At 40.9% G+C, this 121,896-nt stretch overlaps 2 protein-coding genes across 3 annotated transcripts; both read left to right on the plus strand.

Moving 5' to 3' along the window:
• The first annotated feature begins 70,186 nt into the window (after positions 1-70,186).
• Positions 70,187-98,291, plus strand: DAB2 (DAB adaptor protein 2). Of its 2 annotated transcripts, XM_074813297.1 has the most exons (15): positions 70,187-70,324; positions 83,748-83,867; positions 85,029-85,168; positions 85,899-85,997; positions 86,311-86,442; positions 88,390-88,473; positions 88,719-88,742; positions 89,016-89,063; positions 89,241-89,303; positions 91,885-92,520; positions 93,346-93,499; positions 94,090-94,614; positions 95,139-95,230; positions 96,056-96,123; positions 96,847-98,291. In XM_074813297.1, exons 2-14 carry the CDS (start codon positions 83,774-83,776, stop codon positions 96,116-96,118), a joined length of 2,154 nt encoding a protein of 717 aa, XP_074669398.1. In that variant the 5' UTR covers positions 70,187-70,324; positions 83,748-83,773; the 3' UTR covers positions 96,119-96,123; positions 96,847-98,291. The 2 variants fall into 2 exon arrangements, with proteins under 2 accessions (XP_074669398.1, XP_074669399.1); XM_074813298.1 differs by lacking the exon at positions 88,719-88,742.
• Positions 98,292-100,275: 1,984 nt separating this feature from the next.
• On the plus strand, positions 100,276-121,231 carry C9 (complement C9). The gene is made up of 12 exons (XM_074812251.1): positions 100,276-100,376; positions 105,628-105,745; positions 106,413-106,560; positions 107,737-107,884; positions 109,559-109,697; positions 110,885-111,103; positions 113,418-113,658; positions 114,963-115,091; positions 117,568-117,746; positions 117,952-118,180; positions 119,019-119,198; positions 121,067-121,231. The coding sequence occupies exons 1-11, from the start codon at positions 100,291-100,293 to the stop codon at positions 119,177-119,179; spliced, it is 1,797 nt and encodes a 598-aa protein (XP_074668352.1). The 5' UTR covers positions 100,276-100,290; the 3' UTR covers positions 119,180-119,198; positions 121,067-121,231.
• The last annotated feature ends 665 nt before the right edge of the window (positions 121,232-121,896 follow it).

Below are 121,896 nucleotides of genomic sequence, written 5' to 3' on the forward strand. Positions count from 1 at the left end.
AAAATAACAGATCTTTCCACACAGCAATGTGTACATAGAGAATAGTGTTGTACTCTTGTATTGGTGTTGCATGAATATCTTCCCTAAATGCTGTTATGTGCAGAATATGTTCTTCATTTTTGCTACAGAATGAATGTTTCACATCCAGTTCCTTCCTCTTTCCATTTATGCAAGAACAACGAACAAGATACCACCCATGTGGCTTGTGCTGCTGACCAGAAAGACACTTTTGTTTTGCTGCTGCTGGCTGCTTCAGTTGCAGTGCTTGGAGAAATCCTGCATGGCATTCCGCAAAAGACAAAACACGTCATCATCATCCCTGCCACACACACACACACACACATTCTGCTCCCTGTGCCTACAAAGAGTCTGTGCAATATTACCACAGGAGTACATCTTTCCTCTGTTCATCAACAGCTTCAGAACCCCTACTCTGGGGTAGTCCGAGTTTCATCTTTGCATGTATCTTCTTTTTTAACCTATACATGATTGCCATGCATCAAATCAAAAATTATTTCCTTCATGAGTAGGTTTGCATGAGAAATTTAAGTTCTGTTGCAGCATTGCTTATATCTATATTCATCAGACATCTGGAAAGAGTTCAGAATTCAACACCAGCCCCTATGGAATAAGCCTGTGGAGGGAACCAAGGAGCCCAAGAGCTTTCACTGACTGCACCTACAAGCAGTAAGAGAGAAAGTCCTCTTCCCAAAGTGTTAAACCTCCTCAGTACATAGCATATCCCATATGTGATGCTCTTCACTCAATGAAGGAATGATATGACTCTGTAAAAGCACAGCCTTTTTATTAGATCAGTAAGAAGTGTAAAGCATAGCTAGACTTTCCAATTACAGCTAAAGTATAAAAGTTATTACTTTTAAGAATCTTACTCTGCTGGTCTTTCAAAGAAAATGCAGCAATTGATGTCCTCCACAAGCTCCCTATGACAAAGTCAGCTTCTCCCACTCTGGTTTATTCAAAAATAACAATTTCTGAGTTCTCATTTGGAACAACATTTGAAAATATGAGTTTAAGAGCCAAGAGACCTGAAACATGGCTAGGCAGGCCAGAAGGATACATTTGAACTGCATTTCTCTGAAAATCAGATGGGAAAAGACTATTATTAATCCCAACTCATCAGTCCAGGTATTTGAAGACATGTTTGTCTCCTTGCTACTATAACATTTTGGTTTCAGAAGGGGTCCCTGCTTCATCTATTCCAGGCATAAATTTGCAGTCTTATTTATCACTTGCCTATATGCAGGAAGGAAGCTGCTTCTTTGCACCAGAGGAATACTACCTACCATAAATTAAAATATACATACTCAGAGGTTAGGCATAGGCAGCTTCCCTACCTATGTTTAATGCTCTCCTGAAGTTACCCCTGCAACAGGTCATTTCTGCCTGTAATATAAATGCGGAGAACTATCTTTATTTCAGGGAAACTACTTCAGGAAAAGATAGATACCAAGGACACTTTTTCTAGGAAGGTACAATGGATTGCTTTTGGACTACTTCCACTCTGTAGAAAGGAAAGTACATCCTGGGTGACATCTAGTCTGTGCAGAAGAACTTACAAGTACATATAAACAAATGTAAAAGGACTGACATCCAGAACTGGGATGAGAAAAGCAATCTTTGTTCCTATAACCATTCTGAGAGTCAAGGAAATTGGAAATAAAAATTTAGGAAAAGAAATCTGAGCTAGTTGGTATTACCCAACTGCAGTGGTATGACTCACATGACTGGGTATTAAACTCATTGGTTACAGACTATTTAAGAAGGACAGTGGGGATATTATATGGTTTAGAGTTACAAACGATTCAGAAAGACAGGACCTTGATTGCATACTAATTCATGTATTAAATTATAAATCTCAAAATGGGATAATTCTAAGACAATGTAATAGGCTACTGAATAGGCTAAGGAAATAGAAATAGCAGTCCCCCTGCTTGCTAAAACATTCAGGAAAAAATGTGTGTGTCCTTCTACAGAATGTCAATTTAGGAAGTTTGGGTGCTGTGGAAGTACAAATAGATGAAGTAGATGTAATTATACTGCTGATGTTTCCCCCATGTGGAAATAGAATGCAGTTCTGATTAATATACTTACAGAGTGTTTTAAAAGATCCTGTCTCTCAAGACAAAAATTGAATGGAAACAGATATTTAAGTACAAAGAACTGGAGGGAATTACCTCTACTGCTGCGTGGTCTTTTCAGTCTCACAGCAACCAAGTTCTTGAATTAGCTGAGCATACCTCACCAAAACGTCTAGCACACTTACTCCATATGTTACAGGTCTCAAAAAGATGTTGCTTTCTACCAGTCTGATATAGTGGAAATTCCTTCTTAACTTGTCATCCAGAGATCAATTTAATTTTGAGTTCTTGAGAAGATACTAAGCATCTGTAAAGCCTATAATAATAATACCTTATCAAATATCACTCCTGTAGCTGTGGTCAGTGACTAAGTATTTATAGAAAGGCACTCTTTGCCTTTTTCTGCAGTTCATAAACAATGAAGAAAGAAGAAAATATCTCCTGCACCATAACGTGATCAGTAGAAATCCTGGTACTGGTAAAGTTTGGTTTAACAACCAGAAAAAATACTGATCAGGAATCCTCCCAATCCCTCTTTGGGATATCAGAAAAAATGTCAAAAGGTAATTGGAAATTAATAAGGAAGGCTTTCCCAGATGCTCCAAACTGACAATCATTACTGAAGGTGGCTTGTAATTATAAAAAACAACATCAAGAGGAATGAAGATATTTGTAACAGCTGAGTATGTATGTGGGTATGGAAAACACTGGGCCACCAGAAAGAATAATATTGGACAAAAACACAGATAAAAGAAAGGGGAAGTTAAAGAAATCACTGAAACTCCATGGCCATTAAAATTAAAGATGAAAAGATGGAATTACTGGAACTTACCAGACAAAAAATCTTAGCCAATAGTTAAAAATATGGTAAAACTATTGAGCATGTTACCTCATGATGGCCACCAACAGAAAAATTTATACAATGTTTTTGTATTGAGCTTGGAGTGAAGTTGAATTTGGAATTAATTCATCTGTCAGTGAAAATTCCATAATTTTTATTCCAAAAAGTATTGAGAGGATTTTAAACACTCTGTAAAATACATTTTTATAAACTTGATAATTGGCAAGCTAGCATCAGCCACAGGCAAGATAATGAAAAGACTGTTCCATCTGAAAAGTATTACAGTGTTATAACCAAACGCATGCAAAAAATCTTGGTTTATGGAAGCCCTGGGTAAATGATATATCAGAAAAAGTATCTGTGAGGGGGAAATGGGTGTTTCTAATGGGACCAGTGCAAATCAAAGTTTGACAAAAACATAGAAACACCTAGAAATATCTACATTTATCAGTATAATTCATTGGAGAGGTAAATGAGATGTGGACTGATCAGTTATATCAGCTGGCCTGAGTGACTTAAGATATATTCATTTCAGCACTGTCACTTTTACACAGCTGTGCCACATACCTAGAAACACAGGCTGCAAGGCACTCTGTTAGGGTAAAAGATTGTATCCTGGACAGCATCAATACTAAAAAGCATATTTGAACATATGCTACCTGTGCAAGAAGCTAAATGCAATTCTCAGATGCATTAGCAGAAAACCGTAAGGTGGGAGTAGGGAAGTAATTTCATAAAGAAATTACAGAGCCTCTCATTGGAATAATATTACCAGATTTAGTATCCACACTTTCTTCTAATAAGGAAGTTAACAACTTGGAAATTTTTCAGATAGACCTGCAATTGTGATTCAAGGATTTGCGGTGAAAGATTGAGGAAGCTCAATTTATTTTACTTGTTCAAAAGATGTTGTAAAATAGGTAGGGAAGAAAACTTTTCAGTAAGATCAGAGACTTGTGTATAAGAGCATGTTACATCATGAAAGATGCAATCTGTCCAGGTTTATATTACATAGAAAAATGACTTGAACTCCAGGGTTGTGAAAACGAGATTTTTGAACCATTTATTGTTTTCTAATTTTCTGTTGGAAAATCAAAATCATCTATGCATTTTTGTCTGGGGGTAGTCAAGAGGCAAATTCTTCATACTCCATGTAAGTATCAAAGGAAGATCCTTCTGGCAGCCAGTGTCCCTGTAGTTTAGAAAAAAGAGCATACTTTACCAGTCAGAGAGGGACCTGGGGGTGTTGACTGACAGCTGGCTGAACATGAGCCAGCAGTGTGCCCAGGTGGCCAAGAAAGCCAATGGCATCCTGGCTTGTATCAGAAATAGCGTGGCCAGCAGAGACAGGGAAGTGATCCTGCCCCTGTACACGGCACTGGTGAGGCCACACCTCGATTCCTGTGTTCAGTTTTGGGCCCCTCACTACAAAAAGGACATTGAATTACTCAAGTGTGTCCAAAGAAGGGCAACGAAGCTGGTGAAGGGTCTGGAGCACATGTCGTACGAGGAGCGGCTGAGGGAACTGGGGTTGTTTAGTCTGGAGAAGAGGAGGCTGAGGGGAGACCTCATCGCCCTCTACAACTACCTGAAAGGAGGTTGCAGAGAGCTGGGGATGAGTCTCTTTAACCAAGTAACAAGTGATAGGACAAGAGGGAATGGCCTCATGTTGCACCAGTGAAGGTTTAGACTAGATATTAGGAAGCATTTCTTTCCAGAATGGGTTGTTAGGTGTTGGAATGGGCTGCCCAGGGAGGTGGTGGAAGCCCCATCCCTGGAAGTGTTTAAGAGTTGGGTTGACACAGCGCTGAGGGATATGGTGTAGTTGGGAACCGTCAGTGCTAGGTTAATGGTTGGACTAGATGATCTTCAAGGTCCTTTCCAACCTAGATCATTCTGTGATAAAAAAATTAAGAATATTTTTTGCCTTTTGTCCGAGTTTTGAAAACACAGAAAATTTCACCAATCCTATCTTTTGAAAAGTTTCTTGTTACACATCTTGAGAAATGGAAGTGAATTTTAGTGAACAGTTGGTGTATAACAAATAAATTTTATACCCTGCCAGCATATTGTATTTATATCCCATTCAGAACCTTCACTCTTAAAAACAAAGCTCTGTATTACCTGAGTTAAAGGAGAAGTAGTTACTAGTGCTTATTTTCTGATCATTCAGGACAGGTCATTAGTAGGTGAAAAAAGCATATTTGCTTAAACAAAATGTTATGTTACCAAGTGAGTCCTGTTAGTTTCCAGTAATGGCAAAACCATCTCACCCCACCTGTATCATTACTTCACTGAGATTTGGTGAGGTAAATTTACTACCATCCTCAAAAACATCTTAATTTTCCCTGGAGTTGAATTAGAGAGTGACTATAGCAAAAGAATTGCAAAGGCATGCACAAAGAATATGAAGTCACACAGTTTAGGATTTATGAAAGAGCCCTAGGATCTTGGATTTGCAGTCAGATGCCTGGAAACATAATCCACAGGGGAAAACATAGGAGAAAGCAGTCTTTTGTGGATGTCATGAAGGAAAATCTTGTAAGAAACACTTTCTTTCATGATTTTCCCACTCTTGGGATCTGAAAGCTAAGTCAGGAATGAATGGTTTGAATATGCTTATGTATGCCAGCAGCTGCTCATTTAATAATCACTTCTGCAAGCAATGGAAGAGTAGTGAATATGTATTCTCAGAACTACAAATTAGCTTAAACCAGAATTTTGATTTTTTGGAAGCCTTTGTTATTCAGAGGTACTTGACTCATACAAATTACTTTTTTTCAACACAAGGAAGATGCACCTCTTCATAAACACATGCAATGTCTTTTAAAAGTACGCTATAAGTATGATGAATTGGCCATGTCTTTGCATACGAAAAAAATCCATGGTTTTTTTTTCAGACAAAATCTGAATTGACATTGCAACTGATTTTCTTTCAACAGTAAGGTAGCCTGCTTCCTGTAGCACAGGAACTGTGAGTGATGTTGAGTCAGATTCTTCTATCAGATACAGTGGCATAAATTCAGGATTACTTCAGTTACAAATCAAAGTAACTGAGAGTAATATTCTTTTTGTCATGCTTTTGTTTCTGAGAACTTCACATAGCTCATGAGCCCTTGAAAGCCTGCTCGAATTGTTTTCTTAAGAAAATGTAACTACAGAAACATAAAGATATGAGCCTATGAAGGCATGTTAGTCTTTGTGAGTGACTACACAAAGAAAAGAACACAGATTCTTCCTAAAAACAGTTTCTTGTTGGAATTCACAGTCTGGGGCTATGGAACATTTTCCGTGGTGACTTTAAACTGTGACTTTTTTCTGTTTTGGTGGAAAATGCCAAATTTTCTGTTTATTTTGCTTTTTATATTATAGAGAAGTTTCTTGATTAACAGCTGCATTATCTTATTTACCACTGCTTATTTTCTGTCCGGTGTGAAAAAAATACATCTGTGATCCTTTCTTGCTTCTAAAGCATGTGGTTTTAGATAAACAATGAAAGGGAAGAAGACACATACATTTGTAAAAAAAAACATGAAAAGGCTCATTAGTAATCTTTTAAAGTGAGATAACAGGATGGTTTTCCTGTGTAGGAAATACCATAAAAGAATCCAGGAAAAATTATCCGCTGAGAATGCATTCACATGATTCCCACAGGGAAGGAAAAAGCTTGGTCATTTAAGGTCACAGTTCAAGGGACAGAGCAGTTGATGTCTGTATCCCATCAAAGCTGAGATATTGAATTGAGCTTGTAAGACATTCTAAAATTATACCACAATGACAAGGTGTGACTGCATGGTTGGGCCAAAAGGCTAAGAAAAAAACCCCAGCATTTTGTATGTTAGATTGTTCCTGGGGAAAACAAATTATTAATAATATAGTAATGATTTTCGTAATCCAAGTTTTCAAATTTTAGCTGAAATATATTACTGTAAGGAGTAACATTTGTACAACTGGCTGTGACAGCATTCTTAAAATAGAGACATCCACCTGCACTTTTCCAAATGGAGCATGTTAAGAAAATAGTTTCAAATGGCAGACATATGAAAACTTGAATAATTTCTCTTTTTAAATAGAAGCAGACTGTAAAATAAATTGATTGGGAAAAAAACAAGCGGTTTATTTTACATGGTTTCCTCAATATGGATTTTAGATGGCACTGAAGCTTCATTTCACAATATATTGTAAAATTATAAGATAATGCGATGATATCACCAGTTGTTTAATTGTATAGCACCTCCACTTGAATAACAAAGCAAAATTATGACAGTATGCTCTATATGAACTTTGGTAAATGAGAATTGCTATTTCCACTGAAACTATACCAACTAATCATGTTCAGCCAGATCTGTAGATGGTGGGCAGCAGCACATTTCTGTGGAGATCACTGCCACACATTTTTCTGGATCATTAGCCCATGATCACTGTTTTTGGAACTCTGCAAAGAAAAGGAGAAGGCCTGGGGAGACCTCTGTTCCCTGCATAGCCTCTTTTCTAGTCTCACATCATGGATTATTTCAAAGCATTGCTATGTCTGAAAGCTGAAGTTCAATTCATGCTTATTCTCTTAAACTGATACTAATTCCTCCTAATCCCAAGGCAAAACTGGTGTATTTGGTTCCAGTTCCTTTCTCGGCCCTGTAAAATATTTATCAAGGACTCTTGAAGCAAAGAAAGAAACTCAGAATAACCGGTGAAGTGAGATGGTCTATGAAGGAATAGTTTGAGCCCAGCCAACATCTCTCAGCCACTGTCTGTCTCCACAGACTCAAGTCTGCTGAGAGCAGTGCACTTTGTCATGCTCCTTTAACCTGCTTACATTTCCTTTGAGTGGCCATAAGGGATTAATGAAGACATGAAAGGAAAAAAACACAACTGCAGTGTTAATACCTGGAATGAAGGATGGTGAAGGGTCAGTTTGTGATTTTAGCCAAAAGAATATAGTGAAAAAGATGGAGATCTTGCCTGCATAAGTAATGTGTCTCTTTTGATTACAGATACATTGGTTTGCTGGTTTCAGTTTTGATTTTTGCATAACTACTTAAAGCATTTTCTTTCAGAAACTCCTGCCAGCTGATCATGTCTTCCTCCTCCTCTTCCACACCATGTAAGTCCAGTGGCTAAAGCAGCACCCAGGGTGTAGAATAACAGTTTCACATCTGCTCTGTTCAGCTTAGAGGAAGGTTTTGATTTCTTACTTGTCAGGGGAGCATTCTAAATTTTAAACAGTACAGTATGAAGTGGAGGGCCTACCCCAGTCTCTCCCATTGAAGGAACAGCAAAATTAAATGACTGAATTGGCAAGGAAGAAATTCAAAAGAGGTATGAGAGAGGAAAATGGAAATGATAGCCTGAAAAACTCAGATTCTCTAGCTCTATTGGAAGGTTCCATGTGGATGATGTGGCGGTTGGAGGCCGACTAGGGCACAGTGATCATGAAATAATAGAGTTCTCTATTCTTAGAGAGGCCAGGAGAGGGGGAAGCAGAACTGACATCCTGGACTTCCAAAGGGCTGACTTTGTCTTGTTTGGGCACCTGCTTGACAGGATCCCTTGGGAGACAGTCCTGAAGGGTATAGGGGTCCAGGAAGGCTGGGCGCTCTTTAAGAAGGAAGTCTTAATGGCTCAGCAGCAGTCTGTCCCCAGGTGTTGTAAGAGAAGCTGGTGACAGAGAAGACCACCCTGGCTGAACAGGGAGCTTTGGCTAGAACTCAGGGAGAAAAGGAGAGTTTACAGTTTTTGGAAGAAGGGGCTAGTGACTCACAATGATTACAAAGATGCTGTGAGACTCTGTGGGGTGGAAATCAGGAGGTCTAAAGCCCAGCTGGAAATTAATCTGGCTTCCGCATTCAAGGACAACAAGAAATGTTTGTATAAGTATGTCAGTAGCAAAAGAAAGACCAGGGAAAGCCTCCATCCCCTGCTAGAGGCAGGAGAAAACATGGTAACAAGTGATGAGGAGAAGGCTGAGGTGCTTAATGCCTTCTTTGCCTCAGTCTTTTAATAACAAAACTAGTTGTATTGAGGGAATCCAGCCTCCTCAGCCAGAAGACAGAGACTGGAAGAATGACCCCCCCCACATTCCAGGAGGAGATAGTCAGTGACCTTCTGCATCACATAGACACACATAAGTCTATGCGACCGGACGGGATACACACGAGGGTGCTGAAGGAGCTGGCTGGGGTGCTCGCCAAGCCGCTTTCCACCATTTACCAGCAGTCCTGGCTGACCGGGGAGGTCCCGACGGATTGGAAATTGGCCAGTGTGATGCCCATATATAAGAAGAGTCAGAAAGATGATCCGGGAAATTACAGGCCTGTCAGCTTGACTTCGGTGCCTAGGAAGCTGATGGAGCAGCTCATCCTGAGTACCATCATACAACACATGCAGGACAACCAGATGATCAGGCCCAGTCAGCATGGGGTTATGAAAGGCAGGTCCTGCTTGACAAACCGGATCTCCTTCTATGACAGGGCGACCTGCTTATTGGATGAGGGAAAGGCTGTGGATGTTGTCTACCTTGATTTTAGTAAGGTCTTTGACACAGTTTCCCACAGCATTCTCCTGGCAAAACTGGCTGCTCGCAGTTGGATGGGCACACGCTTCGCTGGGTAAAAGACTGGCTGGATGGCCGGGCCCAAAGAGTTGTGGTGAATGGAGTTAAATCCAGTTGGCGGCCGGTCACGAGTGGTGTCCCCCAGGGCTCGGTTTTGGGGCCAGTCCTGTTTAACATCTTTATTGATGATCTAGACGAGGGGATTGAGTGCACCCTCAGTAAGTTTGCAGATGACACCAAGTTGGGTGGGAGTGTTGATCTGCTCGAGGGTAGGGAGGCTCTGCAGAGAGACCTGGACAGGCTGGAGCGATGGGCTGAGGCCAACTGGAGGAGTTTCAATAAGGCCAAATGCCGGGTGCTGCACTTGGGCCACAACAACCCCCAGCAGCTCTACAGGCTTGGGGAGGAGTGGCTGGAGACCTGCCAGTCAGAGAGGGACTTGGGGATGTTGATTGACAGCCGGCTGAACATGAGCCAGCACTGTGCCCAGGTGGCCAAGAAGGCCAATGGTATCCTGGCTTGTATCAGAAATAGCATGGCCAGCAGGGACAGGGAAGTGATCTTACCCCTGTACTCGGCACTGGTGAGGCCACACCTTGATGACTGTGTTCAGTTTTGGGCCCCTCACTACAAAAAGGACATTGAATGACTCGAGCGTGTCCAGAGAAGGGCAATGAAGCTGGTGAAGGGTCTGGAGCACATGTCGCACGAGGAGCGGCTGAGGGAACTGGGGTTGTTTAGTCTGGAGAAGAGGAGGCTGAGGGGAGACCTCATCGCCCTCTACAACTACCTGAAAGGAGGTTGCAGAGAGCTGGGGATGAGCCTCTTTAACCAAGTAACAAGCGATAGGACAAGAGGGAATGGCCTCAAGTTGAGCCAGGGAAGGTTTAGACTGGATATTAGGAAGCATTTCTTTCCAGAATGGGTTGTTAGGCGTTGGAATGGGCTGCCCAGGGAGGTGGTGGAGTCCCCATCCCTGGAAGTGTTTAAGAGTTGGGTTGACATAGCGCTGAGAGATATGGTGTAGTTGGGAACTGTTAATGTTAGGTTAATGGTTGGACTGGATGATCTTCAAGGTCCTTTTCAACCTACACGATTCTGTGATTCTGTGACAATTGACACCGTGGTGACAGAGACTCTCGTGCACTCAAACACATAACTGTGGATCTATCTCAATGGGCATAAGGGGGAATAGATATCAACGTAAGGAAAGAACAGTGTATAGACCTCAGATCAATCATCTTCATTCCTTCTTTTCAGCATCTGGATCTGGTCTTTAAGCTCAGTGGTACCTCTGTCTTTGCCTCTGACCTTTGAGACTCAAATCACAATTGCTTAAGTGCAGGAAAGAGAGAATTATTAGGGCAAAATATTTTGAACAGTGAACCCCGCCGATGAGGAAGGATTTATCTAAAAATAAAATAATCAAGCATCCTAAAATAACTTCCAGACTGTTCCATTTTATATATGAGGACTACAGCACAATGTCTGTATCTCAAGGCATATTGTCTAATACACACAACTAAATAAATGTTGATAACCTCTAGCCTGACAGAACATGCAACACTTATTTGATATGTTGTTTTATTTTATTTTGTTTTCTGCAGGTGTTATTGGCAGCTTTGCCTATTCTGAGAGGAAAATTTCCAAAAGTCACTCTTTCCCTGCCAGCACAATGTTTATATTCATGCTACAACTTGTTGGCATATAATACTGAGTACTATGAATGATCATGCACTGATGCGTTTTTTCTTAATGAGACACATTCACAGAGGATTAATACTGGCCTTTAATTATTGTCCCAAAGTTACTTTTAATTTTATTTTTGTAAAGTATAAGAAATTCAGTACATACAGCAAGATTCTATTAGTTAACATTAGCCATCTAAAACTCAGAAATATTGTGTAAACCATTTATATAGCTTCCCTTTATAATCAGTGATCTATCCATCTAAGAAGGCATGTAAAGTGAATTTCTTCTAACAGTTCATGTGCCTCTACATTGCTGGTAGAGGAAACAACTAATTCTGAGTACCTCTTCTAAACTGCTACAGCTAGGTGAGATAGATGCCAGCTAGCTAATGTCTTGGTAATATATACCAAGAGAAGCTGTAACAATATACAAGTTATATTCATTATCTCAGGATAAGACTTATTTTCTCTCTTGTGGATCAGTCTTTACCCAGTAAATTCCCACTGAGTATGACTAGAAATTAAATAAGAACCTTATTTGAGTTCATGGAGCAGATTCTCCTATGTTCAGCTGCTTTTTCAGCAGACTGAAGTAAAAATGGCCAGCAGTATCACTTTTCCTAAGTACAACCACCAAAGTATTAGAATTATATAGGCTGAAGCAGCCTCTGTAGTGTGTTGGCACTTAGAAACAGATAGTATTTCCTTCATTCAGTTTGCCGAATACTAATACATTTTCTTAGAAAACACGTTGCTTCTTTGGATTCTTTAGCTCCGTAAGTTACATGAGAGCAATGATCAGCACTGATTGTCTAATTCCTTTGTGACATTTTCCCCACAAGAAGTGATACTACATGGGAAACCAGAGTATTTGTGTAATAATCCATGTCTACATGTACACAGGCAAAGAAAGTAGCCAGTGGCATCCACCCTGTGCACTCCCCATTTAACCACCTGTATGGCAACAGAGTTGAAAAGGGCGCTTAGATATGAAAATATAAATATATAGAGCCAACTGTTGCTTTTCATATTCACAGATAGTTGCACTAAGCCACAGTGTATTTTCCTGATAGCTCAGAGCCCATTCCACTGTTGTACACTGTTCCTTTACAACCCAACAGAAGTTGATGACATAAACATATCCTTTTCCCAAACGCCTGGGTTGTGTGTGATTTAACCTTTAACTCCTGCTTGTTGTTATAGGTGAGATGTCAAATATTTCCTGAGAGCCTTTGGCAAGGGTTTGGATATGTTTTCATCACTCTTCCCCTAAGTAATGTAGGCTGCAGTTGGAGAAGCATCGCAGGGAAGTCTCCCTTCCCCCATCCCTCTGGCCACTTCCTCCAAGCTCAAACAGGAAAGTGAGGACAATGCAGAGGGACCAGCCATGGGCTCACAGTAAATCTACAGTTACTTGAAATGTCACTTCCTGTTTTTGAAGCCTACAGAAGAATAAATATGCTTCTGGGCCACGCTGTGAAGCCAAGGGGCCTTGGCATGTGCAGTCCCAGCACTGCCAGGGCTGGGGACAGCAAGAACACAGAGCCATGCTGCTCAGCCAGACACCTTGACACTTCCAGGGGTGACAATCATTTTTTGTCTAGGGATGTATAAATGCTATTTGAAATGTGTAAACTGGTTTTTATACCAACTAAAGTGGCTACTCTTAGAAAAATGGGCTTTGACGGGGGAGTAGTTTATACACATATCAGAGGCCAGTATTCACTGCCAGTCTGTTTAATTTGTCAGAAGTCTTGGGCCATGGCAGTCCCTGTCACTTTGTCCCTTACAAACATCTGTGTAAGTGTTTTCAGTAGATCCTGCTGAAAACACCCCCACACACAGTGTTCCCTGTAAAGTTTGGGGTGAATTTTTTCCAGTTGTATGCAGTCTTCAGTCCAGTTTATCACAGTGACAGTCCACAGTGGGCTTCAGCATAGGCTGCAGAAGAAGCAAGAATGGGTTAAGTCAACAACACTAGCTTAATAGAAAGCTACTTACAGAATTGTGGTGTTAGTGTGAAGGATATTTCAACTCTGTAAGCAGTGTCCAAGCTGTTGAACAAGAATTTACAGTAGGTTTTGGCATCACATAAATGCTTTCCCAACACCACGTTTTTGTAGACCAAGTTCTGTGTTTCGGGGAACGCAAAAGAAAGCTCTGTGAAATACTTCCTCCCACCTCTAAGAAATATGGCAAGGTGCAGTTCCACACCTAACTGATTATGCCTTGCCAGATTCAAATATATTTAATTCATGAGGCAATACACATGCATGTTTAATTTCAACCCATGATCTGAGAACGTCAGATCAGGCATGAGGGGGAAGGCAGTGCTGATGGTTTTGAAAGGCTGACAGTGGAAAACATGTTGTCAAAGTGAGCAGATATTCCGTAAAGTCAGGAACTGTTCTGTAGAGTAAGCATGTGTCTCTTACTGCTTAAACTGTTTTCAGAGGAACTCTACTTCAAGAAAATTGCTTAAAGTTCTCCAAAGTATTTAAAAATACTTTCTGGATGTTGTTCCTGGAAAACTCTAACGCACCCAGAAATTAACCAGAACTTTATTTGTTGCTGTTTTCCTTATTTATATTTACCACTTACTCTTGCTGCTTTTATCTAAATAGTCATTAAAGAAAGAAAACAAATACAGGGAAGATATGAAAAATCATAGTGATTTTTTTCTTTTGTTGGAATGTGATTTTTTTTCTGATATCAAAATGGAACGTAAAAGACAATGAGGTGATCAGGCCCAGTCAGCATGGGTTTATGAAAGGCAGGTCCTGCTTGACTAACCTGATCAGCTTCTATAACAAGATGACCCACTTAGGGGATGAGGGAAAGGCTGTGGATGTTGTGTACCTGAACTTTAGTAAAGCCTTTGACACCATTTCCCAGAGAATTCTGCTGGAGAAACTTGCTGGTTATGGCTTGGATGGGCATATGCTTCACTGGGTAAAAAACTGGCTGTATGGCTGGGCCCAGAGAGTGGTGGTGAATGGAGTTACATCCAGTCGGTGGCCGGTCACAAGTGGTGTTCCCCAGGGCTCAGTATTGGGTTAAATTCTGTTTAATATCTTTACCAATGATCTGGACAAGGGCATCAAGTGCACCCTCAGTAAGTCTGCAGATGACACCAGGCTGAGTGGGAGTGTTGATCTGCTTGAGCATAAGAAGACTCCACAGAGGGGTCTGAGCAGGCTGCATCAATGGGCTGAGGCCAATTATATGAGCTTCAACAACTGTGACCCCTGCACTTGGATCACAACAACCCCATGCAACACTACAAGCCTGGGGAAGAGTGGCTGGAAAGCTGCCTGGCAGAAAAGGACCTGGGGGTATTGGTCAACAGCCTGTTGAATATCAATCAGTTGGCAGTGTGCCCAGATGGCCAAGAAGACCAACAGCATCCTGGCTTGTATCAGAAATAATGTGGCTAGCAGGACTAGGGAAGTGTTCGTCTCACTGTACTTGGCACTGGTGAGGCTGTACCTCAAATACTGTGTTCAGTTTTGGGTACCTCACTGCAAGAAAGACATTGAGGTGCTGAAGCATGTCCAGAGAACAGCAACGAAACTGATGAAGGGTCTAGAGCACAAGCCTTATCAGGAGTGGCTGAGGCAACTGGGGTTATTTAGCCTGGAGAAAAGGAGGCTGAGGGTAGACCTTATTGCTCTCTACAACTACCAGAAAGGAGGTTGTAGGGATGTAGGGGTCAGTCTCTTCTCCCATGTAACTAGTGATAGGACAAGAGGAAATGAACCTAAGTTGCACCAGAGGAGGTTTAGATTGGACATTAGGAAAAATTTCTTCACCAAAAGTGTTGTCAAACACTGGAACAGGCTGCCCAGAGAAGTGGTGGAGTCACCATCCCTGGAGGTATTTAAAAGACACATAGATGTGGCACTTAGGGATGTGGTTTAGAGGTGGACGTGGTAGTATTAGGTCAATGATTGGATTTGATGATCTTAACCGTCTTTTCCAACCTAAATGATTCTGTGATGCTATAAAACATACCACAAAAATATTTTGGTTCCTGTTCCAGGGGAGGAAATCTCAAGAGATTCCTTCCAACAGGAGAGACACTAGAGCACGTCCCAACTCCTTCCAGCTCACCTGCCTGCTCTGGAAACACCCAGTGATGTGTTTGCCAGAGCCCCAGAGATGCCAAATTCCCAAGAAATTTCCCTGCCTCTGTGGGAGCACCCTGGTCAGGCTGCTCAGCAAGTGAGGGCAAGCTGGGAGCTGAGGGGATGGTGGGCCAGGCAGGACCGTGGCCTTGCAACAGTAGACCCATCTCACAGCAACCAAGCAAGATGAGCAGGAAAGGTATCTGTGCCTTTAGGAAGCTGAGGCCTTCAGACACAAACGTCCTTCCATAACACTATTTTCCCCAGCCAACCTGTCTGCAGATCACCCAGTGTCCTCACCACTGGGACAGTCAGATGGGACTGATACAAAAATCTAGGGCCCTTTCTCCTTCACTGACAGTTTCAGCATTTTGGGGTTTCATCCCATGCTTAAATGAAACCAAATTTCAAAATACTAAATCTTCCATACCACAAATATCATTACAGAAAACTTTAGATTATATAACCACTGCAGAAATGCAGCTGAGACTACCTGGAAATAGAGTCATACACATGTCTTGCATTCACATTTTCATTTCATATTTTCTACCCTACAAACATGTTATATTCCACTTTTTAAAATAGAGTTCTACCAGTAGTCCTCTGATACTGTTAGGACTCAGGCTTCTTCCTGTGGGATAGATTTTCGTGTCTCAACATATCCATGCTGAGGATTTAGGGTGAATAAAGCCCTATTTATATCCCTGCTCAGCTTGTGACCACAGCCATAATAATGAGAGCAGAGGTGACTCCACCAGAAAATCCTTGATATTGTGGATATTGTGTGCTTTTGCAATTCAAAGCAATCATTTAGGAAAACAAATGTAAGTCCTGGAGACATACTAATGGCTCTTTTTAAAAAATGGCATAGTTTTTCATGAACCATTATTCCTGCCAAAAATATTAGAATGTTTTTTTTGGAACTGTGCATGGTTTCCTGCCAGCTCACCTGCTGGCTCTGGACACTGTGCTCTGAGACAAACTTATCACCAAGATCACATTAAAGTTAGGGATGCCAAGGCTTCCATATTGCCCATTAGGGAGCTGGAGCCACACTTCTACTGAGGGCTCTCAGAGTCCACACTTAGCTGCAAAACTCCTATGAAATACTTTGAAATAAGGATCCTAAGGTTTTGAGAGTTTCCACACCTTAACTGGTAACCTAGAAGATTCACAAATTAAATTTGAACTCTCATCATGTTCAATGCAGGACCCTTCAGCCCTGGTTGACTCAGCCAGGACTCCAAAACAATGGGACATCTAAGAGATAACAATTGTTCCTGGGTTTTTTAGGAAAAAATAAAAACCAAAAAATGTTTACATTTTTCCATAATTATAAAACTCAGAAATTTCCTTTCTGAAGAGAACATCACCATTTCCAACAAATGTGGGGGTTTTTTAATTTTTGTAATTTCCTAAGGACAAGAAATGCTTACTGACCTCTTCATAGCTTATATGCTTTAGACTTCAGGGAATTCTGCAGGGTATATTTTGTTGCTGTTATTGGGTTAAAATGAAAAAAATAGCCCAAAACTACAGAAGCAGATGCACCGATATTTAAATACCCAGTGTGGACCTGCTGTGACTCAGTGGGTTGCACCATTTTAAGCTGTAATCACCCGTGTTATTCCACAGCAATAACAGGTACATAGAGCACTTGAAAATCAGAGAAACAACTTAATGACTGCAAAACTTATAGGAGATATCCTTTGGTTTAGCACCGATTATTGGTTTGAGAGAAGAACATGGATTTTTAAGAAAAACTGATTGGTTAAAAACGTGTACATTAGGTAGAAAAGCAAGGTGGTACACTTTCCCTCTAATTCTCTCTACTTTTAACACAGGTGTATAAATATGTCAGACTTTATGGAGGTTGTCTTACCTACAGTGATAACAGAGAGAGGATAATCCCATTTACTGAGGCTAATAGCCTGCAAACTTCTATTGCCACCGATGTGGAGCACAGGAATAATAGTTACGAACTAGAGTGCTCTAAAGATATGCACAAACGGGGGCTGGCTGGATCCTGCCTTGTTACTTCAGTGCTTGCACAGTTACAATGACAACATTTCTTTGGTTTTGTGGGTGCAATTCTTTCTTGACACTTTGATTGTAAAAAATACATTAAGGAAGAAGGGGGTCATATAAGGCTAACTTTGAAGTTGGAAGTGTCCTACACTGTAACAAATATGTCTGTCAGCATGTTGCAGCAACACATAGCATAAGCAGGTATCAGAATCATTTATAGAGGTTTTAACAAAGTTAAAGCAGTTGCTCTGTGCTGCTCACATCTTATTTTCTTTCTTGTAGATGAGAAAACAGCAATTTTTTTTTTTTTTTCTCTTAAAAATCCCTATCCTGTTTTGACCAGATATGAAATTTCGTGATTATCTGATATCTTGATATCTGACCTCTATACTGAATGTACAGGGAGTTTTTGAAGAATCTGAAAATAAGAATTAAAGTTTACCTGTCTGATATAGATTACAACTTGGAACAAGTGTCTTTGAAAGATTTTTTTTTTCTTATTTCGTTGTTCATGTCTGCCTTTTTCAGACTCACTAAGCTACCTCACAAGTATTTATAACTGAGAGGAAATGCAGAGATTTGTATTTAGCCAGCCATTCATTTCTGGGGATTTTGTCAAACTGGAGTTCATACCTTCAAACATTTTCTTAAGACTATAATATGATCACCCTTCAAAATCAGAGGATTTAGGAGACATAGTAATTCAAGAGGCTTACTCCTAGTTTATAGGAATACAATTAGCATCTGCAAGGAAAGGTAATTTTACTGCAGTACTCCCATGCTAAGAATCTGTAAAAGCAAATTCACTGTAATAATCACTCTATTTTCATATTAGTTCTAACTAATGGATTTGAAACTGTTCTTTTCTAATACACTAGTTTAAGTGCTGTCTAAATCATCAGTGAGTTTCAGTATTGTCTCACAGCAATTCCATGGTTTAGTAATGTTCAGTTAGGCTTTAATTTAGACAAATATCTACATTCAGAAAGTCATTGACATAATTAACTTTATTTATAAGTATTTACCTAGACCAAAGGCTCAACTCCTGCTGTGAGCTGATTCATACCAAAAAAAAGTCATCATTAAATTCAGCATTTAATCATCAGCTTTTATTGATTCAGCCTGGAAAGGCTGTACAATTAATCAGATGGAAATAAACTCCTTTGTTTCTCACTTCTCTGACTACACTATACTTTCCTATTATTATCATATAAGACCATAGTTTGTTAGCCAATATCTCCCAGTTAGCAGGTATCCCTACCTTAATATTAAGCAGTTTTAATTTCTTTACGAAGGTACAAAGGTTAGCAATATTTTTTGTACTGTTTTGTACTGTTTTCAAATGGATGGGGGTGACTTCTCAGATTTCAACATATTCTGGAGAATATTCAAGGCCAGTCATAAACATAAACTTAAACTAGCAGATTATAAGAATTCCATAAATTATTACGGGTCATCATTAGCCAATCTTTCTCCCATTTCCATTTCATTTAGACAGAAATAATTACTTTGTTATGAAAAACGGAATGTGAAAAATAGGCAGCCCAAATCTGTTTAAGAAACTAATCATGGAATAAAGTCCAACTACACTGTAGTTTATGGGACAGACTGAATAATATCTAACAAGCACTTTTATAAACAACAGTCAAACATAGGAAATAACTTCTGGAAATTGTAATTTGTTTGTTATAAGTTCATATAAGCATTAAACATGAAGTACCTCGAAACGGTAAAAGTGATTTCAAATGATACCTGTGGCAGTATGAACAGACTTCTGCCAGTCAAAGTTGGCCTTTTGGGAGTATAGTTTGTCTATTTTGCATTACCTTTCACACAAAGAAAATCAAATGCAAATTCCAACTAAAACTCTCTTGAAGAAGTAAATGACCTTCCTACTTTATTTGGGCTGCTAGTTAGGTGATCCAGTAGTCCTCAAGTCACTTGACAATTTATTTTTGTAGTGAAAGCAGGCAGTAAAACAGGAATTAGCAGTCAAGACAAAAGTTTGAAAAGTTCCTGGCAGGACAGAGTAGGAGGAAGCCCCCATGTGATGTAACTCAACATGGCTCAGTTGAAATCACCAGCTGAGAAGCTTGGTGAAGATTTAAAACAAATGTCTCAGAGCATACGCAGCCTTTGTGCAGTAACATAAACTTTCTCTTCAATTTAAACCCTAATATGGGTTTGTATTAAATTGCTTAGCTCGTATTAATGGAGTTGCATGTTTTTTCCAGGCATGACAAATTGCTGCTCTTTCATGGTCACCTGAAAGCACTGAAGCTTCACCCAGTCAAATTATGAAGTTGCTGTTGTTAGTTTATCCCTATATCTTTCAGTGGAAGCATGTTACAGGCTTTGCCGTTGTACTAGTTCAGTCCTGTCTCGCCAGATGTCATTTCAGCAAACATTCAGGGTACAGTGGCTTGCAGTCCACTGCTAGCAGCATGTGTGAAAATGCATGTGAAATGAATGGGTTTTCCTGGGCTTGCCATTGCTTTGAAGGAATGGTCAGATCAGTATGAAGAGGTGGCCTACTGTAAAAGGGAAAAAGGTTTAAAAATACATATTCTATTTATTGTCGATTTTATTTCCTCAGTTCTGGCATTGGTAATATTCTTCAGGAAACTAAATGATGTCATTTCCTTTCTACAGGCAAGTTACATAAATGCTGGAATACAGCCACTTCAAACAGCCTTCAAACAGATGGCTGTGTGTATAAATGCCAGAAAGTGAGAGCAGCCACTTGCAGTAAAAAATGTTACCCCACACATGGTATAATGTTTATTTTATAACCTCTCTCATGGACTTACATGGCTCATTCTTCTAATTTTTCCAGGCACAAATCCCTTAGGAAGTGGCTATAGAATACCAAAGTAAAATAAATTAAAATTATATAAATAAAATAACTTGAGAAGAACAAAGTTTGATGACTCAGTAGATATCAGCCACAACAGAGAGAAGAACACAGACAGGTCTCAATATCAAATGTTTCATTTGTTTGGTTACTCCAGGACTGAACTTTGAGTAGTAAATCAGTGAAACTTAAGAAAATGCAATTCCATTTAAAGGCTTCATAAAGCTTAGTAAGGAACTTTAACCGCAGGTGTAATTGCTGAATTCCTTGAACACAAACCCATATTCACAAAGGAAAACCCATCCATAAGTCAATATGCATATGCTGTACTCTGCCACATACTGAGGAGGAGCAAACAGAGCAACTCGGTCCTTATAAACAGCCATGAGGACAGAAGCCAGTACTGCATGACCAACCCACCTGGAAAAGCTCATGCATGGGACTGTGAACAGCTGGGAACTACACATCAGTGTACCCATCAGAAAAGAGAAGGAAAACAGCACAAAGGAAGGGACCATCCTACAGAACATACTGCCACCCATCCCAGTAGACCTACAGCCAGTGCAGCTGCTGGAGGAAATGCTGCTTCAGCTTTTCTTTCACATGTCCCTCCTCACATTTTGCCATGGTGGGATGAGAAACTGGCAATACCAGGGTGTCAGCTGCAACACAACTCTTACAGTGTGAGGAGGAGACTCAAGGACACCCTGAAGGGTTAGGGCTAACATGAAGGGATCAGGGAGTCCACCTCTGGGTGTTACAAAATCCCATGATGCTTTCCAGAACCAAAATCTTCTGGCTTGATAAAACCATGCACTGAAAATAGTGGGTGGGATTTTTTTAAAGAAGTTCAACATTGTTCTCACTCTCTTAAAATCTAACACAATGGAAGAAGTCCCTGACTTCAAAAGGAGTGGCAGAAGGCCAAAGCACAGCACTTCTGACATTTTTATCCAGGCATTTTTGAGACTATTTTCTTTCTTGCCTGCATTACAGGCAAAAATATTGTCCTGGCTCCAGAACTGTGGTTCCAGTGTCACACCTCTGCCATGTGAAAATTCAGTTCTTCAGTGTGGTAGACTGGTTTCTCTCAGGTGGGAAAAATCAGTGACAAAGGGGTCTGAGTATATAACTGCAGTTTAACTTGATTTACTCATTCACTGCAGCCTGGTAATGGAGGCAACCACAAACCATTACAGGCAATTTCCTTTTTCAAAAGTTTCCACTCATACAGCAGTGTCCAGTTCCCAGGAAGCTTTTCTGTCCCAGGAGTCTCTTCCAAATACAGGGAATAAAGTAAAAAGGAAAGTTTCTGCTGAATGCCGCAGCTTGTTTCAAGGACCTTTGCATAACAAAACAATACAGCATTTCTTCAGAGTAGATAGGGGCACTGCCATTTAAATTCCTGGTAGTAATGATAACAAATAAAATCTCATGATATTGCCAAGTATCATATTAAGCTTGTTGGACAAGGGTCAGTGAGGTTTCCAGGGGGCTGTGATTGTAGGCAAAGATGTTTCTGTCTCCCTCCTTGCTTTCTGTTCCCCAGCCATTACAATGTCTCAGGGCTGAGACCTATTTTCTGGGATTCTTTTCTCAATTGTAGAGGTTGAAAACAAGCGGCACTGACAATGCTAGAATCCTTCCCCACAGATCCTTGGGGGCACCACATGGGCAGCATCTTGGCCTGGTTGCAAGGGAATGAAAGGCATGTGGCCTGCTGGAGCATAGCAAGTGAGAGAGCAGCCCATCTCCAGCCCTTTCCCTCTCCACGCTCCCCAAGAAGAAAGGCCATGCACAGAGCAGCATCCTGCCCTGAAGGAAGCAATTCAGGAGGCTGAAAACAGGGGCAGAGCAGGAACAGGCAGTGTAAGTCAGAAGTGGATCAAGCCAAGCCAAGACATGGAAGATGAGGCATATGACTGATACTGCAGATACCTCAAAATATCAGTGGCAAATAACTTCAGCATCACTTGATAGCACAGTACTTCTATGCAATGGGGTTATTGTCCATCACTCCTGCAATGGTTACAAACTTGCTTGCCTGCTAAGAACAGTAGTTGTGAGATTCTGTATAACAGTGCCACAACTGTCAAAGCCGGCTATGCAATTCAGTTCTTGGTTCAAACACTAGGATAACAAAGACCACTCTACACTATAGCGGCAAATGTCACCAACCTTACTTTACAAGGTAACAAACCATTTTTAATACCGCAGTATCACATTTTGTCTCCTTGCACTACAGCCACACAGAAAGAGAACTATCCTTCAGTACAGATACATTGACAAAATAAAGTCTCAAACATCAGATTTCTTTCTACGGGACAGAAAAAGTTGGTCAGAAGTCCATAAATACTACATTGACCTGTAACACCCAACTGTATGAAAGAGGCTACACAAGAACAGGGTGTCCTTTTAATTCTTTGTAGTAGTGATCAAAGATAGCATTGTGGTGTAAAGTCCCTGCACAGACCAGTTCCATGATCAGAGGAGAGACAGAGTAGATGAGAGAACGTGAGGTATAGGAGTTGCACAGATTCCTCCACTCTCCTCTAATTTTGTGCCCGAAGAAGGACTCCATGTAACAGTCTGCTCTAGGGCTACTCCTGGAGCAGCAAAACCCAGTGCTATCTGTTGCTGGGGCTGCCAAAGCCAAAATTTAATCTGAGTCATTTGTGCAGTTTGCCTTATCATTCAACACTGTGAGAGGAAGGCCTGTTCACTCTGGGGTCGTTCTGTGCTCACTGTGCAACAGGGACAAGGAGTCACTTGGAAGAAGGTACAAGCAGGTGCTGGAAAATGGCAGCTCATTTGTTTCTCTCATCTGCAGCACTGTCTTTTTTCATCTCCAGGGAGACTGATTGATCCTCACTGCAAATGCACCAGAGACACAGAAATCTACTGCAGTGAAACCATGAGTCAGAACTCCTCCATACAACTTGAACTGTTTAAAGAGCCAAGAATCAATACACTCTGCTGAGGAAACAGAACCAAACGTACCAGCCATTGCTGCAATCAAACCACTACTTTTTTACTACTATTACAAGTTCTTTACTTAAGGTCTTGTGACTGTTTGGAATGTCAAACGTCTCCATTCAGGATGTTTCTCTCCTGTATTTTGTATGTATTTGATTGCAAAAGAACAGTTCAGAGATCCTGTTACCTTAAGGTAGAATTGTGTCCTCAAATGTTTTCATGCTTCTCTTGGGCTCTGCTGCCTGAACTCCACCAAATAGTCTAATAAGTTCCATATGCCCATTTTTTTGAAGAACACATTTTCAAAGCGGCAAATGTTTTGACGGATTGGCTCACGAAGAGCCTGAATGCTGTTACACACATCGTTTAGCATTCCACAAGGCCCCCACTGTTAAATTCTGGGAATGTGGCCAGAGTGACCTACCTAATACTGCACTAACTAGCTTTAAAAAAAAGAAAAAAAAAGAAGAAATTCTTAACTATTGTGCTGCACTAAAGCATATTTGGAATTTGAATGTGTATTTGCTGCTGCTGTAATTTGTGTTTGAGGTGTCTGGAAATTAGGCTGGCACGTAACTGGACTCACAGAAAGAATGTTTTGCATAAAACTAAAAATATGTTTTAAAAGTAACTCACACACTTCATCTAAAGCAGAAACTGGGGCCCCCATCTTGCAAAAAGTTAAACACCACCTGAGAAGTTAAGCCTCCCACACACATAGAGTTCAGGCGGACACAAGTGTGTCCAACACTATCTAAAGAACAAACCAATTCATTACAGAGCTTGAGACTTCATTCAGAGCATAGTGGAAATATTTAAGAGAATGCAGCAAACACATATGCCTGTAATGTAACTATATATTATGAGTGCGTCCAGGACTGGAAAAAAAAAGCTCACACATTTATTTTGGTTAAGGAAATGTTCTAATATATTTTTAAAGACTTCAACCCCAGCTTTGATTTTTCCATCTCCTTTTTCCAGTGGCAATTTGTTATTTCTCTCTTCATATACTACTCTCAGGTCAAAATATTCTGGAAAGCAGGTGCAGTTCTGCTAGTTTCCTTACATGTTGAAGACAAGACTTGAGCAAACTGAGAAACAAAGATCAGTTTAGTATGCAGCCTCTGATCCCCATGCTGAAACCAAGTGATACTTACTTTTTCTTCTGCAGAAAGAAGGAAAGAAGGGAATTACAATGCTTTGTTTATTTGGAATGGGAAACTTCCTGACCTAGCATACTCATTCTATGTATATAACCCACAAAAAATTTTATATCCAACATTAGGCCAAAGACAGAAGAGAGAAAAGGAGTGAGGAGGATATGGGGGTGCTAGAATATTCTGTGTCTCTGCACATATGATGAAAGGCAAGGCAGGGTTCACGACCCAGGAGGGTTCAGCAAGATTTATGTTTGGGAGTGGCAGTTATTAGAGATGTTCAGTAGCTGATGTGGAAATCACTTATGTAGTTACCGTAAGCCATATACAGCATAATTCATTTCACCCAAGCCAATTAGACTGCAAATATGAAAAGAATGAAGTGTGTGCATACATTTGTGTGAGTACACGTGTATGTAAAAGCGGCTTTTTAGTGCAGGAATACATGTACCTGCAATAGTAAACTAGATTTCCAAATCTGTACCACTGTCACACCATTATATTAGTGTCACACATCTAGGCTTACTTATTGGAGACAATTTGTTCTGAACTATTGCTTGGTCCAACAAGATGTGTTTTAGGGAGGAAATAACACCTTGTAGACTGAACAGTCTACACAAAATCTGGGGATATTTTATGGGCTGATCCTAATACCTGCTCCACTTCGAATGCAGGCTACAGATTTCTGTTGTCACCGGTGGCTAAGCTGACCTCTTACCCCAGAGGCTGGAATGTTGCTGGCTGTGCCTGTCACCAACATGCTGGAAGACTAAAAAAAATTGGACATTTGCAAGCTCTTAGCAGTCTATAATGACAAATACAACATGTCTGGGACATGCTGTCAAGAATAAGACATCAGCTCTGGACAAAGATCAGTGGGGGATGTAAGTATTTGTGCTAAAGTACAAAGGTATAAATGTTGAAACCGTGTATTTGAATACACACAACAGCAACAAACTGGAGGGGACAGAATAAGGAAAACCAGTAAATTTACTGTCCAATAACTTTTGTTTGTTAGATCTTCTTTACATTCTGTATACTACCTTGCAGTGCCTTATACAATTTACTATGTGGCTATAAAGGACAAAGTCAAAGTTTTATCTGTTAAAAGACAAAGTCTTTGGCAGCAATGCCAGTTTAAGATACTCTTATCCTTCCCACCCATTAGTCATTCCCACCCTGTGCCACTCTCCTCAGTTGTGCTGGCACAGCAATGTCGTAAGGCACTGTGAACCAGCTTATAAACAGATCCCATTTTTAGAAACATTCCCCAAAACTGTGTTTTCTGAAGCTGATGACCTCCTCAGTCTGATTCATCAACAGCTGCACAAATCATTGTGTTGAAACCTCTGAAGGGGTGAGACATTAACTGGTATAATTAAACTAGTAGAACTGCCAAAGGCTTCATCTTCTGAAGTCACAGCCTGCTTCCTATGTGTATTAGATGTTTGTTCTCCTAAGAAACTGATTAGTAATTCTTCTTTGAGAACTGTCTTGGAATTACTAAACCAACATATAGAGGTTCTACATATGTACAACACTCTCAGGCTTTACTGTCATGTGGTGTGTTCTAAAAAGTCCTGAGAAGACACAATTACAACTCCTGTTGCAGCAGAAATCAAGGGTTTAGAAAGAATACTTCCTCTGTACCACTGATCCCCAAGGGCTGCAATGTAGAGCAAGTTTTGCAAAATCAAGAAAAATAAATGCAGGGAGTATTCAGGAATTAAATTCAGGGACAAAACAATGGTACCTGATTTCTCTGACCTCATTAATCCCAGTAAGTGAGCATAACGCTGATTTGCAGTTGGTTCTGCTGCTCCTGCTGCCATCACCACTTCAAAACAACTTTGCTTAGAAAACTTCAAGGAATAACTTTGAAATTATTGTTTTATCTGTAGTGTATTTTGTCAGCTTACTTGTTTTCAAAAGAAAAAGAAAACCTCAATATTATATCTGCACAATCCACATTCCACTAGCAAGCGTTGCCACAAGAAACCTTTCACTTATCCAAAAAGTGATGCAGTCCCAAATTGTTTGGCTTTATGATGTTCTAGTGATAGACATAGAGAAGTTTAATCACATGTTTTCTTAACTCAGCTGGCTACTCACCTATGTACAACAATAAGCATTTTTTCAGATCATCCTTTAACAATCAGTTTTCTGTGGAGAGAAGATCAAAATAAAGTTATTCTCATGTAGTTACAGAAAAGACTTAGAACATTTCTTTAATGTACACACACTGTATACACAAAGATCTGTATTTCAGATTTCTGGATGTGGTTTCAGCTGGTCGTTCACTTTAAAATACTTGTTTATTTAAAGTTCTGCATGCCATTCTTTGAAGGAATGGATTAGGTTTTTTCATTGTATTTTGGCTGATAAGAAAGTCAGTAACCAGAGATCTCCCTAGACACTGGGAAATCATGAAGATTCACAGATTATGGCCTGTGACAGCTCTGGGATTCAGGGACTGCCTCAAGATGAAAACCCCCAGGATATCACACTGTCCCAGCTCTTAGGGGGGTTTAGGATTTTCCCTGTGGCCTCATCTAAAACCATGGCCAAATCCAAAGTCTTTCCCAGTCCCAAGAAAAGGCAGGAAATAGAGTTCCCCATCACTGTTCCAGTATGAATGTCACATAATATAATTTATGGAGCAGTACTCACCATGAGGTCCTACATCCCATCACAAAACCTTCAACATGGAAGATATTTTCCTTAATTCCAGTTCTGATTCTTTCAGTCTGGTTATCAAGTCAGCCCTCTCCAACAGTACCTCTTAAGAGTTAGGAAAGAGGATATGTATGCTAAATACATTATTCTGTACTTCCTGTCCATCAGGGGTCTGTTAGTAAATGGCCAGCTGAGACCTACAGGTAGTTTAGCTCTGCTCTAGTTGCTACTGTGTTTGGGATTTCAAGCAGCTCCATGGATATGTGGTTGGCACTGGTTCTTTTATTTTCCATGCTCTCAGTTTTGCTCAACAGATGTGAAAATGCGGGTCTGTACTGCAAATTTAGTAACAATTCTTGAAGCAGTGAAAGGGGAAATATTCTTTTTTTTTAAACTAAATATACATATTATGCAAAAATGTAATTAAGATACATTTGAGTATTGGTATGGGACATGTATGGAATAATTGTCTGTGTAGAGAGAAGAGAGAAGAGCTGGACATTTAACTGCAAAATCTACAAGCGGCTGCAGCCACACCACACTATGCCTGACATAGAAGACAAAGGCAGGAACTGGGAGAATGAAGAACTGCCCACTGTAGGAGAAGATCAGGTTTGAGACCATCTAAGGAACCTGAAGGTACACAAGTCCATGGGACCTGATGAGATGCATCCATGGATCCTGAGGGAACTGGTGGATGAAGTGGTTAAACCGCTACCCATCATATTTAAGAAGTTGTGGCAGTCCAGTGAAGTTCCTGCTATGTGGAAAAGGGGCAACAACCCACATTTTTAAAAAACGTTAAAAAGAAGACCCAGGAACTACAGGAGTTTCACCTCTGTGCCCACAGAATCACAGAATCATCTAGGTTGGAAAAGACCTTGAAGGTCACCTAGTCCAACCATTAACCTAACACTGACAGTTCCCAATTACACCATATCCCTCAGCGCTATGTCAACCCTACTCTTAAACACCTCCAGGGATGGGGACTCCACCACTGCCCTGGGCAGCCCATTCCAACGCCTAACAACCCATTCTGGAAAGAAATACTTCCTAATATCCAGTCTAAACATTCCCTGGCGCAACTTGAGGCCATTCCCTCTTGTCCTATCGCTTGTTACTTGGTTAAAGAGACTCATCCCCAGTTCTCTGCAACCTCCTTTTCAGGTAGTTGTAGAGGGCAATGAGGTCTCCCCTCAGCCTCCTCTTCTCCAGACTAAACAACTCCAGTTCCCTCAGCTGCTCCTCATAAGACCTGTCCTCCAGACAGCTTCATTTCCCAGCACGATCATGGAACATATTTTCCTGGAAACTATTCTAGGGCACATGGAAAATAAGGAGGTGATTGCTGACAGCCAACATGGCTTTACTAAGGGCAAATCGTGCCTGAAAAATTTGGTGGCCTTCTATGACGGTGTTACAACATTAGTGGATAAGGGAAGAGCAACTGACATCATTCACCTGGACTTGTACAAAGCATTTGACACTGTTCCCCACGACATCTCTGAACTGGAGAGACATGGATTTGATGATGGACCACTTGGTGGATAAGGAATTGGCTGGATGGTGGCACTCATAAGACTTGTGGTCAATGGTTTGATGTCCAAGTGGAGACCAGTGACAAATGGTGCTCCTCAGGGGTTGGTGTTGGGACCAGTGTTGTTTGATATCTGTGTTGGAGACATGGACAGTGGGATTGAGTGCACCCTCAGAAAGTTTGCTGACAAAACCAAACTGTGTGGTGTGGTCAACATGCTGGAGGGAAGGGATGTGCCATCCAGAGGGACCTGGACAGGCTTCAGAGGTGAGTCCTTGCAAACGTGATGAAGTTCAGCAAGATCAAGCGCAAAGTCCTGCACACGGGTCAGGGCAATCCCAAGCACAAATACAGGCTGGGTGATGAGTGGATTGAGAGAAGCCCTGCAGAGAAGGACTTGGGAGTACTAGTGGATGGAAAACTGAATATGAGCCAACAATGTGTGCTTACAGCCCAGGAGAAGTGTGGCCAGCAGGTCGAGGGAGGGGATTCTGCCCCTCTGCTCTGCTCTCATGAGACCCCACCTGCAGTGCTGTGTCCAGCTCTGGGCCCCCCCAGTGTACAAGGACATGGACCTGCTCAAGCAGGTCCAGAGGAGGCCACGAAGATGGATCAGGGAGCTGGAGCACCTCCCTTATGAGGACAGGCTGAGAGAGTTGGGGTCATTCAGCCTGGAGAAGAGAAGGCTCCTGGGAGACCTTCTGGCAGCCTTCCAGTACTTAAAGTGGGCTACAGGAAATATGGGGAAGGACTCTTTATCAGGGAGTGTAGTGGTATGATGAGAGATAACAGTTTTAAACAGAAAGAGGGTACATTCAGATTAGTTATAAGGAAGAAATTCTTTACTGTGAGGGTGGTGAGACACTGAAACAGGTTGCCCAGAGAAGCTGTGGCTGCCCCCTCCCTGGAAGGGTTCAAGGCCAGGTTGGACGGGGCTTTGAGCAACCTGGTCTAGTGGAAGGTGTCCCTGTCCATGCCAGGGGCTTTGGAACTAGATGATCTTTAAGGTCCTTTCCAACCCAACCCATTCTCTGATTCTATTATATGATTCTTCTCTCTCTGGTACTAAATAATTCCTCTTAAAAGAATTGCAGACATTCATTTAAACCTGTTTGTGTGTCTAAAAAATCATTTATGTGTAGAAAGAACAGTACATTCGTAAATGTCCTTTACAAAAAAGCAAAGAACCTGCAAGAAAAACCAGGCAGGATCTGTGTCCTCTGTGACCTAGTTTATCAAGGCGTTCACTTAGTCAAAACTTAATGTAAATAATGGTGGCTTCCTCTCGTTGACAGTCTGAGTGGTTTTGCTTGATCAGCACTAATAGAGAAAAGGGTAAAAGAAAGATTAAATTATCAAGCCACAAAGTAAAACTATATGTGTAATACTGCAGAGCAGCAAGGACATATCAGGGATATTTGCTTATTTCTTGAGCCTACTTAGAACTGCTGTGATCTTGGAAACCCAAGCATGTGGAGTTACATGCACCTCATTCAGCTACCAGTACATTATATTGCCATGTGATGATTCAAAGTGGGAGATCATTTAGAAGTGCAGGGAATCAGGAGGAGCTGAGGACTACACTACCAAGCCTTGCTGGAGGGGCTTGGGGAAAGGGGACCTGGGGCTGAATGGGCCTAGATAGCAGGACAAGCTAGTGGACCCAGGAAGGAAGGCTGATGGCTGGTTGTACATCTACCTGGAGACCCAGAACTTCACAGGGCAACAGCAAGGAGATCCATGTCCCTCTGGGCACCAGGCTGGAATTGCACCTCCAGAGGAGGCAAGTTAGAAAGGTTCACCCACATGTAACCATGCAAACTCCACCCTGGAGGCTTTGATTTCCATAGAATGCAGTCACTAGTCTCAAACCAGTTTAAGCACAGCATCATACTTCCTTGGCCCACTTAAGGGTGACAGTCAATCATGGTACTCAAATTTGGGTGAGCCTGAACTACTCACAATTTGTCTTTCACCAGTGGTGACAGTGTTTAATTTTGCTGCAGCAGCAAGACACATCCAAGTGGCAAGGAAGAGGGGACATGGAGGGACGGGAGGTATGTGGGGAGTTCAGAAACAGAAACAGAATCATCAAGGTTGGAAAGACCTTGCAGATCGTCCAGTCCAACCATTACCCTCACACTGACAGTCCTCAACTACACCAGATCCCTCAGCGCTATGTCGACCCAACTCTTAAACACTGCCAGGGATGGGGACTCCACCACTGCCCTGGGCAGCCCATTCCAACGCCTAACAACCTGTTCTGGAAAGAAATGCTTCCTAATATCTAGTCTAAACCTTCCCTGGCGCAACTTGAGGCCATTCCCTCTTGTCCTATCGCTTGTTACTTGGTTAAAGAGACTCACCCCCAGCTCTCTGTAACCTCCTTTCAGGTAGTTGTAGAGGGCGATGAGGTCTCCCCTTAGCCTCCTCTTCTCCAGACTAAACAACCCCAGTTCCCTCAGCCGCTTCTCGTACGACATGTGCTCCAGACCCTTCACCAGCTTCATTGCCCTTCTTTGGACACACTTGAGTAATTCAATGTCCTTTTTGTAGTGAGGGACCCAAAACTGAACACAGGAATCGAGGTGCGGCCTCACCAGTGCCGAGTACAGGGGCAGGATCACTTCCCTGTCCCTGCTGGCCACACTATTTCTGATACAAGCCAGGATGCCATTGGCCTTCTTGGCCACCTGGGCACACTGCTGGCTCATGTTCAGCCAGCTGTCAGTCAACACCCCCAGGTCCCTCTCTGACTGGCAGCTCTCCAGCCACTCCTCCCCAAGCCTGTAGCGTTGCTGGGAGTTGTTGTGGCCCAAGTGCAGCACCCGGCATTTGGCCTTATTGAAACTCCTACAGTTGGCCTTAGCTCATTGCTCCAGCAATGAGATGAGAAAAAGGGACTAGAAGGAGACAATATTATTGCAAAATCTTTCAAATCCTGAAGCCCCTTCCCCTACCCATGACATCCTTCTGCCTGCACACTAGTGCTTTTAAATGATCAAGTACACTAAGATAATAAAAGGAAACTAGGACATAGAAGAAAATATTTTCTCAGCCATATGAAAAGTACTACACCTATCCAAAAAAGACCTGCTCAGATCTACCTAAACAAATCTGAATGTGTCATGTTTCAGCTCTTAAATACAACTCTATCAGGACTTTGCAGACTAACACAAAAAGTGTGTCAAGGCACTATGGTCAAGTTATAATTACCTTGTGACAGCTGCCAAGAAAAGCCTATGCACCAGAAACCCATCCCCAGAGCCCAGGTGGCCCGAGAGCACTAACCACGCAGGAGTGTATCCAGCCAAGAAAAGCTTTGCACACAGGAGTCTGGGACAGAAGAGGAAGGAGCAGGCTGCTGCCTGCTTTTGCAGGGAATGTGTGGAGAGAGGATGGGACTGTGATATTGCTCTGCCAGACTCCTGCCAGTTGCCTGGCACTTCTTCCAGCCACCACCACCGTGGGCCTGTCAAACTTTCACCTTGGATGGTGGCAGCGGAAGCAGGCAGAGGTCAGATATATTTTCTGATATTCATCACCTCCCTCCCTTACGGCGTGGTTGCTTTTGCTGAACCTGAACAGTGAGCACCAAATGATAGGGCCACCACTTTCCTATTCTTTTCTCCTCCTTTGTCTTTCTCTTACTGAGGACACCGCACCCTGTTCTGATTCCAGCCTGCAATACATGCCCTATCTGTCAGAGAGTCTCATGGTGAGAAAAATATACTAATTGATATATTTTTAGTGTTTCACTTACCTTTCTCGGGTGGTCATCCAGGAACCATATGCCCTGGTGCTAACAGTTAAGCCCATGTAGTCTATTACAGTCCACCAGCAAATACCATGGGGCTTCAATAACACAGCCAGCCTCACAGCTTTAGCAAAACTTGGCAGGAATATTCAGCTGGTTCTCTTGCTTGTCTTTTCCTCCTCCACATCCCTGTCCTGATTCTTCTTTTGTTAGTTTTGGAGGCATTCATTGACATATGTGAACAGACTCCACAAATCAATACTGAAATTCCACAGGGTTCTGGAGGAGCTGGAGAGAACTTGTAAGGGTTCTAAGATGGGCAGTCGTTGTCCAGTTCTACCCCCCTGGTGCTAATTACAGCAAGATAAAATTTCAGCTCCATCCCAGAGATGGTGCTTGAGCCACAGCCATCATTCTCACTTCTCACCACTTCCACTGCCCAATCCACCCCCGACTCTGAGTCATCAAAATCCCCTTTAGCCTTCTTCACTACTGGCAAACAGGCCAGATTTAGGCAGGCAGCAAGGCAGCAACACCAGGATGTTGCAACACTTCCAGATCTTGGCACTTTAGTCATCCAATCAGTGGAAAATGAGAGGAAAGAAGAGGCAACCAAGTTTCATTTTTGGCACTATTGGATATTATAACATTGTCATTTAAAGTGACAGCAGATACTAGTACTACTCAGTGCTAAAAAAGTTTTACTACAGTGACCTGGAACATTTGCCAGTAGGAGGAAAAGTAACTGGCCAAGATAATGCAACAGAAGTGCAGGAAAGAAGCCACTGGCCCAAGCCTCCTCTCACTTAAGTCAACAGAAAGGTTTCCACTGGTTTCAGCAAGAGGAAAGTTGTTACAACTGGTCTGAAATGTCTAAAAAAAATTCATAGATCTCATAAAGCAAAGAAGGAGACTTCACCTTACTGAAGAGCCAGAATAAATCCTGAATTGTGGCACACTGGGAGCAAAAAGGGTAAGGCATTTCCATTTTGTGCCTGCAAAGTGAAGAGGGAAAGCACCCTGGGAGCTAGCAGAACTCCTGCTGAGATGGAGATGGGGTGAGAGAGCTGTTCAGCCTGGCAGAACCTTTCATCACACCACACTCTCCCAGCACCCTGCAAGACACAGGTGGAGGGCAAGTGCTCTGCTCCTCTTCCTTCCTGGCAAGGACAGGACACAGGCATTACCCTAAAAGATGTCTCTCATAGCAGTGTGAGGTCACAGTTTAGCATGGTACTGAAGCAACAGAGGTAACCAAGAGATTAAAGCTGGAATGCTGACTGCATGCTCTAAAATCAGAAATAAGTCCATATGTGTCCATAGGGAACATCATCATTTAATTATATATTAGTGTTAGAAGACCCAGGCTTTGAAAGTTCCCAGGATCTTCTTTTGTTCACCCATAGTAGTAAAACTTAACAGTAGAGAATACAGCTACTGAAAGACTTTAAACAGATATTTCAGTAAAGAAATTAGCATATTGTTCTAACATTAAAAAAATTTTGCATTTATATCTGTGATCATTCTGTCTCAAAATGGCAGTTTGCACCCTGTTATTTTGCTGCTTTTATGTCTGTTTGCAGATTCTGCAAAAAAGTTCTGCAACTTTTGTACAGAATCCTTAAGAATTAATTAAACTGCTACCATAAGAAGTAACTACCAGAAGAAATAGTCGTCTGCTTCAGACATTTTGAAGGGGTAAAAAGAATTTTATAAAATGCTTTTTCTGTCAGGAAAAGGATCCTGTGACTCAACCAAAGGCGTGCAGGACAGTGATATTTATCTTATTTCTAATGTTATTCAACCACATCATTATGCTGGCTGCTGAAAAATAACAAGGAATGTCTTAGGAGAGTTGGCACAACATGCCCTGTAGGCAGTGTTCTTCCTCCTGTCTACTGGAAAGAATCCCTGTTTAAATATTTAGAAAAACAAATCTTGTATTATTTTTAACAGCTGTACTTATGCTAGCTTCAAGAGAGAAAGAGAGAAAGGGGTGACAAGAGAGAAAGAGGAAGGGAGACAGACAGACAAAGACAGAATAAATGAGAGAATTTTTAAAATATTATTAAGGAAGATAAAATAAAAGAGATGAAAGTGAAAAGAAGATCAAGATCATTTTTCAGATTACCCAAACGCATGGTATTTGTTTCACATTATACAGTGCTTCTCACTGACTTGATGGTGAAACAGACACCTTGGATCTCCTTTATGACACAAATCATTCACATTTGAGAGAAATTATTTAAAAATAGGAGAGAAACTGGTTGAAGACCTGAGAAAAACAAGGCTGGTGTCTCAAAAAGCAAGATGATTACAGTAATGTTCTGGGAGTATGCCATGTTTTGGGTCTATATCTGGAAGGCAGGGAATGCTCTCAGTGATGTGCTGTGAGACTTTGGGTAATCTTAATTGATTTCCCTCTGTTTTCCCATCTGTAAAATGGAGATAATTATACTTGACTCCTTTCAAGTATCATTTGGGATTTGAAATACAAAGCCTTTGTGACTGATTCTGATGGGACCATGACTTCTCTTCAGCCTGAATAAAAATACCATTTTCAGAAGGGCAGAAATTGCAGCAAATGTGATTGAAATCAGTGGCTGTATGAACAGAGCTGATTCACACTGCAAGAGTGGCCCCAAAAGTTTCCATTTGTATTGTCAGAAAATAAACCAATTCCAGTCTCACCTGTGGTTGAAAAAATATTCATTATATCGATAGATACAATATATTGCATTAAAATACATTTTATGTTGACAGCTTTTTGTTCCTATCCATATAATACTTAATGGTGGTCACCTATATAAAATGCGAAATGATACAGCACTGAGTTAGCTTTTTTGGTCTGTTCTTAAGAGGATGATAAACATATCCTGAAGGAGATAGAATTAAAGCAGAATGGACTCCAATGGCTAGTACATTTTCACATTTCTTTGCAACTGTCCAACCAGTTTTCTTTCATATTTATATTCCTATAAATGCCCCATTTCCTGTTGCATTTATCTGTTATGCCTTGCTATTAACCTAAATTGTGACTGCCCTGGATAGGAGCTCCTGCCTTAGTTCCTTTTTTTTGTTTAAACTGCTTTTTTTTGCTGCAGATAGTAAAGGGCAACCTGGCTGATGGCTGAATACTGCTGATTACAGAAGGAATGCAAGTATGTGAATGTTTTGCAGGCTTGGGCTCTGGTTTAGTTGGTAGTGGTGTCAAAATTTATATCCATGATGGACAGGGGTGTCTGCAAGGAGGGAGCATTTGCTCAGGATAGCCTGATACTCTTGAGCTACCATAGTGCCCAACAAGCGAGAGCAAGGCTGACATGGTTACATATGAACTGCTCAGCGAGGGTCCAGTTCTCCATTTAAAGGACCATCTGCCTCCACAGACTCTAGAGAAAGCTTGTGGAGTCTACAGATGTTAAGCTGAGATTTGCCTTAGGAAGTGCTCCTCAGGCAGCCACCTGGAGCTTTCACAACTGTCCATCCCTATACCACAGCAGGAGTCCTCCATATGTATCTTTATATCATGTTCCATCAATTCTAGAAAAAGAAAGCTGGCAGAGTAATACTAATATTACTAATGAAGCCTATTTGTAAAGCTGTAGCATGCACTTGGAGACCAATTGTAAATAGGCTCACAAAATATTTGTTATCACAGAAAGACACTTCACAACATTTCAAAAAAATGGAGATTTTAAATTTACTCTTGACAGTAATGGTATGTAGTATGAGATACTAATCAGACATTGACTTTAACAGGAGTCATTAAACATCAAGGTTTATTGATTTACAAAGTAAACATTGGTGCAGGATGAAGGCAAAGTTAATATTTGCCTCAAGGCACAATGAATTTTCGTGATTGATAAAACTTCAAGTTAGCCAAGGCCTCTAACACCCTCCAGGTTAGAATGGTGTTAATCCAGAACAAGTATATTGAAGTAGATATAGTTGTAGCAGTTTGAAAAGACTGGAGTTAGGCTTAATGTATTTTTCTTTTTCCTCAAAACAGTAGCCTGATATCACAGTTATAATTTTGAAACAATCTTTTAAAAACCTTAGTCCTGTAATAGTTACCATTAAATACAAAGAGAAAATGTGGAAGTAGATCTATTACAGTGTGACGTGACTGATGAATCAATGCAAGGAAGATTATTTTGAATTTCTGAGATGGCTGCCAAAATGAGATAAGTTAATTTGTAACCCAAATGAAATAAACAGCTAAATAATTTGAATAGGCATTAGTTGTAATGGTCACCATTCTAGAAATCAATAGCTAGCTTCTGAAGAGACTAAACACAAGAAAATTTGTATTGAATTTTGAAGCCCTGCATCTGCCTTGAGAATAATCCCACCAAACTCATGTAAAACACTGCTGATTCCTAATTTTAAAGTTTCCCATCTGGCCTTTTCCATCTCATCATTAGTGATAATTTTACTTGCATATAATATAAACCTAGATCTCTTATGATTACCCAATCAGCTGTTTTGTTACTTGAATGTCATATGGATGATTTCAACAGAATTAAACCAGCAAAATGCCATTCCAAATGAGGCAAGCTCATCTCTTTCCTGAAGCCTGCCTTTTCTGCCAGAGGTGCTCCATAGGTCATATGACCTAAACTCTAATTTCACAAAAAAATCCCCAACCCAAACACTTTAAATGTCCCTTCAAGACTTTCTCAGAAGCAAGGATTTCCCATCATCAATATACATCAGGTTCTTGTGCAAAGGGCAGCCACGGAGGATTCTTGCAACATCAAAAACAAATCCACCCTTGAGGGATCTTTAAAACATATTTCAAAATATGTTCTAACCAAAACAAGCAGCACACACATGAAAGAAACATTTTATTGTCACTTCTCAGCCATTAGTCACTTAGGTGTGTAAATGATTTCTTATGCTGTTATTCTACTACCTGAATGTTATGGTGTTCTCCTCAGTTCCTGAAAAGACAAAAAAGAGGGTTTATTATGTCCCTTTCTTTATGTGTAAGACTGATAACTTGATAAAGGTTTTGCAATCGCTTTTCCAAGGACAAACAAGGAAGAAAAAACATCCAAATTCATATCACCAACGTGTATGGAGGACTTTGATACCAAGCTGGTTTGCCCGATGTAACCTCAAAAGGCACAGCATAAGAAAAACATAGCTCTGAAAGTATATGATGTTGGTGTTGGCGATGAGTACTGCTGAACTGCAGAGAAATACAGGATGCTTCTGCTGTTTCTGCAGAATACATTTGCTTTTGGAAGGGTTCTTTTAAGGCATTTGCTGAAAATAAAAACTGTCTGATGTAAAGGCGTTGTTTGCTAGTCTGATCACTTGTTACAAATAATTTATTTTTTGCTGAATCAGGAATAATTATGTCTGACAAAGGCACATTTAAAGTTGCAAGCAATAGTGAAAGAGATTGTTGGGTTTTTTTAAATAGCAAGAGTTGAAGTAGGTTGTATTGTACATAGAGATTCAGGCATTTTGGTACACACATCCATGTACCCTTAAATTAATGTTTATTTATCCTAACAGACAACAGAACTGAAATATTACAAATTGAGTTCAGAATTCATACTTTTACATTTAGGCGGAATTTGCTCAGTCCAAAACCACAGAATTGATCCCAAAGTCATAAATTATATTCTTCTAATGACAATCCCAATTGGAAGGAATGAGATACATCATACTATGTTCTATTTCTTGGGGGTTTTTGGTAGTTAAAGTCTAGCAGCCAGTCTTAAAATGTCTCAGTAGTGTATTTCTCCATTCAATAACTTCAATTAGAAATGGCATGAAACTGCACTGAAGTGAACTCAAGCCTCGCCGAAGACAAGATTGTTTGTTCAGGACAACTGCAAACATTTCTAGCGTTGTAGCACCTTTGTTCCAAAGTGAACTTCAACTGCCTTAATTATCTCTGCAGCTGGCAGATTGACTGGCCGAATCTGCAGATTATTTATATTTGCCCTGGCTGTCTGATGTGTAAGAACTGGACACACAGACACAGCTTATGCAGATCAACTAGGCTGCAAACAAGCAGCATATCCGACATCTGAGTTACCTTTCAATGTGAGCAATTGCCCTGCAGACGAGCCTGCCTTCCAGGAGGTACCAGAACTGTGTGCTCACCAGACCACTGACATGAGTCTGATCTCCCAAGACAAGGGCAGCAATAGTAGAAGTTTGACAGGAACCAGTCATACTTGCCAACGACTCTAAAAAGCACCATGTCCCATTCCCTTTTTTGTGGCTTTGCAAGTGTTTTCACAAAAGGTGGGACTCTGTGTACATTCTGTGGTGCCCATGCACAGTGACCTATTTGGGAAACCCCAGAGGGACCGTGGCTGCTCTGTGTAATAAGTTTGAAGCAGTTTACAGTGTGTCAGCTGTATCCATCTGGGAAGTCAGAGTAGAGCCATTAGCTATTGTGCAAGAAATCTGCTTTGCACTATCTTCTCTGCAGACAGAAGCTCCAGTGCTAAAACTGGTTTCCTCAGATTACATACTTAGTTGCTGTTGAATGAAGAACCACTTAAAAACTGTAATTGACCTAGTTTTTCACACTGGTGCACTCCAGGCAATTAAAGTTCTGCTTTTCAGCAGGCCCAGAAACATTTATCTCAACCAGTCTGAGTCATTCAGCACTTACCTTTCCTTTGAGCATAGATTTCTTTCATGTACTGACCCTAATTTAGCATGATCTGAACACACCAGAAAATCAGTCTGCATAAAACATGGCCAGAAAGAGATGTGACACAGGTTCACTTTTAGCCAAAGGCTCTGTGGTTAGAGCACTCAGACAGGAGACTGTCCCCAGATTCCTTCTGTGAACCTGGGAAATTGAAATATCAAACCCACATTTTCCACAGCAGATAGATATTCTTTTTGCCAACCTAGCAACTCAAGTGCCCCCACTGCTCCCTGGAACTTCATTTTTCCATGGCAAGTGGAAGAGTTTCATTGGAAGATATTAAACCTGATCTTTCCCTTTCTCTCCACTAAACAGTCCATTGTCCTCTACTCAAAACACATTCCTGCAACGAGAGGTGACTCTGATGCTTGTCAATCAGAGGAGCTAGTACCTGGATGTCTAGCACCAGGGTGAAAGCCCTGCCTAGTTACAGGGGGAATGGCTGATGTTACCTCCTCTTCTGGAGATGTTTTGCTAAGAAAAAAAAAAATAGAAAAAGAGCTGTGTTCCTTTTCTAAAAAAAAACAACGAACAAACAACTGTAGGCATCTGATCTGAGGGATAGGAATCCCAAAGCAATTCCAAGTAAGGGAAGATGTTTGCTGCAATGCAGCACAAGTTAACTATGCCCTGAAGAAAAGTGGCATTCAGTTCTCCTAGAAGATTTTAGCCCCAAGTCACTTATTGTAAAATCACTTCATATGTTTCAGCTGTGTTATTCAGGCCACTTCCAGGAGAAGAAGCAAGTTTACACAGAATAGCACTGGGGAGTCAAATTCATCAGGAGCCCTGAAGGAGCCCAGAAGTACCAGGGCTTTCAGGCCATTTCACCTTGTCTGAATGTCACCCTGGGACTACTATTCTGTCCCTGGTTGAGGACAGCTCTTTCTCAGGAACCTCTGCACTATCCCATACTGTGGGTGGATGTGCCCTAACACAGGCAATGGATCTTTTGCAAAACATGAATTGCAACCCCAGATTTGGCTTTTATCTACCAACCATACCTTCCAATGGAAATATGACACCGATTTAATTTGGTCTTTTACTTTCCAAATCTGAATCATGTCTAGACAGAGGGATAGGCTACACAAAGAAATTGAGTGTTTCAAACAGCTTCAATTTAGTGAAATGAGAACTACAGGACAAACACATATGAGTAACTTATTTTAGATTAATTGCTCTTCAGTTTAGCACACCAGTGTTATAACTCCACACAAAGGAGTTGAAATATTGTAAGAAACTGATACAGAAATTATTTTAGAAATTATTTCATGCAATGCCTGCATGTAGACTTCATAGAACCTTTTTGCATCGTGCAGTCTGTAAAATGAAAATAAACAATTATTCATTTTTATAACATAAATTTCAATTTGAAATGTGTAAATCTGTTTTGCTGTAAATAAGTCTGGCCAGAATCTCTTTTCTCTTTTTTATATTCAATAAAAAGGAAATTATAAATTTTTTTAAAAAAATATTCAGAATTTAGAACTCTTCTTATGCCTGAGCACAATCAAAGTGAAAAAGAAGGACTTTGGCTTTTTTTGGGTTTTGTTAAAGAGTTTTCTCACACAACTTGTTATAAGTAATACCCACATTCTGTGAGCATGAGGAATGAAAATTAAGAGACAATGTTCATGGGATTCACCATTATTTATTATGAGATAATAGATTCCTGCTGGTGTATGAATAGGACTGGGCAAAGCTGAGACATTTATGGAAAATAAATATTGAGACAAAAGTGATGATTTCATTTCTAAAACAAGAGATGCTTTCCTCTTCTATACTTTATGTTATTTGTTATATTATACATGTGATATAGCTCTTTATAATATTATCTTATCAAAGTTGGTCCTGTAGGATAAAAACTTACTATTTCCACACCCCTAAAGCCCTTTATAAGTCAGTTTTGTACACATAAGGTGTTCTGTTAGAAATAACAAAAAGATTTCTCCAAATACAGACTAGCACAGTGAGTAATGTTGTAACACCAAGTTCTGCATTGCTGCAGTATGGACATGCCTGATCTATCCCAGAGATTTCTGAAAGTGATTGTGTATCAAAGAGACGACAAACATATCCACACAGATAGATTTATGCCATATATTCTGACTGAAAGGAAACTGTTGTGCCACAACCAGTCAGGAACAATGGTGTCCAGAAATAAACAATTATCTTAAGTGAGCTTTTTTAGCTTTTGTAATTAAGTTATATTCAGAACAGATTTTCAGAACAATAGGAACTTGGGATGATAGTTACCACAAGCTGGTCATCTACCTGCGCAAACAGACAACTAATGACATGATGGCACAAACTGCTGGGGACGTACCTGTATCTTCCTTGATCTTAACTAGACAGAAGTTTTTAGGTATCTCAGGTAACTCTGGTGGATGGTCATTATCTTCCAGTGGAAAACAAAGGGACTGTGACATAAGGCAAATGTAGGATGTTGATTTTCTGTGAGAATAGTCATATATGTTGTGTATATGACCTGTTTTGTCACAAAAGAGTATGTAATGAAACCCTCAGACCCACCCCTTTTTGTCTTACCATCCTCAGGTATTTTTGCTTATCACTACATTAAATTTTGTAAGAGGATACAGAGGCTTTCACTGTTGATCACCACTTAATGGTGAATACATGTTAGCTGAAGCACAAAATCTTCACTATCTAAAGATTACTGGTGCTCTATATGTTCAGTGACTTTTAGTCCCATACTTCAGTATTCATGAGATATATTGGCCAATCATTTTCTGTTGTGTGACTCGAAGTATTATAAAGATCTAAGCTTCATGAAAAAGATGAGGTTTTGACATAAATTTGAAAGGGTTTGTTTCTGCAGTGAAATAAAACATTGAAGTTTTGAAAAATGTCTATGAGAGAGCTAGGAAAGAAAAAGTCTACAAGAATCTGTACTTAGAAGTTGGGAAGTTTTCTAGCTCAGTTGTAGAGGGAGATTTCGGAGGAGAAAGAGGAATCACTAAGAGCCTGCCTTATTTCTTCTATTTCCCATTCCCTCCTCTGTCTGCGTTTTGCAATCTGCTGTCCCTAGTGGTGTGGTCATTTCTGGTCTATCAGACCCTTGTGCCTAACATGGCTTAATCAGTAGTCTAAGTTACTTTTTTACTGTAGCAATGAAAGAAAAGCAAATAGTTAACAAGTGACTAGGAGGCTTTATAATTGCTGACCTTCAATAGTCTATATAATGTGACTTTAGGCCACTGAGTAATAAATAGACTAGTGTAATATTTACAGACATGTCTGGAATGCAGTGAGTTCCTCTCTTCTCTTTCACAAAGTCATTAATGGCTCTGTTAGGAATTAGACTACTGCTGTTCATGTTCCTCCAAAACAGTTTTATCTCTTGACAGTTTATGCTGACCTTTCTATTTGTTTTGGTTTGTTGTTCCCTTATCCATTTCCCAAATCCTGGGTTTTACAAAGTTTTGTAAGGGGTTAATTGTTTTCAGCAAATTGTTCTGTGAACTCAGTCCCAACCATGGATTCCCCAGCCTAGTGCTCAGAAGACCTCTTAGAGACAGTGTTTCTCAATCAGTTCCTTTCAGGTGGAAAGGACCATGTTGTTTGTACGAATAGAAATTTTCCTACTGAAAGTACACAACTCTCCCTCTTTCCCACTCCAACAGCCAGTTTCCACTGCTTTGAAATTCTGAACACTGAAGCAAATGGGGAAAAATAGGAAATGTGTTTTAGAGAGCAGAAATGAAAACATATGGGGGAACAGTTTCTTGCTTTCCTTCTTTCTTTGTGTCTAAGACAAAATCTGAATGTAACAGTGGCTTCTGAAATCCCTAGTCTTGCAGAAAGAAACAGTGGTCTTTGGTCTCTGAGCCGTATCGGGTACACAGGATTTATTTATAAGAAGAGGGAAGGGGTTACTTCCAAAGAATAAAAATCAGCACTTTTGAAGAAGCAGAGCAAATTCATAACATTGTAGTGTTCCATTAAAAAGTTTAGTAATTGTTTGCAGCTGCCCATTAAAGCTATTTCCTTTAAATCCCATGGCACTAAAGGCAGAAAGAAAGAGTCTTTATGCCAATTTTTATGCATCATAGTGTTGGATATAAACTTCCCTACTGTGGTCCCCAAACCATTTTTGATTTGTTTCTGCTTTATTCCAAACACAGACAATACACGCAGTCAGTCAATGTTCCAAACCAAAAATAAAATTATGAAGAATTAAAGGAATTTACAGAAAATGGATTAAAATCCTTACAAAACAAACAAGAAGTACTGTTGGAAGTGCTGAGTACTGGACAGTCCATTAAATACTCAGACTGTATCTGCATCAGGTCATGCCTACTTTACAAAGGTAGAATTAAGCTTGGGTAGACTCCTGGTCACATAATATCCCACCCTGAGTCAAATCTGAGATTTAGTGTCCACAGAGATTTTCATTCTATCTTGTAATTTGCTTTGATTTTAAATGCATGGTATGTTGCACTGTGACATGACAAAGAATTTGTCCCATGGATATATTAAAGAAAAATTACCCTCAGCTAAACTAATTTACGTAATATTTACACTGCAGAGCTAAATTTTACTTTCAATAGAATTCTTTTACCTTTTGCATAAATATTCCATGGCCTAATTACCTCCATGGACCTCACTTCCTTGGAAAACAACAGCATTAATTAAGTAAAAGCCTAAGACATTTTGAACACAGCCCAGAGATGTTGGATCCAAACAATATCTATTTTCAAAGCTCTATGTGGAATGGAGAGTGAATGGAATTTTTTTGGAAGGAATTTCTCTGTGAGGTCAGTACAAAGGCAATTATCACACTTGGTTATTTTTGCAAAATAGCAAATAAGGAAATGTGAGAAATCTGTCTCATGTTATCATCTTCCTCTGATACTGAACAAGCTATTCTTGGATTAGTTCAGCAATTTCTTTCCCTTCCATTCCCGCCCCCTCCATTTCTGCACATGTGCAATAAACATCTGTGTTAAGGCAATGACACATTTCTCTCTTTGGACCAATTCCTTTCCCTTTTTAGGGAGAGCTGCTCTCTAGAGGACTCAACAAGTGGCAGCATGTTAGTATTTATTTGCACTTATTATTGAAAAGACAATTTTTCAGCACTATAACATCACTGTTTGAACACAAGTGTAAGATACAGAGAGGAGTCAGACTGCAACTAAAGGTCATTCTAATCCTGCCTGAATTCAATGCACTTTGCCAAATGTTTCTGTCTGACAGAATCACTGCACTTGATACACAGTAAGGAGGAAAATAGCAAACAGATATGTCATATGCAAAGACATCTTCAGCAAAGGAAGGAAAAGAGTTGAAGTCTTCTCAAAACTACTGTTGTTTGTTGATCTAGTCAATGCATTTTGAGATTACTTTGATGAAGTGATTGGGATGATACAAAAGGTCAACAGTGGAGACTCAGTTAAATAAATTTTTCACAGGAAGGATTTATCATTGTGTTGCACAAAATCTGTGCAATACATCTTGTTTGGTAATTGCTCCAATACCGGTCATGCCCAACAAGTAATAATTCTTCCATTTCAGGTTATCCTACAGTGCTCTCATTTCCCTGTTAGTTTTTATTGCAATATCGCAACAACAAATTTATCAGCACCAGCATTTGTAAAAGAGGAGCACATACAATCCAGCTTCTGTCCCCCATAGACAAAGAAATGACTTTTGCATCACAGCTTTGTGTTTCTCCATTAAACAGTTTTACTTCCTTTACTAGAAATGCTACTATTAAAATAAACATTACTCTCTTTAAATATACAAGAAAGGAAATGAGTAGTGCACAAAGTAAGTGCTTGCACAACCTGAAGAGACATAGAAGGAGACAGAAAAGCTGTGTAAACAATAAAAGTAGAGGAGTAAGAGAAGAATGATGGGAAACTGTGACAAAAGGAGAAGCAAAATTTAAGCCAAGGCTTACGTAGTTTCCAGTGTATTTCTATTTTGCAAAATGGATTTGCTCCTCCCTTTATGTACTTCATTTCTCACTGGGCTTGCCACTCACTGGTTTGCCACTCTCTTCCTCTTTAGCAAGAAGGGCAAACAGCTCTGCTGCAGCCTGTGTTTTTTCTTTGTGGTATGTATCTGCCCACATGCAGAAAGTATCCTTGTCAAGTGCACAGATGGTTAGAGCTACGTCTCAGTTTCCCTGTAATAGTCTCACAACACCTGAATTCTCCTTTGCAACCCAGAAGGCTTTTTGTTGGTTTGTTCTGTTCTGCGTATCCTCCTTTTAGCTGCATCATCTACAACAGTGTAAAGGCTTCCTCCTGGAGCTGAGTCACTGGGAGCTTTTCTGTTCACCTTCAAGTCTGACTATCACTTTTACACTGTGACATGGCTTTGAATATTTTTCTTGATTAAGCCCTGGCTTCCTTTTAGTCTTTCTCTTTGAACTACAGCAATTTAACATGATGCTTTCTAGGAAACACACAAATGCACCTGAAATCAACAGATGAGTCTGTCTTTACTCAAGTCCAGACCTTTCATATCCTGTCAGTTCAGTTTTCAAATGACAAATTGGAATAATTTGATATGAATTTAAGAAGCCTGGCTTGAAGAGTTTGTACTATTTTACTGTTCACAGTGATGGCTCAGTTTCTTATTTTGCTCTCCTTATTTCTTGCTTATTTTTTTAAATCTTTGAAATGACAAATTGTGTCTTCAGTTGTTTCTCCTAAATTTTCTGCAAACTCTCTCTTTTTGGAAAGGGTTTTTGAACACTCTCACTAAAATTCCTTCCTCTTTCACTTGTTTGACTTAGGAGACACCAAAGCTGAACCAGTTCTGCCATGGGCTATCAGCCACTTCTAGAGACTGCACTCCATTTTTCATATGCAAATATCAAATATCTTTCAAACCAAAACAAATACCTTAAAGTTTCAGATCATCTTCATAAACAATGCAAAGATGCACTCTCCAACTGTCTCCTCCAAAAAAAAAAAAAAAAAAAAAAGAAAAACTTTTCTTCTTCTTTACTTCCAGTTGTTTCAGAAATCACGGAATGTTTTACATTTATCTATATTTTACAAGTAGAGGAATTTTTATTTTTATTGTAGGGTGCTCTAAATGTCTTTTCAGACTCCCAGGATTCTTTTTACTATTATACTGGCCACTGCACAAACCACTTACCCCATCATTGTCATCATCATCATAAAATTGCAGTTCTGAATGACCCCAAAGGGCTTGCTAGCCTATCTCCAACAGCAGTCATAAGTGGATGGCTGAGAAAGAGTATAAAAGAAAGGTAAGTGTACAGTATTTCCCATTATTACTGTCCTAGCTTCCCATACGTTTTATCTTAGGATGTTCCTGAGCTGAATGTTGTTTCCACATACTTAACAACTTTTGCTGGATTCTTCCACCCTGAAATTGTCCAGTCATCACTTGAGTCCAGGCAAGTTTCTACCTACCATACCATCCTTTGGCAAGGAGCTCTGTGATGCAAAGAACCACATTCTCTTGTCTGAGCCTACTTCCTAACAACTTTACTTGAAATTCTCTGGTTCTCTTACTGAAAGAAATAGTGGGACCTTTCCAACCTTTCCCATGCTTTTCATGACCACTAGCATTTCTCCCCAGTCATCTCCTTCTACACTAAAGAATGCTGGATTACTAAAATATTCCCATATTTTTATGGCAAGAGATGTACAGTTTTAAATATTGAGTAACTTACATGACTGGGAATGGAGTTTGTCCCTGACTGTAAATGCTCCTCAGCTACCTGTGGAAGTTCATTGCTTTTGCCCTCTGACTTCACCGTGTTTACATTCAACTTCCTTGACCCAATATACATACTTAGAGTTGGTCTATAAGTATCTGTGCTTTTAAACCCTTACTGAATAATAAATATACCTACAGTTTTCTAGCAGGCAAATAGAAGCTCTGTTCTATGGTTTCAGTGTGAATTAATTTACAATTATGTGAATCAATTTACAATAATGAGTTTAAGAATTAAAGGGAAACAAACCCACCAACAGTTTCCAGGATGAGCAAGTACAGTATCTCTCATGATCTACATGAATTCACAATGAGCAGTTTCTCATATGCACAGGCAGATTAATTTTATGCAATATAGAAAACCAATACTCAAACACATCATTACAGCCTCACAAATAACGTTTTGACTGAGGGAAAAATTTCTGCCCTGGACAAGTAGTGGGTGTTCTGGTTGAAGTCAAGGAGAGCTACACACAAATACAGTAGGGCTGAATCTGACTCTTCCTGCCTGCAGGGAGCAAACTGGGCTCCACACTACTCCTTCAGCTGCACTTGCCAACATCTCCTCAGGCAAAAGCTTTTTAGCATCAATAAATACTGGTTCTTATCATATTGTGTTTTAGTAACCTAAGTAATTACATGTAGTAGTCTAATTAACCCAGACTCATGGTAAGCACAGAATTATCTTTTCCATTTGTACACTACACCCTAGATGACACATGTTATCTAGCTGTAGAGACACATAACTGAAAGTTTTGGAATAATCCCAAGTATTGTCTGATCCACCCAGTTGCATTCATCAAGATTTATTTAAACACTTATCTCACAAAGACTTTCACCTACTTTTGAACACCACTCAGCTGATGACTGGCACCATCCCGGCTGCATGGCACTTACAGATAAATCCTTGATCATACTTCAAAGATGTCCGCAAGGAGAATGCCATCTGTGCCATGTGATACCTGCCTCCTTATACAGTAGAAATAATGACAGTCTTAAAAGAACTAATTACTATCTTTTTCAACATAGCCCTGGCATCAACAGACACATGTAGGATAGGGTGCAGCTGCAGGTACGCACTTACATGAGACATTTTCCTACCTGTCGTTGCCCACAGAGGGGTGCTGCATGGGCGCTGACACAGCTGCAGACCAGCCACAAAGTTCCCTGCCACAGGGAGATTAAGCTTAAATTTTGCAAACTGCAGCCCATGAAGCAGAAATATCCCTACAACTCTGCTACCTAAGACAGAGGTCCTTTATACTGTATCCACAGAGCCCTCCCTACAAAAGCAGGTGAATTTGCTGCAATTTCTAGTTTATGCAGCTGGATTTATTGTCCTATACAGACAGAAACCAGGAAATCTCCAAAAGATCTCCAACTTGCCAAGAAAACCCAAAGATTTGCAACTTTCCTGTCATAGCAACATCTACTGCAAAACTCCCTAAGCTGTGCAGAAGGCTCCAGCAGCTCCCACAGGCACACAGAGCCCAGAACTAGGCACAGGTAAGTAGGTATTGTGCTAATGCTGCTTTATGGTGCTCAGAATGGATAAACTGGTCCACCCTTACTCTAGGGAATACAGCTCATTTAGGCACACCCTGCAGCTGAGTCAGACCTGCCACAGAATGAATAGGTCCCCCTCTTCTTCCCAGGCTGCAGATGGCTTTAACACTTCCTTCACCAATATATGTGCCAATTTTGCATTGATCTTTAATTACAGAATCCCAGAATCCCAGAATCATTCAGGTTGGAAAAGACCCTTGGGATCATCGAGTCCAACCATCAGCCCTACTCTACAAAGTTCTCCCCTACACCATATACCCCAACATCTCATCTAAATGACTGTTAAAGACATCCAGGGATGGTGACTCCACCATCTCCCTCGGCAGCCTATTCCACTGTCTGACCACTCTTTCTGCGAAAAATTTTTTCCTAATGACCAGTCTGAATGTCCCCTGTCGCAGTTTAAAATATCTGTGCCTATATCGCCTTTCCTCCATAAAAACCAGACCAAATGGTCCTAACTCCTCCTTCCTCTGTGTCCAATACCTTTTTTAAGATTTTTAAGATTTTAAGATTGCAAAGATTTTTAGGGAGACACTTTAACAGTTAAACCCTGTTTCTGAACAACAGAAGCTGTAGACACAGGACTCTGTAAGCATAACTTGTGCTTAAACACTGAGGGTCACCAGTGTGCTGACAGAGAAGTGAAGATATTTTTTTTCCTGACGACTACCACAGTTAGACACAAATGGATAACCACATCTGTCTAATCCCATTCACTTTTAATCTGTAGGGTTTTAATCCTTCAGTGTCATACTATATACTGATTCATTTTTATGAGGTCCATTTATGCAACTTCTTCATTGTTTTCCAATTACATAAGATTATAGCAGGATTTCCTCACAGTATGTCAATTACTTCTCTGTATGTATTATTAACTGAATACAGATTAGATCTTCATTGCCATACAACTAAAAGATCACTCTGAGAGATGACGCACAGGATGAATAACACAATTAACAAATTAGTATAAAATACCAAATTAAAAGACATAACTGCAGCTACTGATGCAATCAAATGAAACACACTGATTATAATGTGTCTTGGTTTATTACCAAAAAAGTTAATCTACTTCATCGTCTTAGCTATTGAATTTCACTCACTAATTACATACATTAGAAGGATTGCTTTCCTATTATACGAATATAAGTTTCCATTTGAGATCACTGATTCTTATTTAAATTCTACTGACTATCAAATACATCTTCCTTGTATACTTATACTAATTTGCCTTCATTATCTGTGTAGGAGCACTATAGTTCTTTACATACACATGAACAGATGCATACTTGCACATAATCATGTCACTTCAAGTAATATGAGTTTCCAAGCATATACATTCTTTGGGCCCTGTTTCCTGTTAGGAATATTTTCTGACATACAGAAAAACAGCAGAAACAGGAGTTGTAACACACTGAAAACAGCCAGTCTACGACCAATTCTCCTCAAAAGAAAAGAAAAATATTCACAATTTTAAGTATTCAGTTCCCTATATTTCCACAGCTATAACACTGAACTGTTAATGAACAAATAGCCCTGTGTCATAGTTACCTTACTCAGTTTTCACTTCTCCATGAACCAAGTTTAGTCTCAATCCTGGAAGTGGTGCGTGAGTCACACTGCACTTTCCAAGACTGGTCACGTTCATAAAGGTGCACATGTAAGATTGGGATCTAACTATCTTGAACCAAATTCTGAGGTCTGTATTCAATGGGAAACATTCAAGGGGGACCTTGAATGTGGCTCCTCCACTCTAGTAATCTGGTGCGAAATGTCTAGCATGAGGTAACACATCTCCATTACCTTATCTGTTAGAGGTCCTTCAGCTCCCCAACAGAAAAATTCTGCCATGCACATACCATCCATGACCCCCAGAAGAAGGGGTAGGACAAAGAAAGAGGTGTGCTGAGGAGGGCTGGGTAGGGAGCCCAGAAACTGGAGAAACAGATAGTGGAGTCCCACAGAGTGAATTCTAGTCCAACAAAAAAATCAGATGATTTGAGAATACAGAAATAATGTGGAATAAGTGAAATAGAAAAAAAACCTCCTTGCCCCTAGCCACAGCCTCCCCTCACCCCAACTGTAGCCAGTTTAATGGTTTCACAATACTTTGTGGTATTGCAATAGTTTTTTGGTGCTGGTTTTGAAAATAATTCAAATATATCACTCATCTCGACTATGTACTGATTTAGCAGAAAATCAAGGTACAGAGTCTTACTTAACTTTCACTTCTCCATGTAGACAAGCCATGGGGCCCCAGAGTTTGTCTTGTACCCTTGGTAGAACTAATTATTAGAGACTTGGACAGCAATGGAGGAGTGGAAATGCTTCTCTCAAGTCAGTAGAATAGAAAGAAGTAGAGGCAGTAAATGGAAGGCCACTACTCCCTGTTCCTCTTTTCCCTTTACTTCTGACATGGGCTAGAGCAGCTGTGAAGTCACCTACACCTTGCTTTTCCACCCCACCACCCGATTAGAAATAGGCAGAGGTGCAAGATATGGGCTTCTCCTGAGACACTTCCACTGTGTAATATTGTAATCTATATAGATAACACACCTCCCTGTCTTCTCTTTATACTTCTGTACTTTGTGCTGTATATATAAAACAGAGGAGCCCCCATCAACTTCTGTTCCAAGTTCCCTATTTCGGTTACAAACTCCTGTTTTCAGGGGTTGGTAATTGGGTTCCAGGGTATTTTTACTGCCCTGAACTTGGATGTTCTTTTCAGAAAGCTGGAAGGGAACTGGTGTGTTTTTGTCACCTCATGCAAGAAGGCAACAAATAAAATGAAGTCTTCCAATGCTCTTTGAAACACAATTTTTTGCTTGGAATTCATGCTTCTGTAAGTGCCAAGATGATAACAACAAACAGCAGAGAGTACATTATCTACAGAGCAGATGCATGCACCTACTTTAGCACAACCTGCAAGTATACATCACCCCTCGCCAGGGGAGAGCTATGTTGTCATCATGGTCCTCCTGTGATGTTATCTCTTCTGGAACTACAGCTCACTCATACTACTTCTGATAGAAATTTAGGGAGTATCTACCAGGAATTAGACTGAGACCCATCACAATATTTGACATACAGACTCCACAGCCAACAGCAGCAATGGCAACTTTCAAGAAGGACCTTTCTCCAGCTGAGTCCGTGTGCTGGCCCAGCACACCTGCAGTGTAGCTCGGGTTCAGTTTTCAGCTTGCCCCAGCACCCTTGACTACCACAAACTTTCCAAATGAAATATGCATTCAAGCTGCAACTTTTGCTAAATTTGAATGTCAGGTGAATTCAAACCCGTTTTGAGCTTTTGAGTTTACGTAGCTATACTATGACATGCTTGCAGTTCATAACTCTGTAATTTGCAGAGGTACAATTAGGTTATTGTGCCACTTAGCAGCAGCTCTGACAATCTGTGTCTTGTATTGTCCTTTCTCATCACATTCCCATGGCGTTTCAAATCTCATCATAAGTATTGTAGATTTTAGCGTTCTCTGTGCCTTCTAATTCTTCTGATTTTCCCTCTGCTGTTGGCCTTATACCGACTGAAAGTTTTATTTCCTATCTGAACAATATTCATATACCATTTTTGTTGCCCATAATTTGTACCACATGTTCTGCATGGTCGTGTGTTACTCAGTTTTGGATACTGAGATGTTGAAGTCCTGCTCTTGGATTTTCCCACACTTAGCTATACTTTTAGAGGACCTGTTGTCAGGATACTGAGGTACTTTGTTGATCATGAATCAGCAAAATGACAGGGATTTTTGAAACATTTTATCCTACCTACAGCAAGAGGTCTGAATCTTTGCTCAAGTCTCTATTCCGTACCAAAATAAAATCCTAAGTAGGTAGCTAGGCAGTTACAATGGGAGCTATATTTTGAATTGTGGTGGTTTGACCTTGGCTAAATGCCAGGTACCCACCAAGTCGCTCTATCACTTCCCCCCCTTTCCCCTTTTTTTCTCAATAGGGCAAAGAAGGGAAAGAAAATAAGATAGGAAAACAAAACAACCCTTGTGGGTAAAAAAACAGCAGTTTTAATATAAGCAAAGCGAAGCAAAGGTCCACGCGCGGAAGCAGAAAAAAAGAAAACAGATTTATTCTCTACTTCCCATGAACAGGCGATGTCGGGCCTTCTCAGGAAGCAGGCCCCAATACGCGTAGTGGTTGCCTCGGAGGACCAAGGGTGACCCCACCCCCTTCCTCCTTTCTCCCAGCTTTATACTGAGCAGACGTCATATGGTATGGAATATCCCTTTGGTCAGTTCGGGTCAGCTGTCCTGGTTGTGTCCCCTCCCAGGATCTTACCCACCCCGTCCCACTGTGGGGGGGAAATGTCAGAAAGAGCCTTGGTGCTGTGTAAGCACTACTCAGCAGTAGCCACACCACCAGTGTGCTATCAACACCCTGCCAGCTCCCAGCATAAAACACAGCACCATGAGGGCTGCTACAGGGGAAAACCAATTCTGGCTCAGCCAGACCCGATACAGTCTCCACCCCTTATTCCATACCATTTACGTCATGCCCAGGTCCCACATAACACTCATTTATTCATTCCGTAAGCTTTCTTCACTCCTCCAGATGTTCAGTGACTTGGCTGCCATCTGTCAAGATGGATGTTCAGGGCAGGAGCAGTATGTTTGACTGTTGGACTCCAGCACCGGCTAGGTTTGGGTCATCATCGCACGTATCTGGTTCACTCTTCGTCGTTCCTACTTCCTCCATCACTTCCTGCAACATACAACTCAACCCACAGATTATTCCCCCCCCAAGGTTAAATCTCCTTGAGGCACACACTGAGTAGCCCCATCCTCCTGCATTACCCACCAAGTACATCCAGGTCCCTGAGCAAAAACAATCCCACGAGTGGGCTTGCCTTTTCCCAAGGGAGGAGCAATCCACACTGCCTTCCCCAGCCATTTCCCTGTGTGTACTACAGGGACCTTATCTCCTCCCACAGTATGAAGGGGTTTGGTTTGGGCAGGACCAGGACGGTTAACAGATCCTCTGGTATTAATTAGCCAAGTGGCTTCTGCTAAATTTATATCCCAGTGTTTCCATCCCCCATTGTCCAATGCTCTCAACATAGTCTTCAACAGTCCATTGTATCTTTCAATCTTTCCAGACGCTTGTGGGTAATAAGGGATGTGATACACCCACTCAATGCTGTGTTTCTTTGCCGAGGAGTTTATGAGATTATTTCGAAAATGGGTTCCATTGTCTGATTCGATTCTTTCAGGAGTACCATGCTGCCATAAAATTTGCTTTTCAAGACCTAAGATGGTATTTCGGGCAGTGGCATGATTTACAGGGTACATCTCAAGCCAACCAGTAGTTGCGTCCACCATGGTGAGTATGTAGCGCTTGCCTTGGCGTGTTCGTGGCAATGGTCCAATATAGTCCATTTGCCAGGCCTCACCATATCGAAAACTCAGCCATCGCCCTCTGTTCCAGGGAGACTTTACTCGTGTGGCTCGCTTGATTGCAGCACATGTTTCACATTCATGAGTGACCTGTGAGATGGCCTCCATGGTCAGGTCCACCCCTCGATCACGAGCCCATCTGTACGTTGCATCTCTCCCGAGATGCCCGGATGTTTCATGGGCCCATCGAGCTACAAATAGCTCACCCTTGCGCTCCCAGTCCAGGTCCAGCTGAGCTACTTCAATTTTAGCAGCCTTGTCTACTTGCTCATGCACGGCTTTTGGGCACGTGGGCATCTACATGACGTACCTTTAGAGCCACGTTTTCCACTCGGGCAGCGATGTCCTGCCACAGTGCAGCAGCCCAGATGGGTTTACCTCTGCGCTGCCAATTGGTCTTCTTCCACTCCTGTAGCCACCCCCACAGGGCATTAGCCACCATCCAGGAGTCAGTGTAGAGATACAGTACTGGCCACTTTTCTCGTTCAGCAATCTTTAGGGCTAGTTGGATCGCTTTTACTTCTGCAAACTGACTTGACTCGCCCTCTCCTTCAGTGGCCTCAATGACTTGTCTTGTGGGGCTCCACACAGCAGCTTTCCACTTTCGATGGTTTCCTACCACACGACAGGATCCATCAGTAAACAGAGCATACCACCTTTCATCTTCTGGTAATTCGTTGTATGGTGGTGCCTCTTGGGCACGAGCCACCTCCTCAGGCAGTGCTCCAAAATCTCTACCTTCTGGCCAGTCCATGATCTCTTCCAGGATTCCTGGACGGTTGGGTTTTCCCAGTCGAGCTCGTTGCGTGATTAACGCTACCCATTTACTCCAGGTAGCACTGGTTGCATGGTGTGTAGAAGGGATGTTTCCTTTGAACATCCAATGTAGTACAGGCAATCGCGGTCCCAAGAGGAGCTGTGCTTCTGTACCAACAACTTCGGAAGTGGCTCGAATCCCCTCATATGCTGCCAGTATCTCCTTTTCAGTTGGAGTGTAGTGGGCTTCTGATCCTCGATATCCCCGGCTCCAAAATCCTAATGGTCGACCCCGAGTTTCACCTGCTATCTTCTGCCAGAGGCTCCATGTGAGGCCATGCTCCCCAGTTGATGTGTAAAGTACATTTTGCACAGCTGGTCCTGTCCGAACAGGCCCAAGAGCTACCGCCCGAGCTATCTCCTGTTTGATGTGCTCAAAGGCTTGTTGTTGCTCAAGACCCCACTCAAAATTGTTCTTCTTTTGGGTTACTTGATAGAGAGGGCTCACCAGCTGACTGTAACCTGGAATGTGCATCCTCCAAAATCCCACAAGTCCTAAGAAAGCTTGTGTTTCCTTCTTGTTGGTCAGTGGAGACATAGCTGCTATCTTGTTGACAACCTCTATAGGCACATGGCGGCATCCATCTTGCCATTTTATTCCCAAGAACTGAATCTCCTGTGCTGGTCCCTTGACCTTGCTTTTCTTTATGGCAAACCCAGCTCTCAGAAGAATCTCAATTACTTTTTGTCCTTTCTTGAACACTTCTTCTGCCTTGTTGTCCCACACAATGATGTCATCGATGTACTGTAGATGTTCAGGGGCATCACCCTTTTCCAGTGCAGTTTGAATCAGTCCATGACAAATAGTGGGGCTGTGCTTCCACCCCTGGGGTAGTCGATTCCAGGTATATTGGACACCCCTCCACGTGAAAGCAAACTGTGGCCTGTACTCTTCTGCCAAAGGAATTGAAAAGAATGCATTGGCGATGTCGATTGTGGTGTACCACTTGGCTGCCTTTGACTCCAGTTCATACTGGAGCTCTAACATATCTGGTACAGCAGCACTCAGTGGTGGCGTCACTTCATTCAGGCCACGATAGTCTACTGTCAACCTCCACCCTCCGTCAGACTTTCGCACTGGCCATATTGGGCTATTAAAAGGCGAATGTGTCTTACTGATGACACCTTGGGTCTCCAGTTGACGGATCAGTTCTTGGATGGGAGCCAGAGAGTCTCGGTTCGTGCGATACTGTGTCGGTGCACGGTCCTCATAACAATTGGCACCTGTTGTTCTTTAACTCGCAACAGTCCTACAACAAAAGGATCTCCTGAGAGGCCAGGCAGATTAGACAACTGTTTGACCTTCTCTATGTTCACACTGGCCACACCAAAAGCCCATCGGTATCCTTTTGGGTCTTTGAAATACCCCCTCTTGAGGTAGTCAATGCCCAAGATACAAGGGGCTTCTGGGCCAGTTACAATGGGATGTTTTTCCCACTTATCCCCAGTCAAGCTAACCTCGGCCTCCAGTACTGACAGTTCTTGACATCCGCCTGTCACTCCTGAGATCCAGATAGGTTCTGCCCCTCTATAACTTGATGGCATTAATGTACACTGTGCCCCGGTATCGATTAAAGCCTGGTACTTCTGTGGATTTGATGTGCCAGGCCATCGAATCCACACTGTCCAATACACCCGATCATCCCTTTCCTCCTCCTGGCTGGAGGCAGGGGCCCTCTATTCCTGTTCTTGGTCAGAGTATTCACTGTCTGACCCTTGCTGTGCCAGGCCGGAAACTCCTTCATCAGGGCCAAGGGAGGTGATCTCAGTCTTCCTGTATCTGTGAGATCGCTGATTACTTTCTTGCGGTTTCACGCCAGCTACATTAACAACCTTCTTGGATGTCTTCCTCTTGGCAGGTGTCTTTCCTTGCAATTCACGTACATGAGCTTCCAATTTGAAGGTGGGTTGACCATCCCAGTTCCTCATGTCCTCCCCCTGGTCACACAGGAAGAACCAAAGTTCGCCACGTGTCATGCGCCTAGGTTTCCCTTTCCCTCTGACTGGGGTGGAAGAGAACCGATTTCTTGGGGTGCTCCTGACATCTAAGGCACTCGCCCGTAGAGATGAGGAGGTTCCAAGACTCTCTTCAAAGTTCTGAAGCCAGGAAGAGACTGCCTCCACAGTTGGCGTACATCTTAGTCCTTCTCCCATATCCATTTCTGGATAGTACATCGCAGCCAAGCCCGCAGAATACGAGGATGGTGCACCTTTAATCACCTTCCTCCACATGGCCCATGTGCACAGGACATCCTCCGGATTTTTAGGGGCTTCATCATTATCTGGATCACTATAGATGACTTCCAGCACTGCTAGTTCTCTCAGGTACTGGACACCTTCATCCGCAGTAGCCCACTACCCTGGGGAGTTGTCCGTAAGATCTTCCTTGAAAGGATATCTTGCTTTAACACTTGAAAGGAGCCGTCTCCACAGACTGCAAATTCCTGTTTCTTTTCCAATTCCCCTTTCAATTCCTCGATCTCTAGCAAGGGAACCCAGCTGTTGGGCTTCCTTACCTTCCAGCTGCTGAGCATCAGCCCCATTATCCCAGCATCGAAGCAGCCAGGCAGCAATCCGCTCACCTGGCTGGCGGCTATAGTCTTTCCGCAGATCTCGCAGTTCTGATGATGTCAGGGACCGGGTAGTTTCTGCCTCCTGTTTGAGTTCTGTTATTCCCTCTTCTGACCCCTTTGCTGAAGGACCCGCTTCTTCCTCCTCTTTTTCGTCCCTTATTAATCGAGGGTATGGACCTGTTGTTCTCCTTGTCCACTGTTTCTTTTTTACTACTGGGGCAATCTCTGCTGTTATTGTTTTTGTTTGAGTTCCCATTTCCACCACAGTCCTTTGAGAGCACTGAACTGCAGCTCGATAAGCATAGGCCAGGCCCCAGTACAGCGCTAGGAGTTGCTGATTTTCATCGGGATAGACAAGGCACCCTTCTATCAGGTGTTGTGTCAGTTTTGCGGGGTTGCTTGCCTGTTCAGGGGTAAGATCCCAGGCTACAGGAGGTGATAACCGTCCTAGGAATCTGCCCAAATCCTTCCACTCCCCCTGCCACCCAGGGACAGGCCGCCTCAGGGCACATTTTGGTATTCTCTCACCCAAAATTTGCTTTCTCTTACACCAAAAACCTAACGAGCTCCACACAGCCCACAATAGGTGAATAGCATTAATGAACAGTACCAAAGAGCTAACATAAGGATTAATAAGTACTTCGGGAGCTTGCAGAATAAAACCACTCATGGTGTTCCCAATTTCTTCCAGCATGTTCCCGAGCTTAGCAAAATAAAGATAAGCAGAGCAATAACCAAACCCGTGACCAGCACAAGAGCTTGTCGCTTACTAACTGCTATAGCTATAGCACAATTAATATAAAACTGCCGTTGTCCCGCCCCACGTTGGGCGCCAAAATAGACTGTGGTGGTTTGACCTTGGCTAAATGCCAGGTACCCACCAAGTCACTCTATCACTTCCCCCCCTTTCCCCTTTTTTTCTCAATAGGGCAAAGAAGGGAAAGAAAATAAGATAGGAAAACAAAACAACCCTTGTGGGTAAAACAACAGCAGTTTTAATATAAGCAAAGCGAAGCAAAGGTCCGCGCGCGGAAGCAAAAAAAGAAAACAGATTTATTCTCTACTTCCCATGAACAGGCGATGTCGGGCCTTCTCAGGAAGCAGGCCCCAATACGCGTAGTGGTTGCCTCGGAGGACCAAGGGTGACTCCACCCCCTTCCTCCTTTCTCCCAGCTTTATACTGAGCAGACGTCATATGGTATGGAATATCCCTTTGGTCAGTTCGGGTCAGCTGTCCTGGTTGTGTCCCCTCCCAAGATCTTACCCACCCCGTCCCACTGTGGGGGGGAAATGTCAGAAAGAGCCTTGGTGCTGTGTAAGCACTACTCAGCAGTAGCCACAACACCAGTGTGCTATCAACACCCTGTCAGCTCCCAGCATAAAACACAGCACCATGAGGGCTGCTACAGGGGAAAACCAATTCTGGCTCAGCCAGACCCGATACATGAATTTTTAGTGAAACTAATGCTAAAAAACCTCATGATCCACACCTGTAAATCCAAATATCATAACACTTTTACACATACCTACATTTTATTAGGGAGATAAAATAGCGGGTCCAAATAAGATGAACAGAGCAGGTCCAGTGGCAACAGCCAGGTTCAGCCACAGCCCACTGCTGACTGCTAGACATAGGGATGAGGCAGGTCTGAGGTCAAGCCAAAAAATCAGACTGGTGAGACAAGGTAAGGATCAGGAGAGCATGAGGGCCAGCCCAGCACACCTACAGTGTAGCCCAGGTAAGAACTGAGAGCAAAGGCCTGAAACTGAACACGGCTCCCAAGCTGAGAACCACCCCAGATGAGATTTCTGACTATTAACTGTTTTCACAGCAGCTCGATCCAAGGTCACGCAGCTCTGCCTATCAAAGCTGACCTTGAACACAGCTTCCTAGAATGGGAGAAAAAATTTACAGCACCGGCTGATGCATTCAGTGCCCTGACAGATTTCTGGTGGCTATCACTGAGGCCTTTCTTTCATTATTGGTCCCTGCACTCTGCAGCTGGCCTGGGCCATGCAGGGAGATACTAACGGGGTCACAGGACTAAGCCCTGGGGTCCTGCCAGTCTGCAATAATTTTGTATTTGTTTGATGTCACAGAGATTTGGAATTGCAACATCACCAGCACATACCCTGTCACTGGTAAATAGGTAGAAATGTGAATAGGTACAGAGGTTATTTCCATGCAATGTCCCCATTGAATCCCAAACGATAGCCTCCATATGCTGAAAATGTACAGAAAAATGTCTAACACACCAATGCACAACTGCACTGGAGAGACCTGCTAGCTTTTGTCAGGTGTCTTTCAGAGAGTACTCTGTTCCTAGAAGGAAGTAGATGCACACATTCCCCATAATTTATATTGCTATATTCTGGTTACTTTTTTCCTATAAAAGCTACATTCATTTTCCAGACAACAACAAATAAAACCAGAAATATTTAAAAAATAGTGTTTGAAAACATCTTTTTCTACTGGTGCTTTTTGTTAAAGATAATACACAAAGCCTGTGACACAAGAGGAGCATGGGAGCTGATGTGGAAAGTGTCTTCTAAGCTCCAACTAGACTGTGTGGTTGGTATAGCCTCTGAAGATTTAAGTTGCAAGTAGCTAGATGACTTCTAAGAGCTAGTGATGTCTTCTATACAGATTGTTTGAATTTATTGTGAAACATTTAAGGACATACTTATAGAAGGTGGGAAGGAGGGGGCAAAAATATGGGAGATATGAAGACAGTGCATTACAGTACACAATTACTGCCTCCTTTGAAGCAGTACACAGCAAGTTGTGTAGGGGCAATAGGGGATGATTTCCTTCCAGCCCAGGCTATATAGGTTCAAAATGGGGACTAATACATAGCTGAATACATAGCGCATGTCATGTCAGCCAGGTAACAGAGCCATTCCTACAGTGGCCCTTCTAACAACCATTGGGAACATTACTGTGCATTATCACCCCTTGTCAGCCTGCATATTTAAACAATATTCCTTATAGGAGCTATATCAGTAGACTCCAAGTTACCTTCCTGGAAGTTTTCAAATTCTGATTATCAGGTTTCTCCAAATTATGAAGAAATTCCATCTTTATAGAAGATGGACATGTTTAAAAATGTCTGTCCTGTCACTAAAAAAAAGGTGTGTTCTGCATGGGACACTGTTGCAATAAATTCCTTCTGCTGTTCATCACCTCCCATTCTCTGATTCACAAGGCTGTTGGCTTTGTGAGATCTTGAGAACAGGGACTATGGGTATTTGCACTTTGCTCAGATGGCCTGATGTCAGATGATAGCTCGATGTAAGAAATCAGTGGAACACAAACATTTACTTGTTTACAAAATTTTTATACTTCTTTACGTTGAAATTTGAATTTTTAAATGTCATGGGTTTGTCCCTAAAAAGGTATTAAAAAATAGTTTTCTAAAATCTGAAATTGTCCAATTTTTTAGCCCATAACCAAGGTTAAACAGTTTGTACCTTCCAGATTTGGGGATTCTCAAAGGCTGAAGTGGCACAGCCCCTGTGTGGAGTCTTGTGAAAGGGCACCACCAGAACACCAGAAAAACCAGGCAACACCAGAAAAAGGTCAGAAAATTATTGGCTGCTGTACTTACACATACCAGCCTCAGCAGGGGAACACAATCCACCCTTGAGATCAATTCTGTTGCAAATGAAAACAGAGTTTCTGGAATCATAGTGCTGGAGAAGACCATCAGTCCAGACTTCTACAGTCACAGACAAAAATGTAAAAGAGTTCTTTAGTCCAGAGGGGTCCCCACAAACCACAAAATACTTCCCAACATCCTGTAACAAGCCAATGACCTATGGTGCAAAGGGCCAAAAGCCAAAAAGGCTCCAGTGTGCTGCAGGAGGAGGGCAGGGAAGGTCCAGCTCACCACCAGTATCTTTGGCCTCTGCAGAAGCAATGCTCCTGGGAGATTAATATTTTGTGACTTTGTGTTGGGTTGTGCCTTTTTGATTTGACAATTGTTAGTTAAATAAATTTCCACTTGTGCTAGATACCTAAAATAAACTGTAAAATAAGCCCAAATATATTTCATTGGGAAGAGAAAATTAAATAGCCATGAGTCCCTAAGACTATTTGTCTTTTGTCTCAGCTTAATTAACTATTACGCTGCTTCTTCTCAAAGGAGTTGTACATTAATGAATACTAAATACAGATACAGGTACTGATATTATACTAAAGTGTCCTTCCCTGTAAGTAGCAACTGAAGACAGCATTCTTCAGCCTATGTTACAAACTGTATTTGTGAAAACAAATCAGAAAATGTGTTTGAGACACAAACTTGTGATTTTCCTTTTCTATTTTAAAGCTCCCAAATTTGCAGTGAAGCCCAAATTTGGATTTTGTCCTCTGAAAATATCTTATGATCATCTGGTTGGGTTGGTGGTTGGTTTGTTTCTGTGCTTTCTACATGAACAAAGATATCCATGGTCACATGTAACCTAGCACATATTTCTATTTCTTTTGCAAAAGAAAGGCAACAACAACAATAGCAACCAAAGTTTGATTCCAGAGAGATGTAGGGCCAATTTGGACTTGGCAGGCAAATGTTGCTTCAAAAGTGGTCTGACAGACCTCCCAAAATATAACAAATACGGCATCAGAATATGCTGAATGGGAATTTTGGTTTGTTGCAAAATTAGAGTATATTATTTTCCCTTCATTGTAGTTTTGCTGTCTAGTATATAGACTATTTTCTTAAAAAAATCTGAATCCTGCTGTTCTCAGTTGGAGTTGCATATTATGGCAATGTTGTTGGAAGTCTTACTTAGAATGACTGAAATGTTTTTGCAGGGTGTCAACTTCCAAGTCATCATTAATGTTTACAGTCTCAATAGCAGCTTACATTGCTATAGTAACCCTTAAAGGAACATTCCTAACAGAAAACTAAAATAAAAGGAAGACACATTTTTACCAAACACTCATAGCACAGGGAATGTTCTTGATCTATTTCAGTAATTCATGTTTTAAACAAAGGTGACCTAAAGAAAAAGAGGGCCTCTCATACTAGCAAATCATTTTTATATACCAGTGCATGATGGGATGTCACAGAACTTGGATAGATGCCCCCTCTTAAAAAATATAACTTCTGTCAGCTCCAATTGAAGCAAGTATGAGAAGGGGGTTAAGGAAAGTGAGGCTTCTTGCCAGCAAACATTTTGTGAGGAATTCTGTGGCTATTAGTACAGAAAATAAGTCTGCCATGATCTTTCTATTTAGCTCTAGGCCAAGTTATAGAAAACAAAGCCGTCTTCTGAGTATTTAGTGCCATGCACTGTAGAGAGATCGTTGATAAAATAGTTTACGGTCTACAACATCACTTCCTCAGCATGAGCTACAGTATATGTGGTAATAATTTTTCCAAGCACAAGCAAATTGTTCTAAATCTCATATATTTTTAGTCAGATTTATGTCGATGAATTTGCTCCCTGTTTCTCTAATATTTTATACTGTTTATCAAAAATCCAAATTTATTTCACAAAGCAGTAGTCTAGTAATTAGCATTTACTAGGAAAATCCTGAATCAATTTTACAAAACATTTATCTCCTAATAATAACAATGTGTTCTTATCTTCCAGGCTGCTTGGAATGCTACAGCCAGGGAGAGGCAATTAAATTTTAATGTCCTCAGATTTGTCAAATCATAGCCATTTTATGACATTACAAATGTCTTTTAATGGTGTCTTGCATCACTTATGATAAAGAGAAATGTAAGATCTAATTTGACTTGTAAAAATCTCAAACTCTGAAAAGCAGCAAGAGGAAGCTTTTTGTGAAAAAACCTTTAGCAAACAGGAAGTTTGGAGGAATGAACAAAGTCTGAGAAGAGTCATATCCTGATGTTGATCTTACAAAGTACCCTACAAACTTTATTTAGTTTGAACTCAGAAAATGTCTTTGCCCCAACTTTCCTACTAGTCTGAGTAAAGCAAAGGCAAACTGACATGGTCAAAATCACAGCGTGTCAAAGCTCAAAGACTTCAGGTGTCTAAGATGAAAACATTTCAGATGAAACAGGAATCATCTTATGCTGTTAAAGCTCAGTACCCTGAAGACAAGTCATAAAAGATCTGTTCTTTTCAGACTTTTAACCTACAATGTGGGGAGAATGATGTGATGTAGCGAAATGAGGCTGTGGAACCTCCATATTTGACAGTGATTATATTGAAATACTCTGTTTCTTGTCTTCTGTACCCAGTACTGTCAAACCTGGATCTTCAGGGTCCAGATGGGCTCCCATAAAATTAATATAAATTAAAAGAACACCAAAGGTCATTGTTTTTCCCTCACAGGCAAAGCATCACAAAGCTGAGCCTCTGCTTTCTGGTATAGGTCAGAAATATGTAATAGGAGTTTGCATAATGATCCTCTATGTTTCTTTTCATAAACTAAAAGCAAAGATATTAACTCTGTGTGAAATATAAACATTTTTACATGGCAGTAAGGATGGGTCAACTTGAACAAAATATTATTAGCCAAATTTTGTAAATTTTAGAATAAATTAAATGACACATACATGGGAAGAGATGAGTCAGTGCAGATGGTCTCCCAGTGTCCACCTATCATTGATGTGGAGATGTGTGTGCTTATGAAGACTGATACAAAGCTTGCATTTGATGAGCTGATGCTATAGACTGAGAAACTAAAGAAAAATAAAAGGGAAGAGGCAACAATTTCACTACTTTCCTCATGATGTGCTATTTACAAAGTAGAAAAGGAAGATGCAAAAGTAAGAGTTGCCAATATGGCAGCAAGGCTATCAAGAAGGCAAGGAACTCCTACAAGAAAAAGCTATTCTAGAAAATCTGGATGAAGGACAACCAGACAATCCTAGCTGGAGAGTTAGTTCCAGAGAATTAAGGAAAAGAGAACCAGACAAGAAGCAAAGGTAGAACATGCTGTCTTATGCGAAAAGAGCAGGAATAGTTCTATGAAATGCCGAGAAAATATCAAAGTGAGAAGAAAAACATAATGAAAGATAAAGGGCACAAAAAGGATTGATTCTTCTCCCTGGTGCATGTATCACATGACCAACACCTCAATACCATAAATGTATTACTACTTTTCTACAAGTTATCACCACTGTTACCTCAAGGGTGTTAATGGGATTTAAGAGTATGGAAGAACACGATTTACCCAGAGAACTGTTAGCAAACAAGTGAAAACCTCTGCTCAAGCAAATTAATTTCAGTAGTTGCGTAGGAGATCTGAGGTCTAAGCCTGCTTTGAATGTGAAGTTACTCTGTATCATAAACTACACCTCTGAACCTCACTCTATCTAAATTCAGGCAATGAAAGCAATTTACTTATGAAGGGCCCTGTGAACACAAAATACAAATGTTATGTTCCATGTTCAGATGGAATTGGAGCTCCACAGGAAATGCCACTATGTTACGTGTTTCTAACTTAGAGGAACAAAGTACATGGTCTAAGAGAAGGAAGATGAGCAGATAAAAATCCTGTTAAATCATAACTCTCCATAGGACTACACTGCAAGTTTTCATCCAAAAATGTTTTCTGAAAGCATTTATACCATCTTTTAACTATTGTTACCTAAATGCCAGGACTGGCCTTTCAGAGCAGTATACTACCCTAGTATGCACTAACTGATTCAGGATGACTTAACCTACACAGCAAACACCATTTGAGGGAGATTTCTGAAAGTACATGAATACAGAAAGGCTGTAACCAAAATAGCTTCTTTACAGACAGCGGAAGAACGAATCCTGTGTGTTTCTTCTTCTAGATGACTGATCCCAACAGTATTGTTTCCTGGCTTTGACTATTTCCGTGCTAAGCAGAAAATTAATGTCACAATCTCATGTAGATGTAGCTGACATCCTTCAGCTGGCACTAGTTTATACTTGTTTAGGCTCCTTAGTTACGTACTCATTTACTTAGCCAAATTCCAAGGTGAAGCTTAATTCTTAGAATTTCAGATAAAGTTATATTATCTCAGATTCCCTTCAGCTCAATCTATCTTCTTTATAACTACAGAGACAATATTTGAAAATGCAATAGAACCCATATTGACAAGGATGTCTACACCTGATTATGGTACATCAATTAAGATTGTGTGGGTTTTCATACATTCTTCTGGATTTGCTTAGATCTAAATTGTGTTCAAAGTGTAATTTATGCAATTTCACTTTACATATCACAAGGGTTAAGGACAAGTTTTAATGTTGACACATATGGACAGAGAATTGTGCAGCATGCCAAAACCAGGTTTCAATTAACTGAAAGGAGTAAGATTAGGTTTATAAAACTATTTAGATGTCTAAAAGTCAAGTCATTTTTAGCAGAAATCGCAAACACAGCTAAGCAGGTCAACTGTCAAACTCCAGTTAACAATATGTACAGGTTAGGAATGATGGGCCAGAGGCTCATATGTTTGGATGCTAAATATTATGAAGCCCAAAAGTCAGACGCCAGCTGTGGACTCAGAAAACAGAGCCAGAATATATAACACATACAAATAGAAGGATCTACAGCCAGCCAACATGAAACACTGCCAAGAGGGATGCATCTGACATTCTCCCTCTCTTCTGGACGTAGTACCTCTCCAGGGAAGAAGCACACCATGGCCAAAATCCTTTCCTGTATGCAGTAACGTATGTGTACATGCACTGTCGTACGGGTCACAGACACTGGCCACACTTCCTTTAAGACAGAAAGTAGTCGCCTCCCACTGTTTACAGAGTAGCCTCACAGTCAGTGAACATGGCTTGGGTATGGCTTCTTCTCAATGGCTGCCAAACAAAATACTGTGTTTATTTATTTAACATGGGTGGGGGCAGTGTACTCTTTCAAATGAGGTGATATTGCCTACCCACATATTTTTTGCTCAGAATAATTCATGGTCCTGATTGACCATGCCAGTGACCAAGCACTGGGTTTCAGTGGTGGAAATGTCACTTCTGCTTCAACTAAAATCCAAGTACAGTCATGCTAGGAACAGAGGCACCATGCAAGCCACACATCACAACCATGTTGCATAACATAAAAGCATGCCTACCCTCCATGCTGGTACACATCCACAGTCAAGCTTGAGACAAACTATGGTTGCAGATGAGAGGAGATATGAAAAACTGCTGAATGACTCCATAAGGTATCTCTTGTTTTGGAAACCTGTGTTGTGCTGGTGACAACATCAGAGGGGTAGAACCTCAGGACTAGAGAGCCACAGCACTATGATGGCAAGGCATGAGCTTCCAGTCCTAAAAATCACCTTATCCTCCTGAGGTACCCCTGCCTGAAGCATGGTAGAGGGTAAAGTGCTATGGGAAGTCATCCTTTCTCAGCCATATATTAGCAGTCATCAGCTGAGCGAGAGGTTAGCTTTAATTGTTAGCAAATACCACTGAAGGCAATCTAAAATGACTGGATTTACGTTGCATTGCAGCTGGTTAAGGCACAGACCAAGAGAGCTGCTGTACCTCAGCTAGGGGTCAATAGCTTTTACACTTCTCCTACTCAACCACTTCTGAATGGCTGAATATATTGCCAGTTTAAATCCCCATGGAAGTCTAAGCCTGAGATGCCCAAATTTGGGCCTCAACAAGCAAGCCTTTGATTAAATAATTATTCAAGCCTATTCTTGATTCCAGGAGAAACTATTTCCAAGACAAGTTTGAGGTCTATTGATGATCCAGCATTTGGGTATTGAGACTTTTAACATGTGGACTGCATTTCCCAGAGGTATGCCTAGAACCATACTAAAATGAACTATAGATTGTAATTTAAGATTTTAAAATAGCAAGGATGCTTTTTGCTTCGGATATTCTGTGGACTTTAACTGAATTTATAAAAATAAATGGTCAGCAAGTCCAAGTCACATGAGAAACTTGGCTGAGAAGTCCAAAGGCTGAAGTACAAATTCTTCCTTCATGTTTCCTTTGACATACTTTGTCTTCTCCAGTAGACAGCAGTGAAGCTTCACTGAAAATGTACTTTTCAGTGAAGGCCAGTTTTCCATTAATCTTTATTCACATACCTTCCAAACTGACAATTCCATAGGGACACCCTGAGCATCTGAACAACTACTTCATTCCTGTCAGCCTTTTTTTAACACTAGGACAGAAATTTGCAAGTCCTCTTAAGTTCAGTCACTTATTGTGTGTCTGCAACATCTGTAGCAGTGCAGGGAAGTGTACAAGAACAGACAGTTTACCTTATGGCAAATTCCAAGGCAGTATTTAAAGTTCAAGTGAAATTCCAGCATTCAAAGTGGGAGGTTTAAGGAAAAAAAGTCCCAGGGTCTGTCAGTGAAAAGTTTAATTATGGACAAGAAGACACACACATAGTAAAGCCCACAAAGGCAGCGACACCACTGTGGAAGCACATTCCAATAAAATCTTAAAAGATTACTTTAATAATAAACCATGCATTAAGCATGCATTCCTGAGCAAGCCATCGCAAGATTAGCTACCACATTGCTTTGCTGCAAGCAGATTTTTAAAAACTCTTGTTGAGACCACTTTTAAGTAATTCATTAAAACTGATGAATTTCAAAGGTCTCTGCACTTTGGTGTTTTTATTTCACACTGCTAACCCATTTTCCACCCAGACTGGGATCCCAGTGGTCGTAATGACAGACTGTGGTTTGGGCAGAGTTAACATCCGGAAAAGCGATAGAAAAACTCACTGAGGTGAAGGTTTCCAGCTGCAATGTCAAGATAACTTCAGACCTGCTGAAAAATGGCTTGTGTTTGGGAAGTGCTGAGCCTGATACTGTTCTGTACAATAAGCAGTTAACTTTAAAAAATCTTGGATAGGGACTGAATCTATGCCAGCAATAGTAAGATCAGACAGAACAAATATGAGAAAAAAGTCATCATCCTGGAAAACATATCACTCACTACTATAATCTTTTAATAGTCATGCTTAAAGTCATAGCAGCCATTTTCCATTTGGTTGTGGTTTTACTGTAGAGAAATAAAAATCCTTTCACTTTTCATAATGTGTGAAGCATACCCTTTAAGTCCTGCAGTGCAGTATAGATGAAATTACTGGACTCCTGTGGGACTTTCTGCCTGGATTCCTCCTACGTTCAAAAGGCAATCCTGTTACATATGTTTAATGTAACAGCTCTGAATTTTAGCATTGACCTCAAAAATCAGGGAAGCTGTTCTCAGTTGAATTACAAAATAGATAGTGCAGTCCTTCAAGGCTTGAGACATTTTTTATTCTCTAAGAAAACTGTAATTTTTTTCAGTTAGTTATTAACCATTTATCAGTAAAAAAGTTTTTCCATGAGATTAGTGATGTCCAAGTGCTGGTAGATAGTGAAGGACCTTTTGCTATTTCTGTAGTAGATGCAATTTCATTGCACCTCAAAAGGGCTCTTAAACTGCTTTCTATTGGCATTTTCATTTCTTCCAAATTCAACAACGAATAGTATAAATCATATTTGTAACCATTAGTGCAACTGGTAAAGGTATTCCAGTGAAACGTGCCTGGGTTTTATGGTGGGCAAAGCACAAATGGTAACACTGTTTATGCCAGCACGAGGCTGGACTGCTTTGTAGAAGTTGCTTTGTTACTTCACCATGTTTAAACTAGCCACAATGTCATCCTTCATGTTAGGCAGTCTGTATAACTCCCACAAAGCACGCTGAGCAAAGTATTATTCTTTAAAATACACACTGCCCCAGGACTAAGAAGTTCCAGTCCTGCTGGTAGGCGTCTAGCACAAGGTGTTCAGAACAATGTACAGTGCAGTGCAAACTGTACAAAACCAACATTGTTAAACATGAATACAACAGTGTCCCAAGGAATTCAGATCTAATCCTGCAAATACGGACATTGTGGGTAGCCAGCAACCTGTAATTGTACCAAATGCCTGCTTACTTATGTGGCATGCACTTCTTTCCATGAACACCAGGCTAATGTATAGAAATGTGTCCCTCATGTCCTTTTTGGTTAAAATTAGCACTTCTGAAATGAAAGACAGATACAGGCAGGTGAGACACAACTATCAGCTTTTAGTCACCTCAGGGACAGGGCTCCTACCGCTTTTGCTATTCAGAAGAAAAGAGTACCACACAGCAGAAAAGAAAATACTGTATCATTTGGTAGCTTTGGATGTAGATAATGACCAAATGCATCCACCAGTTTTGAACCCTGAACTCTCCAGCAGTAAAATCATTTTGTATTAAATATTTCCCTCTTCCGAAACACTTAGAAATATCTATCAAATATATTAAAACTGGAGGAAAAGTTCTGCTCTTTTTTTGTCTTTTTAAATTGGGTGTTGCTGTAGAGGGCAATGTCACAGGATCGAACAGAAGTATTTTGCACTGTTTTGAGAAAAGAAATGTTAGGTTAAGTTTACAGCCTTGAGGAAAAGAAAAAAAAAAAAGTTCTGCTACAAGGACAAAAATGTGGTGGTGGTTTTTTTTTTGGTGTTTTTTTGGTTTGTTTTTTTTTTTTTTTTTTTTTTTTTTTTTTAATCAGAGGCTCTTTCATGCAAGTTGGAAAACAGCTGTACTGCACTGGGAAACAAAACATGATAGCTGTTTGAATAAAGATGAATGGGAAGTACAAAGGTCAGTTCTGGATGTGACCCAGAAACTGAGCTACCCTGACCCAATATTTTGGTTCAGCTAGCCACAGATTTGGGGCTGGGGGGTGTGGGGGGTGGATGTGATTTGATTCTGGTGGTTTTGAAAAAAAAAAAAAGCTGTTGGTTTGGACTTGGATTTTTTTAACACCGTCACCGCACCCCCGTTTATACAGACACGTGAGGAGACCCATTTTCTAGAAGAGCGTTTCGGGCCCATTGCTACGTAAGAAGCATAAATACCTGTGCCCTGAGAACAGGGGGCGCCACACGTTTCCGTGCCCCCGCAGAGTCCCCCGGTCTCCCACCCCACTCCCCTCCCGGCGTGTCCACCGGGGGGCTCCGACCCGCTCCTGGCAGGGGGCTGTCCCGGGCCCCAGCCCCCTCCCACCCGCAGCGGCGGCTCGCAAGGGGTTAAGCTTGTGAGCACCGACACGTTGAGGGGGAGTAGCCAAGGCCAAGCAGCAAAAACATCATAGCACATTCCTGGGTAGTCCTCAGCTGCCAGCATCTGATTAAAACCATATCTCTGGCTGTGAGTGGCTAGCTGATCCGGAGGCGAGAGTACAACAGCGTATTTAAACGGCCCCCGGCCCCCGCCAGGCTGCCGGTTGCAGGCACCGGTCATGCACGGAGCGGCGCGGGGCTAGATCGTGAGTAGGCTTGAGAGCGGGACTGGGGTCCGGCAAAGCCGCCGGCGGGAAGGGGCTGTCAGCGGGGGAAGTGGGGTGCGGGGGGGCTGTGTGCTTTTTCACCGAGGACGTGACCGCCGGTGCTGAGGCCGGTGGAGGGGGCTAACGGGGATGGGAGGGGGGTGCTCCGGCCGCGACTGGTCTCGGGGCGCCGGGGGATGGGAGGGGGGTGCTGCGACCGGGTCGGGGCGCCGGGGGATGGGGGGGACCGGAGTGCTCCTGCCGGGTCGGGTCTCGGGGCGACGGGGGAGGGAGGGGTGCTCTGGCGGAGTCGGGGTGCTGGGGCATGGGGGTGTGTCGTGGCGGGGTCTTGGGCCGCCAGGGGATGGGGCGGGGGGGGGGGGCGGGGGTGAGCTTCACCTGGGCCGGGTCTCGGGACGCCGAAATTGGAGAGGGGGCGGGGGAGTGCTCCGGCCGCGGCCGGGCTGGGTCTCGGGACGCCGGGAGATGGCGGGGTGCTCCGGCGCAGCCGGGTCTCGGGACAGGGAAGGGGGCGGGTGTGTGTGTTCTGGCCGGGCCCTGTCTCGGGACGCCGGGGGATGGGGCGGGGATGCTCCGGCTGCGGCTGGGCCGGGGCTCAGCGCGTCTCTGCCTCTTGCATCTCCCCGCAGGCGAAGGGTGCCGGTGGGGCTGCGCTTCCCCGTTGAAAGCCGGCGAGGTGGCGGCGCTGGCCGGGCGCCGGGAGGGCTTGGGGCGGCCCCGTCCCTGCAGAGGGGTCTGGGCCGCGCCACGGGGGCGGCGAGGGGAGCTCGGTGCTGCCCGATCCGGGCTGCGGGGAGCGTGTCCCGTCTGAGACGGGCTGGAAACCGCCTGCTCCGGGGTCTGGCACGACAGGCACCATGAGGAAGCTTGAGCGCAAAGCAAAATGCGCATTTTCATTTTTGTGTGTGGAGAGGAGGGAATTAAGAAAAAAAAGTATATAAACCCGAAATTTTACCTAAGTAACTGATATGAAAGAATCTCTCTAGTAGCAGAGGAGAGCAAAGGGTTCGGATGCTGCGAAGCAGGGGTGGAGTTTTGCTTTGGTTTTGGATGGAGCATCCTTGCTGGGCACCCCTCTGCTGGCGAATCTCAGGATGCTACTTGGGTCTTTGGTGAATGGGCATAGTTAAAGATAGATGTCCAGGATTAACTGGAATGAGTCTTCTACCTTGTCAGAGAAACTGACTTCCCAGCTGGTGAGACTTAACAGTCTAATGATCATCATAAGATGATACTTATGTTGGAGTAATGTCTATGGTCTGAGCAGAAAGATAAAGGCAGGTGTTGCTGATACATCTGAACTTCTCTGTAGCAGAGCTTTTTTACCCCTCAGACAAGCTGAGGCTGATTACTTGAGCACTTACTAGGGAAGCATGAAAATCCACGCGTAAGGTAGGATTAATTTGATTTTTTTTCTGGAAGGGAAGGAATTGTTTTAATCTTCTCCTAATGAAGGTACTTTGCCTTAAAAGGCTGCATTTTTGCTTCAGAAGTCTTCCATGACTTCCATAAACATGGCTGCTTATAATGGACCAAATCTGAGAGCATGTAGGCCCAGAGTTCCCCATTTTATGCTAAGAAATGCCCACAAGTACACTTAAAGATGAGAACACCTGTGTAGATAGGCAAAATAGAGATGCAGATTCAATTAGAGCAAAGTAATTATGAAGCTATGTATTCTATCTGGCTCTGAAGATTTATCAGGCACTGGTAAATTGAAAAGATGTCCTTGTGTCTGGTCATGAGCTCTTAAGCAGTTATAATGTTAGCAGATCTTTAGATCAGCTTCTATTAGGACCTTCCAGGAGGGAGGTCAGGCAGGTGAATTAGAATCCAAAGAAAATGGATTCTCTTCAGCTTAGAAGGGTATTGTCAGAGGGAGTAATCCACCATGTCTGTTTAAAGAATCACTGCAGTTGTATCCAACATAATGGTTCTAGAGACATAATTGGGTTTCCAAAATTCTCCGAATGGTCTGAGGATGTGGTCAAGTCTGAAGCAGAAATTTCTATTAATAGTAACTCATAACAGTTTGCATTTGGAGGCGGAGAATCAAGTGGTAGAAATGTTAAGGAGGATGTGAGTGGTAAAGGAATGTCAGGTGAACCATCAGAACAGAGGCTTAACTAGCAAACCTCATGACTTGGAGTACAGGAAGGCTCAGGGTAAAGTGGAGTGAATGCCAGGTGCTCCAAGTCTTAAATGAAGAGATGGTTCTGCTGAGGGAAATCTAAGGTCTTGGGTGCTTGTCACTGTAGTTGTCCAGGAGACTGGGAGAGAATGGTAAGCACTACTCTAATAGTCCCATGACTCATGATACTTCTTATCTCTTGTGCTCTTCAAAGAAAGCTATTGGCTGAGCACCAGAGGTTGTGCTCAGTGCTATCAGTTGGAAGGATGGGCCAAATGCCAAAAATCTGGAGTTTCCTTTTGTGAAGGTAGGGATGGTTATCCATTCTAATGTGCCTTCTGCTGTGTTTTTATGTATCTATATGTATATGCAGTACACAACCCACTCTTTCATTGAGAAGAGTATTACTTGTCAAAGTGCCTGTATAACCCTATTATTGGACACTGCAGACAAGTAGCTGCTATGGATATACTTCTTGCTTAAGGCCTGTACTTCACAAGCAGATATGAAAGAAGGACTCTAACCAGGTGAATATAATATATGCAAAGGGTGGCAAAAAGAGCTCTTAAATTTTTGTCTCTGTGGGAAAGTAAACAAATGTACTTATTGTCAAGGAAGGGGGAATCAAGGATTGGTGTCTGGACAGGATGTTTAGGGTAAAGACCATTGCTTGAGATATGAAATAAATGAAAGTGCATAAAATGCTGTAGTCATTGAGTATTGTTTGCAAACCTACAGATTTTTCTCTGTGGATGTTCTTTTCTCTTGGTGAACTTTACACTGCTAGGACATTTGTGTGACATGCTGGATTAACCCAGTTCTTGGGAATGTTTGTGGACTTTATTCAGCAAGGCTAGCAATATGTGAGCACTACAGAAACATAAACTTTCTTGGACAATGAAGCCATAAATTCCACATCCAGAGAAAGCCAGCTTGTTCTGGACACAGTATTGATGGTGCAAATCCTGCTTGCTGGCTAGATCCTGTAAAAAGATATGATGAAGAGATAGCATGAAGGTAACTTGTAATCTGTAAGGATTTTGGAGAAAAATCTAGATTTTACATGTAGACTAAGGGATTATTAGTGGAATTGAGACTCTACCCCCTGGGGAGGGGGAATGCTAAGAGATCTTGATGAGCTGCTGCTGTGAAACACAATGAAATGTAAGCCACTATTCCTCTACCTCAGCTTGGACTCTACAGAAATATAACTTGGTTGTGTCAGAAGGATCAAATAGAGTAAGGTGTCTAAGTAGCAACACTGAAAAAACAAACTGACTTTAGATTTTGAGGCTGTATCTGGGTTCAAGGGTCTTGGGTTATAAAGAAGCTGGATGAAGCATAGTGGAAGGCCTAAGCAATAAACAAGAGGTACCAGTTTCAACAGGATTAGATTGTTTATACAAGCTGGTCAGCTGAGTTCTGAACAAATCGTCTTCTACCATCTAACTCATGTCAGCCCTGGCTGAGAGTGGCACAGACCATTCCAGTTTCTCCTCTTCTGGAAGGATGTGGCTTGCATGTGCTTGAGGATGACGTCTCAGCTGAAATGCTGTGCTTTACTCCCAAACTATCTGTGGGATTTTTTTTAAAGCTTCATAGTTGGTGCATGTCACCTTAAATCTCAAAGCCCAGCCATTACAGGGCCAGTTAAGGACAGACTATTGGCCTTGGAGCTGAATTTCCTGATGCTCTGTCAGTTCATGTTGCACCCTTAAGCAGTAAGTTGAGAGGTGAAATATTTGATGAGGTCTTGAACAGAACAAGTAGGTCTGAGAGACAGGATAATAGACCTTTACCTTGACAGTCAGGAGGCTTCATGACAATGTCAACTAAGAACTAGCTCCTCCAGCAAAGTGTACTCAACTCTTAATGCTGATGTGTCACAGAAGAGCAAGTCTCCTATTAGAGCTCTCATATACCTTCCCTATGGCTAAAACACCTATGGATGAGACTTACTTCCTAGGAAGGGACAGGACAAGTTGGAAACACTAAGGATGTAGTGTTAATATTGCAACCTGTGTTTCTACTTTAGACATCTTCTGTGCTCTGTCAGAACAGGTTTATTTGTGCTTTAAGGGAGGGCACAAAGGTCACTATATAAGCAAGAACTAGTTTTTTTAGCAGCTTGAATAGCAGATCTATCTGCAAACAGCTGCTAGCCTGGTAAAATCTAGAGCAGGATGGAAGGCTGGTGCTTGTCCTTGTGTGCTTCTGATGGATGGGGGCATCCCCATAACATGATATTGAGATCATCATAAAGATGAAAAATTAGAGAGCCTGGTCAAGATTACCTTAAAAACTGGATTTAGGAGCAATAATGTAAACTTCCTCTAATGTACATCACAAATATATATAATGACAATTACCAATAGGGAAATTTACTGCAGAATAGTAATCTGTGAAACTTGATGACTAGCTGTTTAGTAGAACAGCTACTGAAGGAGATGCAGTGGAGCTCTGAAAATCCTGGTTAATTGTTTTTTACCTCTGGTATAGATCTTTTTTACCACCTTTTTAGACTTGAGTCTTATTTAGTTATTCATTGTCTTTCTTGCTGCGTATACAAGGAAGAGCTGGTACCATTGGTAATGACTAATCTTGAAGGTAAGAGTAACACTTGTATTAAGTAGTATGTTTCATAATACCTAACTGAGGACTGAAATTGCTGTAGAAGATCCTGTCCTCTTAAGGTGTAAACAGAATTTTCATCAGTCTTCTAATAACAGGACTTGCATCTGTTACAGGAGGCAGGTATGGAGTGACTCCTACACTGCTACAAAGGTTTCTGTAATAACAGGTGCAGTAGCTGGGGTCTAGGTGGAGGGTTCTTCAAATACTGCTGAAATGAGTGTTTAAGAATAGGTTTTTGGCTGTTCATGGGATCATCAGGCTGGGTAAACAAACTAGTACCTGACACTAGCCATGACTGCATGGTTTTAGGTTGGGTGAATGCAAGAATAATACAGCAAAATCTTATTGCTTGTACAGATGCATTCGTGAACAGGTGGAGAACACCTACAGTTCAGCATAGGCTATGCAGAACATATGCAATTTCTCTCAGTACAGATTGCACACACCCAGAGTGTAAAGGGACATAACTCTGCCAGCACTGGACAGTTAACAGCATGCAGCTGAAATAACCTATGATAACAGATTCAGTATGTGTCAAGTTCCTGCTCTGAGGAAGGGAGTGAAAAGCATCGTTATTGGCAAGAGTTCTTTGCTATACTAACTAGCAAGAAGATCAGAAACAGCCCTTCTAGGCAGGAAGGAGTTAGGAGTACAGTTGGAAATGAAGTGTTTGAGCTGTTGCCTAGTTCAAACTAGTTTGCATCTGGATAAACACTAGCTCCCTTGATTAAGAACTGCTTTGCTTCCAGGTTGTTTGGTATACCCAGTGAGACTCAACAAGCAGGATTGACAGAAGATCAAACGGTGCACACTGCCTGTGAGTAGGCAGGTGATGCTTTCCCGAGCAACAGCTAGAACTGACAACTGAACTTTGGCTCAGGAGTCACTGATTTATGAGGCTTCAGCACTGGAAACTGGAGAGAGTGGTATAGAAGAGCAGTCTCTTAGCATGCTGTCTTTTCTGGAAGACTGATATAAAGAAACCTCTTGTGGATAACCTAAGTGTATTAAGCCTGTGTTGCCAACTGAATAGCTTTCTATCAAGAAAGAGCATACTGGGATATCTATCAATTGCTTTCTGGAAGAAGAATCTGGAGTTCAGATGCTGATATTGCTGGTATGGAGTGAAGGGCTTTATTAATCTAAATGAACTAATAGGTTGGAATGCTAAATGCTGAACAGAGATTGGAAAGGCTGCTACCAAGACTTGTTGCAAATTGCTGTTATTCCTGGAACAAATCATAACTTGAGATGGATTAGCTAGGTGTCTGGATACTACTTTCTGACACTGAAGTTCCTGTCTGAAGAGTAACTCTATCAAACAGACTATGACAGTGATAGTTTCCATCAGTTTGAGATTAAGTCTTCAGGGAACCAGATAGCACTAGTTCATGAAAAGCATTTAACTTTCTTCCTTTAAAGTAAGCAGAGGGTAATGCTTACTAACAGCTTGGAATGATATCAATTAGCCAGGTACAGCTTGTTTAAACTGGTCATGACTTTTCCTGAGCCCTCTGTTCTAATACTCTTGCAACAGCTGTATTTATTCCCATGGCAACTGGAAGAAAAATTCAAAATAGAGTTATTGTGGTAGCTGGGTTGAGAAGTAACTAATTATCTCATCAGAAACTATGTGCTCAAAAGCATAGTACAATGGCAAAAAATACTGATCCAATTGCACCACTTGAACTGAACAACCTGTTCAGTTCCAGCTGCTAACTTAGCGATGTTCACTTGGCTCTGATTCCAGTGATTCAAGTGTGCAGAAGACACTTTCAGGAACTTTGAATTTCTCTGTTCTTGCTAAAACCCATGCAGCTTAGAGACTGAGGCACTGATATGATGGGAACAGACTATTCTGATCAACTGATGAAATAGCATTTGACAAATTGACTGAACTAGTAAGGTGTCTGGGTAGTTTCACAGGCATGATCCTGCTCCAGCAGTGGTACATACCAACATCTGTAGCTCATATGACTAATTACAGTACTGAGATCTTTATCTACTTTGCTGTTGGTACTGGGGGAAGGGAGCAGCATGAAGGAGGTATGCCCTGATGCGTTCATTACCACACTTCTATCTCGCGAAGTAAGTGAATGTCACCCTTTCATGATTCTCATTACTGGTTGTGTATGTAGCTGCACTATGTGCTGTATCCTGCAATATATTAGTACAGATGTAGCTTATTCCAAAAGGGTATTCCTGTTGGCAGAAGAAGCCCTTGGCACAAGGCTGCCTTAATACCTCAGCAAAATATTGATCCATCTCTTAGGTGAGAGGACAGAACATCAAATGGGGCTTAAAACAAGTTGCATGAAGTTTCCTAAAGTAAAAATCCTGTTAATCTAGAAATATTCTGGCAGACAGGCTTAACTGAGGCCATGATACCATGGAAATGATCTCTTAACCACAAATCATGTTTCTAACTACCTACTGCCTAAACAGGACAGTTAAACAGGTTTTTTTGAACTTAGACTGATCTTGGTTTCCCTGCTATCAAGGAACCGCAGGAGAAACTGAGCGGTGGGGCATCACTAATCTAGACCTTACTGATTGTGGGAATGGCAGATAGCTTCAATTGCCAGGCAAGGCAGGTCAACATCCTTTTCTGTTGTCTCTTACAAGACTAACCACAGGAGCTTGGGTTAGACTTAGCAGTGTAAGAGCATTTATTAAGTCATCTTTCTGGCAAGTGATGCTGCTCTTGCATTCCAGCCATGCTGTAAACTGGAGGGGAGCAGTTCCCAAGATGTCTATGAACTATCTTCCACTTGTCTTTAAGCAGGTACTTGTTATGCATAAGTGTGAACAATACATATCAGGTGTAACCTGCCTGTAGATAAGGCTGGTATCTTTCATATATATTAGTCACTGGCTATGCTAGTTCCTAACAGACAAATTTGATTGTTTTCATAGATGAAACAAACTAATGGTAACGCTTGCAGCAGAACAAGCAGCTGGAATTTTCCATCAGAATCATGGTAATCTTGTGTCATATTACAGAAGATTTATTCAATTTGAACTCTTAGACACAGTCAAATGCTAGAGCTATGGGTGTTTTAGTAATGAAACAAAACATTTAAGATGATATGTTATTTAACTCCTCAGCATGAATGACCCTGTTTAAAAGGCAAAAGTCTTAATAGCACATTCATGTTTCTGATTTATTAATGCATGCCTAGTGCTTCTCAAGGCTACTTGGGGCACTACCATTGCAGCAGGAACTAGGCAGAAAATGTGACAGTCAGTTATGTGCATAGGGATTTGTTAGATGCAAATGTCAGTCATACAGAGGCTTACACAAATGCACTATTATACTTATAATGTGGGTAGAATGTTACTAGTCAAGATAGTCCATTATTAGTAATTGAATCTGGCTTTACAACTTTGACTCCTGCTAGTCGTTGTATGTATTGCTGTTTAGCCTTTAATCTATTTCCTTAGCCTGCAAAAATGAAGTCTTGAATTCACTCAAGTGGATAGCTTGTTTACCAGCCTTCTGAAAATAATGCTTCTGTCAAGAACTTGATGGCTAGAGATTTCTAAGGATACATTGTGCAGGTCTTAATACAACCTTCTAAGCAGAATAACTTGGCTAACGCTTCAAGAAGGTGCGGGGGAGGGAACAACCTGCCTTGGAAGCATGTTTAGCACTTGAACTATTGCTGTGCTGCTGGTTCCTACTTCATCCTAACAGGCTATATTGCACTTGGCAGTAAACGCTTCTCTTGTCCTCTCCTGGCCTCTCAGATGCTAATTTGAAGTTAATATTCACATAAAATAACTCTTTAAGCTGAATCATGTACTTGTAGTATAAAGGGACAAATAAGGAGCACAGGCTGTGAAAAGGACAAAGTATTAGACTGCTGAGCAGATGTTTATCTTATCTGCCTTGCCTCTGACTTTTTCAGTGTCCCTAACCTCTTCTCAGACAAGCTTTCATCAATATTAAGGCAATTATCTTTCTTCACTGAGGAGAAAAAGCCTGCCTGTTGGGTGAGGATTATTGTCAGGCTTTAAATCCCATGACAGACTACAAGCCATAATGAAGATTCTCAATCCCTTGTGCACAGGGCAAAAATATAATCATTAAGGGAGCAGCCATGTTGCCACTGCTTGCTCAAATAAGGGATAACTTGGAAAGCATGTCTTAAGGGAAACTAAATGTTGCTCAACAAAATTGTTTGGCATGTGCTTCAAGTCTTGCTAAGAAACAGGTATTTCAAGCATGACTATCTACAGCTGTCCTTGTAGGGAGTTCAGAGAAGACACCAAGAGCATGGTATGCCCAAAGTCTTACGACTGACTTTCCCAGGGTAGATCTGTGGAAATTAGTACAATGCTGAATGGAGAGTTGCCTGACTTGAGAGTAGGTAATGACTCATATTTCAGGGCCTGTGTGTTGAGGTCCTGAAATGGCCTTTCTTTAAGGAGTGATCAGTACTTGCTCTTCACAGGATAGTTCCTATAGGAAAGGAGAAAGGTACTATTAGTGGTCTCTTAGCAAGCCCTTTTGAAAAATTTTGAAGAATTGAGAAGTGGGTGAGTAAAATGTGGTGTGTATCTACTGATACAGGCAAGAGTTTGGGGCACTTCTTGCTAAGTAGCAACATCCATAAATCTGCAGTCTAAGACTCTTGAAATGGTGCATTTAGCATAGTAGTTAAAATGGATCATACAATTGTATAGTGAGTAATTAAGCTGTGGTGATACCAGTGGACATATCTACATGGAGAAGATTCAAAAGGCGTCACTTAACAGTCTGATGACATAGCTGCTGTGGGAATGATCTTGTTCTTCACTATGTCAGTATAACTGAAGTCATGCCTGTCCTTGGATAAAAGCACATGCATCTCTAACTCTGCCATACTTCTGGCTGGCTTTTTTCAGAACTCAGAATTCAAGTGTAATAGAACAATTCTAGTCTCTTGTCACCTTACTCCTGCAGTCTGAGTAAGGAAATACTAAGGGACTGAGTACTGTGAAAGGAAGCCTTCTGAGTAAGAGCAAGAACTACAAGAAGAAGTTTTTAACTTCATTTTAATTACTTGCATGTAAGGCACACCAGCACTTTCCATTACGATAAGCCAAACTTGAGTGTGACAAAGACCTTGCATGGGTTTAACTTGGGTCTAAATCATAGAATACAAACTTAATTGTTTGAGACTCTTGTATTGAAAGTAGACTAAATTACTACTAGCTTTAGCTACACAGTGTTGCTCCCCACCCCAGTGAAATCACAGAATCATCTAGGTTGGAAAGGACCTTGAAGATCATCCAGTCCAACCATTAACCTAGCACTGATAGATCCCAACTACACCATATCCCTCAGCGCTATGTCGACCCAACTCTTAAACACCTCCAGGGATGGGGCTTCCACCACCTCCCTGGGCAGCCCATTCCAATGCCTAACAACCTGTTCTGGAAAGAAATGCTTCCTAATATCTAGTTGAAACCTTCCCTGGTGCAACTTGAGGCCATTCTCTCTTGTCCTATCGCTTGTTACTTGGTTAAAGAGGCTCATCCCCAGCTCTCTGCAACCTCCTTTCAGGTAGCTGTAGAGGTGATGAGGTCTCCCCTCAGCCTCCTCTTCTCCAGACTAAACAACCCCAGTTCCCTCAGCCGCTCCTCGTACGACCTGTGCTCCAGACCCTTCACCAGCTTCGTTGCCCTTCTTTGGACACGCTCGAGTCATTCAATGTCCTTTTTGTAGTGAGGGACCCAAAACTGAATGTTAAGGTAAAGCCTGAGGCAATTTTGTGATAGTCTTGTGGCTTAAGATGTCAGGAAGTAGTTATTTAAAGTATGAACATGTATTAAGGCAGCCTTTGTCTATCCTTTTATTCTTAGCTCTCCTAATTCTCTTGCTCTAGAGATATGATTCTCAAAGACATTGAGTTCTCCAAAGGTATGATAAATAAACGTCATGTAGTGTGAACTCTCACTAGGTGAGATGCACTGTGCCAGACCTCAGATAGGAAAGTATGTCCTACAAACTGGTCAGAAAGCCCTCACTAACCTTCTCAAGTTGTATTGTTAACACTGAGAATGAACTTCTCCACAGTAAGATAGGGAGGGTTTGCAAGGGTTCAGTCAGTCTTGTGTGTATCCTGGCTCATCTTCCTCCACCTTGGGGTTTTGTGCTGTCTGGCTTCCATAGGATGGAAGCAGAGGGCAATAGTGGAATGATGACTAGAGTTTAAACATGGCAACTGCCCATCTGGATTTCTACCACTTTACAGTTACTAAAGTGAAGCCCTGCTTGTGCATATTTTCTCCTCCCTAGGTTTTTTTGCTTGCTATTGCCTCTTAACTTTACTTCAGAGTGAGGTACTTGCTGTGGTTGTATAACAGCAGAAGTGTGTGTAGCTCTACAAATTAAATTGGGAAAGCAGGATTACTGACAGGCAGGACTCAGTGTCTCGAGACTGTTATTTCTTCTTTGCAGCACGGAGCAGGGCAGAATGTCCTAAAGTTATGACTCAGGTCCTACAGAGCATGTCTTAGTTCTGTTCTCCAGGTCTCTTCCTTCTGTTCTCTAAACAGTAACCTTCCAGATGGGGGTGAGTGATTAACTAATGATTCAACCTTAACTCTGTCTTTCCTTCCTCTCTATTTCTGAAGGACTTGATAAATCTAGGGAGAGGCTCACTACACTGAAGTCTAAGACTACCTCTGCCCAAAACTATACAAATAGGCAAGCTACGCCAGTTTTAGAGTAGAATTCACTGCAGGCTTCACTTTACTGGCTTGATGTGTGGTTTTTCAATGGGCACACTCCTTTTTAGCACTGGTGCAAGTAGCCTGCAAAATCCCCATCGGCTGTAATAGTTTCCCACTTGCTACTTTGTCAGACTGGGCACACAAGCCACTCTTTCAGTGATGACATTTCCTAAATAACCATGGTTTGCTATATCAGCTCTTCCTCTAACATCTATTTCTACTTGGAGCCACTTGAAATTTTCACATCAACATCTTTGCTGTCTTGCATCAAATGCTCCGTAGCTTTTGGCAGGTAAGTTGCTTACAAAGAACAGGTATAGCTGCCAGAGATCTTTGCCATATGAGCACTTTTATCTCTGATTTACTTGAGCAATGCTAAATGCAATTCACAAACCATCTGGTAAGCAGCTAGATCTAACTGTGCTTATATTAACAGCTACTTCCCTAAAGGCCTCCTTCCTTGCTAAATGGAAATGGAGGCCTTCAGGGTGGAATTCCCTTTTAAAGACCTAGGAATTTGTGTTCTTCCTAGGTTAAGAACCAGTTAGGCATTGATATCCATTACTCTGTGGCAAGTTGGGTGAGTCAGTCTGTAGTTATTGACTTAGTAATGAATTGAGGGAAGAGGAAAAGGCAGGAGTAAGAGCAAAATCCTGAAAGTAACTTCCAAGTAATGCATAAAGCACTAGTTGTAACTAAGGAAAATGAGGAATAGGCTATTGAGAATTACAAGCTTCTAATGCTAGAGGATATGCAATGCTTCAGCACTTGTAGCTGGATACATAGTATGTCTCACATGATGTGCTGAATAAAAGGGGTGGCTTGGTTTATGGCTGATTGCCTGGATATGGGGAAAATTACTAGTAGAGGGTAGCCCAGCTACTTAATCATCTAAACAATCTCTTGGCTTCATTTGCCACCCTAAAATTCAAGGGACTAACTGAAGCCACTGCAATACCCCAGACAGAAGATTCATAGAACAGTTTCTGTAGCAGATATGAACGTCCAGTTCTTTCTGGCTGAGTATAGATGGTCTTCAGAATTTCATAAAGACAATATGAGTCCCTATTTGGTAAGTATGAGTCAATGCTTCAGCTATGTAGGAATAAAAAATAGTGACTACAGATTATTTTTTTAATGTATCTTGTATTTCAGAGGCAGAAGGGTCTCATGACATAGATTTAAGAGTTAAGTCATGCTAGTCTCATAACTTCTGTTAACTTGCAGGTTTGTTATTTTTTAAAAAAAAAACCACTACGGTTACTTGATTGTTACTGAGACAAGGGTGTGGGGTTTTGGTTTTGTTGTGTGTTTTTTTTTTTTTTTTTCCCAGAACAGTCTGTCTGCAGCCTAAGGAATTTATTTGCTTTTCGCTGTTGGGTGGTATAACCTCAGACTTCCACTGGTTATAGAAACATGAATAAGATCTAGTGGCTGCTTTTGAGTGTTCTGGTGTCATCTTCATGGGTGTTTGGAACAGATCCTAGCAAATGTTTCTTGCATTCTCTCCTATCCTACTACAGAGATGCAGCTGGCAGTGCTGGAGGAGAATAAAACAAAATATCTGAGGTTCTATAAACAGCTTTAAAGGGTAAAAAGCTAAAGGTTGACAGATTAAAACAGGATGATGCAAGTACAGCCTGTGAAGGTAGGTCAGTGTGATCTACTGATTAGGTATTACTGAGGTGAGAGTTCATCATGTAGTGGTCATAACTTCATGCTCTCTGTAGCCCGAGGTGAATAGACAGTGAGTCAAACTTCCTATATGATCCCTATTAAAACTTTCAGACATTTGTGGGCTTCAGTGCTCAGCAGAACAAAACTGGACTAACAGGTCTAATAAGAATATTTCTTCTTCAAGGTAAAATATTATGTCTACCTACTGATTGTTATTTGTATTTTTAAAAACTACAGCAATCATAGCTGACCACCATCTCATCATGTCTACTGAAGCTGAAGCTACAACTGTCAACAGCCAGCCTGAACAACAGGCTCCACCAAAAGCACAACATTCAAAGAAGGAAAGAAAGAAAGGTAAGAAATGTTTACTTCTTGAACACCTCTTCTAGTTCAGTGTCCTTAATCTTTTGCACTTGCCTAAAACTAAGATCATTCTCACAGCATAATTAAAATAACTGAGGCTTCAAGCTGACTGGAAAAGTGAGTAAATAAGCTAGTAAAATAAACCTAACCAGAAGGTAAGCTGTTAGCTTGAAAGGTTTTTTTCTAGCCTTGAGTTCTAAAGCTCAGTTCTACTTGTTAAATGACTCATTTACTGAGCCTGACAAGTCACCAGAAGCCCAGAGAATTAAAAGCTTCCTGAGGAGGTGACCAGACCCAGGACCATCCAGGAACCTGAACTTGCTTCCTCCCCTCCTGCTAGAGGGATGAATGCTCTGGACATAGATACAGATTCTAGTCCAGAGAAGCTAGAAAATATAAGAATTATTGTAGACCAGATAATAGATTTTTTGGTAGATTAGGTTATGTAAATATAATTCTTATACAGAAATACATACCAAGGTACACACTTAGAGTATGTTGAGCATGCAGAGAAGAAAAGCAAGCAGTTCTGAGAAGTAGTGTGAACAGCAGAAGTAGCGAATTAGGTAAAATCCTAAGTGATTTACATGGACAGGAGTACCAGGACTACTTGTAGAAATGATGGTGCTGATAGAAAGTTCTAGTACAGGAACCAGGAGATTCTTGCACACCTAGAAGAGATCTGACTGCACCAGAACTAGGGACTAATATCTGAAAGGCTTATTGAACATCCTGTATGGCCATGGGAAGTACCATTTCTGCTTGGTGTTTTTGTTTAGTACTTACATCTACTTGGCTGTTGCCTATAAATATTTCAGTCTTTTATGTGGCAAAGAATTGTTCTGAGGTCTCCAAATACTAAGCACTGGGCTCCACTCTTTGAACTGGGGCCAGATTCTGCAAGAGCACTGTGACCTTAAAGAATTAACTCTTGCATTGCACACAGCACTGGAAGGACTAGGGGTTGTTAGTCAGCTATACTCAAGGGACAGTTTTAATATGTACTTATATGGTAGATTTTTTAAAAGATCTCAGTCACAACATAGACATTTCTCTTAAAAAAAAAAAAAAAAAACACAAAAAAAACCAAACAAAAAACAAAACAGCAAATAAACACCAAAATACCCAACCAAAACTTTTCTCTGTCTCCAGGGCCAGAAAAGACAGATGAATCTCTCTTGGCCAGATTTAAAGGTGATGGAGTAAGATACAAAGCTAAACTGATTGGCATTGATGATGTCCCAGAGGCAAGAGGAGACAAAATGAGTCAGGATTCAATGATGAAACTGAAGGTAAGGGCTTGAGCTGGCATGTAAGAAATAACTTCTGGGTAGCCTTCAGAAGGCAGATCAAATGGTCACTTTGGCACAATTTCAAATACAGCTTGATGGTAACATAATAACAGCACCATCCTAGATGGATGTTACTTCTAAAGCTGTAACCCCTTGTTCAAAGGACAATATTTCTCTAATAGCTTAGAAATGCTCCTTTGGGTCTCCTGTAGGCATGCAGTATGGATGCTAATAGCATGGATGTGATCACAAATAGTGAGCTTGGGCTTTAAATGGGGACAAGGGGGCTCTTCGCAATTTAAAAATGACATCAAAGCACAAGTTGGCATCTGGTGGCAATAGTGACACCAAGAGATACAGATAAGCCAAAGAATAAATGAGATCCTTCAGCAATAAAGACGATTACTTCTGAAGTGCAGAACACCCATATAGCTTCAGTCAGGCCAGGAAAGCCGGTAAAGATGCTGCTACTGTAACAGTTTTGTGAACTAAGATAAGTTTTAAAGCTCTAAAACATTTACAGAGGAAACATAATCTAGTTCTGAGGTGTCACTTCAAACCTGGTCTATATGTTGCAAGTGGAATGCTGCTCTAACTGTGCAGTTGCATAGGCATGACTAGATGAGCACTGGTACAGTCACAGCCATAGGCTCATGAGGAATGTAAGGAAAAAAGTTAAAGCTCAATCTAACAGAAGTCTCATCAATACTTTGATATTCATACTCTTTAGGGAATTGCAGTGGCAGCCCGTTCCCAGGGTCAACACAAACAGAAGATCTGGGTGAACATCTCCCTCTCTGGTATCAAGATAATAGATGAGAAAACTGGGGTAAGATATGACTTATTCTCTTAATATGATTCTTAAAGTAAGTGAGGCACTTGGAAGTTAGACCAATCTGAACTAGATTTGTTAACAACATTGTGCCCCCCTTCTACATACAAAAATTGACTTATGAAATGGGTTGTAATGCTGAAGCCTTCTACCACAAAGATAGCTACAGCCTATTGTGGTTAGTCAAAGGCAGATAAATCTGAATCTTTAACTGAAGCCTTCTAACAGTCTCAATCATCCTGACTGCAGAGAAGAGCAGCTATTAGTCTCCAGCAATTTAAGCCAATGCATCTTTTTTTCCCAATTCTAGGTCATAGAGCATGAGCATCCAGTAAACAAAATCTCCTTTATTGCTCGGGATGTAACAGACAATCGTGCCTTTGGCTATATATGTGGAGGAGAAGGCCAGCACCAATTTTTTGCTATAAAAACAGCACAACAGGTATGGATCAGACACCCTTTTCCACTTCCTATGAATAAAGCTATTGTGTGAACACTTAACATGTGACAAGGGTGTAGTGTTTTGCTGGTAGCCCTATGGTGTATAGGGGAATACCAGCACACATGGATAGACTCTTCTAGAGGAGGGCAGTAGGAATTGACTGTATCACCAGTGGCTCTTACCTTGTTCAGTTTCTCTGTAGTCCAGAATAACACTCAAGTAGCCTTGCTTACTATGATCAACCTTGCATAACATGTCTGTGCACCATGGAAGTCATTGATATGAACAGAGCCATTATTGTGAGCTTTCCTGTACAGCGGCCTGTTAGTGAGAATGCTAATTCTTGAGTCAAATAGCCAGAGCTTCACTCAGAATTAACAGGAATGGTGTTAGCACTCCACTAGTCCAGTTCTCATGATGCTTTGTCTTGTGCAGCAGTGAAAACAGGCTTACACAATTGCGATTAGTGTTTCTGGGGCTAGTGAATGGCAGGTCTGGTCCTCCTAGAGTTACTTCTGGGAGAGATTCTGATCCTTCTGTGATAGGTTTCCCCCATGCAGAAATCCTGTATGCAGAGTTTGTGCCTCTGAAGAGAATCTGCACATAAGCAGTATTGAAAACAAGCTACTTGTAATTACCGCTGAGTATTATGAAGCTTCCTAAACAGTTTATTAGCTTGTCATGATAATGTCTTTATAATAGTCACTATAATAGGTTCATGAGCCAAGACTCCAAAGCTAGTAATTTCTTCATACACATTCCTGCCTGCCCTCCTGGAGAACCTGTTGGAAACTTCAGACCCACTATAGATGGGACTAGAGGGGTTTCTTGCTGGAGCATGTTGCTACTTTAGTAACAGCTGTAACACCCTCTCCTAAGCCTCTTTTATTAGTTTATCAGAGTCCTGTGTTGTATTGGCTTCACTGGAATTGTAGATTAAGTACAAAAGGCTTCTGTGTGTGCTCTGGAGCGGAGTCTGTTCTCCCAGGGGTTTTCACCACAGGCTGCTGCTTGCCAGCCTATAAGCTTATCCAAGCTGTAGACAGCTCTTTACTTGCTGCTTGTTGTTTTTAACACAAACTTGCCTATCTGAGAAGGACTTCTGCAGCTCTAGACTGCTGCAGCTGTATTGTTTTTCAAAGGTGATAACTCTTGAAATGGCTTCTGCTGCAGCTGCATGTCTAAAACCCCTGATAGGAGAGTATGATTCTCAGATATAAACAGTGAGATCTGATCAGCAGATTCCCTGCTTGAGACAAAGGTAGTGGCTGAACAGGGGGACTTGTCCTACTTTAGACATTGACACAGCTGCTGTATGCCTCAAGCAAAAGTTCCAATTAGGTATAGCTGAACCTGCCACCATTTCAGCAACCAATCAAATCATTCCTGTTAACAGATGTGCAGGGAATGCAGTGCCTTTCTAGTTCACACTAGATTTTCATCCTGACACAGATACCGCCTAAAGCTGCTCTATACATTTGAGGTGATGATAATCTTACCTTATGCTTGCCTTGCTGAATTACTATTTGCAACCTGTTTAAAATAAATGGAGTTTTAACTATAGAAGCTTTCTCTAGGTTCAGTGTTGGAGTTGGTAGAAAACAGGCAAATGCAAAATGGTTTTTCCCTCATGAGACTACCAGAGAGCTTGGATAAACTTTGTACTTTTGGGGAAATATGATTAGGACTTGCCATGCACTTATGTAATCTTGCACTACAAACATGCATGTTTTTTAGTAAAAAATACATCCACTTTTCCTGTGGAGTTAACAGTCCTAAACTGTTTGTGCCCCATTACCCTTAGATTCTGCATAAGCTTTCTTGTTTTTCCTGTTATCTCAACCTTACTGTTGCACCATTTTGGAAAGTTTGGCTTGGTGCATAGCTTGCTTCAGTGGAAGTCCAGGGAGGAGTAGTACATGGCCTGAAATCTACATTCTTTTTCAGGCTGAGCCTCTAGTTGTTGATCTTAAGGACCTCTTCCAACTAATATATAATATGAAGAAGAAGGAAGATGATGACAAGAAAAAGGTGAGTAAAATTACAGAAGCTGTATTAGTCTGTGAAGAACCAAAGCTTGCTTCAACTTTGGCTTGGCTTTTGGGCTCTTGTAAGACTTGACACTGAGGTCTGTCTAAATCCAGGATTACTTGAAGCTCGTTGGTAGTTGTACTAGCAGTTTGTTTACCTTCTAGCTCTGGTAAGCTCTCCAGATGGAAAGGCTTTGGATATTCTACATGATATCTAGGTACTAAAAGCCTTCTTTTCTTCTTTAGAGTGAAGAAGCAAGTAAGACTAAGGTAAGTCACTCCAACTCAGCCTCACTTGATTGGGTATGCTACTGCAAAACGACTAGTTTTGACTTTGTTTACACTGCCAGAATTATGGAGGCAATATCAGGTGCCCAGTTACATTGAAATGGAAATAAAAGGGTCCTAAAGAATTAATGCTGAGTAGTGATCTCCCTCATACTTCCTTTTTTCATCATTTACTCTTTGAAGCCTGCAAGTCCCTTGTTCAAGGCAAGTTTAGATCCTTCAATTATTGCTGATACTGTTATCAATCTATTACAGAATGGTGGTGAAGCACTACCTGCTGATCAAGTTGAAAAAGTGAAACTGGTAGGTTAAATTTTAGAACTTTATGCTGATGCCATTAAGGAGTTCATAACTGCCTCCACATTGTGTGGAAAAAGCAGTATTTATAGATGCATTTACAGTAGATCAGCATAATGCTTGATTCTTGCTCTTGCAAGAACTCTAACAGATACCAATTCTTTCAATATTTCTTGCTTCAAGGGGACTGACCAAATGGACTTGTTTGGGGATATGTCAACACCTCCTGATATGAGCAGTCCCACAGTAAGTAGAATTTAGCTTAGCTGTCTTGGCTTTTGCTTTGAGAGAAAACTTAGTCCTAGTAATAAGATCTGTTTTTACTTTTAGTCCTGGTTTCTCGTTTCACTGGGGCGTCTGTTTAGCTATCATCAGTGTACTAGTGTCTCAGGGATATAGTACTCTACTTACTAACTAGAGTAGCTAGTGCCATTCTTATCCAGCAGAGTTCACTTGAGACCATGACAAAGATAACCCTGTATTGTTAGTCATAGAATCACAGAATGGGGCTGGGTTGGAAACCCAAAAGGTCATCTAGTTCCCACCCCCCTGTCATGAGCAGGGACACTTTCCACTAGACCAGGTTGCTCAAAGCCCTGTCCAACCTGGCCTTGAACCCTTCCAGGGAGGGGGCAGCCACAGCTTCTCTGGGCAACCTCTTTCAGTGTCTCACCACCCTCACTGTAAAGAATTTCTTCCTTATATCTAATCTAAATCTACCTTCTTTCAGCTTAAAACCATTACCCCTCATCCTATCACTAAACTCCCTGATAAAGAGTCCCTCCCCATCTTTCCTGTAGCCCCCTTTAAGTACTGGAAGGCCACTATAAGGTCTTCCCGGAGCCTTCTCTTCTCCAGGCTGAACAACCCCAACTCTCTGATTGTCCTTGTAAGAAAGGTGCTCCATCCCCCTGATTGTGACTCTCCTCTGGACCCACTCGAAGGGTCTTTATGTGGGGGCCCTGGAACTGGGTCTCACAAGAGTGGAGTAGAGGGACAGAATCACCTCCCTTGACCTGCTGGCCACACATCTCTTGATGCAGTCCAGGATGTGGTTGGCTTTCTGGGCTGTGAATGCATGTTGCTGGCTCTAATACCACTTAGAACCCCAAGTCCTTCTATGCAGGGCTACTCTCAATCCACTCATTGCCCAGCCTGTATTTGTGCTTGGGATTGCCCTGACCTATGTGCAGGACCTTGCACTTGACCTTGAACTTCATGAGGTTTTCATGGGCCCACCTCTCCAGCCTGTCCAGGTCCCTCTGGATGGCACATCCCTTCCCTCCAGCGTGTTGACCGCAGCACACAGCTTGGTTTTGTTGGCAAACTTGCTGAGGGTGCACTCAAATCTGGAGAGGGTCCATATTTTCCCTAGTCTTCCTTTTATCACCAATGTACCTATAGAAGCTTTTCTTGTTGCCCTTGATGTCCCTGGCCAGATGTAATTCTATCAGGGTTTTGCCCTTCCTAACCTGACCCCTGTCTGCTCAGACAGTTTCTCTGTATTCCTCCCAGGCTACCTGTCCTTGTTTCCACCCTCTGTAGGCTTCCTTTTTGTGTTTGAACTTGTCCAGGAGCTCCTTGTTCATCCATGCAGGCCTCCTGGTGTTCTATCTTCCTCTTTGTCAGGACACATAGCTCCTGAACTTGGAAGAGGTGATCCTTGAATATTAACTAGCTTTCTTGGGCCCCTTTTCCCTCCAGGGCTTTACCCCATGCTACTCTGCCCAGCATATCCCTGGAGAGGCCAAAGTCTGATCTCCTGCAGTCCAGGGTAACGACGTTGCTGTGTGCCCTCCTCACCGCCCTAAGGAACTTGAACTGCACCATTTCATGGTCACTGTAGCAAAGACTGCTCTTGAGCTTCACACTCCCCACCAGCCCCTCCTTGGTGGTGAGAACAAGGTCCAGCATAGCACTTCTCCTTATGGGCTCCTCTATCCCTTAGAGAAGGAGGTTATTAATGCACTCCAGAAACCTCTTGGATCGCCCCTCCAACAAATATTGTTGTCCCTCCAACAAATCAGGGTGAAGTCACCCATGAGGACCAGGGCTTGTGGACATGAGGCTGCTCCTGTTTCTCTATACAGGGCCTCACGTAATCCTCAAGAATCCTTATGTAAGTCCCTCAGTGGTCTCTTGGCCATTCTGGATGAGTAGCCCTAGCTCAAGATGTGGCCTAACTCTACAAAAGTGTGCATAAACATTGTCATAGCTCAGCATGACACCCCCCCCCCAAGATCCTACCAGTTTACTTCGGCACTGTAAGCTATCATCAGCCATGATACAATTGGTGCTGTCAATCCAGGTAGTGACCAGGTTATGCCCTTCTATTGCCTGCTTTGTGGAGAGATGACATGTTAACATCTTCCACTGGAAAATAGCTCTCCAATCTTACTCTGAAGCTAAGACTGCAACTTGAAGTCATGGTAAGGCAGTGTGATTTCACAACTTGTTAAAACAAAGGACTAGATCTCAAACAGGGGTTCTGGACTTAAGTGAAAGCCTAGGTGTAATTAGTGCTTAATGACTCTACAGTCTCTAAGCTGTAGAACAAACATCTGATATTTAACTAATGCATCTTAGAAGAGGTGGTTTTAACATTGAGTTTCTGAACCTAAGTAGCTGTGACTTGACCACAGCCAGCAGTGCTTGCACTAATGACTTTGAAGTTGCACTAAAGCTTCATCTTCTATGTCACAGTGAATACTTATTAGTGTAGAATGTTGGATGCTAGGATCTCTCCTTTTGCAGCTGTTTTCCTTGAGCTTGTCTACTATGCAGCAAGTCCTACATAAAACTTTTATTTTTCTTTTTGAACAAATAGGAAGCTAAAGAGATTCTGTTAGTGGATCTAAATTCTGAAATTGAGACCAAACAGACTTTTACAAAAGAGGATCTCTTCTTGAATGGCATCACAACCTCTACTCCACAAAAAAAGTCACAGCCACACTTCTTGCCTGAGAGTGCCTTCACTACCAATCTCAGCTTCTTTCCCACACCTAATCCAGACCCTTTCAGTGATGATCCTTTTGCACAACCAGACCAATCGGCACCACCTTCACTTGATTCTCTAAAATCTGCTGATCAGAAGAAGGAGGGTCTGAGTACCTTATCACTGGTGGGTGATGGTGCTTCAAATGGTGATATAGACTACTTTGGTAAACAGTTTGACCAGATTTCTAATAGAACTGTCAAACAAGAAGCACTAACAAGCCAGTGGCCACCTGAGAGTAAGTCGCCTGCAGCAAGAACTCCAAATGGGGTACCGGAGAGAGAACAGAATGGCTTTCTTAAAGCTCCGTCAAGCCTGTCTGTGGAAGGTCCTTCCAAAGGAGTATCTCTGCAGAATGGAGTAAAGCTGGATTCTGAAAGCAATATCCAGGTCATGTCAAGTGAGTCTATAACAATTAGCCCACCACCACAAAGTACCAAGCCAGGAAGAGGAAGGAGGTCTGTCAAGGTGAACAACGTTCAAGTAATTAATGGTGATATGCATGCGCTTACTTAAAGAAGCTGGGTGAAGGAAGCTTTTATTTCTTCATACTGTGTAACTGGCTAAATAGCTTCACATCTACTTCTCTTCTACATTCCATGCTTACTCTAACCTCTCTGCAGCCATGGTACATTCTAACATTCATGAATGCTTCACAGTAGCTATGGTCACTAAATGATATACTCTCTTCCTTAATGCTGCCATACTTCTGTAAAAGTCTGGTAAGTATGCTGCTATGTATATTGATACATAATGTCAGAACCTGTTAAGATAGCTGTATGCCCATCAACCTGTGGTTTCATAACAATGAGGTACTAGTACTAGCTTACAGAAACCTATATAGCTTCTCAGTACCTGCCTACTGAGGGCAATCTCAGTGACACCCAGGGTGGCTCTGGGTCAGCTGCACTTGTCTTGGACTCAAATAATGCAAAACTCTGTTGCTGACCTTGCTACAACTGCACGGGTCACTGCAGACTGACCAGGAATGTTTAGAGGGGTGGGGGACAGAGGGAAGCTCATACTATAGCAAATAAATCTGTCAGTTTAAGTCTTATTCTTCTGCTGTTGACTTATGACTACTATATATTATACTGACTTAATGCCATGTATCTCAGTAGGCATGAACAAAATGGTGAAGTTTAAAACTCTTATACTTGGTCTCTAAAGGATATATCAAAGCTTCCTGCTCTGTTCTAGCTGAAATAACAGCTTGTAGCTATGGAGTAGGGAGTCTTGATCATGCTAGCCTGTGTTCTGCCACGCCATCTTACAAAGCTTTTTTCTTCCTAGGCTGCATCGAACTACTTACTTAGCTCAGACTTCTTTGTGCCGACTACAGAGAGCCTCGGCTTGACCTTAGCAGTACAAAGAGGACCTGCGCCAACTAGCTCACCGGACCACTTCAAAACAAGTCAGACTACAGCACCTCCATTGGCTGGTCTAGGTTAGTTCACAAAGTGAAGGTCTTGCTCCAGTCTAATATCTGCTAACACCAAAACAGAGGTTCTAGTTTTCATTTACTTCATGTGTAGTGTCATGCTCTTCAATTCATGTGCTATCTGCCCTAAACTCTTCAATTCATCAGTAGAAGCCTAAACTCTGCATCCTTAACTGGAACAAGGTTTTTTGCTTTAACTTTGACAGCAGATTGCTGCTTCAAGTACACAAGGGTCTAGTGAGCCAAGCACAATTTGGGAGGCTGGGATAACACTGCTGCAGAGTCTTAATTTGCACAAAAGTAACTATATGGCAAATGCATCTGTCACTTCTGTGCTAGGACTATGTATGTTTCTCCTTCTGTTATATCAACTTCAATTCTGTTCTTCCAGGACCAAAATGGAGCTAAGTAAAAATCGTTAACCCCCTTCTCCCCTTCCCCCAAAATTACTTGATATTTTTTTAAGTGTAAATCAACAGATGTTTGTAAACAGTACATGAAAAATATTTTGCTGGTACTCTCAGTTGAATTGATATATACTCCTGCTTGAGGTCTTCAGATCACTGAAGTGCTGTGTAACAACAATCTCCCTCCAGGTGGCTTTCCAGTAACTTCATCACACTGGAGTTCAGAGACACCTACCTTCACTCAGGCTGCATCAGTCTTTTCTGGGTCTATGATACCTGCTCAGCCTACAGGATTTACCCAACCACTTGCCTTTAGTACTCAAGCAGTGCCAAGCTGGAAACAGCCTGCGTCTTTTGGTTCAGCAGCCCCTCAGTCTTCTGGTCTCTGGGCACAGCCAGCACAAGTTTCATCTAGTTCATGGGCACAGACATCCAGTGCTGTAAGTCCCTTCCAGAGTAGTGTGTTTCCAACTTCAACACTACCTGCTCAGACCTCATCTGTACTGCCCTCCAAGTCAATAACTAGCCCACCTCAGCCACCACCTAGAACTGCACCTCAGAAGGAGCTATCTAAGAAAGAGAGTGATGCTTTTATTGCTCTGGATCCACTTGGTGATAAAGAAGTGAAGGATGTCAAGGAAATGTTCAAAGACTTCCAGCTGACAAAGCCACCTGCAGTACCAGCAAGGAGAGGAGAGCAGCAAAGCCTTTCAGGTGCTTCTAGAGCTTTCAGCAATTATTTTACTAGTAAAGCAGGCATTCCTCAAGATAGTACATATCATGATAACATGGAAGCTAGCAAGCTGTCTGCCAAAATGATTGGTAAAAACATTTTTCCTTCTGTTTGGATAGCTGCTGAGGGATTGGGATGGTTGATCACTAGTCTTTTCTGATATAACTGAAAATTTGATTTTATAGTTACTGAAACAAGGTTGAAGGACTGTCTCCCCTAATAATGTTACCGAATTGATCAATATCAGTGGCCAAACACTGACACCTAGTGCTTAAACTGCTTTACTAGAATGAGATAAACTAGGTCTGTACAGTGTTAGAGGTCCCATCTAGCTTATGTGTAGTGAGGGACAAGCACAAGATAAAATTTTGAGGTCACTCAAAGCAACTTCCATGTGGGGTTTTTTGTGTATCTAATTAGATGGGCTTTGGTGTTGCTATACAGGCAGAGATGAGTACTTGTTAAAGCTGTTAAGTGATTATAGCAGTATGTCTCTCTTCCTTAGAACCACCAAAGCCTGTTCCCCGACAAAGTGTGCTGTCAGCTGATGGCCTGCTTGAAAGTCAAGTTAAAACAGACCTTTCCAGTGCCTCATCTGTAAGTAGTAAAAAAACCCTAAAAACCCAAACAACAATACACACAAAAAAACACCCACGAACTTTCTTTCCTCTCAACCACAGGGGTGCCTGTGTCTGAGCACTAGCTTAGTTCTGCCTGTAGAGGCCATGGAACAAAACTTTTTGTGTGTCTGGAGCTAATACTTTATGTAACAGAGGGCATTTGTTGCAAGAAGGCTAACAAAGTATGATGCCACTTGGCTTGGGTCCATAACCAGTTCCCCAAACTGCAAGACCTGGTAGGAAGTTCTTCAGTATTGGGAGCTTCTACAAAAGACTGCAAAATAATGTAGCTGCAGAAGTCTTCCACTTGGGTTATACTTACCTTTCTGAGGAGTGGATTGAACAGTGTGGACTATGCAGCTCTCTTCCTGAACAAATGGGAGCCTCCCATGTTCAGTAACTCCTGGGGGAGGAAGTGGCTTAACCACATCACTCAATTTGGGACACAGCACTTGGAGCCCCTGGTGGAAACTGATCCAATTCCAGAATGCTGACTTAAGACATCTAGCATTTAACTAAAATGGATCTCATCATGACTATGCTGGCTCAGCTCCAAATGGGTGTTCAGAAAGCACACATGGCTTTTCTGAAAGATACCTTGCCTCAGACTAGCATAACTGCTAACATGGCCTCAGAGCCCTGTTTTCTTGTTAAAGGAGTATAGTTAATGTGTGTTTTGCAGGGATTCTGCAGCATTCTTTCTAGATGGTGTGCAAATGAGGAACTAGATGATACAGCCATGCAGAGTAAACCTAGTGAAAACTGGAAATCCACTAACAGCCTGTGATCTCTCTTTCCATAGAAGGAATCTCAGAAACCACCTTCTGATCCTTTTGGTGATCCTTTTAGCAACCTATTTGCATAAATCAGGTAAGTATTCCACCAATAAGACAACCTGCTTCATTCTCTGAACTTGATTCAGAAAACCTTTGGTAAAGAGCTGGCTAAAAATTACACTAGCTTAACTCTGATGCTCCTATGAAGTATGGCAAACAGTCCCTAGAAGAATACTTCTGCTAGAGTACCTCAAGTCAGACTTGTACATAGCTGCATTCTGGCTAAGACTAGCCAGCTTCACTTTCTTAGAAATAAAGATTTTATTCTTCTATAGACTTAAGTCTCAAGGCCACAATAGATCTAGATTTCATTTCCTTGAGGAAAGTTAATGAGTAAATATGTGCTGCAAAACTCAGAAGGCTCACTAAATTCCTTCAGATACCTCTTTAAGAGAGTGTTAGCACACAGAGCCCCATACAGCTTTCTGAAATTTAATCCCCTAAATAATTGTGGGTTTGTGCTCTGGGTGAACTGGAGTGAAAACAGAATAAGGGCTCTTATGAGAGCTTTTGTTACTAGAAACTAACGTAATTCAAAATTTTGTGCTATTGATTAGAGAATATGAACTATCAAACTAGCAAATCTATTCTTCTGCCACAACTCTAAGTCTTCCCCTGAAATACTGTCTGGCTTCTAACAGAAGGCAAGTGTTTCTATTTATTGCTTTAGTTTTGTTCTCAGTATCTCTAAGCTAGTTTAAGAAATAAAACTATAATTTATAGCCATCCTAACACTAAGTCCTTTTCATCATACTAGGCATAACCAGAAAAGGACAAATGGAATAACTGGACTTCTTCTCAACATGATTTTTCTACATGTTTCACTTTGCTGTATGCCAATCTTGCTGCTGTTCCATGATGTCTGTAATCTAAAATGAGTCCAGGTGGATTGAAACACAAACCCTCAAAGAACATGCTGTGAAGACAATAATTCAGGGCAAAGCAAATGGAGAGTTGGACTTATGCTGGAGATCCAGATTCAAATTGGTGGATGTTAATTTTACTTTAGTTCTCTGCAATCCTTCACAGAAGAGCTTAGCAATATTAAATCATGTGTCTTGTAAACACTGTCACCACAATTCCTCTTTCTGTAGCACTTACTGTCCTAAAATACAGGAACTGAATGTACCTGGGGAAGTATTGCCTTCACATAAGGGAATTGAATTAGTAGTTATCACTCCATACCTTAAACAACTAGGTTAGTTGCCTGTTATCACAACAGCGGCCAGTTGTATAGTTAAGTGGATACTACTCAATTTTAACTGGTGACTGGACATATGATTTCGTCTGAGTCACAAAGATGTAAACTGTATGGTAGGGGAAAAAAATCCAATACTTGTCTATTTAACTAATGGAAAAATTATCATTCTGCCATACATGTGTGATAAGGGGATACCTCTGGGGTCTAACAGAACTGCTGGACTCCTGAGTACTAGAGGTCTACACTGTACGGTCAGATAAGCTGAAACACTTCTTACAGAACATTGAGATAGTCATAGACACTAACTGTTGGTGCTAAATGGCTTTTTTCAGGGAGGGAAATCTACTAGGATTGCTTTTCTGTTAAGATGGCTTGGCAGACACATGGAACAAGCAGATAGGCTTCTTGCATATATATCAGTGAATGTCCCTGATGTTGCTCAGTTTGAGTTGTCACGTGGTGTAGTGTGGCATGTTTCCAGTATGTTAGAAAGCAAAAAGACAATCATGGCTTCACTCCATGCCTAGAGTCCTTGGGAACAGATGTACCACCTCTGTGCCATTAATGTGAGGTAGTCCCTCATCTCTTGAAAACCATACCTTTTCTAAAAAACCTCTTTACTAACATCTTTAAATCAGTTGGTTATAACTCACTGTAACATCTACATTCTTGGCCAGTGGTGGCAGCTGATGTGTCAGAGGTTTTTCTATTAATACTAAGCATAAACTTGAAATAGTATTGTTAAATACTGAAGCAGTTGCTGGAGAGTGAAGAAAGTCAACTTGAATACAGACTTAGTACCCAATTCAGCCAGTCATGCAACTAGTCTTGTGTATGAACCTCTCTTGCACTTTCTGTAATGCAAAAAAGCTATGAATTCAAGTATTTGTCTCAAACTGGAAATGTAGAAACTTATGGATGTTACACTGTTATATAAAACTGTAGTATCTCAAGTGATGTTACTTTATGATATTAAACAGAAGCAACTCTTCATACTAAAACATCAGTGTGGCTGTTGATTCTGTCCTCCATAACTCAATCTTGTGGTCTAGCTGACACTAGGAGTTCAGAGACTGCTAAGAATTGTTTCTCACAGGTTCTTACTATAGCTGTCTGATAGCAAGGTCTTAAGGCTTTATGTAGCTTCTTCCCTCAGGCCTGTTCAGCAAATGCTGTCCCACAGTAAAACATAAAATCCCTGGCTGACTTTGTAAACTGTTACTAGAAGCTTGTTCCATTAGCTGTTCAGCCTGAGTTTGTGGCTACTAAAGATGCCTTCTTGCTTGCTTCTGGAGGACCATGGAAGCTGGGTACTTAAATTGCATTGCATTCAGATCTTTCATTAGTTCAACTTGTCTATTCCAACTTTGCAGGAGGGCTAAACTGATGCTGGGAAAACTAAATTAGAACACTTAGATCATGTTCACAACAAATTTTACAACTCGTTTAATGCAGATGGCTAAGAAGAATAAAACAATTGGAAAATTACTGTTTTAGACTAGTCTTTAGTACTGGAGACAGATGTGTAACTATCACTGAATAAATACAATGGGTGCTTGTTTGCTTATTTTTAATACCATTTGATTTGTATGGTTAAGAGATTCAAAACAACTCATTGAAATATGGACCTATGGTGCTTCACAGAGAATCACAGACTTTTTTTTTTTTACTTGGCTGCATTGGAACATCTAATTTAGTACTCAAAGGTACATTAGAACTAAAAAACAAATTGACTGTCTGGGTGCTTGAGTGAAGGAAAATATTTACCAGCATTTACGTTGAGCATCTAAATGACCATTAGCTGGTCAAGCTAAAATAAACAGTCCAACTATGCTGGAGTTTTGAAATAGCTGTCAGGATGATCACTAGGAGCTGGTAGTAGGACCTGTTACAAGCTGGCCAGAGATGCTTGCTGGTTGTCTAGCTTAGTTTGAATACCTGTTTACTGTGATTTAGTCTCTGTCTTAAAGAACCATGAACTATAGTGGTGTATATAGCATCAGTTGAAGCAGGTATGATGGAACAATACAAGATTATATGTGTCTGTCTTGCATTATTGATCAATAAATGGGTTTAGTGCAACTGGACTCATCAAGCTGGACTGAGGCTGCATCAGATTTAAGTTCCTCTAAATTAAGTTTTTCCAAATTAAGGCTTGAACAGGGAAAAAAATTGCCTGACCTATTCTACACTCTCCCCTCTCCCTGCCACAAAAATGGGTGAACAGAAAAAATTAAAAGTAAATTTTTTTACTTACCCATGGTAATTTGGAATATCCTTATACTGGCTTATGCTTTTAAGCTTGCATCCAGATACTTAATTCTCAACTGCTAAACAGCAGATTATTTATGAGCTCCTTCTGTCTTATGACTGTGTCCAACACATGATGCCTTAAAGCTGGATTATGGCAAACTACTGAATAGGCATGTCCTTCTAAAAGAGCTAGGTTGTGGTTTGTGTTTTGGTGACAGACTGAAAGCTAGGAGAGTTTAGGCTCCTTTTAAACCACAAAAAATTGTGTGTTGTTCTTTTATATTGACTGAGGAGGAAGAAAAAGCAATCTTAGGACTTTATTCCTCCAATACTCCAAATGAGGATTCCAAAGATGTGAGATGCTGAACTTGCTCTTGTAAACAGCTCTGCTTTAGGAACTATTTGTTCCTTACATGAGTCACTGCTATGACAGCTTTTTACTAGGCAGCTAACTGTCCTCTAATTAAATAGAAAATGTCTTTCCCATGTTTAAAAAGCACTAGTAAACAGAAATAGCTTTTAATCTTGAAACTACTTTATGCTATTTCCCAGTCTCCACACAGGAAAAAGTGGAGTTTTCTGAAAAGTGGACTTTAGAGCACTTACCGTTAAGGCAGTTTTGGCCAGTAACTGGCATTCTTCAGTAAGCACTGCTTTTTGTTTGTTTTCTTGGTAATAAATAACAAAAGGAACAAATAAAGATATTACAAATTCAGTCATGGCAATTTTTGTCTATTCAGCTACAAAATGAGAAGCATGCATGTTATCCTGCAGCTTATATCCATACTATGCAATTTAGATGTGGCTGCCTCACTTTTGGGGGAAAGTAGAAGGTAAGTGTCCTTGGTCTTCTGTAGATGTCTATACTGTTTTTTTCTCCAACAGAGAGCATAAACCTCCAATGCAGACATTTCTAATGGTAGCTTGTGCAGATATCCAATAAAAAAGGAAACCACTTCTTGCTATATTCCAAGTAGTCAAATAGAAATGGTTTATCCAATAAAGGTGATTTATAGCAGTTGAAGCCATGTTCTTGTAGGGAGGCGGAGCTCAGACAACTTTTCTATTGCACGCTGAGTGTGAAAATATAATCTAATCTCAATCTCTTTCTTTCTGAAGATGTACAATTTCATGCTGATAGTACTTCTATTCTTATTTAAAGTCTCCTAGACTGCCTATTTCTAATTCTTTGAAAATATAGCCTTTGTTTTTCCACTGTAAGTACCACTAGAAGGAGAACTAAAGGCTTAGTCACTACAAAAATATCATGTGAAAACAACTGAAGAGCTACACCACCAGAAATAGAGCTGCCTAGTCTGTAAATCATTTATGAGTATGGTCAGTATTAAGTGGTGAATGACTGTGAGTCTCGTAACAGATACATGTACGTTAAGAATAAATTGGGATCTATCTGCTTTAAGTCTTAAATTGCAGTATGAGAAGCATTTTGTGATGACGTGCATATTATTTGAACAACCAAGTATTGCCTCTTGCACACGTGTCTAGGCCTGAGTGGTATCTGCTGCTATTATTGCTTGAAATACCTGAACAGACCATGAAGAGTAGCCTTCAAAACTATGAAGATTGCTGCTTCCCTTGCTCCTTATGTTTTGATTGTTGTTATTATTTTGGCACTTGGATCCAGTTAAAGCACAGGTTTGATATATTCAGTTAGAAACAGGTCAGCCAAAAGATAACGATTATTACAGAGTCCATAGTAGGCAACGTGGGCTATCAGCTTGACGTCACATTATACCAAAGACTGTGCAACTTCACAACGGTGCTAGCAACTACAGTTGGCAAAATTATGCCCTCATGTGATGCTATCATGTCTCCAAATTAGAGCTATACTTTCTCTCTTGGCCAGTGCTAATTGTCAAACCAAGACTTCTTCTTGTCATCAGTTTTGTAACCGATGTACTAACATCTCTGTATTTTTGAAACATGGATTAATAACAGATCATGGAAGATGTGTAGCCTGAGGGTATACAGAGTATGTTGTGCAATCCAAGACAAGGTGAGAGCAATTTAGTGTACTGATTGTGAAATGGCTTTTCCTTTCTAAAGAGCATTCTTCTGTCCCTTGAACCTCTCCAATAATGGATAGCAGAGAAGGTGTTTCGATTTCTTGCTCCTAACTGTCACCTTCAATGACGTTCATTAGTAGCTGAACTGCTTTTACCTCCTTTTTAAATGCTGTGACTTAATATCTCCTGTTCAGTATGAATTTTCCGTAACCTTTTTCTCTCCAGGTTTAATGTGGAGGTGACAAGCTTGCCAATTTTCCTAATATCTTTGTTTTTTCTAAACAATTGTGTTGAATAAAATGCTCTTTCCATACGCATACCTTTGAATTTCCAGATCAATCTGAATAGTGGATGCATTGTTGGTATTTCAGAGTTCATGGGACTCATTTGCAATGAGCTTTTTCTGACATTTTCTTTTCCCCTTCTCTAACCTCAAGTCCAAAACGCTAAAGTGGGATCTGCAGCAAATTATGTGAAACTTGTACACTAACCTGGAGGGCACCGGGGGGGGGGGGGTGGGGGGAGGTGGTGTACATTACTCAATGAGTATTCTTGCAGAAGTTGCTCAGTTGGGATTATGTGAAAACCTGTGCCACCTGAAAGTCAACTCAAAGACTACCATCAACTATGGTTTGCAGACAGTTGACGGCAAGACTTCCATTTGCATTGAAAAGTTCAACTCAGCCTTTCCTGCCTGAGATTTTTATTTTAGACTCAAAACAATGACTTATCAGAACCTTTAGGCGACTCTTTAGGATCTATACCAGCTTGAGTCTGATCACTCCTTTAGGCACTGCCTCCTAGGCACTGCTCTCTATGGTTCATTCTTACTGCCTGCAGGGGATTTTCACTGCATTTTTAAGGTAATAATTTAAAAGTTCAGAAATGCATTTCAATGTAAACTTCTACAGTACCTAAATACCTGATAATTTCTTGGAGTAAGATATCCATCTACTTCTAGAAATCCTATTATGTGCCTCAGTATAACTTTAAGGTCTAGTGTCTAAGGGTTCCCACTCCTACTACCTTTAAGGACAACCTGTCGGTCTTCAACCCAAGATGCCAGAATAGATGATGTTACTCAGGTTTACAGTCCTACATCAGTGAGGGTATGGAAAGGTCATATATGCAGCCATCTTTGCAGATACAGGAAGAAACAAGCTGATTCTCATCCATTTGCCAGACCAGCAGATTTTTATTTCTTCCCTCCATTCATGTCACTGTCATGCTGAGTGGTGGAAAAATATTTAATAGCATACTGTACAGCAACTTTTCAAAGCATTGCCTCCTTATTATGAAGTTACAGTAAATTGTAGTATTGCTGAAGTATTTGTAAGATGAGCTAATTACAGGTGAAGGATTTAGTTTTGAAGAGGCTGAAGGGTTACATCAAACTTCAAATACATTACAACTTTCCAGAATTTCATAGAACTGAATACAACACACATTGAAAACATCTAGGTTGCAAGGGACTTCTGGAGACCTTCTACAATGTTCTGTTCAAAGTAGGACCTTAGATCAGGTTATCCAGGGGTGCTGTGACAGAGTCTTGAGTATTTCCAGTGAGGGACATGCTACCATTTCCCTGGGTAACCTATTCCAATGTTTAATTGTTCTCACAGTAAAGGCTTTTTTTTGTATTCAGATGGCATTTCTCCTGAAGCAACTTCTGCATAGTGCCTCCATCTTCTATATAACTACTTTCTAGGACTTAGCCTTTTCTGTAGAAGTTTCTAAGAGATGCTGTATACTTATTTCTTTTTCTTTCTTATTTTTGAATTATAAACCTTAATATAACACAGGGTAAGTGTGAACGCAGCACAACTTCAGGTGGATTTATAATTTCAAAAATCTGTATCAATTCCTAGGCTGAAGTATCATTCTGATGTATGTGAACATGCATGCTTAGCCAATATTTGAAACACATACCTTGCAGAGTGTTTTGGGATCTGTAAACCTCAACACCACTGGAGAAAAATGTTGGCCCCTAAATGAACATATGACAGTAGAAGAAAAGGCTGAGATTAAAAGTACCATGATAAACCTAATCACAGTCTTTCTGGGTCAGAGTGGAGACAACTGATCCGTTACCGTGTTCTTGATAGTGATCATTGAAGGATGCTCAAGGAGAAGTGTAAGAGCAAAGCAGGTACTCAATGCCATCTCCAAAGCTCCCAGAGCTTTCAGCTGCTAACTAGTGGGTTATTGATTTAGGTGCTCAGAGTCCATCAGAGAATTAGTGAAAGGGAATTCTATGTAAAGTGGATTTTTCACAAGGTTGGATCTGCATCCTCTATGAGGTACCCCAATTCCTGGTGCCAGGCACACAGCAAATCTTCACACTTCCCTACCAGCTAAGAGTTTGGGAGGTCCCTATTGTATGGAAAGAATTCTTAATTTTTCATCTCAGTTCTGCTGTCCATAGATATTGGGCATATTTGTGCTTTTTGCTGTTCCCTTTTTTTCAGAATCCCACCTGTTAAAAGAAACACCCTAAGCCAAGGACCCATTGACTGCAGGCCCTAGCTGGAGGTCAAGCGATTTCTGGAAAAAGAGTTGTTTAGTAGCAGCAGGCAAGACAGTGAGAGTGTGTGATACGGATACTTTCAGCAGCAGCTGTGGCGTGTGTTTACTGCTGGTGTGTGTGACAGCGGAAAGTCTGAGGCATCAGATCCAGTAAGGGTCAGCTGAGTGTATAAAAGGTTGCACAACAACCTTGTGATCCCTGAGCTGTTTAAGATTCAATTGCTGGAAAGAGACATAGGTCGACTTAGCCTCTTCGTAACAACTTACTATGTATATAAAATAAACATACAATAAATGGCACCAGAAAGCTGAACCAACTGGTATATCTTCCTTGTCCAAACTGCAGATTTCTCAACCTTGTGAAATCAGGTTACATTTGTTTGGACTCCTGACATATTTGTACAAGGGACGGGGGTCAAAGAGTGGAGGACAAGGCCCTGCCTCCAACGAAAGCCCATACATCACACTGCATGAGCTGCAGATCTGCCAACCAGCTAGGTTCAGCAGCAAAGGTCCCATTGTAGAGCAGAGGTAGCAACAGCATTAACCTGGAGAGGTGGAGAGAGAGTATTGCTTCATAGTGGATGAATGCTCAGCGTGTAAGGCCAAATTGGAATAAATTACAGAAAGAAAATCAGTCAAGTTAGACTTCAGTGCTCCTCTGTTCCTCTACTTTCCAGCATTGCTACCTGTGAAGATAAGGTCATCAGTAAACTATTCACTTTGTTTTTTAAAGTTAACAAGTCATCCTACAATGCACCAGGTTTTAATGTCTAACTGTGGGTGATTTAAAGAAGCTTAATTTCTATAAAGGGATGGCCTTTCACTCACTTACTGAGAGTCAGGAGTTTCATGATATTTAAAATCGGGCACCAAAATGAAGAGTCACTCTAGAAAATACAGGCCTAACTGACAAAGAATTCAACTTGGCAAGCTGAAGCATACTTAGATAGCTAAATATTTGTCTGTTTTCCCAACTATATAAGTTAGCCTATTAGCAAATAATACCTTTATTTATGAGCCTTCTTTCAACCGAGGAAAGCATTTAAACTTTTACCTAGGTTTAAGGGCAACCTTATTAAAGTCAATAAGCTAAAAAATCACAAAGATCTTTTTCAATACTTCATGTATTGTAGTGCTACATCTATTTATGATGTCCTGCTGTGCCTTTTTGTTCAGCTTTAAGTGTTGGGAACACAGCCACTGTCTGAATAGAGGAAGTGCAGATGTTCTCTGTGTATTATCGTTTGATTCTCTTCAATAACATGATCCACTATAAGAGCAAAGATCTAAAAAGGGGGAAAACAGCTGGTTTATTAAATTTTCGAAGTTTTTTTCATGTAATTTTAAACCACCAAAGAATTTAAGATTAGGCAGCTGTTTATACAGCTAAGTATCAAGTACTGCTATGAGAGTGAAATAGAAAACACCCTGAAGATGCTTCCAAAATATTGGTCTGTGGTTTAAATACAAACTCATATGTGATTTTAGTGTACTGCCTAGGACTGTACTGGAATGTTTTGTTTCACAGCTCTTCAGAAAAAGCTTTCCACAGGGGAACAAGAGAACTGAATGCTCCATCTCCGATAGATTGTAAACTAAGCAGCTGGAGTGCGTGGGGGCCCTGCGACCCATGCACCTATCAAAGGGTAAGCTATAGTTGGAAACCTTTGTTCCAAAGCCACAACCAAAGGGACACTATCCATTTGCCTTTTGGTTACGGGAAAATATCAGATTGCAGTGCTTAATAGTGTATGTTCCTGATTTGAGAAAACCCATAATCATTTCAGAACTGAAGCCATAAGAATAAGAGAAGACTACATCCAGACGTACATCACTGGTCAAGTGTTCTTATTCAAATTTTTTTTGTTGATAGAAATTATCTGTTTTGGCCATGTGGATGTTTCTATTAAGAACATTACTTTTCAATACATTTTCCTTTTTTAAATAAAAACCAATTTTTTTCAAAAGTGGATTTCTATTTTCTTAAGGGAGTTCTTCTTATGAGACCAGAAAAATTAAAGACTTGAAAGCATACAAAATACATATGATGCATTTCCTCACTGGATTGAAAATAATTAAAATAGTGACATAAATAGTGAAAAATAAGCACCTGTACATACTTGCTAAGACATTATTATTAATTCAATGTGCCCGTATGCTTTTTTTTGCACCACAAGATGTGCCTATGGATTTTCAACCAAAGATTTCACCTAAGATGCTTAATTTTGGAAAGTTTTAAGTTCAGCTGGAAATACTTCAGTTCTGGTAGTTCTCTTTTCTCTCTAAGCAATGTTAATAGTGTTATCTTTCAAGTTTCGTTCTAGACGTATTGAGAGATTCGGACAGTTTGGTGGAACACCATGCCTGGAGACCTTAGGAGATACACAAAGCTGTAAAACCAGCCAAGTTTGTCCTGAAGAACCAGAACCAGACTGTGGTACTGACTTTCAATGCAATTCTGGTAAGTTTTGGTTTTGTGCCATACCGAGTTATGCAATAACTCAGGAAAACACATTTGCTTACTTCTGTGTAGAAGTTAAATCCGTTTCCATTGAAGACAACAAAATACATACACATAAAGAAAGATATGCTTCAGTGCTTTTCTAGCTGGGGATGATTTCCTGAAGCAGTGCCTTATTACTAGGGTATAAAGAGTCCCCGGTGTGTTAGACAGGTGCGTTGCAACGCCACAGTGCCAAAACCACATTATGAACAGTGCTTGAGAAGGGGTACATTCCTCTCATCTCCCATTACAGTTTGCATCTAGTTTAAATTATTCTCCTGTACTTTCTACTCCATGGTTAAAAGTTGACCATACTATGACTGTCCTTTCTTCTACCATAACTGCTCCACCTGCTACAGAATCACTATGTTTTATGAAAAATCACTAGGAAAAACTAGGACTGAAGGAATTTTAACTAAATAGCTGGGGAGGTTTATTGACCAAACTGGTATGATAGGTACTATCTGGAGACCAGAATGCCTCTAGATCCAAAGTAAGGTGTAAAACTGTATAGTGATACATGCATGGCATATGAATGAATGTAATGTTCAAGATTCATCATAAATCAAAATAAAATAGGAAAATTTAATGGTAATAAAACTAGTCAGAGCAGAGAATGAAAGATGGTAAGTGAATTTTGAGTCCCAAGCTATTGTCAATATTGTCTTTATCTCAAATACGGTGAAGTTCAAGTAGAGGAAGAAAAATATTTGGACACTACAGTGTCCAAATAATATAGTCCAAAGAGCAAAAATTTAAACAATTTAGAAATAATTCTTTGTTGATATTGAATTAATATTTTCCTGTATTCTCTTAATACAAATTTTAAAAAAACACACACTAATAATCAAAGATTAACATAGAAACAATAACAGGACGGAACAACTTTCTGCAAATCACAGCAGTTCTCCTGTCACTTACTTTTCCTCAGCCATCCTAGTAAACTCATTAGTAAATATAGTAGTATGGGGCTTTTTTTAATTTGAAGGAGGCATGATGTAGGACTCGATTTCCTCTTGAGAATACTAGAAATATACAAAGAGGAACATGTCAATAAAGAGTAGCTGGATTGTCATTTAAAGTCCATCTTGGGGAAAAAAAAAGTGTTCATTCAATGTTTTATTCTTTCATCAGGTCGGTGTATAAAGCGACGACTTGTGTGTAATGTAGATAATGACTGTGGAGACTTCTCTGATGAAGATAACTGTGAATCTGACCCACGATCACCATGCCGTAACCATGATATTGATGTGTCTGAAGTTGGCAGGACTGCAGGGCAAGGGTACGTAATAAAGTAAAAAGTAGTAGTGGGCCTTGTGAAGAGTCTGGAACTCTCTCCAAAAGCAGCTGAAAACACTGGGGCACACTGACATTCCTAAAAGTGGAACCTGAATCGTGTTCGCATTTGTATTCAGAAATGCTATGTAGCTTTTGGAAGAACACCTAACTACTGTTTTATTTTGCATACTTGGGGAGAGTAAAATATTTATACAGACAGTGTAAACCAATTATTATGTTAAAACACGAATCATATCTAGAGGTTACATGAATATACTTACAATACCTATTATTTAAATATAAAGCTTACAGATATATAGATATGTTTCAAATGATATTTCATAACAAATCAGTCATCTCCAATTAATTTACTAACATGCATGTCTAAAGGAGAGAAAACATATCTTGATTATTTATACAATGGGATGCCTTACTGCAACAACACTCTGCCTGCAGCTTTTTTCCAGTATTACATTCTCCACTTCCCAGATTTTAATTGTTTACAGGAGTTTTCCTCATTAATCTAAGTCAAAAATTAATCCTTCTATCCTCATACTATGATGGATTTCTTTATTTTCAACCAGAAAGAAAGTGTGACATATTATTTATCTACAAACTTAGAAGGCAGATATCCAAACTGAAACAAATGAAAATAAAAGTATACTACAGCACCACCCTGTGTTTAAATGAAAAGGATGCAGCCTTTTCGTTTAATTTTGATAATGGTATTACTGCACAAGAGCAAAAATGTTGGCTTTGTAGCATGGTGAAATAAACCATGTCCTTAGGCATTTTCAGAAATAGCTTCTTTATTATTTCTATTATAATCCATTACTAAAATCTTCCATGAGAAAATGTATAGATGTACAGTAGAGACACTGGCAACTTTGGTGAATTGATAACCACTTTCTACACTCAGATAGGTATATGGATATGTATCAGACGTAAATACTGGAAATACTGAAAAGATTTAAGTCTATGAAACAGACATAGAAAGGCAAAAAACCAATATAGAATCATCCAAGTAGCAGTTATTTTTGGAAGTTGTCTCTTGTACATTGGTATGTAGATGCATAGAGCTATACAGCTGATATGCCCTCTTCTGTGGATTTGTAGTGGTTCAAATTTCCTCTGCTCTGCTCCAGGGAATTCTATTACTCCACCAGGTCACACCCTCAGAGAAAAGGCAATGCTAGGAGTAGCTGCATATTCCTTCTACAAGTTTGATGGATCTTGTATACACTCGATACCAAAGTTCCTACCAGTAAACTAATATGAATTAAGAAAAAAAACAGATTAAAAGTAGCTGTTAAGATGTCTCTTTTAAACTTATAAGGAATGCTTCCTCAAATACATTGGGCAAGAAGAAATATTTTTTACCCTCTTTTATTCCTAAGGTTCTTACTGTGTTTAATGTTTAATATCTATCTTTTATTTGTTTATTTCTCATATGTGGCCCTTAAAGTGCTTTACATAAGATGTGTCATTATCTCCATTACACAGATGAGAGGACCACAAGAGGTAAGGCAAGCTTCTGTGGACGAAGCAAGGTTCAGTTCCACAGCTAGTCTCTATCTCTTACAGAATCTGACTTTTCCAGTCATACCATTGTCTACAGGTTATGGGTGCTGGCACCTCCTTTTTTTGAAGTGTAACCTCTTTTGTATTTCTCTTGTAGAATCAACATTTTAGGGATGCAGCCAATGGCCAGTCCATTTGACAATGACTTTTTCAATGGTCTTTGTGAAAGGGTGCGTGATGGAAACACACGGACATATTACCGCAAGCCATGGAATGTGGGTGTTCTCACTTATGATGTAAGTCTAAGTCCTTCTGTGCAAACTAGAATGTCTTTAATTGAATGATGAATCCTGACAATCCTCTTGGAAGACTCAGTATATCTTGAGTCATGTAGCAGCAGGTTTTTAGCGTCAAGCTTTTGATAACGTCCAGAGGAAAAAAGGCTATGTTATCATTTGCTTTAGCAGTTAAGCTCAGTTGAGCCAGATACATTCCCACATGTTCATTGCTGTACCTGTGCCTAGTAAATGAAACTATCTTTCTGGAATGTTTACAGTATGTGCAGATGAAATGAACAGGATATATGCAGAAAGGAATATCATACCTAACGTTTACTGGGTAGAGCAGCAACCAAGCTACTTTTTCAAGGACACTGATAAAAAGCTACAAATAATACTATGATAGTCTAGTACTGCTTGGGTTTTCTAATCAGTGATGACTTTGTCCCACTGAAAAAAAAACATAATAGGCTTTTGAGATTCAGACTATGTCTTCCAGTGAGGTTTGAACACTGAATATGTTGATGATCTTAGAAACATCAATGTCAGGTGCATTCCAGAAATTAAAGCAGTATTTTGCTTGCTAAATGCTTTGCCTATCACTGTAAGTAGGAACTTCATAGAACAATGACAATTTAAACCAGATCCTGCCCAAGACAAGTAAATCTGACACAGAGATCATTGCTCATATTTGATTTCGATGCATAACCATTTTCAGTTATTAAAACTCTATGTTCTGCTAAGGTATACCAAAATAAACAACACTGAAATAGATATTCTGAATTAGCTATTGTCTGCTGTAAGAAAAGAAAGCAAATTCATAATTGTGTCTCATTTCAAATGTTGGGACCATTAGCCAATCTTGTCTGTGTTCTAGGAAGGAGCTGAAGACTACTAGTCCTTCCATGTAAAGGAACTGTTGACACACATAAATTACTTTGACAGTGTAACATGCTGAGATTTAACACTCTCTGAAATATTAACACTGCAGTTTTCTGTTTAGTTTTGAACCACTGAGCTGATCCAGATGAGGTGGCTTGGGAAGGGCATGGTATTTCCATTTGTTTTCTTTTAAAAGAATAAAAGAGCTGTAAGAAAATGTATTACTAAGCTATGTAAAGCATACAATTTTAAAGTGCTATGTAGATTTTTCTATTACTGCCTCTTTTGTTTTCTCATACAACCTTTTCATTATCTTTTGTAAGACAAAAGCAGACAAAACCTTCACATCTGTGTTCTACCATGATCGTGTAAAAATGTTACGAGAGGTTTACAAAGAAAAACAACAACACTTTAATGTTGACCTGTCTCTGAAATACACACCTACTGAAGGAAGTAACAAAATTGGTTTAGAAGGAAATTTCAGGTATCACTATAGCAAGAATTCAAGTTTAAGTTCTTTCCTGAAAAGCTCCACAGAAAGGGTAAGTTTAATTAAGCTAAAGTTTAATGTCACTATTTTACAAACAGCAAAATTTACACAGTGTTAGAATAACGTAATATGACTCTATCTAAGTATTCTAGTTGCCTGCTGCTTTTCTGTCATTTATTCACAAAAATGAAATACTGGCAATACTAGGGTTAAGATTTCAGACGTGGCCAAAGGGTAACCAAATGTATCTTCACTTTTTCCACTGTTTACCCTTGACTAGCAACCACCCTCATCTTCAACAGGGGCTTGATGTTAGAGAGGGCCAAAGATCTCAGATTTCTTGATTAGAAAGCAGCTCTGATTAGTGCATTGTGGGCATATTAAATCAAGCCCTTGGATAAAAGTTGCCACGGAGTAGGCCTACGCTAGATAAGCACAAAATAGACATGTAGAATAACTGAAAGGTCACATCTCAGCCATTCAGGTACGTCTGTACTAATAAATTAGCCTGGGCTAAGACGCATGGGCATTAGCACTGGCACATGATAATCTGTAGTTTTACTAACACACTGCCATGATTTTGGTCTGTGCCAGCTCTCATGCTTTCATAAACAATGCCCATCCCGTGGTCCCCTGCAGCATGTTTGAAGGGAATGTTCCCAGTAGGCAGTCTGGAGAAAGCAATCCTATTTTGGTGTTGCACACAAGCCACAGCATACTACCTGTCCTTTTGAGATGGAGGAAAGGCCCTATGCCATTTTATTTACTAGTAAAGAAGTAGCCTTCTTTACCAAAGGTAAAGTTAACCAAAGTCTGTGATCACAACATGCCACCATGTACAAGGTACATCAACTCCATAGTGCTGAAATGCACTACAAGCAAGGAAGAATAGATCTGCCTCAACTAATTCAATGTTTCTAGTTTCTTGTCAGCATTGTTGTCTAGGACCCCTTCAGAGCTCTGGAGATCAAATGGATATAAGGAAAACTAAGATAACTTTTATAACTGATTAATTAAAATAATGCTGAAGAGAAAGGTCTGTGTTGTAAAGAGAAACTGATAAACAGCACTGACTTTTTATTGGTATGAGGTTTTTTGGGATGGAAATGGATCATTTAAAACTCAAAGTATTCATCTCTACAGATGCAAAAGACCAAGTTCAGTACCTCAGGTTATATTACAGGCTGCTTATAGTCTAGTGGTTTGTGATAGGAGTTTTGGCCTCAAATTCTTGCTCAGAGATCAGTTCAGAAAATGAGTCATGATCTGTCTGTCATTGGCAGAGGTCTATCACTGTAAACTCACGTTTCTGCAGGTAAATGGTCAAGAAACCTCCAGGGCTGACCTGCAATTTAAAATCAGGAACAGCCCAGTGACACCAGGAGAGTAAAGCATTTTGTACGTGCTGGATGGCAGAAATATTTGCACCTACAAAAATTTCCTCACAGAGATTTAGATGCCTGAACATTTCTATCAGTCCTAAGCAGTATCTGAGTCAGCAGTTTAAGATCTTTTAAATGGTGCCAGCTAATGTGATAGTCAGTTACTAAATTCCTTTTACGTACCTCCTGTTAGGCACTACTGTTAAGGGAGTGAAATAAGTACTGCAGATAATAACATGGTTTGGCAGGCATGTGTTTGCTTAGAGTCTTAAGCACAACTATTTCACAAGATGTCATGTGTTATGGGCAGCAGCTAGGTCCTAGTTTAGATTATGATATAAAACCATCTGCAGTGTAATTTATGAAAACAGCAGTCACTAAACCTAGAGTTAGAATGTATGTGTCAAATGCCTCAAAGGGATTTTATTATTTTATTTTGGACTTTTTTTATTAACATTTTATGATGTTATTTTGGACTTTTTTGTTTTTAAATGGATCTGTGCCCTTCCTTCTGACAGCCTGAGAATAACAGAGAAGTGATCTGAAAAAAGAGAACTTAATTCTGCTCTGACTATAAACAAAGACAAAAATCCAGCTGACTTCAGTGGGCAGCTTCTATTACCTAGCAAGCCATATGGAATTACTTTTCAGTGTTATGGAAGTCAGAAGGGCACTCTTGGTAGATATTGCACTTAAAGAGAAGACCTTGTTGTCAAATAGATCACAAAGAACCTGCTGAAATTAGTGAGGGGAGAGTTCTGCAAAACTGTAAGAACTGAAATAATCTAAACCTCTTGTTGCTTCCTTAGTTTAAATCGGAGAACTTTTAATTTGAATTAAACAAGTTTGTCCCTGTTACAAAACACTAGATTGAATGCAATGTTTAAAACTGCTGCAGTTTCTTTGTAAGTAAAATAGAACAGATTTTTCTGCTGTGCTGCATACCAGAATGGCACTCATCTGCTTTCTTCTCTCTGCATTCAGAACCAAACCTTTCTGCATGTAAAAGGAAAAATTCAGCTGGGAAGATTCCAAATGCGGAGTCGTGATGTCCATCTCACAGATAGTTTCCTTGATGATCTAAACTTTCTGCCTGCTGAATATGATAAGGGGGAATATTTCAAATTCCTAGAAGATTATGGAACTCACTATGCAGTCTCTGGAACTGTAGGAGGAAAATATGAACTTGTGTATGTGCTGGATAATTATGCTATGTCTCAAATAGGTATGCAGTTTGCTGGTCTTGCTATGGTATGCAGATTATCACCAAGTCTCCAAAGAGATGTATGAGGATAGATCTGTGTATATGGAGCACTACTGAGAACAGCACAGTTCAGTGTGCTGCTTGTGGCAAACCAGTGACATGAGTTCAACAGAGATGAGGGACAGTCTTCTTAACTTTCAGAATTATTTGAACTCTGTATTTTAAGTCTGTAACTGAGAAAAAAACCCAAACAAACGAACAAAAAAACCCCCAAAAAACAAAACTTCTTCAAAATATTAGCAATATTAATTAGTGTGACTTGTTTCACAAGAGATCCCCAGTGCCTAGAAAAACTGCCTAAACCTTCAATTCAATTTGCTAGTTGGTACCTTCTCATGGTACAGTTTCTCTAAGAGTATGGTGGTGGCAAAAATTAAGGAATAAATTGAAGTGCTCTTGAGTATGCTGAAACTGTTTTTATAGACTTTAACATTCACACTGGAATTTTCCTTGCCCTGGTTAAGATAGAAAAGCAGCAGTTTAATCCTTCTTCATGTGCAGTTCGGATATATGTGGTTTTGTAATGGATTAAAGCGGTCACTCTGGAATAAAGTTGGAAAAGGCAATTTTCATGCTGATTTTGGAGATCAGAAAATAAGTACCTGCTGCATGCAGTACCAACAACAATATTACTATCAGATGTTCAGACTATGCAAAGGGACATGGGGCAAAGATGTCACTGATCCCACTGTTACTATGTTCAGCACCTGGAGATTATGGCGCTGTTTGGTTTTTTTAAAGTACCAATTTCAAGCAAAATTTTTTATGAACACAAAAGTGAAATTCCAGATGAAATGTTTGAGTTTAAAAAATAGAAAAGAGGTGTTTGAGGCAGTAGCAGATGGAGGAGGATTAGAATTGGAGTGGAGAAACTTGTTTGAGGTTGGGAGGATTGAATAATTTAACACAGAAAAAGAACAAATGATAAGCAGCTGAGAAAGACAAAATTCCAATAGAATATATGGAAAGAGTGGTCCCTAGAGGAACATCTGCTTTCAACTAGATCAAGGAAAATAGAAATCAGGTTTTGGAGGACTTTGGTGTTTTCCTAATTACTGTAGATCTCACCTGACTCTGTGCAGGCACTTCAAATACAATAATCCTCACGTTCATTTAATGGAAGAGCAGAATAAGCAGAAGATAAATGGGAAGAAGAAAGCCAAAAACATTTCCACTAGCCCTGAAACTTATTCTCCAAGAATAATAATATCATATTATTTATGGTAATTCAGTCCCTCTAATCACCTAATTATTTCAACTTCCAGGTATCACTGTAGAAGATGTGAAAAGATGTCTTGGCTATCACTTTGATGCCAATATTGCATTTATATACGTACATGCCAATGTTAACATTGATGCTGGTAAATGTGAAAAGATTAGGGTGAAGGACAACTGTAAGTATATCCTTATTTACCTTATTATTTTTATTTTCGGCCACAACAACCCCCAGCAGCGCTACAGGCTTGGGGAGGAGTGGCTGGAGAGCTGCCAGAGAGGGACCTGGGGGTGTTGATTGACAGCCGGCTGAACATGAGCCAGCAGTGTGCCCAGGTGGCCAAGAAGGCCAATGGCATCCTGGCTTGTATCAGCAATAGTGTGGCCAGCAGGGACAGGGAAGTGATCTTACCCCTGTACTCGGCACTGGTGAGGCCGCACCTCGATTCCTGTGTTCAGTTTTGGGCCCCTCACTACAAAAAGGACATTGAATTACTCGAGCGTGTCCAAAGAAGGGCAACGAAGCTGGTGAAGGGTCTGGAGCACATGTCGTACGAGGAGCGGCTGAGGGAACTGGGGTTGTTTAGTCTGGAGAAGAGGAGGCTGAGGGGAGACCTCATTGCCCTCTACAACTACCTGAAAGGAGGTTGCAGAGAGCTGGGGATGAGTCTCTTTAACCAAGTAACAAGCGATAGGACAAGAGGGAATGGCCTCAAGTTGAGCCAGGGAAGGTTTAGACTGGATATTAGGAAGCATTTCTTTCCAGAATGGGTTGTTAGGCTGCCCAGGGAGGTGGTGGAGTCCCCATCCCTGGCAGTGTTTAAGAGTTGGGTCGACATAGCGCTGAGGGATATGGTGTAGTTGAGAACTGTCAGTGTTAAGTTAATGGTTGGACTAGATGATCTTCAAGGTCTTTTCCAACCTAGATGATTCTGTGATTCTGTGATGAGGGTGAAAGTCTCTTAGTGGGAAATATCACAGAATTACAGAATGGTTGAGGTTGGAAGGATCCTCTGGAGGCCATCTTGTTCAACTCCCCTGCTCAAGCAGGGTCATCTAGAGAAGCATGGTCATGTTCTCCCCAGGAAGCACAACCCTCAAGTATTTCAGCCCCTCGTCAATATACATATACAGATCACTCCAGCAGCTGACCTTAGACATTCAGTTGAACAAGCAACTGGATCCTTCGTCTCCCCTGTTACTGGCACCTGGATATACAACACCCCAAGGCCCACAGCTCCACTCCCATTGCTGTTACAGACCACCTGATGCATACCAACATACACCCCCGCACACAGTATGGATGCCTCCAGTAACAAGCCTTAGGTGCTCAGTGTACCCAGCAATTGGCCCTTGGATCCTCTTATCTCCAGTTGCCTTACACAGACACACACTCACATGCAAATGAGTCTCAGTCAACCCCAGGACCTTGGGGTCTCTCCAGTATTTGGCCTAGAACCGCTAGTCACTCCAACAGCCAGCTTCTCAAGTTGTCTCACTCTAGAGACATGTACATATCTAGGCCAGACTAACAGACACTTTGATAGCTGGCTCCCAAGCCACTTGCCCTAATCACTTGCTAGTCTGGCTTGATATTTGCTAGTGATCACACACTGACATATGTATCCTCACTCGCTCCAGTTACTGGCATCACAAACACCAGGTCCCTATCAGCCATTGTCCAACTCTAGTTGCTGGCACACAGATCTCCATACACACACATGCATGTAGAATAGTGTTTCCTCACCCAGGAAAATAGTTAGAAATGGAACTTAATGGTAAGCCAGGACAGACAAGCTTACTAATCAGCCACCTTTCTATATGCAATCAGTCCCCTTCTCTGCCTTTATCCCTCTATTTTTCCATGCTCCTTCCTCCCAAAGACACCTTGATCCCCTCCTTACCTCTTCAATGGCATTCCCCTAAATATACTTCAAGTATTTATGTTTGTGCAACCCCAAAATGCCCATTTTTGAATCAAGAGAGCCTTTCTGTTGATTCATGTTGCTGTTGACTCATCCTCCACCCCATCCTGAGGGGCTAGTGGCTCTGCTGGGACAGGCCTGGGAGAAGTCAAGGCAGGGGCTCCCTTTCTCTTATTAGGCTACTTGTGTCACCCTGCCTGTCATTGTTCCACTCTGTTCCTTTGTGTGTCTGGAGACAAGTCATTTGTCTGGAGACAAGTCATTTGTCACATGACCAAAAAATTGCAACAGGCAAGGAGATTTACTACTGACACAGAGGAGGCAATTGTTTTCAGTGCTCTGTTCTTGTGTTTTAGGTATGAAGCAAAAGCTCCTACTATTCTAATTCCTGTGCTTTTCTGGTTCAGCTCAGGTGATACAGTAGCATTTTTCATATTATCTTTGGCTTGTTATCAAATGGCTATGATCTCCATAATGGATCTCCATTTTGCCCTACCCCTTCTTTTCCTTTTAGATATAGAGTTTTCTAATTTAATTGCAAAATAGAAGATTTCCTCACAGGTAAGACATATGAGCAAAGAAAGGTTTAATTCCACCACAACCAGTGAGTGAAGGGTTCTCTGTATAGTCATTTTACAGAGATGGACTGGTTGCACTAAAAGGATGACTGTTCTTCAAGATGCATGGCAATTAAAATTTCTTCTCTGTTCTTTCTTCTTTCTTTCTGCAGCAGAACTTAAGGATGATGCTATCATTGATGATGTAATTTCCTTAGTTGATGGAGGGAAGATTGACTTTTCAGTTAAAATAAAAGAAATGTTACTGCGAGGATCCAAAATGGTTGATGTAGAGGATTACATACAGTGGGCTAAGTCTTTGGTTGATGCTCCAGTAGTGATACAGCATCGGGTAAGTAGAACTTCTTCAAAACTGTGGCTCCTAATGTTTGAAAGCTTTTGTTCTAAGATGGAGGTGACACTCAAAGTTTATAATGAACTTTCGGGTGTTTTCTTCATCTTGAGAGTTTCTTCAGATGGTTACTCTAGTGATAGGTATATAAAAAGTACTAGAACATCAGAAGAGTCTGTTATGCATGGGCTTTTTTCTTCTACAGCCTTCTCCAATACATACACTTGTGCCAGTTAAGATGAGAAATGCATATTTAAAGAAACAAAATTTGGAAAGAGCAATTGACGACTACATTACCGAATACAGTGTGTGCAAATGTGAACCATGCAGAAATGGAGGCACCCTTGTGCTGGTAGATGGAGCCTGTATATGCATGTGCTCAAGCTACTTTAAGGGAATTGCTTGTCAGATTCCCAAATCTACATTAATTAAAGGTTAGTAAATACTCCAGACAGGCTAAAATGAGTATACTTGTTATTGTGAACAATATCCTGAAAAAATGAACCTTCATAAGGACAGAAGGATGTCATAGTACTCCCTAACACCTACTACTGTCAAATCTCATGGGTATACAGTGTGGAAGTTAGTGTAAGTTACTAGGTTCTTTCCATAAAGAGGGTACTCTAATTTAGAGTTCATTGTCCCACATATATTGTGTGTCTTGGAATGATACCCCAAGTTCATTTAAGTAAACAGGAGCATTATTGAAGCATAGTGCAGTAACAGTAAACTGATTTCAGGCAAAAGCAGTCTCACCACATCATAAGCTATTTTGTCTTCAGTTTCCTGTAAAAGCACTGTGTCTGCTAACACTTGATCACATTTCATAATTACTGTGCTAGCTTAATATTAGATTGGTCCACAAAGGGGAAGATGGAGATTAATGCAGTTCCACTACTGACGATGTAAACAATTTATTGTGCAGTAAATTAATTCTCTGTGGCCAAGCTTTTAAAGCACAGGTGCCCAAAATGGGCCTTAGAACTTAATATTCAGGCAGCTTCCTAGGGGGACAAAAATGTTGAAACCTCTGGCCTCTTAAGCAGTTCCACTGACAAGGGCATTTTCAAAAGTCAGATCTGTGCAATGGGTTGTATGCTGAAGGCCGCAATGATCTGCAGAGTGACCGTAACTGAGAATGTAACAACAGAATCATGGTCTGCCTTGTCCACCCTCAAAAGTGTCAAGTAAAAAGCTCTAATTAAACTTTCTGTCACAATACAGAAGACAGAGAGATGCTGGACTAATCCTAGTATGGTCTCTTAATGCCAGTTGTCACTGATGGAGGCTGGAGCTGTTGGAGTGCCTGGTCCACCTGCATCAATGGAGAAAGCACTCGAACTCGCCAGTGTAATAATCCTACACCAGAACCTGGTGGCAGACAATGCCAGGGAGAAAGCATTGAAAAACGACCTTGTGGAGAAGCAAAATAGTTATGCTTCTCAAAAAGAGGTAAGCAGCCTCTTTAATTACTAATGTGTTATTGCTGTTTAGAATAAATTATCAGCCGGTATTTGGGGCTTTTCAGTGACACAGTTGAAATGATGCATAAGTCAATTTACATGTTTCATTTAAATCCGTGACTTGATACAACTTTTAAAAACAGCCACCTTGTAGTTCGAATAATTTGTGAATGGTTAGATTTGTATTTGAATGTCTTGAAAAGTAATATTATATCACAGAACTCATGACTAAAATGGAATTCTGGATAAGAACAGACCAAAAATCCAGCTCTTAAAATTCAGATTTCATCTCCAGTCAGACTCTCCATCAAAAAACTTATGTTCTTAGGGAGAGGGAAAAAGACATATTTTCCAGAAACAAAATATAAAGACAGTTAGGGAGTCTGAACTCTCTTATTTGATAAATAGAATGCTTAAATCCAACAAAGCTACTGATACAGAAGTTTTGAAACCTATAGCTTGAAAAAAAAATAGTTTAAGAAAATGTGTAGGTACGTGGTTTTGTCATTTTTTAAAAATTATTTTTAATATAATACTGCAAATCAAAACTAAACAAAACAAAAGAGCAGGATTTTGAGGATGGATGGTCTGGTCCATAAAATGGCAAGGTGGTCTCAACTTTCTTCACCCGCCGAGAACAACAAGCTTGCATGCCACTTGGATGTTACAGTAAGAGTTTTCAGGCCCAGGAGGAAGTGTTTGGGTGTTATGCTTAAGTTACCATAAGTTCCTTTTCTGAGAGGTCACAAGAAAAAAAGAGGTGGCAAGATTTTGGGTTTTGAATGTTTTCCCACTGAAACACCCTCATGGTAGGTCTTGCAACATGACCTCTACCTGCACCAGAAGTACGTATAAGAAGATTTCATCTGTGCCTGCCCTCTCTCAGCTACAGTAGAGTTCAGCTACATCTAATATTCTACTTGTGAAGCACCCTGAAGAAAGCATGGCCAGCAAGACATAACAGCATTCCTGGGCCATCTAGCCTACATCAGGGAAACTACTTCCTACAGCACCACATCTCCAGGCTATCAAAAGTACTTATGCCATAAGTTATTCCACAGATGGAAGAGAGAAAATTGAGAGACTAATATGATACAGAGCTGGAAAATCAAGAGAAATATAAAGAAGACAAGTATAAGAAGTAGGAGAAACGAAATAAAACTAGCAAGCTGCAGATTCAAAATAGACTGAAGACCGGTCCTTCATACAGTGGGTATACCAAAAATAGATACGTATTTTAAAAACCTCGACACAAACTAATGGAAGGTTCTCAGACATGTCGATAATCACGCTCACTCAGGAAGTCTCTGAAGCATCAATTTTGGCAGGATGGGAAAGTATTCTGGGGAAGTCTGTCTATGTGTTTCCCTACTCCAAGATATTCCCTAGGTTGGTGCTACTGCCCTCTTGTTAAAAACAGGGCACCAAGTTAGCCTTTGTTTGACCCAGTGCAGTTGGTCTTATTTTAAAAAAATCTCATAAGCAACTTAATTTTATTCCTGCACTGTATCATTGACATGTTTCTATGCAGCCATGACAGCAAATACCATGATGATTATTCATGTTACATACATATTCAGATATGTTTCCTCTGGTATGGCTTAGTAAAAGCTCTTTTTAAAAAATTAACCTCTTTGGCTCCTGATACATCAGACATGTTGAGCACTTCTCAAAATCACAGTATATGTTTTGATTCATCCTTTGTTTGAATTATTTTACATACAGTCATATTTGAGACATGGTGAAATCATGTTCTTGGTGAGCCATGAGAGTATTATTTCACTTAAATTTTGACTAATATGTATGTCGTAGCTACTATCTTCTATCACTTCTTTACTATTTTTTCTTCTTTTTTAGAAAACAATAATGGATTTCAAACCAGTTCTACATATCACAGCTTCTGCTAGCCAGCTAACTAGCTACTCAAGAGCAATGAAATGCCATGATTTAAAAGCACCTGCAGCTTAAATGATTGCTAATCAAAACAAAGTAATACACCAATAAACATCTTAACACAAATGAGCTGATGCAGTGGGTGTGGTCTATCTTTTATTTGTCTGTGGCTGTCATTAGAGTATGAATTATCTATCTTAGTTAGTCAACGGGATAATGGTGCTCCCTTGTCAATGTTTTTTTCATAATTCTTTGTGGCATGTTTTCAAACTGATTTTCAAGAATTCAAATCCATGAGTACCAGATTAATATATATACAGCATCAGCTGATTGATGGTGTATTGTTAGTAAAAAACCTGGGAGAGTAATTATCTTCAGCAAAATGCCCTTGTGGGTTTATTTCCAACCCCACATCTTGCATCTAATTCATGCCCTGAATCACCAGTATGTTTATGAAGACATGCAGCTTTACTGGAGTTACTGTTGCTCTGCCCAACATTTGCTGAGGAGCCTGACATTTTATCTTGTCTATCTATGTCAATGTGTTAAAGATTTTTATATGAAATCAGAGGCATTTTTCAAAGGAACAGAAGAGTTGCTATATTACCATCCCTATTTTTAGCAAAACTTCCAAAGGGAACAAGGATGAAGCAAGTGTACTGCCATTGCACCTACCTGTCAGTCTTCTTCAGTGACTTTTGAACCTAGCAGATCATTAGTGGAAAGTTTGTTTGGGGTGGGGAGGAAGGATAGTTCTTAAAGACACTTCATGAAAAAAGGCAGCTATGTTGAGA

The sequence above is a fragment of the Strix aluco genome, chromosome Z (assembly GCF_031877795.1).
Source record: "Strix aluco isolate bStrAlu1 chromosome Z, bStrAlu1.hap1, whole genome shotgun sequence".
In the NCBI taxonomy this organism is placed as follows: domain Eukaryota; kingdom Metazoa; phylum Chordata; class Aves; order Strigiformes; family Strigidae; genus Strix; species Strix aluco.

Excerpts from the sequence above, each read along its gene's own strand:
- C9 (XM_074812251.1), top strand. The coding sequence starts at position 100,291 with ATGAGAAGCATGCATGTTATCCTGCAGCTTATATCCATACTATGCAAT. Across the intron at positions 107,885-109,558 it reads GGCAGGACTGCAGGGCAAGG|AATCAACATTTTAGGGATGC; the intron begins GTACGTAATAAA and ends TTTCTCTTGTAG. Across the intron at positions 118,181-119,018 it reads CAAATCTACATTAATTAAAG|TTGTCACTGATGGAGGCTGG; the intron begins GTTAGTAAATAC and ends TCTTAATGCCAG.
- DAB2 (XM_074813297.1), top strand. The coding sequence starts at position 83,774 with ATGTCTACTGAAGCTGAAGCTACAACTGTCAACAGCCAGCCTGAACAA. Across the intron at positions 92,521-93,345 it reads GAGGAAGGAGGTCTGTCAAG|GCTGCATCGAACTACTTACT; the intron begins GTGAACAACGTT and ends TTTTCTTCCTAG. Across the intron at positions 93,500-94,089 it reads ACCTCCATTGGCTGGTCTAG|GTGGCTTTCCAGTAACTTCA; the intron begins GTTAGTTCACAA and ends ATCTCCCTCCAG.